Below are 139247 nucleotides of genomic sequence, written 5' to 3'. Positions count from 1 at the left end.
TGGATGATAGTCTCTTTCGTTGCAAGCAGACCTTTGACCCGTACCTTTGCTCTTCCTTCTCCGCGGAGGTGCTGCCGAGCTCATCACTGCTGTTATAAAAGGCTAAAAGCTAGTGGATGTTATGGCAACACAGAGCGATATAGTTACACCTACAAGGACGGGGACATCCTGTGTGGTGAGTTCTCTCTCCTTGGTCCGGTTGGGATGTCCTCTGCTTCTACTCTCCAATCAGCACACTGGTCTGGTTCTTCGCCTTTCTCGCTCAGTGTCCTCCTTCCAAATGGCCAAATGTTATGGCCTTATCATTGATCCAGAAGAGACGGGTTCGAAGGGGAGGGCAGCACCAGGGTCCCTGGAAGGACTCTGGCTCTCTCCCCTTGTGTCATGGACCCAAGAAGTGAATTAACAGCCCGTAGGTATTGGAGTTGCAACATCTTGATTCCTTGAAAGCCTTGGTTCAGCTTCTGACCCAATGACTTTGGCCCCTCGTCCAGCTGATGTAGGTAAATTGGGGTCCACGCAGTTGACTGTAAGGGGGTGTTAGGAGCTCACTTTTTAAGATCTCATCCAATCAAATGTAACCTACCACCAGTGTGAGTGAGGACGCCTGTAGCAGTACTTCATACCTTCTTTGCATTCACACAGCCCGAGTATAAGTGACTCCACAGGGCCAGTGGGGAGTCAGGCCCTGAGAATTAGTCACCTTCCTCCTCGTCGCAGCGATTGTCCCGGGAAAAACATGCATCTCTCTCTCTTTCTGTCTTGGCAGCTTTGGGGAGCTGGTGCGAAGAACAGGTCTGTGACTGTGATAAGAGCACTGCTTTCTGCCTGGAAAGGAACCTGAAGACGTTCAACAGCCTCTACGTTCGCTACCGAGACAGCAAGTGCACAGGATTCACACCCAACTGCTAGGGGCCACCCTGTCCCCCGCCCATCATTTTACTGACCACCCAGCTGACAAGAGTTTGCACATGCTGTTTCCCCAGGACCAATGAGGCAGGAGTGGGACTGTAGAATGGACTGTGACCTCTGAGTGCTTTGCTATAGAGAACAAGAGAAATTCCAGGGAACTGCTTTTAAATAGTCCAGCAGCTCTACCTTAAAGCGGGTCACTAGAGCAGACCAGACCGGAAGAGAACCACATCAGATGGCCAATATAGGAAAGAGAGTTGAGACACCGGACAGGTTCAATTCCTGGCTCTGGCACTGACTTTCTGTTTGACCTTGGCCAAGTGCAGATTTTTAAAGGCACTTAGGCACCTAACTCCCATTGGAAGCCATGGGAGTTAGGTGCCTAAGTACCTTTATGAAGCTGGGCTGTAATCCCTCTATGCCTCAGTTTGCCCATCTGTAAAATGGGGATAATAGTCCTTTATTTGCCTGTCTATGTAGCGTGTAAGGGACTGTCTCTTCCTATATGTTTGTACAGCACCTAGCATGATAGGGCTTTGAGCTCAGTTTGTCCCAGAAGTGCTACTTGGATATATATAATACTACAGTACTAAAAATGGTGACTAGGGACCATTTGGTTGAACTGGGATTCTCCTAGGATTGCTGCCATAAGCTCCCCATTGTTTAATATTCTGGTTACGGGTTCATTTCCTTCACTTTAGTTCCCATGCGATTTCCTTTCCTTTGCTTCTAAATAAAGGTGAGCAGAACACCTTATTCTGCAGCACGGGACAGTCTGTTGAACTGATTTTTCCCCCCTTTTTATATATATATATATTAGAGCAGAGTTTGTGCAGCACAATGGGGCACTGCTCTGATTGGGTGTTGCTGTGAAGGCTAGTGCAATACTAATCACAAAGCAGCCCTCTGGGCCATGACCTGGCCCACTCTTACCTTCAGTTACAAGCATTGTCGGGAACCACTGGAGCCAAGAGACCTCTGGAATGGAAAGCAAAGAGCTGATTGATCTCTATTCCTGGCATCAGCTCTCTTCTGTGGAAGCACCTCAGGCAAGGATGGGTGAGGCCACACACAGAGCGGGGTTCAGTTTTTAACCTGGGCAGGTACAAAGAGAAGATACTGCTTAATATTTTCCCCAAACCAGCAAAGAAATGTTCTGGGAACAAAAGCTCCTGTGTCCTTTCTGCCTTCCCATCAGCAGTATCTCTAGCAACAGCAAAGCGACCCATACCCATGCAAAGGTGGAACTGCATGGAGAGAACAGGGGGCTGGAAAATGCAAAAGGTTCCTGTGTTTGTGTTCATAAGGACACACGCTCGAGGCATTAATGCCCATTTTGGTTACCTCAGTGCATGCTTTGGCATGCTGCCTAGTGCTTTGGCACAGGAATATTTTGCACGCAAAACTCAGGCACTGAAGTCTGAAAAGCTGATCCAGGGGAACTCATTTTTAGTCACAGTCACACACACTGATCCTAGGAGGACAATGCACTTGTTTTGCAAAACTTTCTGTGAAAACAGGCCCATTGTTGAGACTGTAAATGTGGGGGAAACATTGACTGCGGGGTAGTTTTGCATTTCACAGTGCAGCTCTCACCCCCCATTTGGCCCACAGCAAAAACATATAAGAACATAAGGATGGCCGTACTGGGTCAGACCAAAGGTCGCTCTAGCCCAGTATCCTGTCTGCTGACAGTGGCCAATGCCAGATGCCCCAGAGGGAGTGAAACTAACAGGCAATGATCAAGTGCTCTCTCTCCTGCCATCCATCTCCATCCTCTGACAAACAGACAGAAGCTAGGGACACCATTCCTTACCCATCGTGGCTAATAGCCATTAATGGACTTAACCTCCATGAATTTATCCAGTTCTCTTTTAAATGCTGTTATAGTCCTAGCCTTCACAACTTCCTCAGGCAAGGAGTTCCACAAGTTGACTGTGCGCTGCGTGAAGAAGAACTTCCTTTTATTTGTTTTAAATCTGCTGCCTATTAATTTCATTTGGTGGCCCCTAGTTCTTGTATTATGGGAATAAGTAAATAACTTTTCCTTATCTACTTTCTCCACATCGCTCATAATTTTATATACCTCTGTCATATCCCCCCTTAGTCTCCTCTTTTCCAAGCTGAGAAGTCCTAGCCTCTTTAATCTCTCCTCATATGGGACCCTCTCCAAACCCCTAATCATTTTAGTTGCCCTTTTCTGAACCTTTTCTGGTGCCAGTATATCTTTTTTGAGGTGAGGAGACCACATCTGTACACAGTATTCGAGATGTTGGCATACATCGATTTATATAAGGCCAATAATATATTCTCTATCCCCTTTTTAATGATTCCTAACATCCTGTTTGCTTTTTTAACCGCCTCTGCACACTGCGTGGACATCTTCAGAGAACTGTCCATGATGACTTCAAGATCTTTTTCCTGATTTGTTGTAGCTAAATTAGCCCCCATCATGTTGTATGTATTCTTGGGGTTATTTTTTTCAATGTGCATTACTTTACATTTATCCACATTATATTTCATTTGCCATTTTGTTGCCCAATCACTTAGTTTTGTGAGATCTTTTTGAAGTTCTTCGCAGTCTGCTTTGGTCTTAACTATCTTGAGCAGTTTAATATCATCTGCAAACTTGACTACCTCACTGTTTACCCCTTTCTCCAGATCATTTATGAATAAGTTGAATAGTATTGGTCCTAGGACTGACCTTTGGGGAACACCACTAGTTACCCCTCTCCATTCTGAGAAGTTACCATTAATTCCTACCCTTTGTTCCCTGTCTTTTAACCAGTTCTCAATCCATGAAAGGACCTTCCCTTTTATCCCATGACAACTTAATTTACGTAAGAGCCTTTGGTGAGGGACCTTGTCAAAGGCTTTCTGGAAATCTAAGTACACTATGTCCACTGGATCCCCCTTGTCCACACGTTTGTTGACCCCTTCAAAGAACTCTAATAGATTAGTAAGACACAATTTCCCTTTACAGAAACCATGTTGATTTTTGCCCAACAATTTATGTTCTTCTATGTGTCTGACAACTTTATTCTTTACTATTGTTTTAACTAATTTGCCTGGCACTGACATTAGACTTACTGGGCTGTAATTGCCGGGATCACCTCTAGAGCCTTTTTAAAATATTAGCATTACATTAGCTACCTTCCAGTGGTTGGGTACAGAAGCCGATTTAAAGGACAGGTTACAAACTCTAGTTAATAGTTCCGCAACTTCACATTTGAGTTCTTTCAGAACTCTTGGGTGAATGCCATCTGGTCCCGGTGACTTGTTAATGTTGAGTTTATCAATTAATTCCAAAACCTCCTCTAGTGACACTTCAATCTGTGATAGTTCCTCAGATTTGTCACCTAAAAGAAACCAACTCAGGTTTGGGAATCTCCCTAACATCCTCAGTCATGAAGACTGAAGCAAAGAATTTGTTTAGTTTCTCCGCAATGACTTTATCGTCTTTAAGCACTCCTTTCGTATCTCGATCATCAAGGGGCCCCACTGGTTGTTTAGCAAGCTTCCTGCTTCTGATGCACTTAAAAAACATTTTGTTATTACCTTTGGAGTTTTTGGCTAGTCGTTCTTCAAACTTCTCTTTGGCTTTTCTTATTAAATTTTTACACTTAATTTGGCAGTGTTTATGTGCCTTTCTATTTACCTCACTAGGATTTGACTTCCACTTTTTAAAAGATGTCTTTTTATCTCTCATTGCTTCTTTCACATGGTTGTAAAGCCACAGTGGCTCTTTTTTAGTTCTTTTACTGTGTTTCTTAATTTGGGATATACATTTAAGTTGGGCCTCTATTATGGTGTCTTTAAAAAGTACCCATGCAGCTTGCAGGAATTTCACTTTAGTCACTGTACCTTTTAATTTCTGTTTAACTAACTCCCTCATTTTTGCATTGTTCCCCTTTTTGAAATTAAATGCCACAGTGTTGGGCTGTTGAGATGTTCTTCCCACCACAGGGATGTTAAATGCTGTTATATTATGGTCACTATTTCCAAGTGGTCCTCTTATAGTTACCCCTTGGACCAGCTCCTGCGCTCCACTCAGGACTAAATCTAGAGTTGCCTCTCCCCTTGTGAGTTCCCATACCAGCTGCTCCAAGAAGCAGCCATTTAAAGTATTGAGAAATTTTGTCTCTGCATTTCATCCTGAGGTGACATGTTCCCAGTCAATATGGGGATAATTGAAATCCCCCACTATTATTGGGTTCTTAATTTTGATAGCCTCTCTAATTTCCCTTAGCATTTCCTCGGCACTATCACTGTCCTGGTCAGGTGGTCGATAATAGATCCCTAATGTTATATTTTATTAGAGCATGAAAGTACTATCCATAGAGATTCTATGGAACATGTGGATTTGCTTAAGATTTTTACTTCATTTGATTCTACATTTTCTTTCACATATAGTGCCACTCCGCCCTCTGCATGACCTGTCTGTCTTTCCGATATATTTTGTACCCTGGAATGATTGTGTCCCATTGATTGTCCTCAGTCACCAGGTTTCTGTGATGCCTATTATATCAATATCCTCCTTTATCACAAGGCACTCTAGTTCACCCAGCTTATTATTTAGACTTCTAGTATTTGTGTACAAGCACTTTAAAAACTTGTCACTGTTTGTCTGCCCTTTTCTGATGTGTCAGATTCCTTTTTATGTGAATGTTTCTCGTCTGATCTGGCCCTTACATTGTCCTCTTCCATCCTCTGCTCCTGACTATAACCTAGAGAATCTCTATCAATAGACTCTCCTCTAAGAGAAGTCTGTGTCTGATCCACATGCTCCTCTGCAGCAGTCGGCTTTCTGCCATCTCCTAGTTTAAAAACTGCTCCACAACCTTTTTAATGTTTAGTGCCAGCAGTCTGGTTCCACTTTGGTTTAGGTGGAGCCCATCCCACCTGTATAGGCTCCCCTTATCCCAAAAGTTTCCCCAGTTCCTAATGAATCTAAACCTTTCCTCTCTACGCCATTGTCTCATCCATGCATTGAGACTCTGAAGCTCTGCCTGCCTACCTGGCCCTGTGCGTGGAACTGGGAGCATTTCTGAGAATGCTGCCATAGAGGTCCTGGATTTCAGTCTCTTCCTAGCAGCCTAAATTTGGCCTCCAGAACATCTCTCCTACCCTTCCCTATGTCATTGGTACCTACATGTACCACGACCACCGGCTCCTTCCCAGCACTTCACATAAGTCTGTCTAGATGCCTCGAGAGATCCACAACCTTCGCACCAGGCAGGCAAGTCACCATATGGTTCTCCCGGTCATCGCAAACCCAGCTATCTACGTTTCTAATGATTGAATCTCCCATTACTAACACCTGCCTTTTCCTAGTAACATGAAGGCCCAGTTCCTCAAAGGACCTCTAGGAGTTAGGTGCCTAACTACCTTTGCGGATCTGGGCGTTAACCCCTATGGCAACGGTGTCCGGGAACCTCAGAGACACCGCCGCATAACAAATACATTTTGACAAGAATTGTAAATATTTGCACCTCCTGTAGTTTAATGAGGAGTGAAGATATAGAACGGCTATATAACCAATGGCAGTTAGTCCTGGGCTCTCTGTAAGGTTTTGTGCTTTCTGTAGCTGGACGGTTATTTTCTTCTCTACCCTCTTTCAACTGAAATGAAGTGTTTGCCAGGCATCCCTTTACTTCTCCTGGTCTGTAAGTAAATACCCGGTCTGTGACATGTTTTTAACTCTCCTGATTTTCCTGTAAACTCTGACATTGCCTAGAAGTTGCTGTCATAAAAAGCCGTAATGGTTTGCTTGAGACAAAGTAGTCTTGTGCAATGATGTGCAAACTGGGGTGGACGGGTGCAAGAGGTTTGCAGGGGTAACAAAGATACTGGGATCCTGTGGGTATTGCAGGACCTGCTGCCATAATTGCAGGAGTGAGATCAAAATAGAGTGGGTATTGCATGGCGGGATCGGAGTGGGATTGAAAAAATAGTCCTCCCGCACCGCAGACAACAACAACATCTTGACCAGCAGCTGCCGCTCTCCAGCTGCCTAGCTCTGAAGGCAGTGCCGCTGCCAGCAGCAGCACAAAGGTAAGGGTTTACTTCATATTACAAGTAATGGGCAGGCGGGTGCAACAAATGCCATGAATGGTAAGGGGGGGGTGTGACCGGAAAAGTTTGCCCATCACTGGTCCAGGGGCTGGTGCCCTGGGCTGGAACCTTAGAGAACTGGGTTCTAGTGCTGACTCTGCCACTGACGGCGGTCCTGTGCCTCTGGTTCCCCCTACATCTGTCTTGTCTCTTCAGCTTGGGACTTATCCAGGCAAGATGCTGTGTACGTACAGAGTGCAGCACAACGGGGGCGCCAGCTTTAGGTGCAGTTAACTTTATCTGCATCAGGTCAGGAAATGGTTCTCATCTCTGGTGCTGCCTCCATTCTGTGGAGGACTCTGCAGCTCTGGTGTGGAAAGGGCTCACAGTAAATAGGAGGGATATGGGAGCTGTGGGTGAGATTCATGATTAGAGCCCTGCGTTCTGAGGGGATGGAGCTCCCCCCACACATTACATAATTCAACCCCTGCCTACAGAATGATCAGAGAGCCAGGAGCGGGATGCAGTAGGACTGACATGGGAGGCAGGGGGTGTTTTTCCCTGATGTCCCTTTAGACACAGTTTAATTATACCCAGCTCTTTGGTTGCAGTCCTGCCCTTGGCATGCAGTAACCTGATTCAGTTTGCGGACATGATTAAGCAGATGACTGGGAAATACCCCTTTCTGAATTACAATGCGTACGGATGCTACTGTGGACTGGGAGGATCCAAACAGCCACTAGATGCGACCGACTGGTAAGTCAGAGCACAGCCGCTCAGGGCACTGGGAAGCACTACCACCGTTCAGTGCCCAAGCTGCCCTCCTCCCCTCCACAACTGGAGTCGTCAGCATGGCCCTTGATTTGTTAGCAATGGAACAAGTGGTCAGAGCACAGGACTGCGCATGAGGAGAGCTGGGTTCAATCTGCCCACGGGTAAAATGAGGTTACTGCATGTCCACTATTACAGAGGCATAGATTTTGAGGTCGGAAGGGACCATTATGATCATCTAGTCTGACCTCCTGCACAATGCAGGCCACAGAATCTCACCCACCCACTCCTGTATCAAACCCCTAACCTATGTCTGAGTTATTAAAGTCCTCAAATTGTGGTTTAAAAGCCACAAGGTGCAGAGAATCCTCCAGCAAGTGACGAGCTTTAAGACGCTTGGTAGATACCCACAAAAGATCATTGTGATGATTATTTAGTTCAGTAGCAATCAGTGTGATGATTCCCCCCCGCAAGGAGTAACTATTCTGTCAGCATGCATTGTATGACTAATGGCATTTACTTTCAAAACCCAGTGGCATGCCAGGAATTCAAAGAAGGGGGCATTTCAAGGGAATCAAGGAACTGCAAGGAGAGATTGGCTCCAAAACCTGCTTCTGGCTCACTTGTTCTTCTACCTTCAGGAATGCTGTCATTGATATAAGACTCCTCCATGTGTCTCAGCTATGCAGGCGAACATCAAGTTTGACAGATGCATAGGTCTGTGGAGTCCAAAAATAATTTCATAAGGAGAGTAATGGACAGTTGAATGCCAGCAGGTGTTACATGCAAAGACAACAGAAGGTGTCTTCATATCCCAGTCTTGTTGGTCTTTGTTGACTCTGTGTCCAAGCAAGGTGATGTGACTCCTCACAGACAGATATTTGTTTAGTACAAATTTAAACCCTGGTTCCTTAGGTAGATCTAGAATCCATACCATGCCTACCAGACGTCCCACGCACATTTTGTGGGAACACATCAAGTCATCTAAGTACGTGAGGATGTCTTCAGTTCTCAAAGCTTGGGCAAGGACAGTCACCAGCCTCTGAAATGTCCCTGCACGTTCATGAGTCTGAAAGGCAGTGTGCAGAATTGAAACAACCCATAGCATGTCACCAAGGCAGTTTGTACTCAAACCTCAGCTGCCACTTTAATCGGATGGTATCCAGATACCAAATCAAAACTACTCATGTATTTTACTCCTGGGATTTTATTCATTTGAGTGTATCTGATCTGAGGGGCAGTTGCTAGCTAGTTTGAACTGTCTGTGAATTAAGGCTCCTGTAGTCAACACACATCCTCAAATCTCCATTGGGCTTTTTCACAACTACAGTTGAGGATGCTCAAGGAGGCCCCCCTTCAGCTCTTTCAGCACTACCTGATCTGCTGTCTGCACTGATCACGCCAGCATACCTACAAAAGCATAGGCCTCTGACTAGAGATCAAATCTCTCCTGGGAACACTGGGTAATGACTCAGCTACCAGACATTAGTTACAGCAGAGAAACAGGAAATCGATCAGAGCAAATGCTGCATGGTCGGGAGGCAGACAGTGAGCCGCATTGAATCATCCCCTTTGTTGGAGCTCCGCGGAAGGTGACTGGCAGGGGCATGTGTTTAACTCCACTTTCCTGGGGGGCCCTCAATGAAAACAGGGAGGATGTTCTCCTAGATTGTGAGCCCTTCGGGGCAAGCCTTGGTCTCGCTGTGTGTGCACAGCATTTACCCCCTGATGCTCTGATCTCATTTAGGGACCCTGTGTGCTACCGTAATTCAAAGGGCAACTAGTCATGTTTTTCCTGCCACCTCCCAGTGCCATACTAATGCTGACTCTGTTCACACAAGGTGCTGTCGTGCTCACGACTGCTGCTACGGGAAGATGTCAGCACATGGCTGTAAGCCCAAAAGGGAATCCTATTCTTACTCCATCCAGTCGAGAAACATAGCCTGCGGTAAGTGAGAATGTAGAGCCCAGGCATGAACTGAATGGCTTCGCTCTCCGTAGAGACATGGCTGGTGCAAGGATGTTTCGCGCCCTAGGCAAAACTTCCACCTTGCACCCTCCTCCGTCCCTGAGTCCCTGCCCGGAGGTGCCCCCCCCCGGCAGCTCCCCCACTCCGCCCTGAAGCCCCTCCCCTGCAGCAGCTCCACCCTGAAGCACTCCCCCTGTGGCAGCTCCCCACCCCCCGTCCTCTGCCCTGAGGCACCCCCTCCGCCTCCTCCCCGAGCACGCTGTGGCTGCTTCACTTCTCCCACCTCCCAGGCTTGCAGCTCCAATCAGCTTAGGCGCCGCAAGCCTGAGAGGCAGGAGAAGTGAAGCAGCCACTGCGTGTGCGGGGAGGAGGTGGGACAGGGGTAAGATGGGGCGGGGAGTTCCGCTGCGTGCCGCCCCCTCACTTACTTGCTGCAGGCGGCCCTCCCTGCGCCCTCCTGCCCCAGCTCCCTCCGCCTAAATGCTAGCGGCGATCGGGGCGGCCGAAGATCCGGCCACCGCGGTCACTGTCAAAGAAAATGGCGCCCCCCAAATCCTAGCACCGTAGGTCACCGCCTAGGTCACCTAAATGGTTGCACCAGCCCTGCACAGAGACAGACAGTCTCTGGGCCTTGCTCCTCCTGAGCACTCCGGAGACTAGCAGGCTGGAAAATGCTGTTCAACTGGCTAACAAGTGGAATGTGCTTGAAATAGGGAGCAGGCTGTACAAATCCTGGTTATGAGTATTCTTCAAGTGATTGGTTAAGCAAGACAAGCTTCCCTATGGGTGAAACTCACCTCACCCAGAGGGGTCAGGACAAGGGCCTCCATTCTGTTTCTGCCTCACTTATGCCCTGTTTTAAAAACTTGAGCAGCGCAAAGGCCTTTTGGTGGCCCCATGCTCTGGGGTGAATTTCACTCTGAGCTGAGTACAGGCCCAGGGCCCTGCTGAGCCAGAGGGAATACTTTTTCTGGAGCAACTTGGAGACGCTGGCAAACAGGAAGGCTGTACGCTCCCAGTTGTCACATGCAGCATGATTTCTGGCTATTGTCTATTGCCAGGAGGCACTCACCCAGGGAAATCCAGCTGTACATTGGAATCCGGGACAGGGAGCAGAATCTAAACGCCAACCTTCTGCTCCAATAGTGCGGTGGGGCCCGTGCAGAGCTCCAATATGAAGGCTAGGCGCTGTTAAGCTATTTCAAGGTCTTGCATGAGACTTCGCTGGTGTATAGGAGATGTGCCGGCCTTCTGCACCAGGGTGAATTTCACCCTTCGTGCAAGAAAGGAATTGAGCACATTCCTCAGCACGGCATGTGCCTGGCTGTTTTGCCGCCAGCACAAGGCGAGGTGCTCCAGGCCGGCTCGCATCATTCTAACCTTCTCAACAGCAGCATTTTCAAAATGAACAGAGAGACGTTCACCGCAGGCCCCCTGCACCTAGTTATGGAGTCGTGATCTTCCTGTTTGGTAGGAAGTTCTATGCCCCATCTAGGTTGTTATCACAGACACCTCCATAAAGCAGCAGTAGAATTGGTAGGCAAGGGGCCAAACCCAAACCCACTGCAGGCCGTAGAAAGGTTTCCATGGATTACAGCAGGCTTTGGATTGGGCCCAAGTGACTTTCCCACATGTACGATGGCTTAGCTGCAGTACTCAGGCATGCGATGAGAGGATCTGCATATGCTCCAGCAGTCGATTCAAGGTAATTGCCCCAGGCTCTATAGTACTGTTCTCATGAGTCCCTGCTGGTTTATTTTGCAGGAGGGAAAACCTTCTGCCAGAAGCAGATCTGTGAATGTGACAAGGCTGCGGCGCTGTGTTTCCGAAGGACCATCGATACCTTCAACGAAAAATATCGCTATTACCCAAACATTTTCTGCAAGGGAACCACTCCCCAGTGCTAGGCCCACAGCTGCCCCGGTCTCCGTACTGTGCAGTTGTAGCCCCATCTCTTTCCCGTGCTAGGTGGTGTTCCTTTTTCGGCAAGCTGTTCCAAGTTCTAGCAGCATTCCTCAGCAGGGTTCTGAGCCTTTCCCTTGACTTCAGTGGACTTTGGACCAGGCCCTGTAAGTACAAGCAATACCTGCCCCTCCTAGTAAAAATAAAAGATGGCTTCTAAAATGCAACCAGTGTTTTCAGCTTCTAAGAATCAGGGTGAAATTCCGGCAGCTCTGCTTACTGGCTCGGGCCATTTTGTCAGATTTAACTGCATATCTGAAATAAACCTTTAGCATACCGATAGTCCTCTTGTGTCCTGTTATACCGAGCTGAGCTCTCTCTCACTCCCTTCTCCAATGGAGCCGTTAACCAGGCAGCACTGCCAGGCAGCTGCAGCGAGGCTTGGTTTTAGTGCCAAGTCCTAAGGCCTTGGCTACACTTGAGACTTACAGCGCAATAAAGCCGCCCACAGCGCTGTAACTCATTCCCCGTCCACACTGGCAAGGCACATACAGCGCTGTATCTCCCTGGCTATAGCGCTGCAGGTACGCCACCTCTCCGAGAGGAATAACAGCTGCTGCGGAGTGGCTGAGACGCTGGTGCTCCAGTGTAAACGGGGTGTAACCTTATTACGCAGTGACTGATCTCCGGAAACTCCCCATAATCCTTTTAGGTGACGGTTCCTCTCCTTGTTTTCAAGTGTCAGAGGGGTAGCCGTGTTAGTCTGGATCTGTAAAAGCAGCAAAGAATCCTGTGGCACCTTATAGACTAACAGACGTCTGTTAGTCTATAAGGTGCCACAGGATTCTTTGCTGCTTCTCCTTGTTTTGTTGCGATGCCTCTCTTTGTTGTGAACTCCGGGCTCTGGGAGCTGCTTATCAAAAAACCAAACCCAGTTCTTGTTTGTGTGAATGAGCAGAGGCAGGCAGGGGGACTCCCTTTGGAACGCCCACAGCTCATGTTTGCTTGAAGAGAGAGGTGGGGCAGAGGGGAAGAGTCTGTTTTGGGGAGCGGCTGCTTATCTGGTCTGTGAGAAAAAACCCAAACAGCTGCTGTTTGCTTTCAGGGAGGGAGGGAGGGGTGGGGAAGGGTGTCGGAACTTGCAAGGCAGGTAGCTGACACAGTGTCAGCTCCAAAAATCCACTCTCTCTCCCTCATGCACCCTGTCACACTCCGCCTCACCCCACTTGAACGCTGGGATAGCTGCCCATCATGCACCACTTCCAGTGTCGCTGCAGATGCTGCAAATGTGGCACGACAGTGCGCTGGTAGCTGTCAGTGTGGCCAGACTACAGCACTTTCCCTACTCAGCTGTACGAAGACAGGTTTAACTCCCAGCACTGTACAGCTGCAGGTGTAGCCATACCCTTATCTAAGACCAGCTGGAGAAAGATTATCCAGAGCCAAAGCAGGTGGCTACCTGGACTTGCAACTGTAAAATGGGAAAAGCTGCAGAACTGGAATACTTGGCTCAGGACCTCGAGGCAGAGTCCAAGGGCATCTAAATCAGGCTTCCCTGGGCTTTGGATCAGGCCCAAAATGAATGTACAAGCTGGGCCTAAAGCTGGGCTGGGGAGATTAACTATGTGCTGGAGCGTGACTGGCTGCATAAACCCCACACAAGGGTTAACCAATGCCTGAGCCCAATTAGGCCACTGGGCAGCACCTGGAGGGGTGTTAGGCAAAACTGGTGATCAAACCCAGCTGGGGAGGAGTGGGGTCGTCATAAAAGAAGGAGCACAGGGAGAAAACAGGCCAGGCAGGAGACCAGCTGGTAGTTTCCTCTCATGGGCTGAAGGCTGAGAGAAGCCTGGAACCAGAACTAGAGATGGAGGAAGTCGGGGATTCCCTGAAATAAGACCAAGGAAGGACTTTGCAGGCATTAGGCTGAGCCGCAGCAAGACGCATTGAGGAAGGAGGGTGTGGGACTGGGAAAGGAAACCTGGGAAGCTGAGGGTGTCAGGGAAGACCACTAGAGACAGGGCAACAGGAGATGGTGAGTCCCACTGCGGTAGGCCTGAAAGAGGGTTCAGTACAGAGCTGACAGACCAAGGGACTACCAAGCTGGCAAGAGAGGAGCGTTTCTCCCCACGGCGAGCCCGAAACAGGGTTTGGTAAAGTTCTGGGAGTTAGTTGAGTGGGACTAGAAGTACTTGAGCTTTCTTTGAGTGATCTACATAGACGATTCCAGGTGAGGACCCTGTGGGTCTTAGTTAACCCCTGGAGAGGGGTTGAAGAAACTGGAACTTGGGTGGAGTACTCTGAAAGGGGTGTGGCACTAAAACGGGACCTGGCTAGAGAGCTGAGTTGCAAAAAGAGGCAGGTCACCACTGAACCAGGAACAACTGGCAGCAGCGGATGCCGGAGAGAGGGGCTGCTCCTCCACACCCAGCCACGAGGAAGCATCCCAGAGGTGAGTCAACCCTTCGACGTGGCCATTTCATGTTCTAAAATATTTTGTGCAAAGACTTAAATGACATTCCGATAGCTCAGTTACAACAACCTGCTTTGCCCTGTCTCCATGAAGGAAAGAAGTGCTCTTTAAAAATCGAGTTAGCTTAATGGAGTTACCTTAACATGACAGGATATCTCCTCTCACACTCATGTGGACACAGTTTAACACCTTTACATCTGTGCCAACTGGCTGCGTGGCTGCCCCACAGGGCTAACTCCACTGAACACACTCAATTTTAAAAGCACCCTTCTTCAGGGTCCAGACAGACCCATCCAGCATCACCAGCGTTATTCCTAAGCACTCCGATGTAGGGAGACAGGCCCCCACAATCATGAGATTTGCATCACAATCAAGAGATTTTAAAAATAACAACACTGGGGCCTTTTTATTGCCCTTCTGGCTTTTCAGCTTTTAGGGTTCAGGTTTCCAGGCTTTTCTCTACAACCAGGAGAACTAGAAAGTTACTTTCTCTGCAACTTCCCTGGGGGACTCCTTTTAATAATCAGAGGATTGGCTGACTAACATCAGCTCCTCGCAGTTCTTCATGTCTCCTGTATGGAAAGACATACAATAATTGCATTATTTATTTTGACATGCTGCCTAACCTCTTAGGCCCCAAGTTAACACTGGGATGTAAAGTGGGGAAATAGATTGTGAAAATGCTGTTTGCTGGTGAGTTAATGAGCTATCAGAACACCTGTATTACAAACATTTTATTAGCCAGGGGTATGTTACAGTTCATGCTGCAGCTAACAAAGTTTATAAGGGGGAGAAACATGAATGGATGAATCGGACACTTGAGAAATCATCTCTGTGGTTTCTTAAGCATGGGGTGCTTTGGGGGAAAATCACTGAATTCATGATGGGGAATGGTCACATTCATTTGGGTAACTCTATCTAGGGTTTATTCTGGACTCCTTTCTTTTGGGGGCTGACCAGGGCAGGTGTCATGCAGATTGATTCAGTTTTGCTTTCTGTCCCGAGTAAAGTGCACAAAAGCCACACGCAATTTAAAAGGGTGAGAATTAATGTCACTTTCAGCTAGGGTGACCAGATGTCCCGATAAAATCAGGCCCGTCCCAATATTTGGGTGGTTATCCTGCGTCCCGACCAATCTTTGGTCAGGATGCAATATGTCCTGGTATTTTGTTCCGCCAGCAGCATTCGAGTTTGTTTTTGTTTTTTTGCTCTGCCACTCTGCATGTTAGGGGTACGTTCAAATCCCTAAACCAGACTTTCATTGACTGTATTTTTTGTTGTTGATTTAAAGCCCAGTCCTGTAAACACTTGCACATCAGTAACTTTGCGCACAAGTAGTCTCATTGATATTTCATAGCCTACTGGTGAACACAACGTGGTACCTGCTGAAACAACAAGGTCTTGGTAACATGGGCCCAGACTTTCAAAGAGATTTAAGCGCCTTCCTTCAATTCATTTCAGTGGAAGTTGGCAGCCTGAGACCTTTGGGGATCTGGGCCTCGGTACCTGAATGCAGCAGCATTATTGTGTTAGAAACTTAGTGGGGAATGAGATTCAATCACGAGGCGCTGCTATTGAATCTTTGAGAGACAAGGAGAGAGCACGGCTTTGGGAAGGTGAATACCAAGCTGTGTAAGGAGTTCACTGAGGAGTAGTGAGGTTCTAGTGTACACAGGAAATCTGCCATCAGAAGCATCAACTCTCTCGGACACCAAGTGAGTGTTTAGATACTATCAAATATTTAGAATCGGGGAGTGACCTCCACTCAAGTGACTAACTTCAACTCTTTCTTGGCTTGAGTAAAGAACACTTCCTTGCCTAACAATACCACCAAGGGATGCATCCTTACAAGGAAAAAGGGCTTGTTTTCTTGGAGTCTCATGAGATAAATATTGTACCAGAGGCACTGGAAGACTGAAGGGAATTGAGTTATGAAGGGGTTGGAGGGACTGTCTTATGAAGAGAGGTGAAAAGACTCAGGGGACTGGATTCTCCATTGCCCTGCATGTCTTCCGGTCGTTTCCACCAGCGTGATGTGGGTATTAAAAGCCGCTAATTCCATTTGGTTGCATTTTATACCTACTTCCCACTCATGTAGATGATGACACATGGTTCTGGGCATGCGTAAATGTTAGTGAAATTGGAGCAAACACAAAATCTGAATTCCCAGTGATTGTGAATCAGACTGGACATCAGGATAGCTTCCAAGACCAGAGACAGTGCGGTCCAGTAGGTAGGGTGCTGAAGTGAGGTTTAAAGAGATCTGAGGTCTGTACTTGGATCTGTTGCCAAATCATTCCAGCTCTGCTGCTCACAGGTCTTTAACCTGTGATGAGCTGGGGCCTCCATTTCCCCTCCGACCTATTCTCTGCATTGGCTGTTCAGACTGCGAGCTCTTCAGAGCAGGGATGATCTCTCACTAGGTTTGTGCTAGGTGCTGTACAACAGGACCCTGATCTCAGTGGGACGTGCAGCCACTACTGTAATACAAATAGTAACAGAACTAACAGATATGGGGTCTTGTCCCCAGGCCTCCAAACATTGGCATGTTATCCCTTCTGAATATGGTCACCATTTTTTGCCTCATGAGTTCCCCTAACGCAATCTCTGCACAGAGTGTGTCATGCTGAACTGCAGGGACCCCTCTGCAGGTGAGTGGGAGAGCAGGAGCCAGATCGGGAACATCCAGCTGAGTAGAAGCAGCAAGGGCGGCTGGCGTAGAACCCTCTCCAGGAGAGGAGCGACGCTTCAAAGGGATTTGGACATGGCAGCTTGTCTGTAGTTGTGTGGGATTCCTTTGATCTGACAAGTGCAGTAGCGAGGAGCTGTTTGTATTACAGAACTGTTCAGAGATCCAGAACACTGTAAAATCTGAACAAGAGAGAAGAGCTGTGGTAGCGTGGTTACTCCACGAGGCAGATCAGACCGCTGAAAGGAAGCTGCTCAATAGACCTGGTAGGAAGCTACTGCCTTGAGATCAAGGGGAAAGGGCCTTGTAGGAAGAAGTGCCTTGTACTAACTCCCATCTCCTAGTCTTATTAAATAATTGCAGCTGAGTTTGAGAAGTTGCCCTTGGTGGTTCTATCAGCTGTGCATGGGGGACAGGGGTAGTTAATAATGTTGCTGATAGTTCTATTCTAGTTTTGTGCCTGATCTTATGGCTCCTCTTGTGTTGCCTAGCAGGATAACATCCCTCCGGACCCTTCCCAGGCAGCTCCCCCCTCCAAACATCTAGTCCGAGCTGTTGTTTCAACAGGGTTGAATTCTGCATGATCGCTGTGTTCTTTACCACTGGTTGGAGGCTGGGACAAGCCTACCTCATCGTAGGCCTGCCTGACTCGGTGATGTGGGCAGCTTGACCCCATTCTGGCACTGATCGGGGGTAGCACTGGGAGGGGACACACTGCCTTTGCAAGCACCTCTCCTCTACACCAGCACTGCACCCTTCGAAGAGAACACAGGCTAGGAACACATGCACAGGAGTGGCTCACAGGAAGGCAAACAAGGGCTACAGAGCTGCCTTGGGGGTGGTCACAGTTAATGGTGGAGAAGCTTTGTGCACTAGAGGCTAATAATATTGTTGAGCCTGGCCACAATCCAGAACAGACCAGACTGGGCCAATATCAGTGTCAAGGAATTAAATCCATGTGAAACTGTAAATGCACCAGCTAAGCTAGGACAATCCATCTCTTCCCTTTCGTTAGTATAAAGAGACCCTCTCCAGGAATGATGCACCTACTAATGCTTCTCCTACCCACCTTCCCCTCCAATTGAACATATTGACTTGCCCTTAAACAACTTGTTCGCTTTCCCTTCTAACGAACACTCCAGACTCTTCTAGAGCCACTGAAGGGCCTTTGCTTTCTGCTGTAACTTATCGTGAGTACTTAAAGTTCATCTTAATGGGAACTGCAAACAATTGGCACAGAGAGAGATTAGATGGCTCAAAGGCTAGAGAAGATTCATCCTGAACTGCCTGCTAGTGTTGCATATGTGATGGAAGGCTCCAGTTCTTTTATTTTAGGCACCAGCACAGCAAAACGAAAGAGGATCAATGAAAACAAGTCAAACAAGCTGGATTTATGGCCCAGATCCAGCCAAGTGCTTACAAGGGATGGGATCACACACACGCTGCAGCTATGCGGGTAGTGGAGTCCCCTTAGCTCCACTAAGGAAAAGTTTGTAGCTGCTTATAGTGACAAATGAGTTGAAAAGACAGATTAGAAAGAGGTAGTTTATCATTTTCCTTGTGTGTTTGTGTTTTGTATCCAGGCAGCTTCACGTGTGGGTCACTGTGCCAAAACCTACAGATAAGAGAAAAAAAAACTTTTAAAAGACTCATGGATTTAAAAAACCCACCAGAGTAGCACAGAAATCAGGCCAGGGAAACTCTGTTAGACTCCCTTTAAAACCACCCAGGTTTCAAGGTGACAATGCTTTTACCAGCTGGGATACATCTACAAGGCATAAATCACTTCCCCAGACATATCATCTTAGCAATTGGGGATAACTCAGGGTTCATCTTTCTCGCTACTGCTCAGAGGAGCTGGGTCTTGCTTGGTGCACTTCCTTGCTTCTTATGCATCTTTAAAATTATTACTGAATGAAGTAACATAACCCATGGATTGGCTTGTAAACCATGATCATTAGTGATGGTCTTTGAGCAGGTCTAGTACAGATGTAGGAAGATCTTGGATGTTTGACATAGATAATTTCGTGGATCTGCAGTGTAAGAGTATCTTTTTTTATGGTTAGTACCCAGCAATGCTTAGATTTTTCAAACCCCATAGAACTTAGCCCTGGTCTACACTTGGGGCAGGGGGAAGAAATCGATCTAAGTTATGCAACTTCAGCTACGTTATTCACGTAGCTGGTTGACATACTTGAACCTACTCACCACAGTGATTCAGTTGCTGCTGCTCCCCCATCAACTCCTTCGACAGGAAAGCACTCAGGGATTGATTTATCGTGTCTAGACTAGATGCAATAAATGGACTCCCATTGGCTCGATTGCTGCCCGCAGATCCGGTGGGTAGTGTAGACATACCCTTCGAGGGTAGTTTAAGACACAAAGGTGGTAATCCTAGAACTACGTCACTGTGGGAAAGTGTACACAATCCATACCCTGCTTTAGCTTTTCTGCTGCACGTTTGTTAATTTGGCCCTCCTTATAGCACAACACCATTGTGGGAAAGGGTGGCAAAATGGAGTTAGCCAGCTCCTGAATAGAGTTGGTGCTGCACAGTTCATGACCAGCCCAATGGGAGGCAAGCACTTAGTGTCTCTGTTCCTCCTCTGTAAAATGTAGATAATACCGTTGCTCTACCACCGGGTGTTGAGGATAAATACATTGAACACTGAGACACTCCCATACTACAATAATGGGGACCAGATCAGAACCAGAGAGAATCTGATTGCTTGAGTGTGTTGGCTAGTACATTCTTACTCAACAAAATGAAGTGAGCCAGCCTTTAGTAAATCTGAAAATTTTGCCTTTAATCTGTACTTGAGCAATATACAAAAATCCATTCTCATAGTTCATGGCACATCTTTGCAATTTCTATTGCACTATGTAGTCAATTAAAAGAGACAGACATTTGGTTTGCCAGGGGCAGGAGCCCCACAGAATGCTCTGAAGTAGGAAGGAAAAGAAGATCCCTGCTCAGTTTCAACAGAATCCAAAGGAAATTAGGAACAGCTGGAACATTACTATAGATGCAAATACTACAGGTCATGTGACTTTTCTAATATTCAGGCACTGCAGATGAGGTAAAACCACTGGTAAGTCAACAGATGGACTGACTGCCCTCCAAGGAGGGTTAAGGTATCACCAGAAAGAAACTAGAATTAGTGCACAGCTAAAGACAGGGGACACCTCCCTGCCACTTGCACTCAAACCCAAGCCTGCTTTTGTTACCATGTGCAACCTCCAGCCAAGTGTTTATTACTTTCAGTGTAATTTAACTGCTATGGGGGGTATTTTCTCTTTACATTTACTGGAGGAAGGCAGTGAATCGGCAGCACTAAAGAACGATTGACCCCATGCTCAACCTGCACAGTTTGGCAATAACTGCTTGTCTACGCTTACAGTGCTGTGGCGCATAATGAAGATGCTGCCGATGGGGAAGCTCTCCTGTCAGCATAGGTACTCCACCTCCCCGAGAGGCAGTTGCTATGTTGATGGGAGAAGCTCATAGCACGGGCTACAGTGGGGACTAGGTCAGTGTAACTAATAGCTATACAGACATAGGCTTGGTTTACATTACCAAAGTCAGTGGAGCTATGCAAGTTTCCACCTGCTGAGCTAACCCTCTATCCAAATAGGTATATCACAAGCAGCCATAGTATAAGCTTCAGACAATGTTTGCTAAACGTCTCTTGAAGGACTCCAGAGATAATTAATATTCACTCAGTCCTGGCCTCCAAGTGCCCATGTTAATAGTATCTTTCTAGCAGGACTGAAACTTATTCATTTCACCTGGGCCACTAAACTACCATTTATCTGCATCCAGAGAGATCTAGAGTTGGAAGTCTCCATAAACCACTGCCTATCCTGAGCTATTTAAGTCCCCATCTAGCATTAAGCCCAATGACTTTTGTACAAAGTAGCCACCTTGATAAAACCAGAGGATTCTCAAGCAGCAGGCTTCTTGGATGGAGATGGTCTCTGCGATGTAGGCGGGCACTGACGTTAATGTATGATGGCAAGCGGAAAATCGCAGAGCTCATCACCCCAGTGCAAAGACACCCAGTGCCATGTGGCACAGCTGGCTCCATACCAAAGAGCTTGACAATAAAAGCTATAAGGGAATGAACCCAACTCATTCGCTGCTCATTTTCCTGCTGATCTTCTCCCTGTGAAGGCTATTCACAGTCTGCCACCTAGAGGACAACTGCCAAATCTCATTTAGCCAATAGGCACGAAAGCAAGGTCCTGGAGGAACAAAGAACAGGGAACTCATCTGCCAGAGATGTTCTAGATCTTAAAGGCAGGAGCATTTCCATCAGCCAGACCAGAGAGTCTATACCACAGAGGGCAGGAAAGTTTGGGACCCTCAGCTACTTCAGGTTGGATTTCTTGGCACAGCTTGCTGGAGTGAAGTTGAGTGCTTTCACAAAACAATCAGCCCAGTGCAAGAAGAGCTTTGTTTAATTCATTTACACTTGCAAATGAAAGCATTTTCTATTGCATATTCAGTTTCAGGAACCATAGTTAAATATTTGAATGTATGATCACTCTTCCCACTGCCACTAAAAATCTGGCAGCTCTGCATGAAAAAGCCAGCCCAATGAATCTCTTCAAGAACAAGGTTGGACTTTACAGGGTCAGTGATGGAAGCAGCTCCTGTGCTTACGGTAGAAGCAACCTTCATCTAGTAGCCATATTTTCTTTCAGAACAACTCTCTCCCTACCCCTCATCCAGAGCTGGATGGACAAACAACCCTCTAATCAGCTCTGACTCAAGAAAAAGCTACATGATTCACAAAGAATATCAAGACTCCAAATCCTAGTTATACAGCTGACAGACCAGCATTGTCACTTCAGCTCAGATGTTTGCCTAGCCACTCACAGGGAGGAGAGACTGCTTCTGTATCAAAACATACTGGAGCTAAGCAAGGAGGCAACCCTGTAGTGACCTGTAGATACAACCTTGCTAAGGCATTTTCCCCACTGCTGTAAATACCTTTTATTTACTGCTGGTTAAGTGACGTGCCCTTTGTCAGTTTCACTGCTTTAGCCTTTCTCCCCACTCCCTCTCCCCCCCAGCCCCCCAGGCCCCCATGTCACTAGCAATCAGAGCAACAAAGCACAAAGTTGCTAGGTGTTCATAACCACTTCTGGAGTCTGTGCAGCCCATAGCTGGGTGCAATAATGACTTCCAAAACCTGGACTGACCTGCCAGTAACATACCTCCTGACCAGTTAAATGCAGCGTGACATCCCTCTAAGCAAAAAGGCTGCTCTTCATTATCTTCACTACCACCAAGCAGCTTTTTAAACTCCAAAGGTCAGTTCACAGTTCTACTTTTCTCCTACAACCATTAATATTGCTAGCATACCAAACAGAGCACCATTTCTTCTAGTGCTTCACATTTTACTGATATACAGTAAGAGGAAACCAAGAACCATTAACTAAGACTTTGGCAATTAAGCGAAAAGGACATTTGTATGTTTCATGTCTACACATGTTCTAGCACCAAAGTAGGATGATTAAGACATCTAGGATCACTTTTCCAAGCTCATCTCACTCAAACATTCTGCTTAGACTTTATTCTGAGTAAGAGTTTCCCCTCCCCCCAATCCTTCACACTTTTTAAAGCTTGACGCAGGTCCAAACACTTGAGTGATGTCCAATGCTTCACACCATCAAATTAAGAACTATGGAATTTGGCCCTAGTTTAGGCCAGGTTCCTAATCTTTGTGGAAAGCAGCAAAGGGTTCAGACTCTACTTACTCAGGAGCAAGGTGGAGGATGGTCCAAACACCAGCACATCTTTGTTGCTATACAATAGAAATCTTTCACCTGCTTATGGTAAAAGATTATCTTATTAAACCTCACCAGATTGGGTGAATCCACCCGGCAACCTCAGGAATACATTGGCGTTTCCCTATTATTATTGGAGCAGCATTGTCAGAAGGGAAACTCAGTTGCCAGCAGATCAGAGCATTACAGACTTAACAGTTCACCTGCTCTGTGCAAAAAAAACAAGCATAGACTCAACCATCCCCATCCCTGCATATACCTATCTCCTCTAACAATTAGCAGCATTTAGCATATGTCTTAGTGCAACAAAAGCAAGAGCAGCTTTATCTGGACTATAACTTGCTATCAAGTTACAAGTGAGGAGGGAAAGGAATCTAACATGTCTGGTACAGCATTTGGCTGATCAGCTTTGAAAGGGATTTGGGAATTTTGTCCTAATCTATTTTAATAGAGAAAGAAGAGTTCCTGAGTTGGGAGCATTTACAATGTTCCTGCACAGTAATTTAAAATAAGCTCTTCCATGCTTGAGCTTAGCGAAATGTAGTCAGAGTTAACTTAAGTAATATTGTGACGTCTACAAGCAAAATTCACACAAGGTGCGTGAGGTAATGGATCAAGGTTGAATAGACTCTGTCTCAGGAATAGTAAAAACAAGTGTTGACGTTTTCACTTTGCTTAACCTTGATTGCCCATCCCTCACAAGCTTGGCTGATGTTCTTTAGTGTTACTGAAGAGTTGTTCTTCCCACAGCTGGAGAACCAAAGACAACTTAGCATATGCTAAGAGAACCCCATAGAACCATTGTTTAAAAATAGAGGGGTGCTGAGGAATCTGCTTTGAAGATGGCTGTGTCTGAAAGCTCAGTGCCCTTCCTGATCAGTCTTATTTGCCATTCGCCTATTCCGTGAAAGAACACACAATACACCAGTCATATGTTCAGAGCTGCAAGGGTCTTCACTAGGGTGACCTGTGTATCCGAGTCTGTCTCGCTCCTGTTGTTATCAGCATTATTACTCCTATTGGCCAGGACTTTCTGCCGGTGCCTTTCTTCTTGCCGCTTCTTCTTCTCTAGCCGCTGCTGCTCCTTCCTTTGTTTATTGGATACCTTAAAAGGAAGAGTCCAACAGTAAATACACCTTCAAACACCCTTAGGTAGGGCCCTACCAAATTCACGGTCATAGGATTTTTAAAGTCATAAATTTCATGATTTCAGCTATTTAAATCTGAAATCTCACGATGTTGTAACTGCAGGGGTCCTGACCCAAAAAGGAGTGGGGGGGGCGGAGGTGTCACAAGGTTATTGTAGGGAGGGTTGTGGTACTATTACCCTTACTTCTGCGCTGCTGGTGGTGGTGGTGCTGCCTTCAGAGCTGGGCAGCCAGACAGCGGCGGCTGCTGGGAGCCCAGCTCTGAAAGCAGAGCTGCCACCAGCAGCGCAGAAGTAAGGATTGCGTGGTATGGTATTGCGGCTGCTGATTGAGGGCCCAGCTCTGCAGGCAGCAGTAAGGTGGCAATACCATAGCAGGCCATTCTTTCTTCTGCGCTGCTGCTGGCGGTGGCTCTGCCTTCAGAGCTGGGCTCCCAGCCAACAGCCACCGCTCTCTGGCCGCCCAGCTCTGAAGGTGGTGAAGAAGTAAGGGTGGCAATACTACAACCCCCTTAAAATAACCTTGTGACCCCACCTGCAACTCTCTTTGGATCAGGACTCCCAATTTGAGAAACTCTGGTCTCCCCTGTGAAATTTGTATAGCGTAAGGTAAAAGCACACAAAAGACCAGACTTCATGGACGGAGACCAGATTTCATGGTCCATGACACTTTTTTCATGGCCGTGAATTTGGTAGGGCTCTACCCATAGGCCCTGCTCAACAGGCAAAGGAATATGCTGTGTTCTATAGCAAAGGGAGGCAAACAGGATGATATTAAAGCACAAGGCTACAAAGCAGAGGCCTGAATGTACCCACACAGCCCCTCTCCCAGGATTTGAACATCTTCTTGGTTGAGAAATCAGAGGCCACATGATAGTGTAACAATCTTGTTCCCCATTGTCAGAAGCGCATGGTCTGACACAGATCAGATCCTAGCAGTACAGCTAGCAAATTCAGAGAGTGCAGTTCTTGCAGCAATACAGCAAGTTTGTATACATGGGCAAAATGTATATTAATTCCAGGATTAAACCTTAATCAAGGAGTTCACCAGAATGTCAGAGTTCCACTGAACCTACAGCTGACCTGCTCCCAGCCCTCCTGATGGATACCTTTGGGAAATGTTTTTTGTTGGTTTGATTCTCTTCATCTGGACTAGCCTGTGTCTTGTTGTTTTCTGTTCCATCCTGATGCAATCCCTGATTTCCAAAGATTCTGGTGCCACTTCCATTCTCCTCCCACAAGGCTGAGCTCTGTGACTTCTGACTTTTGGCCTGGGTCTCATATTCCTCTTCAGAATCTATTAAAGGAAGAGATTTCACTCAGACACTGAAACAATCCATCTCTTGGTTACAGAACGTCACTGGGTTCCTAATGGGCTTTCTACAATGTTTTAATTTGGGGGGGGGGGGGGATGGTGGCATATGCTGCTTAAACTACTTAGCTAGTTATGGGGCTGCTCATGGTAACTAGTTTATGGAGCCCACAGATTTTTTTTGACCCCTCAAATTTCACAGCCATTGCAAAGTTCAGAAGAGGACCATATGTACAAGAATGTACTTGATCCTTGTTGCCTTTCAGTAGCAGGCTTTTATTAACTTTGTGAGGAAGATCTCCTCAGGACCTAAATGTCCCAGGTGAAGGGACACCAGAGGCCTGAATGCAATAGCAGGTTTAGAATCAATTAGTAAGCACTGAAAATCCATTTATTTGAGGGACTGAATGGCATCAGTAATCTGAAGTGGAGCCTGTAAATGTTATACCATCAGCACAAACCCAGCGCAGGTCGGTTGGGGCTAGTTGCTCGCTGTCCTGGATGAAATCAGTTGGTGGGCTCACTCGAGTTCCTGGCATAGTCACTGAAACCAGCTTCATAGCTGGAACCACACTGGAAGCCTCAGCTGAGACACCAAGTACTGATCGGAGTAGAAGTTTAACCTTATCCCCTCACAGGTGGTCCTGTTATGCTAGGGCTGAGGCACCCTGGTGGGACATCTGAGGAGAAGGTTGCTTTGCTACTGCCAGTGCTATTCCTGTCATGTGGTTAAGGAGAGCACCTCTGTCTTCAGTGCCCTCCTGCCAGCATTTTTCAGAAACACAAGAGTTTTGGTTTTGTTTTTTAAATCCTCCATTTACTTACAGATTCTTTTCACTTCATTCACTTGGAGAACAGCAAATATTGCAGAATCAATATCATAGTTCTTCACTTCCAGAATCTGAATGATTAAATCAACATCCTAGCCACAAACAGAGATGTTAATACGTGGGATAGATTTGAACCCCTCAGATTTGTTAAACAATTATCTATACATTCTAGCTAAAAGCAAATCTTGTTTGGGAAATTCTTATAAGCTTCCACATTTCTGCTTTTCAGTAGGGCACAGTGACAAATCTGATTTAAACTCAGCAGCCGAATCCAAAAAACTCAGTTGACTGCACAGTCATGCACACAAGTGCTGATGTGCTAAGGTATAGCCCACATAATCTAAGTACTTCAGAGTACTAGAGAGTCCCTGCTCTATGTCTGTATGTCCCCGAGCACTATGGAGCCCAATTCTTGGTCGGCCCCTAGGAACTACTATAATACAGATGACAATCTACAGGGACAGTGCAGCTGCTGATTACAGCTGTTTAACAATGATGGCCAAAGTGACTAGGGATTTTGGATGCCCACCTTATGATACCTTAAAGGGCCTGAATTTCAGAGAATGGATGCTCAGCGCTTTCTGAAAATCTGGCACCTTTGAGGGGCCTCAAGCTAGACATGCCAAAAAAAAAAAAAAAAAAATCTAGTCATTCCTGAAATACAGGTACATTAGCTACAGATGAAGTGTATTATGAAGCATATTCCTTGAAAGCCCTGACCAATGACTTGCAGCTCTGGTGCTGAAACTGCTCAGCAGCATCAGCCCATGAACCATTTGCAGGTCAACTTTCATGTAATAAGAGGTGCCCTTCATTGTGTGCATCACTCCAAAATGAAGACTAGACTAAATACTGACCGAACACCCAGTTGCATTACAGACTTTTTGTACAGCATCTTCCACTTCATTCTCTAACTCCTCTTCAGATTCGTCCTTCTGTGGTTTGATCTTCTCCCTCTTATTGGATTTATTTTTACACAGCATCTGCAGTGACAAGGAAACCATGAAAACTATCAGCCCAGGTCAAATCAGAGTCCCATAGCATATGAAGAGACTTGTCATTTCAAGACATGACAAAGGAAACCTAGTGCTGACCATTGAACTTGGCTAGAGAATTAAATACCTTTGCCTGGGATGTCCTTTATTTAAAAAAAAAAGACCTCAAATTGGATAATTTTCCATTGTCATTTCCACCGTTGCCTGAGTCTTGCATTATATGGTGAAAACTTCTGATGCTATAGGATTATGTATAGCAAGCAGACTTCATAAAAGTAAATGTCAAGTACTGAACCTCATTTAGATGGTGCATGTTGTACAACTGCATGCACCGTGATTCCAGGACAGCTCATTCTAACCCTCCATAGTTAATGAGGGACAGTGATGGCTCTAGAGTGAGGCTGTTTCATCTTCAAGTCCCTCCTTGGTTTTTTTACATGTTTACAAGGTTCAAGGACATTTGGGCCCTCAGCACTGATCAGAGCCAGGACTAGAATTCAGAAGTTCCTGGATCCCAGTCCTGTAAATGTAGAAACTTTCTCCAACAGCCTGCTAAGTGGACATCACCAACTATAATGACCGAGGGATATTTTTTGTATCCCCAATGCTCAACACAACACAGTCAATGAGAGGGTGCCGCATTCATGCGCGCACACACCATCCATGACAATCATTTTTGACATATTCAGTCAAATCGAGCTGGCAGAAACTGGAGACCCAGACTCTGGTTTGACGCCCACACCAGACCAGAGGAGCTCGTTCTGTCATCACTGACCTCTGTTTGAAGATGTGCGGGAGCTTCAGAGTTGTCATTTATTCTCCGCACGCTATCGTAGTGCTCTCCATACCGATAGGCAATGTGCAGTTCCCTGGCATTGCTTTTATCCGTGCCTCGAATCTGAGGAAGATGGAGAGATTCCCAAAAAGGCCTTGGAATTGAATCAACTTTGCATTCTGAAGAGCATCTGATTTTATTTATTTGTTTTCAAGCAGTGCTTAAGACTAATACAAAACATTGACCTAGGAAACTATCTAGATAGCTAAGACCTTTAACTAAGGAACATTTAGCCAGTAGTCCAGAGGTACCTAAAATAATATCCATAATAAGCAAGCTATAGTGATAGGAAGCCACATCAGCTGGTTGATTCTTATGCCTTTAGAAATGCAGCGCTGGTCAATTTACTCTCTTTAATACTAGAGCAGGCCTGGAAAACATTAAAGAAAATGAAAGTTTTCATTTGTGCCAGTCAAAGTTTAGCAATATCTGTAGAAAACACATCTAGCCTGGGAATTAGCTGCATCTAGGGATGTAACAGCTGCTAGAATAACTCCAGCTCTAAGTATAGGTAGGCACCCAGATAGTTTAAGTTACTTAAACTTTTATGTAAAAGATGTTTAAGATCCCAGCTCTGAAATGGAATGCAGAGAATTAGATGTATTTTCATAACCGAATATTTGTAAGTCAGCTCCTCCTTTACTTACCTGCCAAACCAGATGACCAGTACCCAAAGCAGCACAAAGAATGCTCACCCCTCCATGTTTCTGAAAGCAACTAAGAGCATTTTCCTGCTCTTCTTTAGACTACATCTGTAGGAGAAGTATATGTCTGTCCTGTTAAGGATTTGAGATCTCAAACAAGTGTCCTCCATTTCTCTCTTTTAACAACTGTTCACCTTCAAGTCACCAATTCAACAACTTTTCATTTACCTCCCCATTCTCATTCCATTATTTTTAAGTTGGTCAACATGCTGGAAGGCAACAAGATATTTTAAGCTTCACTAGCTTTACATCTACTTTGTAAGTCTCTTTTGAAGAAGGGTCAATGGCTACAGATCCTGCAGTTCCAAGAGGGCATCCTGATAGGAAAACATGGACAAACAAAAGGGAAGCTTCCTGCTGACGCACTGGGGCTGTAAATACAGTTTTGCTACAGCAAATGTGACAATATGCAAAAAGTAATCAAAACTCACTTTTATTCAGGAAAGAGTTAGGGTGCTAATTTGTACTGGAAATAGACCTTGTTAATGAGAGTACCTTAAACCAAAGGAAAATGGCAAAGACATCATTAGGCACAAAGCAAACCCTGTAACTCCATGTGTAAAAGGCATCTCAAAAAGCATTTTTTCCAAATAAACCAAGGGGGCTGATCCAAATCCCAATGGTGTCAATGGAAAGATGTCCAGTGACTTCACTAGGCTTTGGAGCAGGCCAAAAACGATTGACAAATAGAGTGGGAGGCGCTGAACAGTTGCTCAACCAGGATTTTTTCAGGTTGGCTGCTTTGTGCTTAAGGTGGCTCTCTTACAAGTCAACCCCCATCTGGTTCTATTGCTGAGACCAAGGACTCAAGTGAAGCATGGAAAATAAACTCCCCTAAAAGACAGTCTGTCTGAGGCACAATGGCAGTTGTAGGGAGAGAGCTACACAGCTGCCCAAAAATACTTGTTCTGTGGTAGGGGAATTCTATCACTGGGGCTGTCAACTAGCACCTTTCCTCAGCACTACATTCACCCACACAAGACAAGAAATCTCATCACAAGCCCTATAATAAGGGCACTGAAAGTGGTCCATGGCCGAGGGAACACTCAGGCAGTAATTGTCGAGGTGATGCATGACGTACCGATAAGAGTGAGCACATCAACTTGCACATCCATTTCAAAACAATAACTTGAGTAACATATCCAAGAACTCCTACATAGTGGTTGCCTCTACATGCGCTGAGAAACCAAGTACAGTAGAACCTCAGAGTTACAAACACCTTGGGAACGGAGGTGGTTCATAACTCTGAAATGTTCATAACTCCGAACAAAACATAGTTCAGTTGTAAACTTTTTTGAAAGAACATTGACTTAACACAGCTTTGAAACTTTATTATGGAGAAGAACAATACTTTCCTATTGTTTTTAGTAGTTTACACTTAACACAGCATTGTACTGTATTTGTTTGTTTATTTGGTCTCTGCTGCCGCCTGATTGTGTACTTCTGGTTCCAAATGAGGGGCGTGGTTGACTGGTCAGTTCATAACTCTGAGGTTCTACCATAGCTGAGCATTATGCTTGCTGGATTCGTAACTAGCTAATTTAGCATAGTAGAAGAATGCTTTTTCTTAAGTAGCTAACTCACACGTTCTAAACTTATGTAGGGTCATCTAAACTCTAAATACACTTTTCTGGTTCTGAAATCCATTCAACGGTTACTTTACAGTATGCTGAAGTGCACTTAAAATGCCAGCTAGACCTTCCAATTGGTAACTGCTCTGGCTCCACAGCAGACCTAATCTATGCATTTTGTTGTACTATTTGTAAAGGAAGGCTACTCCTTTACATCCACCTCACTAAAGCACAGACACACAGATGAATGATCCAGGACTGAAGGAGCTCATTCACATGCTGCTCCTCTGAATACAGAGGGGGAAGGTTCAGTATGGATTCATTCTTCTGTCATCTCAGACTTTGCCAACCTCCCAAGGGAAATGGTTAACAGATATGCTTGCTGTTGTATTACAGAGGATTGAGGCAAGCTAACAACAAGCTCTCTCAAACATCTCAGTCCCTGCATAGTCCATGTTCCTATACTGGTGACATTTACCTGAATGTCACTCAAAATACCACTGGCAACCATGGCAAGTGCAAACAGGCAGTACATGGTACATCCTAACAATTCATTGATTTCAGTAAAACAGCAATGTAAAGCAGCAGTAGCTTTCAAGCAGTTTAGCAGTAATTAAATAGGACACATCTTAGGAAATACATAGAGAATTCAAACAGGGGATCAACCCAACTGATTTCTGCACATCCCAGAAGTTCTACATCCATGTAGCTAAACCAGTACTGCTTTGGCCAATGCTAATTTGGCCTGCAGAGTTACTGCAAGAAGTTTACAGTTCTATCCACTCTGTCACCCACAAAAGCACTAACTCAGTCTGCACGTCCCCAAAACACCAACTGATGGACACTTTCCACACAACAGGCATCCAAGGGCCCCGCCACAACACCGACTTTTACATTCAGTTGACAGCCTTACCACACTTATTTTTAACTCCTAACACATCAGCACCAAGAACCTTCCCCAACCTTAACTCAATCTAATATCAAAACAGTCATTCTACACATATGCCTGATCCTCAGGTGATGCAAGTCTCACCTCAATGGAGAGGTCAGTTTACACAAGACAATCTGGCCTGATATGCTTAAGTTTCAGATGTTCAATAGCTGTTTATTGGCCTAAATTATAGTGTCTTATCCCCCTCCTCCTTGCTTACATTTTGGGAGAAATTTTGCAAGGGGGAGGGGGAGCAAAGAGGCACTCAGCATCATACCAAAACCTAGCCAAGAGTAATTAAAACAAACACACACAAAATCAGCAAATTTAACACCATCTTTGTCAGTCAGCAGGAAGCCAGCTCAAGGTAGGAAAGTTAAGTGTTGATTCTTACCTGCCACAGAGGGGCATTGAGCTGATGAATAACCACATTCATTTGATTGTTCCTTGCAAATGCCACAATAGCATCATTGCCAGCAAATGTACCAGGCTTCGCCAAACTGGCAACTTAAAAAAAAATTCAGAATGGTTACAGAAGAGGTTAGAGATTTGGATTTGACACCTACAGAAACACTGGTGGCTAAAGAGAACCACACCTCAGCAACAAGCCTGACAGACACATGTGATTATTCATGTTAGAATTTGTACATAAAGATTAGGAGGGTCTTTAATCACCATAGAAAATGCTCCCCTCACATATGTGAGGTTGTCAGCTCAGCAGTAACTCAGAAAGCAGCATGCCATGTACTGAATCACTAAAGCCACTTCCTGTATCACCTGTGTGTTACTTAGGGGTTTCTCCAGGCTCTGTTTTTGCTCTTATCTAGGAGTTAGCATTTATATAATGTTATGGGGCAAGGCTTCCATTTAATCTGAAGTCCTACTAAAACTAAGCACCTCAGGGTGAGATTTTTCAAAGGAACCCAAAATGTTGGAAGGACACTCATTTACTGAAATTCAATGGGAGTCAGGCACCTAACTTACTCACAGTCAGTCTACATTGCAATTCTCAACTCAGGTAGATGTACATGTGCTAGCTCTGATCAAGCAAGCACATTAAAAACAGCAGTGTGGCCACAAGAGCATAGGCAGCGGCTTGGGCTAGCTGCCTGAGTTCAACCCAGTCCAAGATCCTAGGTACATATGTGGGCAGCTAGCCTAAGCCACCACCCACGCCACTGCAGCCACATGTACATCTGCCCAACCTGGGAATTACACCTCAGTGCAACAGTGTATATTTACCCTTAGGCTTATTTACTTTCTCCAAACTGCTCCTATATTTGGACACATACCAAGAGCAGTTAGCAGCTCGTGTTCCTGGCCTCCCGCCTTCCCCTAAAGCTTTGTTGGTGGAAAACTCTTGAGTATCTACAAATTGCATCTGAAGAATGAATAGCTACTGTAAGGTAGTTTTGGGCTGGCGAAATGGAAGGGCGAGAGGTCTGGCTAGGGCATTAATTACACAATAACTCCTGCCAGCATCCCACAGTTTCCATACCATGTCTCTCAAAGGGAACATCATCCTCAACAAAAGGTTCAAAATCCTCCCTCTGCTTTATCATGTAATCCACTGTTTCCTGGCGGTATTTGAGATGGTTTCTGGAGTGCCCCTCAAGCTGGTCACCAAGGGCCCGGAACAAACAGTTGCTGTAGAAAGACAACACTTCAAATAAGTCTCTCTGACATGTATTTAATATTGGTGATTAATGCTGAAGTCTGTGATTTACAGATAGGAACAGTGCAGTCAGGGCAGCAGGAAAATAAGCTTCCTTGCACGTCAGGCCTGTAATGAGATGCTCACTTACTACTCAGCATCTCTGCTGCAACTGAAAGTGTTTACCTACTAGTAGCAATAGTGTACGGCTTTTAGTGTAATAGACACCCACCCACTAAGAACAAGATAGAAAACCATTGACTAGTCTCTCACTGGCCAATAACTGTCCTTGAAATCTAGGGGATTTGGGCACCTAATTCCTTTAAATTGCTTCAAAAATCCCAGCCAAGACAAAGGATGGGATGCTACAAAGAGCAAGTTATTGAATAGTGACACTTTCCACACAGTCAACTATTCTGTTAATCCTTCGGGGAAGGGGTGACTACCGCATTAAGAGATAACGATAGGTATATTTTAAAGAATTGGAATGTTCTCTAATATGATAATCTCTTTAAGGTGTTGGGTCACTCAACCTGCCCCCCTCAATCAAGTACATATTGTTATATATGCTAAAGACACAATGTATGTATAAATTATAAAAACTGAACTATTTATCAGGCTAAAACGCATTCAACTGCTATTCAAAATACAGGTAGCAGGACTGATAGAAACATACCAGAGATTACAAAAGCCAATGAGACACCTAACAGGCACAGGCCAATATAAAATATGAGGGTCAGTCCACTACTGAGAACCTAATCTCCACCTCTGGAACAGAAAAGGAGGCTGAGATTCCCACCACTGTGATGTCCTGGGACCCTGGTTCAGGGGCCTCCATCTTCCAGAGCTGCCTCTAGCCCAGGGGTCAGCAACCTTTCAGCAGTGGTGTGCCGAGTCTTCATTTATTCACTCTAATTTAAGGTTTTGCGTGCCAGTAATACATTTTAACTTTTTTAGAAGGTCTCTTTCTATAAGTCTATAATATATAACTAAACTATTGTTGTATGTAAAGTAAATAAGGTTTTTAAAATGCTTAAGAAACTTAATTTAAAATTAAATTAAAATGCAGAGCTCCTGGAAAGGTGGCCAGGACCTGGGCAGCGTGAGTGCCACTGAAAATCTGCTCATGGGCTGCCTTTGGCACAAGTGCCATAGGTTGCCTATCTCTGCTCTAGCCAATAACAGCCTGATAAATGTGAAGGCTGCCCTCCCTAGACAAAGGACTCCTATGGATAATAGAAAGAAGGGACATTCCCCCAACCTCTACCCCAGTGCTTCTGATTTTTGGGGTGTCTCCACACCTGTACCCCTGCCTCAGCTTGGATTTTTGCAGGTCTCCCTCCTTTGATTCAACTCCATTACTGTAGAGTGAAACTGGCAAGATTTTTGCCAGTTTCACAGCTACAACAGTGTCTTGTCCTATTATAATCAAGGGGATAGAATGTGACCAGTTAGTTCTACAAGCAGCCTACACGCACCCTCCCTCAATCCTCTATACATGCTGTATTAACCCTTCCTACAAGGGGGCTGCAGAATCGACGCAAGTCCAAGTACTTTTCAGCGTTGTTTGTGGAGAGCCCGTGAACCACGAGCTCCACGCTGAGGCACGAGTGCCTGGGGAAGAAGTGCGTGCCAAGGGGCTGGGAGCCTGGATCAGGGAAGCCAGAGGAGCTGGACGGGTGGGCCAGGCTGCCCAGGGACAGGGGAGTGGTTTGGGGGCTGGGCGCTGGGTCAAGGGGCAGGCTGCGTGGTGCACAGGAGTGTGCCCAGCGCGGGGGGCGGGGCTGGGTGCCCGGCAGGGCAGGGGGCGTGGCACGCGAGAGAGGGAGGGGGGCGCAGTGCTGGAGGGGGCCCGGCAGGGGGCGTGGCCTCGCCTCCGCGCGCTCACCCGTCGCCCGGCACCTCGCGCAGCTTGAGGCCCAGCGCCTGCAGCTGGTTGCCGAAGCTAACGAACTCCTGGGCCGCGGCACCGCCGCCGTCCTCCTCCGCGGGGGCCCGGTTCCTGCGCTCCTTGGCCAGCGCCCGGCGGGCCGCCCGCTCGTCCCGCTTCCGCTCCAGCTCCGCCTTCTTGCCCCCGCCACCGGCCCGCGCCTTGGCCGCCTGCCTGCGGGACATGACCCGGCTACTGCCCCAAGCCCCCAACGCTACCTGCCCCGCTACGCCGGCCGCTGTGCGTACTGCGCCTGCGCCGGAACTCCGCCGCCCTGGCCGGCTTCTTTCCGCCGCTGTCACGTGACTGCCTGTCTACCGGTAGGACCATAGAGAGTGCCCAAGAGGGGCCAGAGCGGCTCTTACCCAACTTTGGTCAGTGGGGTCCGCCATCTTGAAGGCTGACCTGAAGGCTGAGTTTGGGTGAAGGGGAGAGGTTGAGCCCAGTGCAGGGGGGGGGAACTAGGGAAAGGGAGGATTAGCCTCAGAGATCAAGGGGCGCCTCCTTGGGGGTAGGAGGTGGAGAAACTGGGCCTGGGGGAGTGTGGGGAGAGGAGGGCTGAACTTGGGAAAGGAGGAAAGGAAATGTGAGCCTGGTTGGGGGAGAAGGGGAGTGGAAGGATGAAATTGTTCAGAGAGGAAGGAGTGAGGGGATGCTGAGCCTGGTTGGGGCAGGGGTGGGAAAGAGAATGAGAGGCAAAATCATTCAATATAATTATTCCTTACTTCTTTAACTTCTTGAAGGAAATAATTTCAAATCCACTCTCTTCTTTCACTCAGTCACTACTGGGCCTCTTTTCACAGGAGTCCATCTGCCTGGCTAGACTGTAGATAAAGACTCTTGATGCAAGCCTCTGTCCACTGCACCTCCCTTTGCTGCTCTAGATATCCATAGTTGCCACCTGCTTTGATACCTTTCCTCAGGTGGGTGTTGGAGTTCTTCCCCTCCTGATCTCCTTTTGCAGTTATGATCATATAGAATGAACCACTTTGCAGACCAGGCTATCAGCCTCTATTTCATCCCTAAAATATTGCCACAAAGCATAGCTTGATAGAATAACAGATTCATGAAATCCATATGAGAGAGAGATTTGAATGCAAACTGTCCATGAGATGGCAGCAGAATAACACAGTTTGTGGTGTGATCCCATGATATAGGGATGTTAAGAGTTAGATCCAGGGTGTGAGATGAGAGTTGTGAATTAGCTGAGTTGGGATGGAGGTAAATACAAAGTCTCACATTAAGAATTTTATATCTGCCAATAAAATGCTGTTTATTGTCGTCATGTTCAGCAAGCGGCTTATTTCAGTGAGCTGTGAATCAGGCCCTTAATGCAGCATCAGCATTAGTTAATAACAATGGAACCCTGCATTTTAGGACCAGTTTTTTCAAGTAGCTATTTTACACCTGAACTCCCAAAACATGTCCACAAGTTGGGTAAATATGAAATTGTACCTTGAAAATCCCTTCTTATATGTTTTACAAATATTAACTAAACTTCACAGTACCCCCTAGGGCATGAGTATTTATTAAGCACACAGAGTTAGCATCATTTTGGTGGCATTTGTTTTGATATACATTACCCAGTCAACATTAAAAAAAATCTAGCTAGAACTCTCGTGCAATTTAGTATACACTCTGGATATTGCAACTAGAGTATGAGGCCATGGACTTGGAAACCTAACAGTCCAATTCAGTCCAATTTTCCTGTGTCCATGAGCCAGTTGGTATTAATGATTTTTTTTTTTTAGTTAGGTTATTTTTTTTTAATTTGCACAGCTGAGCCTGGGGATGCACAGCTGTGGCAGGGAAGCATCCTTCTTCCCTTTCCTAGCGAACATGCAGATATTCACTCTTGTATTTAGATATATAATATGGGCCAAAGGTGTTAACCTATTCACTGACCCACATAAAACAGTGTTAAACAAAATCCAGAGTTTGAGCTACAGAGACCTCAGCCTGCTTAATACAGTGGCGCAAACACTCTAAAATTCAGACCAAACACTAGGAATTTGTTGATTGAAACACACAAAAGGAAAAGAATCAAAACAAGGTAAAGAGCACTGATACTGACATTGATTGTGCGAAACAAACTTAAAACCTATCAAAGTCCTTTATAGTGGATATTTGTTGAAGTCTTATTCTGTCAGAGTCATTCTTGGTGCGGGAGAAAGGACTAATTCAGTTGTTCAATTCTCAATTGAAAATAATAGTCACTTTTTTGTGCCTTCAACAAAAAAGACAGACACAGAAGGGAGAGAAGCGATAGAATAGTGAAGATGGGAAAATATTGCTTTTGTGATGTTCTCAGGATACAAGGCAGTTGGTCAGTCATGGAGGGATGCTTTGGGCTGGCAGTCGGCACAACAGCTCTTAATTTAGACTTCGGCTCACCTCCCTGGTCAGGGACATCATCTTATTGGTCTGCTCAAGCCCCTCTCAATCACAGAGCCTTCTCAGGCTGGGTAGAGCTGGATGGGCCATCTTGTCTCACTATGCTGGTGTGATGCATTACAGCTGATTTCAGGATGAGGTGAAAACTTGAGAGAAAGAGAGAGAGAGGAAGTAGGAAAATGGGGGGCAGAAAGGAACACTTGAAGGAAGCAAGACAGAGAAGGATCTCACATGTATCACATGGGGGTCGTCACTGATGGGTGGGGATACTTGATCTTCATCACTCTAAGGTCTGGTGTCACGGCAACAACCCTTCCACCACAGCCATGCTGATGGTTAAAGTTCTTGTTGTGTTCTCCCCAAGAGTCTCTTAAAGGGCCCAGACAGGCAATGGGTGGAATAATCCATCCTGACTTTATTCTGTCCAGTAACTGGGCCTATTTTCCAATACTTCAGTTTGGTTCCTTGATTTCCAATCCTCTGCTCCTCTTGTTTACCAGTCGTCATCTTAACACAGTCCTCGAGTGGTATAATTTGGCCTCTTCTGTTTAAATCAATTCAGTATTTCTGTCTCCACCTTTTCTTAAACAGTTTTCTATAACAAATAATTGTGACAGTTCATGAACCTCTACTCATTTTTCAGCAGTTGAGTTTACAGTTAGGATAAATGTCTAGGCCCAGTTATCACAATATCAACAAACAGCCTCCTGTCCAACTAGTGAAGCCTACCCCTAAGAGTTTTTTGTTTTGTTATCAATTTCCATCCCACGCGCACACTTTGGAGGTCCCTGCTCTGAGCCAATGTCCTCCCAGCAAACAAACCTGCATTCTTGTGATCCCACCAACCTTTAGCTTCCATAGATCTGCTCCCCAGTCTACACTCCATATTAGCTGCTGACATCGTAGACCTCTCGTGACAAGCACTCTATTATTCTGTCCTTTTGTGAAGCCTTGCTGCTCCCCAATGTGCTATGTGGGTTACTGTTGTCTGCCTGGCCCCTCGGATGTCTTATTCCTCACAGGACCACAGAAACCTGTGATTAGCTCTGCAAGTGTTCCCCCTTCAGAGTGGCTCAAGAGGAGAGGTTCAGCAGCAAAAGTCCTTTGAGTAAAAGATGGGAGGCTGGGTTTTATTAACTCATGGTCGTTGTCCATTGTGATCCTTGCCTGAGAGATCATTCTTATAAGCCTTACCCATTCTCTAAAACTTCCTCCCAAAATTAGGAAGTGGGCCAGAAATACCAGAACAATGATTTTGTCTCTTGCCAGAATCCTAGAGGTCACAGAGAGTGGATTTCTCTGTTTCCCTAGAAAACTATAACTCCAGGAAGCGTTCTCAGCTAGAAAACTAGCTGTCTTTTCTGGAAGAGGGTTTGATAAAGAAAGCTTCCTGTAGTTTGACATCTAACTCTCCAGGGATCATCTTGAACTGCACCACAAAATTCAAACTACAGAGTACAGTATGTGAAAGCAGAGGCTTTTTATGGCATGTCTAGAGCTTTTATAATCCCTGTTAGGAACTGTGAGCGACAAAGGCATGATTTTTGATAGACAATTTACCTTATCTTGCTGTAACATTCTCAGTGGAGTTCCCCAGGCAGTATTGATGGCTGCTGTGCAGCCTTTAACGCTGTAGAAAAGGTCAAGGAGATGATAAAAACACAAGGACAAAGGAGGAGGCCAAGCCACAGCTCAGTCCCCAAGATTCTCCCGCTTAGGGGGCCAGAGAGAAACTTGCTACTTTTTTTTTCTATTTAGTTCCTGATGAATATTCATTTACATCACGCTCTCCAGATCCTCTTTTCTCTTTCTTGCTTACTTTCCTTTCTTTGTCTAATTCCCTCTCCTTCTCTTTGCACTCGTCTCCTTTGTTTCTGTCCCTTTAACCACACTTCCACCCCCCCCCCACAGATAATGCTCTACTTTGCCAGTCTCCATGGGCCTGATCTGAAATTCACTGAAGTCAAGAGGACTCCCATTGACTTCACTGGGCTTTGGATCCGGCCCCCAAAGGCTTCCTTCACTCTCCTCTCCCAGCTCTCTTCTAGAAGTGGGCAAAATTTTTCAGACAAAACTTTTCTTTTTTTTTCTTTTTTGGCAGATTTGGGACAACTAAAACATTTCACCAATTTGTGTTGAAATGAAAAAAAAATCAGAAATATCAAAAGAACCATGTCAACATTATCAAAATGAAACATTTTGGGGGGCTAGAGTCCCAAGGGAATTTGGCATCAATCACAAAAACACAGGAGATGGAGATGCTCCTGGTAACCTCTAACCTGGAGAGTAGGGTACTCACCAGGGACATGGGAGACGTGTAGAAGGACCCCCACCACCTTGTTTTCCTCCTTCTCTGGTTGTTGTGAATGTGGTCTCTTATTTCCTTTGCTTTTATTAAAAATACCCAAATCAAATGTTTTCTGATTTGATTCACTGAAAATCCTCCCCCCTCAAAAAAAATGGGTTGGGTTTGAACTGAATAATTTTGAACCAAACAATCAGTTATTCACACAGCTCTGTCCCCTTCTCTCTCTTCTTTCCATTCCTTTCTCTACCCCTTTTTGCTCATTCTACTTCAGGGATAAATGGCCATCAGGTTTGAGGGGGTTGATTTCTTTATGCTTTTCCTGGTTGGAAAAAAATATGGCCTCCGTTCTCATCTAATCAACAGAACTTCTGATCCTGTACTCTGGGTACTGACCCTGCACAGCAAGCTTTACTTTACAGGAAAGTATGATGGCATTCTGCAGAAATAGCCCCAATACAGTTTACATGATATCCGTGATATTGCAAGGTCTGGGGCTATTACTGTACAATAGTATGATGTAAGTGGTGAGTTCAGCTCCTGGTATGGTGCTTGAAAGTATGATCTTTTGGCCCACAGGAAAGACAAGATAATGGGCTGGTAGGGGTGCAGCATTTTGGGGTGATCCCAAAGTGTGTGGGTGGGTGGTGACGTGAAGTATGAAAGGCAGAGGGGACCCTCATCTGTTATGTTTACCATAGTGAATTAGAACGATCAGGGCTTCTTTCACTCTGTTGAGGGCAAACAGCACTCCCACTGCACTCCAACCATAAAATATCCTTCCCACCCTTGTCAGTGACAACTGGTTCAAAGACCATCTGGCCATCCAACTACCAGTGCAATTATGTGCTGTCCCTACATCAATAACTCTTGTTCAATTTATTTATCACCCCTGGACTCTGCACTGTATTTATTGCCCTGTTTTTTTATTAGAACTATGATGACCTTAGCAGGATTTCCCTGATATTTTCAGGACCGCTGCATTCCAGATGAATTGACAGCTGATTAATTTCTAGTTCCCTTTGTCTGGGAAGTTGATTGAAGTGACATTGTCTGATGGCCCCCTGCGAAATGCTCAGAATGGTAGAAAAGGACATTGAGGCAGAAAAAGTGAGTTGAGTCCCTTGGAATGAGCATTACAAATATGCTGCCTAAGCTCAGGCATGTATTCCTGCCCCCAAGCAGGACTGACGGGGCAAGCTAAGGTTGCCACTTGTAACTGGGTGTAAAACTGGGCCTAGCTCCCCCGTGTCAGCGAAAGTGAACCAAATCCAGCCAGTTAAAGGGGGCTGGGCTACACCCGTGCCTATAAAGGACTGCCAGGGGGCAGGAAATACTAGAAGTGGGAAGCTGCCAGGAACGAGGGAACCAGAAGCCCCTGCGAGGGGTGACCTTGAAGCCTGAGAGCAAAGGAGTGAGTTAAAAGCCTGGTTGCTGTTACTTTATTTGCCTTTGTAAAGAGAATAAACCATTTTAAAGAAGACAGGGCGTGGTAGCAAGTGTTTGGAAACTAGGAGAAAGCCCTGCAACACTGTGTGTCTGTGGATTTTCAGGTCTCGTCTAGCAAGTTGAATGAGTCTGATGGAGTGTGGCTTTATTTCTATGCTGAGCTCCATCATCAATACCCTCTTTTTCTTTGTCAGTGTAACAAATTCCTTGGCTTTTAAGGGTAACCTAAAGGTCCAGCCATAACAACAAACAAGACCTGGGACTGTCTGGGATCCAGTACATGGGGTGTCTCATGATAGCCTCAGTAACTCATGCCCTAGTTTCACCACTTCCATCTCTCCACCAGTAGGATCAAAGGGACGTGTCCCATGCTTTTGGGGGCTTTGTGAGATTATTATTATTTGGGATCCCACAAACCATCTCCAGTAGCCTAGGAGAAAGAAGAAAAGAATTGTGTGCACTCTCTTCTCATTTACTCTGCTGAAAATCAGGAGTAACTCCACTGAAGTCAGTGGAATTACACGAGTGTAAAATTGGTGTATGGGGAAAAGAGAATCCGTTCTAATGTCTGTCCGTCTGTAAATATCTCTATTTCCTCTTTTTTCCTGCATTGCTACATTGTAAGTTGCATTAAAAGTCTGAAGGTGACTTTATATTCGCTGAAGCTTGCTGCTTTATTCATATTTACTGTGGGTGACAGGCAACACATCAAGAGTCTCTGCATCTGAACTGACTTTACAAACTGACTTTTGATCAGCATTGCTAGGGTGGCAGATGGATGGTGCTTACATGCACCTGGTAGCCATTTTACACTAAGGCTGCTGCTTAAGACAGAAAATAAACTGTGGGGTATGTTGAGGAATCAGCACAACTGTTTACCCTCTTCACTCAAAAAAAGCATTTTTTTCAAAACATATCTGTTTCTAAGATCTGGGGAAGATGTTAGGTCGGAGGAAAGGTATGATCATTCTCCTATCCCAAAGTTAAAACAGTTGAAATGTATCATGAACAGTAGAAGCAGCTCAGGGGACTATCAATATGGCCGTACCAAATTCATGGTCCATTTTGGTCAATTTCACAGTCACAAGATTTTTAAAATAGTAAATTTCAGGATTTCAGCTATTTAAATCTGAAACTTCACAGTGTTGTAATTGTAGGGGTCCTGACCCAAAAATGGGTTGGGGGGGGTGTGCCCTTGGCCTGCAGCCATCACTCTCTGGGGCACCCAGCTCTGAAGGCAGCAGCACAGACATAAGAGTGGCATGGTATGGTGTTGCCACCCTTGCTTCTGCTGGCGGGGCACTGCCTTTGGAGCTGGCCTCTCCAGCCACCCAGCTCTGAAGGCAGCACAGAAGTAAGGGTGGCAATACTGTGACGCCCTACAATAACCTTGTGATTTCCCCCCCCCATGACCCCCTTTTGGGTTAGAACCCTCAGTTTGAGAAATGCTGGTTTCTCCCGTGAAATCTGTATAGTATAGGGTAAAAGTACACAAAAGACCAGATTTAACGGGGAAGAGCAGATTTCACGGTCCCTGATGTGTTTTTCACAGTTGTAATTTGGTAGGGCCCTAGTATTAATATTCTCTCATTGGACACCAGGCTTGTGAAGTTGTGAGCTTGGTTATGGTATTTGATGCCCCACAGCAATCCTGTCCATTGACTTCCCCTGCTTGCTATAAGGAAATCTCACGAGAAGAAACATGCCACAGAAATGCCTTTTTGTATGCAGATGAAGAGAGATGAAGACTAAGGATACCAAGTGATTACAAATGGTTAAAGAAACAGTAATAGTATTAAATATTTACTGTACCATAGTCCTATTCTCAGATAAGTGAGTGCAACTTTCAGGGAAGTCATTTGCAGTTGCACCCATGTAGCAAAGGGCATAACTTGGCCAAAAGTTCTTTCCAAATGTTGGGGCAGATCCTTCAAGCCCTCTGCAAAACAACTCCCATACACTGCACTGAGAGTTTCATGCATGGCAGCTTCTAGGATCAGGCCCATTAAATAGGTGGTTTTTAATCCCATTTAACAGATCTGAGAAGAGAGCTCAGGAGTGCTCTGGCTCCAGCTTCCTGGGCCTTACCCTACCATGCTGCCTCACTTAAGGCTATGTTGTGCTTTTAGGCATAGCCAGGGGCAAGGGTTAGCATGTAAATTGCATCACATGGGAGGCATTGCTCCCCTGAGAAGCAGTGCCTTTCTTGCTTACCCCTTGCTCCAGGCAGTTGTAATCTGATGCTGGCCTACATCAGCTGCAAATTATAATGTCCCCATGTTACCTCAAGTGTTCTGGTTGGTGTGTTGTAGAAGCCAAGACTCCACTCTTCACAGCCCAGTTTCTGCTGCCTAAGCAGGGGGTGAAAGGTGGGCTGCAAAGACAGGAACACGTGAGCATCTTCCTGTGCACCAGGACTCAATATGCATGTAGCCTTTGCAGGGGGTTGTGGGAGGTATAACCCAGTTTGAAGGACTTGCAGTTTGAAGGATTCCCAGGCTTCTTCTTCTAGAATGAACTAATTGGTATCCATGGGTATTAACGAATCACTAACAGACCACCTAGCTACCCATTATCATTGATTAGTTCGGGTAAAGATTACAGGAGAGGTGGCTTTTACCACCAATAAAGAAATGTGTACAGTATACAGGAACTGCAAAGCTTTAGAAATCAGAGGGAGTAGATAGTAAACCCATAGCATAGGGGCTAATTAATGACAATGAAAGAGCGCATGGCTTACTGTGTTTGTTTGGAGGGTGAGTAACTCTTCAGTCTCAGCCTCCAGGCCTCCTCTCCATCCACTTTTTTGGGGCTGGGTTTGTTTCAGACCTGAACTTGTCTGGGCTGCTGTTTCTAATCAGTCACCATTTCTGACTTGCATTTTCATTCCTCACCGCAAGCTCATCTGGAAGAGGTGTGGATTTAAAGCTGTTGTAGGTCCCACTGGGAGGATCACCTTAGTATATTCACAGACCCCGGTAGTGGCATGTGTTGGTTTTTCTGTAGCACTTGTCTGTCTGGGTTTCAGTATCCATTTCCCATCACACACAAGGGGGCTGGGTATTTGTTTAATGTGGCCCAGAAGATTGTTGTTCTGGTCTTTCCAACAATTGACTGAGACTGTTCAAATTCTAGGACCTGATTCTGGGGAACTGACAGTCTAAATGTGGGAGAGACACAGTGGGCATGGTAATATCTTTTATTGGACCAACTTATGTTGGTAAGAGAGACAAGCTTTCGAGTTTACACAGAGCTCTTCATCAAGTCTGGGAAACTATTAGTTAGTATTGTGTAAGCTTGAAAGCTCGCCTCTCTCCCCCACAGAAGTTAGTCCAATAACAGATATAACCTCACCCACCTTGTCTCTCTAATATCCTGGGACTGATACAGCTACAACAACACTACATTATTTTAATGTGTAACTTTAGAAGCACATGTAGAATCAGGCCCATCATTTTCACTTTTCCCTATACCTGCTCTTCTCCTGTGGAACTGCTCTGACTTAAATAGAGATTCTTCTGATTCTCGCTAGTGTAAGAGCAGTCTATCCACAAGACTGCACTACCTAATATCACTAATAATGCCATCAATCTGATAACACAATTTCTCCAACTCTGTCTCAGTCCAACATGGTGGCATTTGAGAACTAATTGAAATTGCTTTCAAAAAACCAAGTGCTGCTTTTAGGATTATAGTGGTTCTATTGCCATAGTCTGACCACCTTAGCAAGACTAGTGTGTCATTTCAATTTTATTAATGCCACAAGGTCTGCTTCTTGGAGAGGAATTACCCTGTGATGTTATCAGGCATTATAAAATATCTTAGCCGTTAAGTTACTGATTAACACAGATTCCCGCCTTATAAAAACATCATTGTTGTCATAGAGTACGAGGTGCTTGAAGCCAACTGTCACTATTCAAACACACAATAACAGGAATAAAACACTGTATAAAGAGAGCCACAGAATCAGCAAACACTTTAACTGAACAAAGCAAAACTGCACCAAGATCTCGCTCCATGGAGGGATCGGCTGACAAGCTACACATAGAAAATGAACCAAGTTCTCCTGGACCATCAGCTGCAGACATGGACAGACTGGGATGCACTAAAGAAGAAGCTGCAGACAATGATTGTCCAGGCTTCTCTTCACCAATAGCCACTGAACTGAACAATCCAGATGCTTCTAAACCACCAACTTCAGAAATGAGCTGTCCAAACTCAATTAAGCATCCAGTGACAGTAATGGACTCTCCAGACTCCTGTAAAGTATTAGTTTCAGAGATGGACCACCGATGTTCATCCAAAGCATCAATTGCAGATATGGACTGCCTAATCTGCTTCAACAGGTATAACATTTACAGGAGACCTAAGCTCCTGGCTTGCCAACATGCCTTCTGTGAAGTCTGCCTCAAGCTCATTCTTCAGAACGAGGACAATACCTGGATGATCATCTGCCCTCTATGCAGAAAATCCACTGTTGTGTTTGGAGGGCTTATCCGCACCCTTCTTGATAAAGAAGATATCGTAGGCCATTTGGAAAGCCCTTGTCCAAATGCTGAGATACCCCTCTCTCCTGAAGGGCTACATGGCACTGGTGGTACTCACTCCAGCCATGCCACTGTCTGTGAAAACCAGGACATTCCCAGTATCAATCAAACAGCTATCCAAAGACTTGTGTTGCTCTTGCTGCTCGTGGTGATCCTGATCATCCTCGTACTCCCATTTGTGTACACTGGACTGATTAAATGGATCCTCTGCCTTGTGCTTATGCTGGGGTTGATCATGTCTTTGGTGCTTTGCTGCAACCCTAACTTCAACTGCAGCTCTTTGGGGATTTCAGTTCCCTTCTTCCACAAGAAAGAGAGCCACATTGTATCCATTGCCTGAAAAGACTGATGTGTATTTTAGAGACAGCGGACTGGCATTATTTGCAAGTTGCCAAATGGGAAACAATGGCTGGTCATTACAATATAGATCTTTAGGAATCACTGTTCTTAGAATAAATTTAAAGCACATCCTTAAAGTATCCCGGTAAGAAGTAGTCACAACACACAATATTGTTTAATTTTATTATCTGACCTAGTGAAATATTTGTATTTAATATTTTTGATATGTGACATACAATTAGTAAGGATTTTCCTTGTTTAGGTTTGGTTTTGTTCTGGCGTATTGCATTTTGACTCATACTGCAGAATGTTTATTATATGAAATGCTTATCAGCTAGCTTCCAGGGAAGACCAGTATAACATCTGCCAGTGTGTTTGTAGATACCCTTCTTAGCTTGTGTATATTTGTTCTTGGTAGAGAGTCCTGGGATAAAGTTAAAAACCACCATAATGACAATGCTCTTGGTGGGCACATTGAGTCTGTTTTTTAAGTAGGGTTTCCGGTATGTAGAATTTCTCGATAGCCTTGATGGAGACACTCCTGTGTTCTTTACCAAGCAAATGGTTCCACTTACTTGAACAAAGACCACTAGCCTGAATCTGAATTTCTCACTATTCAGCCTTATGCCTGCCCACCTCTGCACTTGCCCTCTTCACATAAAGTCTAGAGTATGACATTGTACTCTGAGATGTGTGGTTCCTTGTGCAGGGATCAAAGAGAAGGAACTTGTTAATCATTAAAACACACCTTGTGGTATTTCTGTATGCAATGTGTCCATTAAAGTTTAATAACATTAATTGCTCTTTGACTTCTGTGTCTCATTATATTTCACACATAAATTAGCTGTCAGAACACTTCAGAGCTCTCTTCCTGAAAGGAACTGGAGCTGGTAAAGCACCTAAGAAATGTAGTGAAATAAGAATCAGCAATTAAAGCTGAGAGATTATGAGCTACCTCCATTGGTGCGGGGCAAACAGTAATTGAGTTGATATGAAGAAAAGACAGTATAACCCAACTAAAATAATTGGTCTGAATTAAACTGAGGGAACTAAAGTTTTCACTAACCAGTTATATTTTCGGGAAGACTTCCACTGATGTCAGTGGGCTTTGGATCAGGCCCCTGGTAACTATTAATATTTGTTAAGGTCAAAACACTAAGAAGGGAAACTGAAGTACTCTAGCTGTGAATGCTTCTGATGGACAGAAAGATTAGATAGACTGACTAAAATGGATGATGCCTTTTTAAAGGCATCAGCATTGGCAGTACTATTTTTCTCTGGGATAAGACACAAATCTTTCTTCTGGCTTAAACTCTTTGAAGACCATAAAATCTCTGGGTCTTCCTATATATTTGTGCACTACTGTAATATTAATAATCCCAAAAAGAATGGTAGTCTCCACTGACACTAAGAAACACAGCTGTAGATTTGGGGCCCACGTGTTAACTATTTTTGTAGATGCTGAATATCCATTTAGTGGGAATAGAAATAGAAACCTTTCTTGTGCGTTGAAGGTTAGAAAGCGGGTTGAATAGTAAGAGACTGACAGCCCTGGAGAATGTTGTTGTTTATGGATCCACAGAACATGATCACAGGCAAAGGCAGTACAGGTTTCCCTCCCACTGCCTCGTGTCACTATTCTTCAAGCCTGACTTGAAGGGCCTAGAGATCTATCGGATAAGGGGTAGTTCTGCTTAGATGTCTCTTCAGTCCTTGAGAAGACTGCTGACAATGGGTCTGATTACAAGCCCATTGAAGGGAATGGGAATCTTTTAACTAATTTCAATGGGAGGTGGATTGGGCCCTAGGAACTTGACTCATTTCACAAATGCTGCTAAATCGCACCTGGAGAAACACATGCCAATGTGAAAATAAATATTTGCAACAGTGAACAACTAGTTTTTTAGAGCAAAGGACAAATACTCTTTCTATTCATACTGTACAAAATAATAAGACTCTCTTGCACTCATTATTTATCATAACAATTTTTTCCCTTTTTAGGAGAATTTCAGCTCTTCCTAGTTAGAATGCCTGAGAATTTTTTGCTCTTCCTAGCTTTCAGTCTCTCTTGTTTCTGAATTAGCATAATGATTAGGCAACAGGCTTCAGCCTGACAGGGAGAGAGGTTATTAATGAGAAAAGTGTGAGGTGGTAATAATAAGGTGTAAATTACATGCAGAATAAATATCTTGCAACTGTGACTTCAGAACTCGAATCCCATCAAGAGATTCTAAGGGCATGATAAGACCTGACAGTTAAGTTTAAGTAGTTTCTTTAGGCAGCCGAATTTTGAGCCTGAAAATTCAAATTTGCCTGGTTGATCTTTCATATAATAATCCGCTCTTCTCCCATCTTCTAGTTCTTCTTCCCTCCTGCTGCTTATCCCAGTAGAAGACGAGCCAAATGTGCTGTAACCATCTTGGAGCTGATCTACAGCTCATATAAATAAATGTGCCTCCATTAATTTCAGTGCTGATTCGCGTCATCAGATCTGGTCCCTTGTTCTGATTAGCTGATTTTGACAACTACCTGTAGTGTCATACTTGTGACTTATCAGAAGGTTTCTTCCCTGGGTTAAAATGTTTCCCACCGCAGTCCTTTTTATGTCATCATAATTACACTGCTGCTTTCATGTTCCACCTCAGTAACTAACTACCCACTTTGCAACCCACCAATCAACAGGGACAACCTTGTGTCAGACTCCAATTCCTAAAGTAATAATTGCACACAGCTATTTGCCTTTATAGCCATCAATGGACCAGTTCATACCAAAAAGCAATCTCCGGCTTTTGCAGACTGCACCAGAGTTAAGCTATTTGGAGAGGAATTACTGCAGCCTAAGTCCACTTGACATCAGCCTGTTCTCTTGCCAACTACTGTAGAAGTGTAAGGCATTGCTAAGTACGGACACCTCGTTTTACGTTATTTACTGAACTTCAAATCATCCTATAATTAAATTGGTTTTCTTTATTTTAGTACAATAAAACCATATTATAATGTCCCTAAAGTTTATAACATCAGATAATACTCAGTTGCAACAATCATTCCATTCTGTTTTCTTCACTTACAACATCCCCAGCTATAAACTGGGGATGTAAATATTGTTAAAAAAGTTAACCGTTTAAATGATTAAAATTCTATCATTTAAATGGTTGACGATTAAAGGGAGAGGGACTGGGGTTGCTCTGGCCGGCGAGGCAGGGGCTGCAGTTGGTCAGCGGGGCAGGGGTCAGCTGGCTGGCTGCCAGGACACGGCCAGGATCCAATGCTATGTGGCCAGGGCCAGGGTCTGGTATTGCGTGGTGCGGCTGGGGGCCAGCACTGCTCAGCTGGAGTCCGGGGTTCGGTCTGGCTGGGCCTGGGGTCTGGCCAGGGTGTGGGTCTGGGGTTGGGGTGCGATTGGGGCTGGGGGCCAAGGGCCAGCGTGGGGTTAATGGTTAATGTTGGTTAACCCCTGGCCAGCCCGAGTGGCCCTTCACTCAGTTGAAGGCTACCCTGGATTACACTGTGGTTGGCCTGTATTTGGCCTCTGGGAGTCACTTTAGCCACCTGTACATAAAGGTATTGTGCCTTATGTACTTTAATATATGGTTTTGCCTAGAGATGGGCTCAAACAAAAATCTCAGAGCAGAACACTCCTAACTTTGGTGAAATACAGATCCAGTTTTTTGCACTTTGCATCAAGTTATATAATGGATTGGACCAAAATCCTCATTCTGAATGCTTCAAGTTTGTGGCTCTGGATCCCAACTTTGCATTTGGGCCTATTTTTTAAAAAGCTTCAAATATTCATTCAGTTTCAAAAGCAAATTTTGATTCAGCCAAATTCATGAACTAGATGGCTCCTGAGGTCCCTTACAGCCCTACATTTCTATGATCCTCTTGTTGTCACTTCTTACTGCCATTTGAGCACCTAAGTTTTACGAGCACAAAAACTCATAACATATAAATTTTAAGACAGAATGTTCTATAGTCACCAGAAGTGACATGTTTGAGTTTATAATTCACAAATCATGCTGTGTTGGTGAGTTATCTGATTCATCTAGTCAAGGAACAGAAAGCATGTGATTTACCACATGAATTGTGTAATGACTCAACACAGACCAGTTGCAAGTCTGGGATATTCGTAACTAACTGTGAATCTTCTGAAGACCAAGAATTATTCACTGAGGAAATATGTAAATCAGGGGTTTATTGCACATTTGCAATTACCCATTTGCAATTGTAAAGATCTGTCAGTAGATCATTTGAGAGCTGGGGGGGGGGAGGGGGGAAGACAAGTAGGATCAAGATGGGACAGTTAATTCTTAAACCTGTTGGCTTTACCTCTGGCTGAAGGATGAGGGTGTTCACAATCTGTCTCCTAATACATCTTTGATACAGCCCCTGGGCTTCTGATCAGTTGTCACGGTGATTCCTAATTAATAAAAAAGTTCTGACACTGTTGTTTTAAGTGATCCTCTTAAAGAAAACACCCAGATTCTAGGACCGTTCTCTAGCCCACAGGCAGTTATACCCTTGGGATGCATGACACATACCTTTAGCATGTGGCCAAGTAGGACAATACTGACCAATCAGGACCACTTGGTTGGGTGGGCTCATTGAACAACATGAGTTTTAATAAAGCCAGATGCAAGATCTTACATCTAGGAACAAAGATGATGGGGAACGGTACCCTGGAATGCAGTGACTCTGAAAAAGACTTGGGGATCATGGTAAATAACCAATTGAACATGAGCTCCCACTATGATGCTATAGCAAAGAGGACTTATGCAATCCTTGGATGCATAAGAAGAGGAATGCGAAGTAGGAGTAGGGAGGAGGGATTATCTCTGAACACTGCATTAGTAAAACTACTGCTGGAATACTGAATCCAGTTCTGGTGTCCACACACCAAAAAGAACGTTGAAAAATTATAAAGGGTTCAGACAAGAGCTACAAGAACGTTTTGTGGTCTGGAAAACATGCCCTGTAATGAAAGACTTCAGAAGCTGTAACTATTTAATTTATCCAAATGAAGATTAAGGAATGACTTGATCATGATCAAGTACAGCTGATCAGAAATTTTCCAGCAAAACTACCAATTCGCTGAGGCACACTGATTCATCGAACCTATTACAGAGTCAACAAAACTTTCCTTGAAATAGGGTACACGGTCTGGCAGAGAGAGCCAGGCCGCGCTTGGCGCCTCAGCTGAAGAGCAGTGGTGGAACTGACAAGAATGTCAATTTCACATGCTTCCTTTTAGGAACAGGACATTTCCTGCTTTCTGAAATGAAAATCTAGGGCAGGGGGGTTCCAGTTCGCTGAGAAATTTCAATAAATTTACTTTCATTTTAACTAAGAACAAACAGATTGCAAAAGACCAAAATGTCCTGCGAATCAAATCCCCTGAGTTGGCCAATTCTATCTACAAGTGTCTACAGGGGGAGAAGATTTCTGAAGGTAGCTGACTCTTTAATCTAGCAGAAAAAGGCAGCATGAGATATAATGGTTGGAAGCTGAAACTAGAAAAATTCAGACTCACAATCAGGTGCACATTTTTAAATGGAGGCAATTACTTATTAGAACAACTTACCTAGGGATGTAGTAGATTCTCCATCACTTGGAATCTTTAAATCAAGACTGAATATTTTTTTAAAAGATGCTGTAGCACAGGGGTGGCCAACCGGAGCCAGAATTTACCAATGTACATTGCCAAAGAGCCACAGTAATACGTCAGCAGCCCCCATCAGTCCCCCCCGCTCCCAGCACCTCCCACCCACCAGCTGCCCCGCTGATCAGTGCCTCCCTTCCCGGCCCCCACATCAGAAATTACTTCTGGCCTGTGTTATGCAGGATCACTGTGATCTCTTCTGGTCTTCAGATCTATTCATCTATTAAATTAGAATGTGTATGCCCCTTGTAGCCTCAAAATCTCTCACACAGGAAACTGTTACTAAATTTACTGTTCACAATATTTTGCTGCCCTAGGAATGGAGCTATTCTATTTACATGCCAGAGCAGATTTCATTTTACTGCTTCTGCCTCTCTCCCTGCCGCTGCCCCCACTCTAGCAAAACAACCCTTGCATTTCCCATAGGCCTGGTGCAATGGCTCTGGTAGGGTAGCCAAAAAGCAAAGTTGCAGGCCAGTACCCTTCTCTGGGGGACTCATGGTCAGTGGTTCTGCTCCCTAGCTCCTGAAAGTGATTTGGGATCCTTCTAATGTGTTTGCAGGATCAACTTTTGAAACTCAAGTCTACAGAGGACCCATAGGGCAGGTGACACCCGAAGCTGTGTGAAATGTCCTCAGCAAAAGCCAGGTCTGGTCTGCTTTCAGACAGCGGCTCAGCTGGGCTGAGAAGATCCTGGCCCATCTAGTGCTGGGGGGGGGAGGGGGGCACAGAGGTTTCTGGCTCCACGTGCACCTGAAACTGAGGATCAGGCTAGGCCCGTTCTAGGCTACGGAAAATTGTGTTGTGATCTCATGCTACTACGATGGTGTTTAATGGGCCCGGCCCTGCCTGGAGCAAAGCTCCCTCCCCTCCCGACAAGGGCCCAGCCACACGGCCGAGCTGGAGCTCAGAGTCCAGCCGGGTCGCCCCTCTCCAGTTACGCACTTTGCGTAGCCCTGCCGCTCCCCCGCGCCGGCTACGTCAGGCAGCCGCCGCATTCACCGCTTGGCAATAGCTCCCCTACGCGATCTGCGTAACCCGGGCCCTCTCGGCGTCCCTGAGCCTCGGGGTGGGATTGAGCACCGAGCCGGCCTGAGGAGACGGGAGAGCGGGGAGGCGGCGGCAGCTTAGCACGGTGCCCCCCCTTCCTCCCTGACGGTTTGCGGGCGGAGACGCACGGTAGGACAAGGGACGGGGTGTTTCTGCCTGGCTTGGACCTGGACATTGCGTTTGGGGGGGCGGGTTCCCCCAGCCCGGGGTCCTGGGGGAGCCCCCCTCACTGGGGTCTCCCCTCCCCGGGGGAGCGGAGCGGAGCAGAGCGGGGCGTTGCCCTCGCGCCTAGATCCACAGGTGGCTCCCCCGTCCCCCCCATTGGGGCTCAGGTTCAGACAGGGCTTCGCTGCCCCCCCCCCCAGGCCCCAGATTCACCCCCTAGGGGGAGTGGGGATGCTGGAGCCGGGCCCCCGAGTCTGAGCCCTTTGGGGAGCCGGGCACTCTGCTGCCCCTTGCTAGGTACCCTGCAGGGGAGCAGAGCTGCAGGAGCCTGGACGGGGAAATCCGCGTGAGTGTCAATGGAGGAAATGGGACCCTCACTCCACATCGCCCCCAGCCTTGCCCCCGTGCAGTGGGTGATAACAGGCCACATGCACACAGGAGCCTTCCTGCACCCTGGGTGGATCGGGTTTCTGGATCTAGTCCTGTGTTTAAGCAGCCTTCTCCAGCTGAGTGTTTAGGATTCTAGCAGTAATAACTGTATTTGCACTGATGCATTCCCCCGCGGCTGATGTCTGTACCCACTCAGAGATACATCATCTCTTTACTGTGTCCCACAGTACCGCTCCACATTTAACCATCTTCATGGTTTAATAAGGAGTGCTTTCTCCCCTAGAATCTTACTGAATCAGGGCCGCTGCCTGTCACTCTGGCTGGCTCCCTGCTACCTTCCCTTGAAGACACCTTGGAGCAGGACTGTGCAGAGCCTTGGTCTCTGCTCTACTCTCCCTGCACTCTGCCCATGCCTCATTCCTAACCTCTCCCATTCTGTTAGTTCTTCCCTCCCTGGGCTCCTGTAGCAGGTATCTACTCCTTTTTCCTTCCCTCCCCAAAATAAGTTTCCTTCATGTCAATTTCCTCCCCAGGGAAGTGCTGTGTGTTTTGTTTTTAAATATTTTCTAACATCTGATCCAAAACAATATTTACGCTTGTTTTACTCAAATAAAAAGCTCTCACAGAACTACACAGGAAACACTATAATCAACAAAAACAATGAGGAGTCTGGTGACACCTTAAAGACTAACAGATTCACTTGGGCATAAGCTTTCATGGATAGAAAACCCATTACTACTACTTGCATCTAAAGAAGTGAGTTTTCTACCCATGAAAGCTTATGCCCAAATAAATCTGATAGTCTTTAAGGTGCCACCGGGCTCCTTGTTGTTTTTGTAGATACAGACTAACACGGCTACCCCTCTGATACTATAATAAACACTATCACATATTTATAGATTAAATTATATACAGTTTAAGATCATATATGGGTCCCTTATCATCTTAAATGTCTCTGGTTGATCTCTGAAAGTGAAATTCACCCCTGTGCAGGGGACCAGCACAAAGCTGAAAATAGACAAATTCAGACTTGGAATAAGACATCTTTAACAGAGAGGGTAATTAATCATTGGAACAATTTACCGTGGGATGTAGTAGATTTTCCATCATTGAAATTTTAAAATAAAAATTAGCCATCTTTCTAAAAACTTGATCTAGCTTGAACAGGCAGTTGTAGGCTTGACACAGCGTTCAATGGGTGAAATACTCTGGCCAGAGCTATAAATGAGGTCAGACTAGATTATCATAATGGTCCATTCTGGCCTTAAAATCTACGAAAGGTCTATGCACCGTGTAAATCCCACTTGATCCCTATTCTGAGGGTTTAAATTAGATATAAGTGTTCATTGGCCTTTTGCTGGCCCTTTGTGCACCCTGAATGGAAAAAAAGGCCTGATCTAAAGACCAATGAGATGAGTGAGTTTTGCTTGAGGTCCCAATAAAATAATGCCATTACTGTCAACTCCAAATGTTCAGATTTTCTGAATCAGGCTGCAAAAATCATGAGTTTGTCTTTAAAATTATGAGCTTTTAAATAAAATATACTTTGGATTATTTTTATTTGCTTCTTGGTTTTTTGAACCTTTAGAGCTTCTTAGGTATGGACAGAGTGAAGGGGGAGTACAATGAGATGCAAACAGAGACAGCAGAAGCTGAGTTTTACAGAGCCTTCAAGGTGACTTGCTGGGGAAGGCAGTGGAGGGGTGTAATCACTATCAGTTCTTTAGGATGCTTTGTGTTTTTTAGCTTTTCTCCGCAACCACAAATGCTAGCAAAAACTTTTATTTATTTTTTTTAAGAAAGCTGAGATTTTCCAGGCATTGTCCTGCTTCCCTGTGGTTTGCATTAAGTATACAGCTCTGCAGCGGAATTCTACATTATATTTGTGTGTTTTATGTCAATGTATAATCCATTCTGAAAAGTAAATATGTTTGTTGTGCTCTTGTGCATAGGTGGACCTAGGTTCTGCAAGCACTTAAATGTGTGTGTGACTTTACTCATATGAGTAGTCCAGTGGAAGTTAATGAGAACTCATGTGCGTAAAGCTGCTTATGTTATAAATGTTTTCAAGATTATGGCCTTAATCAGCTTTTAGAGAGGAAGGATGATCTAGTGGTTAGAGCACTGACTTGAGAGATCCAAGAGATCGTTGTTGCATCCGACGAAGTGGGTATTCACCCACGAAAGTTCATGCTCCAAAACGTCTGTTAGTCTATAAGATGCCACAGGATTCTTTGCTGCTTTTTGAGAAATCCAGGTTCAATTCCCTGTTCTGCCACAGACTTCTTGTGTGACCTTGGGCAAATCACTTAGCCTGGCTGTGCCTCAGTTTACAAATGAGGATCATGACACTTCCCTACCACATAGAGGTGTTGTAAGGATAGCAAATACATTAAAAAGGTTGTGAGGAACTTTGAGATCTACTGATGAAAGATAAGAGTTAGGTGGTGGTATAGCAAATTACAGTCTTCCTCTGGATAAGATTTTTTAATGTTGCATTGCATTTTTCTGTCAGCATCTGAAATAACTCTTCTGACTGCTATTCTAAAAGTGGTATAAATTAGAATTTCCAAAATAACCATTTGAAGTTCCTTTAATTCATTTGCCCAAACTGCATTTACAGGAATAATAAGGCATTTGTATGAATAGTAAGAGCATCCACTGTTACATTAGATAAGATTTTAAAATATAAGGGATACAACCCGAATGCTTGAAGGGATAAGCCAATCACTAACTGCCTGAGGTTACAAAGACATTTCCCTTAATGGCAGTTTATTCTATAATTGCCCATTTCTGAGTTTTTTTTTCACTTTCCTCTGAAGCATCTGAAACTGCTGGAAAGAGGATAGTAGACTAACTGGTCTGTTGGTCTCATACGATGTGTCAGTCTTTGCATTTCTACACATCCGGTAATAGCCAAGTGATAGAAATTGACAGAGAGTGCTTTTGTTTTATCGTTGAAAAAAGCATAACTATTCTCTTATACATTAACCTTATTGTGCCTTTCCTCCTAAAGACGAAATCAGGGAAACCTAAATAAAATCTCCCTCGTTCTATTGACGCCAGCAGAGCTCTTGTATGGCCATGTTTCAGGACAGCACCCCAATTTAAGAAAGTGCTCAATCCCATTGAAGTTTAAACTATCTTAAAGTTACAAATGTACTTAAATAGTTTAAACAGAAAGAGACTTACACGCATGCTAAAGTGCTTTCCTGGACTGGGGCCCATGTGATTAAAGATTACTTACATGAATAAGGTTTTGCAGAGTCAAGCCCAATGCTGGGCAATCTGGAGATGTTATTCAATGGTCATGAAGAAGAATATATTATCTGGTTGTAATTTTGTTAAATATGCTCCCCCGCTTTGCATTGAATCCATCATGTGGTCACCTTGTGCTCTGTGTGTCTGTATTATTGTGTAGTGTATGTCTGTTATATCCTAGTCTTGCAATCCGATCCCTGTGGGCAGATCTTTGCTGCCACATAAACCACAGTGATTTCAGTGAGCCTCCACATGGTCAGAAAGTCTGCCTAGGCCAACCCAGTTGCAGGCCTTTAGCCTTATACTGTAAACTGGTTGAGGGTTTCCTCCTTGATCTGTACAACTCTGAGTGTGCTGTCAGCTCTTCACAAATATTACGGTGAGAGGTAATACAGAGCCCCTCAGTGCTATTCAGGTATTGTTGTGTGATGCAAGACAGTCCATCCTTCCAGCATCTCAGGTCCCTGCTTCCTACCTTCTAATCATCCCTGCTCCTTTTTTCTTGGAGAATGAGACTCAGAAACTAAAAGCTAAATTGTGTCTTCCTTTGAACCAATGCAACCCCACTGGGTCAATGAGATGGCTCAGGTGCATTTGAGGGTTCCTAGGATTTAACCCATTCTGCTGGTTGGCAGTTCCAAGCATCTATATTTTAGCATAGGAGCGAATGTGAAGCTAGTATGCCTATGTTTGCTTTTCCATCGGTAGGGAACACTCAAGTGTTTTACAGCCGTGGAGCTTTCATATAGGATTATTATTTTACTTTTAATTGGATTGCTAAAGTCATTATATAAAATACAGCACCTTTCAAGACAACAAAGGGCACTTTATGTGAAAAGCTGCTGGTAAAAATTTTTCAAGTGACAGCTCAGATTATGGAAATGATTTGGACTGCTGGATTACCTTGCTTGAGACAGGGGCACCTACTTCAGTGAAACAAGCCGAATATAATCCCAGATTTGCAGGGCTCTACCTTCCAATTTTAATAGCAGCAAGATATGATTGTTTATCAGGTAGGCCAATATGTTGAATTTGACTAAAGCAGATGTTGTTATTCCTGACACTGCACTTCAGAAAATCCAGCTGTTTCTAGATACCTATACATACTTAGATACCTAACTGTGGGGACCCATGTTCGAAAATTATTGCCCATAATATTACCTCAAAGCTCTGATTTGTGGATGTCAAAACACAGAGAATAGGGCTTCTTAGAACCTTAATAACTTTTCAGCAAATTCAACATAATTGGTGTGAAACTCCCAAATCCTTTTTTTAATGATACGTTTGTTGAGTTTTATGGAATAAAATTACATACAAAGAAGCTAGTGTAGTGTCATTTGTACAGTTGGTTGTATTGGTTACACTAGCAGGAAATAAATATTAGATCATGCAGGTGACTGTACTCCACACTAAAGTCAAAAATGAGGTAGATCATAAATAGATTGAAAACAATGTGCAGAAACTGCCTGGATAAACAGGTGCTCCCCATGTGAAGAAGGCGAGAGTGACTTATAGTAATTGAGGGAGTACTCTGAACTTTGTTCAGAATGGGAGCATTCGTGTCCATGGAATGTATATTCAGTCAAAAAATTAGCAGACACGTTATCTCTGGAATTAAATGTAAAGGTGAAAACACCTACTGTGCAATCCCAGCTTCTGCAGATGGCATTTCTCCCAGGATACTGTCTCTAGACCCTGCTCAGCTACTCCATTTTTGGTGTTAGTCTATGGATGATAGTACCCTATAAATGTGACTCCCCTGGAATCTGTCATTCTTAGGCTTTCCTGTAATACCCAGCATCATAATATCCTAAGAGCTGCTCAGGAAAGTTAGATCTGTATTAAATTCTCCAGAAGTGCTAGTTTGGGCCCTTTGATGGCCAAGGAAATCTTCACTCTCGCTGGGAGCAAGTGGATTTTTCCAGTCATGTGTTTGTTATAATAATATGCTCACATCTGCAAGTCTGTAGGGCTGATAACAGAAATGCCAAGCTATGGTTTGCAAAAACTGCTGGCCCTTGAAATATGAGATATTTCATGGGAGCAATTTATTCAATAAGTTGGAGTCAGGATGACACTTTAGGGGGATCAGACTCTGGCTAATGCTCTAAAATAGATTTGTTTGCTCAAAAATAGAGCCTTGTGATTAGCTACATGATATGAAGTGTGCGGGTTTTGCTAAGCCTTACACTAAATGGTGTCAGTGCGATGGAGATCTGCAAGTCACATGTCCACATTCGAAAACCATGGCCGAACACGTGGCCTGTCATAGAGACAACAAGCTGCCTGAACTGATAGATCAGCAGCATACAGATGTGAGGCAGTGAAACAAATAGGGACTCTTTTATCGTTTGAGATTTCATAGAAAACTGTTAGTGAGTGGGTAAGGTTTAGCTCCCTTCTTCAGAATTACAGCTTAACCTAGTAAGTGCTGACTCGGTGCCGACCCAAATATCAGATTCCCAAGATGGAACTTCACTCAAGGCCAGCAGTGGAGCTGGGGAGACCACTCAATCCCTTGGGAATCGTGTGTCAGCTCCTGCCCTTCTTAGTCCGTACAGAGAATTAGTACAGTTTTATTATTTTGTTCGTTCATGGACTTTGGGTTGTGTTATTTCCATGGAAATATACTGAGATACCTCAGACCTGCATGGTCAAGTCATAGAACCAGGAAATGCATATGGGAGGGGCCTCAGTTTCCAGAAAGACAGGGGCATGAGTCATGGTGATCACCAGCTCTTGAAGAGAGCGATGGATTTCCTTGGCATTTAAACAGTAGCAGTTCCATAGGGGTAGGACCTGAATTTGCATATTTCTGAAATAATGGCAAGGCAATTCTGAATTGGGAGGAGCCCCCTCCTCTTTTGCAGACAAACCCAGGCTGCCTTGGGATACTGACTGATGAATGATTCTTTTTGAACAGAGAGTTTAAGGTCAGAAGGGACAATCAGATCATGTAGTCAGACCAGTCTATCACAGGCCTCTAATCCACCCAGCCACCCACACGCTAAACCCAACATCTGGAATTAGACCAAAGTACTACAGCCCTCAAGAGACTACACTCTTGTGTGCCACAGGCAGAGAATAAATAGATAAATCGAGGTGCACCATTACATGAGGCCCCTGCAGTGGCAGAGAATTGATTAGGTAAGATGTACCAATATGGTCCTAGCAAATGACCCCCAAGGTCACTGTCCTGGGGGGGAAATTCCATCCCAACCCCGCCCATGGAGATTGGTCCCATTCTGCACTCATTTATGATAAATTGTCACATGAATGCTGTCTGTGCATGTCTGTCCCTTCTAAAATTCCTAGTCTGATTAATGCTAGTCACAGCAGTTTGCCTTGACGCTTGCCCAAGCCAACTTAGATCCTCTCCCAAAGCCTGGTAAAATTAGAGTCTCTCCACTAGCTCCAATGAGCTTTGAATCAGGCCCTTCATGCCTTGCCCAGTGCACACAATGTGATGCACACCTAGAGGTAACATTTTTCTCACCTTGACTGGCACACCTAGCCACAGGTAGCACCCAGTTAGGAATTTAAGCGCAGGCAAAAATACAACTTTCTTGCCAAATCAGGGCCCTAATGCCTTGTTTGGCAGTTTAAAAGCATATCTGAACCCACCTTTTTACCATTGTTAAATGCCCTAAATGTTTGAAAATCTACACCACTCTATGATTTCCTTTGTTCTGGTTATTGCCAAAATTATTAGCCTCCTTTCTCTAGCAGCATAAATGTGCCTAAAGCATTACGGTAGCAAAGTTGCAAATATCAAAACAGAACAAAAGTTCCTGCTATCACAAATCTTACAAACTCTGATCCTGAAGTCACCACTGATGAAATTGGTAGCAGAACCCCCATCAACTTAACTGGGTGCGGGACTGGACCTTAAAAGCAAAAATAGGTATGTTATGATTAACATACATAGCACACGACGGGGGAGGCGGTGTATAATCAACACACATAGGCATTGTGGAACAGGTGGGTGGGAGAACTGGAGGTAATAGATTTGGGGGGGGGTTGAAAGAGGAGCAAGGAGAACATAGGAGGAAATTTATCCCTGTGCAGAGGGCCAGCGCAAGACTGTGCAGTACTTCGGCCTTGTTTTGAGGAAACGTACTGGGAGGTTGAGCCAAGCAGACTGGAGCTGAGTTGGCAGTGAACAAAGGATGCAAAGCGAGCAGTGAAGAGCGAGCCTTGAGCAGAGTATAGGAAGCAGGATGGGATGTAGAAAATCCAATAATTGCAACAGAAAAGTCAGTTAGAAAACAGTTTTCCCTTTTTAATCAGAGGCTGCTTCTGAGCTGAACTTTCTTATCTGAATGAAGTACTTCCAGCATAATGAACAAAGGGGTAATTTGGTTTTGGGGGGGGGTGGGGGTGTATAAATTCCCAGACTGCAATAAATTAGTCATTGTGATAAGTGGCAGGGCTTTTGTACTACATGTTATTTTAGTGGTTTGCATGTGTGAGGCATATGCTTCATTAGTATTCAATGAGCCCAGATCCTTTGCAGCTTGAAGTGGATTCCTAATCTGTTGTGTAAAGTGTAAATAATTAACTGTATTATGGAAACACTTGATAATTGTTGAAGGTGAAGACAAGGTGAAGCCTGAAGCCAGGTTGAGTGTGTTTTGTACAATATCACACCATTGGGTAAACACACAAGGCTGCCTTTGGCAGACTCAATCAAAGACAGAGCCAGGAAATGCAATCACTGGAAAGGAAAATCTATCAGTCACTTTCCTCAGTACTTTAAAATACCATTGTTTTTTTCATTATTTTGAAGGTGAGAATGACTGAGGAACAGAAGTGGAGCAGGTGGGCTTGGAGACGACTCCGGATGGCTGAACAGACGGATGCAAAGGAGCCATGCGAGCTTGTGGGTAAACAGCTGGGCGAACCAGGAAGGTTTGCATACGCAGCCCTCTGTGGGATATCTCTGGCTTGCTTGTTTCCTGAAAAGGAGCAAAGGTAGGATGGTGCACAAAGCAGATTTTGTGCAGTAGCTGAGACAGAGTCTGATAACAAGCCAATCATGTGCATGGGATAGATTAGATTATATAGAAAAAGAGCGCCAAGCTGGCACTAGTGGCTGCATGCGGCTGTCCTTCCAAAGGCCAAGGAAGAGGACTCTTAAGCGTGCCATAGGGGTTAAATCAGAGGTTTTAGACCAGCTCCTTTGAGGTTCTGAAGTTTATGGGAATTGAGGTTCCACACAGGATCAGATCCTTTGTTTTTGAAGGTATATCCCTGATTCAGGAAAGGCCCAAGCCTATGATCTCTGTGAAATCTTACAGAAAAAAGCTTTTTTGTGAGCTTTCCCCAGTGAAATCTTGCAGGAGTTTGTCATGTCCAAGATAACAGTGGCCTGTATTTTTTCTGCTCAAAGAGGTTGCGTTTACTCGGATCCTGCAAAATGCCTATAGATTGTCTCAAAATGAAGAAAATGTGCATCAGTTGGGCATCCATGAAAGAGATTTTGGGTAGAATTGTTGGAAGTGCCCAAGTGACTCGGGCATTTAAATCTCAAGACTTGTCTGCACTAGGAAATGTACTGTCATAACTATGCTACTATGGTTATACTGCTATAATTATAGGTGTAAATCCTAGTGTGGACACTCTTTTATTATAAGCATGTGTGCATGGGGCAGTATATATGTATAACTACAGCACTATAGTTATTTTCCCACGGAGACAAGCCGTAAGGCATTTCATGAGACTTAAATCTCTTTTGAAAATGGCACAAGTCATGTTGGCACTTTTGAAAATTTTACCCTTTCTCCTTACAGTGTCAAATACACTGTACAACCGCAAATAGAACATGGAAACAAATCTTCCCTTAATCTCCTGGACCAGGGGTGGCCAACCTGGGGCTCCGGAGCCACGTGTGGCTCTTCAGAAGTTAATATGTGGCTCCTTGTACAGGCACCAACTCCGGGGCTGGAGCTACAGGCACCAACTTTCCAATGTGCTGGGAGGTGCTCACTGCTCAACCCCTGGCTCTGCCACAGGCCCTGCCCCCACTCCACCTCTTCCCACCCCCTCCCCTGAGCCTGCCGGGCCCTTGCTTCTCTCCCACCCCCAAGCCTCCTGCACACCGCGAAACAACTGATCAGGAGGGAAAGGGAGGTGCGGTGGGGCTGCCGGTGGGCAGGAGGAGTGGTGGGGGGGTGTAATGAGGGGCTGCTGAGGTATTACTGTGGCTATTTGGCAATGTACATTGGTAAATTCTGGCTCCTCAGGCTCAGGTTGGCCACCCCTGTCCTGGACTATCAGGCTGCCTCAGTTGTGTCTTCAGATTCTGGGTCAGGACAGCAGGCATTGCATTCTGCTGGTACAGAGACAGGGGCTAATTATTCTTCCTTGTGAGCATGCCGCTTAATCCCATTCCCCTTCATGGCAGTTCCACACACACCTACCCGAGGGGAGCTCATATCCCAGAACGTCAATACAGAGCTTACAAGTTAAAAGCATTTCTCTACGTTTGATGCCTGGACAATGTTCATTTCTGGCAGGGAAGAAAATGCGGGTCTTGACTTATATTTTCAGCTGTTTTCAACCCATTTTCTCTGTAATTCCCACAGTCAGAGCCTCTGAAATGTAACAGTATTATTCATATGAATTTGTGCTTCCATAGCACATTGGAACAATAAGGAGAGAGATACAGCCTAAGACTGATATTAGGGGTTTTCATGGTTGTTTTCTTGACCATATTTACTTTCCTTTACATCTAAAATTTCCTTACACTTCACTGCAAAGTGAGTCTCTTAACACTGCTGATGCAAGCCCCAGGCCTACAAAGGTTAATGGTACTGGCCACTCCAGACTGCTTCCTTGCCTACTCAAAAAGCTGATCGTGTTCAGATATCTCTGCTGACTTTTCATCGGTTGTTTGATTTTTTGTGTGAACAACTAGAAATCTTTAGAAGTTGAAAGTAAGGCCCAGTGAAAAGCCGAGAAAAAACAGTAAAGATCTTTAAAGTGCTTTACATTAGTGGTTCTCAAAGATGGTCTGCCACTTGTTCAGGGAAAGGCCCTGGTGGGCCGGGCCGGTTTGTTTACCGGCCCGTCCACAGGTTCAGCTGATCGCAGCTCCCACTGGCCGCGGTTCACTACTCCAGGCCAATGGGGGCTGTGAGAAGGGCAGCCAGCACATCCCTCGGCCAACACCACTTCCTGTAGCTCTTATTGGCCTGAAGCAGCGTACCGCAGCCAGTGGAAGCCACAATCGGCCGAACCTGTGGACGCGACAGGTAAACAAACCAGCCTGGCCTGCCAGGGGCTTTCCCTGAACAAGCGTCAGACCGGCTTTGAGAACCACTGCTTTACATGCATTACATTATGTCTTGCACCACCTTTGTGAAGAATCCAAGTGTTTCAATCTCCTAAAACAGAGAGGGGTACAGACAGGTTAAGTAACTTGTCCTGGGTGACGTAAAAGAGCCAGGATTGCAGTGCAGCAGTGCTAACTTGTAGTCCTGCACTCTAACATACAGCCCACACTGTCACCTTTAAACAGCGATGTAAAACTTTCGCTTGACAGCCCAGGGCATTATTTATACCCCTACAAAACAATTTCTTTGCTTTCACCGTCTTTCTTTAATAAACTGAAGTGGAGAAGCTGAAGGCTAAGGCTGGGCCTTGAATGCCTTTTAATCAGCATTTCAACTCCTACCTGAAGTCTAAAATGAAGGTGACTTAGGAAAGAGGAAATGATGAATGTTTAACTCGTATTGCTTGTGTTGTCATGCAGCACCTTTAAGATGGAGTTTATTGAAGGCTTGGTGAAATGGCTTGAGTTGTCAGACGCTGTCTTGCCTGCCATGACTGCATTCACCAGCGGTTTGGGTGGTGAAGGCGCAGAAACCTTTGCTCAGATTTTACTGAAGGATCCTGTCTTGGCAAATAATCCAGTCATCATTACACAAGTAAGTTCATCCCTTCCCATCTTCCATTGGGCTTGTGGATAAAGGCCTTGTCAGAGCTGCCTGTCTGTTTTTGAAATTCTCTTTCTAGTGTATTGGGCATAGTAAATCCTCATTCTGTATGTATTTAAAACATCGGGTTACCTTCTGTTTAAAAAAAAAAGCAGGAGAGGAATAGAGTGACTGACTTTCCACCCCTCCATTCATTCATCCATCCATCCATCTAGTGTGTGAGTGCTAGACATCTGACCTGGCTAGATTCCACTGAATAAGTGATGCCTAGAGTCTCTGAAACCTTCTCTGCTTCAAAATGTGCTGTACACCCAGTGCATAGAGCCCTTTATTCTAACCCTTTCACTGCTACTATGCTACTGCTGCTCTGTTCTTCTACTCCCCATCTACATTTGGCTGAAATCAGCGGAACACTTAAGGCAGGTCTACACTTGAGTGAAAACGCAACTTCGCCACCAGGAGAGCTGCTCCCATTGACATAGTTAATCCGCCTCTGCCTCATAGTTCTACCAATGTAAGTTTGTAGTGTGGACCTAGCCTTAGACATGATAGGCCTGAATCTCATTTACACTTCGACCCCTTTACTCAGCTCAGGCAGTGCAAAAGGTCTTCAAGTAAACATACAAAGCTACTTTCAGGTGATGTCTACACTACCACGTATGTCAGCATAACTTCTGTCACTCAGGGGTGTACAACAAAGACTCTTCTTGAATGTCCAGGGACTTTGTGTCTTTGGTTCGAAGAGAACAGTAGAATATAAGAGTCTCAGCTATTGATTTGGTGTTTCTGAGACAAGCGTTCGAGGAGTTGTATTTCCTCACTGGTAGAATAGTGGAACTTCTTCAAATAGCTCACATGAGGAATTATATGAGGAAAAGGTCTCTCTAGATTGATGCACCTGAGGCTTTTTCTGATGTAACTGTCAAAACTTCGGTGAGTAGGAACCGCCATATACTCAAACTGAGATCAGTGTTTCCTTGTGACTTGAAGGTAAACAACCTAAGAGACAAACCTTTGACTGCTTTTATCCTCCCATTCTGTGCTTTCCTGCTGTCTCTGTATTCTGCACGTACTCACTTCACTTTTATGATTTGTTTATTTGAGTTCTGATAACCATAGACTTCTGGAATTCGGTGACAAGTTCCTGTTAGTGCTACGGAATGTGCTTTTTTTAGAGTTGTTGTTTGATAATTGTTCTGCAGTGATGCTGAAGGGATGATTCATGAAGGCAGGTGGCTGAGTGGGTTTATGGGGATGTACAGAAGTACTTCTTTTTACCTTCTGTTGCACATTGGGCACAGTCTGCCCTGGGCTGAGATTTTCTTTTCTTTGTTGTGAAGTGGCAGGGAGGACTGAACATAAGTCATATCTTGATGCTTGTAAAGACACATGTTCTTGTGGATATTACAGATTAAAGGCCAACTTCTGCTGTCTGTTCTGAATGCTGTATTTTTCTCCTCGTCTAATTTTCTTACACTTCTGCTTTTAAATTCCCAACCTTCTGATGTCTCTCCCCATTCCTTGATTCTAAGAAGAGAGAGGCTGATTCTTATCAATGTCGTTAGCACTCTTCCCTATCTTCACGGTGTATCTTAACTAGAATCTGTTGATTGAGTGAAATCTTGAGGATTATGGGTATTATTTATGTTCATTTCCAGTGACTAATGCAGTTCAGTGTTGGTAAGATGAATCTTTTAAGGACAGTTAGCTCTGGCAAGTAAGCCAGCAGTGATACTGACTGGAGATTGCTTTGCACACATAAAGCATCTCGGTAAAAATAAACCTTCAATGAAAACTAGTAAACTCTGTCTTGGAATGTATTTAAATAATCTTGTTGTTGTAAGGAACGTTGCTAGTAAACTTTTCAAAGAGGAAGTTATTGTAGGTGTCCTCACGAAAGGGCAAAATTGAGCTTGTGTCCTTTTTTGTTTCTTTTTGGTATGTAAAGAAGAGCTGAAAGCTTGTTACTCCTGCTTGATTTTTGGCTAAGGAATATCTAAAATGTCTGTTTTACCTTGTTTTTCTTCAAGAGGCCTCCCATGGGTGATCCGGAAATGTGGAATAGAAGTGTTGGGGAAAGGGTGTTGAATCTTTAACAAAACAACTTCTCATCCAGCTGTTTATTGGGTTTGGGGGTTAAATAAGTATTAACAAAAATATACAAAATCCAAAGAGTCTGAATAAAAATCACTTCCCTTTCTCTGTCGGTTTTCACAAGTTTGGTATCTGTGGTGTCACAAAACTACTGGGTCTCTAGTTCAGTGGCTCTCAAGCAGGGTACATAGAGATCTTCCAAGGGGGTATATCCACTCATCTAGATACTTGCCTAGTTTTACAACAGGCTACATAAAAAGCACTAGCGAAGTCAGTACAAACTAAGATTTCATACAGCCAATGACTTGTTTATACTGCTCTGTATGCCGTACACTGAAATGTAAGTATAATATTTATATCCAGTCCATGTATTTAATAATTATATGGTAAAAATAAGAACATAAGCATTTTTTCGGTAGTAGTGTTCTGAGACGCTTTTGTATTTTTATGTCTGATATTGTAAGCAAGTAGTTTTTAAGTGAGATGAAACTTCCGAGGGTACACAAGACAGATCAGACTCCTGCAAGGGATATAGTACTCTGGAAAGGTTGAGAACCACTGCTCTAGTTGTCCACAGAGTTTTACAGGAGAAGCAGGACGTGAATTTCAAATGTAAAAAACAAGCTTTTGTAAGACTGTTTAAAAGAGCCTCTTATGCCAGCTTCATACATCATAAAGAAGCAAACAAGGGCACAGAGCCAATTTCTTTTTTCTTTTGTACATCATCTTAACAGAACTACTGATGAGACAGGAAACGAAAGAACAGACTATTATTTTTGATCTAAATTAATCAATCCTTGTTTTGTTCCAGTTGACAGCACACGCGAGTGTAGTTCAAAGTCTGAGACAATTAGAAACAGGTGGGCACACCTCTAGCATCTAATATTAGCATTAGCCCCAGTTTGTCACTCAGTCGGAATATCTGCACCCACCTTTCAGCTTTTGAGACCTGCTTCAATCCTCCAAACTCCCAGGCCAGTGGTTTCAAAAATGCGTGCCTGGAGTTAAGCTCCATATTTAGCCACCTAATTAAGTGGCCTTAGTTTAAAAAATGCTGAGCCTCCCATAACTCCCACTGAAGCCTCTTCTGCCAATTGAACGTGCCTCCCATCTAGGTCAAACCTATCAAGAATTGTTATCCTGCTACAAACACCCCAAGGGTTTGCTGCCCGACTCCTACTCTTTTCTGGGTCAGCGGGTAATATTCACTTAGAAATGATGGCTGGGAACAATGTTGATCATTCACTTAAATTACGTGTAAAGATTTTAAAGTAAATTGACGCCTGTTTGCTTGTTCTTCCGGAAAGACTTTTCCCCGGTCTGTTTGTTCCTGCACGGGTGACAGAACAGGGAAACACTGTGGAGTGGCTCCACTCCTGCATAAACTCATGCATGTCTGGGATAGGCAAGAGCATGACCCAGAGGGGTTAGAGTGGCCGCCTTGGGGTCCAGGATTAGGCTGGGGAGCAGGGAGTGGGACTTTGTGGGTCTGGAACATCTCAAAAACAGGTATGAACACTGGGGAGCCTCCTTCCCAGCCTGGAACCATCTGCCCTTCCCCTCCACCAAGTCTCAGTACCTCGTGTCACTCTCTTCTTGCCCCCCTATTTGCAAGAAGCTCCTTCCTCCATCTGTATTCATGTAATTGATTTGCACATCTGAATTATACAGCAGAACCTTCTCCATCTGGGAATAATATTACAGAGCCCAGGGAGTTACACTGGTTTTGGGAATATCTATATTTCCCCCCTCTTGCATTAGCAATTGGCTAAGAGCAGCTCACTCACCATTTCAGATTTCCCATACTTGGGGGTGAAAAGAGGGTTGGAAGAGTTTCTAGGACTCAAATTATGCATAGGTGCGGGGGGACTCATAATCATAAACTCCCTGGCAGCATCCTGGTTCTTCAGCTGTGCTCTTCATTTCCAAAGAGATTCCAAATTTTCCCTATAAACATGCACACGTCTGGCTTTTCTTCACAATTCCTTCCTGGTAGGCAAGAGAGAGGCATGTCGACTGAATCAGTGCTGTATGCTGTGTCTGCACACAACCTTAAACACTGTGAGTGATGAAACAAAAGGAGAACATAGTCATAACAACAGCAGTTTGTCCTTCGTTAGCACCCTCCGTCTAAGCTCATAATTAATCCTCACAGCCTATATGTGAAAGGCCTGTATTACTCTGTTTTCTAGATGGGGAAACTGAGGCCCAGAGAAATTAAATTCAAACATCTTTAAAAGTGACCATCAGTTCTGGTGCTCAGCCTGAGGTTATGTCTACACTGCAATTAAACGCCCACAAATGGACCGTGTCAACTGACTCAGGATCACAGGGCTCAAGCTAAGGGGCTATTTGATTGTGGTGTGGATGTTTGGGCGCAGACTGGAGCCCGAGCTCTGGAGCCCAAGCCCAAAAGTCTACATCACAATTAGACAGCCATGCATTTTTAACTGCAGTGTAAACCTACCAAGAGACACCTGGTTTTTCAGGTGAGCACGCATAGCTACCATTGACTTTAGCTAAAGTTATGGAAGCTCAGAGCTTCTGAAGATCAGGTCTAAGGTACTTCAGTTTGGGCATCCAAAACTTGGAGACCGCTGTTGAAAATCTGGACCTAAGTGAGTTGACCAAAGTCACACAGCATGTTTGTGGCAGAGACAGAACCCACATCTCCAGATTCACAAGCCCTGTATAATTGCTTGGTGCAATCCGATGGTGATATGTTAATCTGTGATAAATTTACATACTGCTCCTTTGTACATAAGTGAATTGTTCTGCCACTTTGCAGGTGACTATTTCTGCCCAATTGCATATAGCAGGATATGGATACTTTTGCATTTAAAGCATCCAGTTTTGATACACATTGTTTTACTGAAATGATCCACTATGGTTTCTCATATTCATATATTTACATGCTAAAATCACTTAATTATAGTGTATGTCTAATTCATTATTTTATTTTAGATTTTTGGGTAAAATGCCATCAAATTTAACTTACTTGTTTCATGTTTTGTTTTAGGATCTTGTGTCCTTCTCTCTTAAGGATGGTAAGTGTTCTTTGTTTTTAATGAGTTTTATAATATAGACTTATTGACATCACATACAGTAAAACAAAATCTTATTGCAAAGGTGAATATACTATCCCAACTATTATAATGTTATTTCCGTTCTTTTAATGTCAGCAGCACACTGTTTCCCTACTTTAACTTCAAGAAAACCATTTTTTGTGCTGTAATATAAATGTTTAATAGTAACCTGCAGTTAACGAATCTGTCCTGCTTTGTGATCTCCTGATCCTACAAACCTCTTTACATCATGGTTTAACATGTAAATGTGTCCAGTGTCAGAAAAGTTCTGAAGCTAAATAATTAAAATGATTTTTTTTTTTCTGAAGAGGCTTATGGAATTTAGGTGCCCAGCTCCCACTGAAAGTCAATCAGGCCATTTTGAAAATCTCTGCCTAAACTGTTTATTCTGTAAATTCCTTCAAGTACTGGCAACCTGTCCAGGGAATAAATTCTTCATCTCCTGTGAAGCCTATTTTGAACAAATGATAATATTTTTGTTTTCTTTAATAAGCGAATGTTTTGTTTTAATCCAGGAGGTGGATTAAATTGCTAGAATGAAATTTCTAATGCTATAAAGAATGCCTAACTGTAGCATGTCAGATCAATGACTGCACTTTGCAGCTGTGTGTTTTCAATTCACCTTTGCACGGGACTGAAGTTAATTTATTGTTGTTAAGCCTCATCCACCTCAGGACAAAGTGGCTTTTTTTCCTTGGCTTTCTCAGTTTATTTTTAATGGAAAACTGGAAAGTTAGGCAGCTATTATAAGAAAGGTTACTACATCCCTCTGAAATAATGCAAAGTAATATTTTCATGTCATCAAAGGGGGAGGGATAGCTCAGTGGTTTGAGCATTGGCCTGCTAAATCCAGGGTTGCGAGTTCAATCCTTGAAGGGGCCATTTGGGGATTGGTCCTGCTTTGAGCAGCAGGTTGGACTAGATGATCTCCTGAGGTCCCTTCCAACCCTAATTATGATTTATCATCTTGCAAGTGTATTTATCCCTGTGCTGGAAAAGCAGAAACCAAGCTGTGAATTTGCAAAGAGGCAGGATGCTGTCATGATTCTGGCAGTATCCTGAGACCTTGTTCTGCTATAGACTTCCTGTATGACCTCAGCAAGATATTTAGGCCCAGATCCTCAAAAATGTTTTAAGTATTTCATCCCAGTGAATCTCAGGTCAGGCAACTGAGCCTGGGTAACTACAGATGCTGTCACTGCTTGTAACTCAGGCACTACCAAATTCACTGCCATGAAAAATGCGTCGGGGACTGTGAAATCTGGTCTTTTATGTGCTTTTACCCTGTACTATATTGATTTTATGGAGGAGACCAGAGTTTCTCAAATTGGGGGTCCTGACCCAAAAGGGAGTTGCAGAGGGTCGCAAAGTTATTTGGGGGGGGATTGTGGTATTGTCACCTTTACTTCTGCACTGCCTTCAGAGCTGGGGGCCTGGAGATCAGCGGCTGTTGGCCAGGCTCCTGGCTCTGAAGGCAGCACCCTGCCAGCAGCAGTGCAGAAGTAAGGGTAACAGTACCTCAAACCCCGCCCCCCCTTGCGACCTCCCACAACTCCTTTTTGGGTCAGGACCCCTGCAATGACAACACTGTGAAATTTCAGATTTAAATAGCTGAAATCATGAAATTTACTATTTTTTTAATCTTATGACCGTGAAATTGACCTCAATGGACCGTGAATTTGGTAGGGCCCTACTTATAACATTATCCAGCTCTTTACTCTTTCTGTGCCTTGAGTTTCCATCTATGAAATGGGGCTACTAGTTCTTCCTTGCCTTACAGGGATATTGTGAGAATAAATACATTAAAGACAGTGACATGCTCAGATCCTATAGTGATTGGGGTTAGATAAATAACCTTTCTGTTTAGATTAGGTAAAAACTGTCCATGAAGTGCAATCTCCATATCAGATCTCTCACAGACTTGCCAGATGTTTCAAGCTGGTATCTTCACATGCTTACTCTTAAAATGCAATGCCATCTTTCATGCCAGAGTGCACCCAGAATAAGTTACGAAAACAAGAGAACGGTGCTGTGTAGATGTGCACAGGACAAGGAGTAGATCTGGCACAAAGAGTTTAAAATCTAATCTGCTTAAAATATGTTTTTCTTCGGCGCTCCTGCTTCCCAGCCCCAGAGTAAATCTAAGGTGCCACAAGTACTCCTCGTTCTTTTTACCGTTGAATGCTGTCAGATTGCGTTGTCCATTCCTTCAGCTCATGCAGTGAAGCATAAGTGCAAACAGCTGTCAGCAATATACATATACCAAAGCTCGCCTGTAGCTGGATCTGTTTTTATTATTAAACTCCAGTCTCCCTGTTATGACAAATGAGAAGCACTGACTTTAAAGCTTATATCTGGAGGTGCATTTAAACAAGGTAATAAATCTTGCGTTGTCACTTAGATGTTGGGAGCTGCCTCGTTTTCCCAACACGTCTATTTCACATTGGTTTTGGCACTGGTCTTGCTGCAGCCTCTTCTTGCTGGGAATGAAGTTATGACCCTCTCCACAACTGCCAGTGCTTCCTACCAACAGTGAAAGGGTGAAGCGAGGTCCTGCCCCAACTCCTGCAGTGAAAGGGGTGGAGATTCTTTGCCACATAGGCACTCGCCTATTATAGTGAGTCTCTGCTGACAGGGAGGAGTTTTGTGGGCAAGGCATACTTCACTATAAAGTGACTTAGGTGAGCGCGTAGGTCCTGATCCTCAGCTCTTATAAATCAGCCCAGATCCATTGACTTAAATGAAGCTAATGAATTCACAGTCCTGTGCTTTACCATGTTCTAATTGGTGAGCCCTCATTTCTCCCAAATCCGTGGATATGCTGGCATGAACTGAAAAGATAGACAATGCTATCTCAGTACTGTATAAATAGTCACCACCCAGAGCAGAGTGCAGCGTTTGCCGTTTGATCTGATCTGATTAAAATTGATCGATTCCCTGTGTTTCCATCTATTGAAGGCTATTACGATGCCCGAGCGAGGGTGCTGATCTGCCATGTCACTTGGCTGCTGAGAATCCCTTTAGAGGAGCTGGAAGTCTTGGAAGAGTCTCTACTTGAGAGCCTGAAGGAGCAGAAGGAGGAAGAGTCAGAGTAAGAGCATTTGTAATAGAGCTTTGCGTTGGCTATGGGTTTAAAACGGGCTCTGCTCCCAGCATGTAAGCTCACCGTGAATCTCCTGCAGCTCTGACACTCCCTCCTGTGATCCTAAGCCAGTCAATTATGGATTGATTTCTTTCAGAGGTGCTCATAGGTCCGGTTGACGTGAGTTGGAGCTGTGAATGCTCAGCGCTCTGAAAATATGGGCACCGGGGACCAACCCTGCAAGATGCTGAAGGCCACCCAACACCTCCCAAGATTGGGTCCTTACCTCTCTGCCATCCTTACTTAAAGTGTGTAGCACCCTGGTTTACAGACAGTTCTGATTATTTCAATTGGAATACTCACTAGTAAGGTCCTAATCAGTATAAGTAAAGGTGGAAGAGTGAGGCCCCAAAGTAAGTGCTATGTATTATTATCCTTGTTCAGTCCCACTCTAATTCCCATCTCTACAGTAATGCCTCTGCCTCTATGATGTCACTACAGACTTTTAGCTTCAGTTCCTCAGCTGGTGCTGGAGCTACCCCAGTTTACACCAGCTAAGGATCTGGGACTGGGTTTAGAAAGGTGTTTAGGTGCCTAAAGATGCAAATTGGTGCCTGGTGGGATTTGACTTCAGGGGGAGTTGGGCACTAATCAGTTTAGGCACTTCTATAAATCTTGCTAGGCACGTATCTGCATTTTTAGGTGCCCAAATGTCTTTGTCAATCTGGCCCTTTGGTCTTAATATTTAAGATAATTCATTTCACCCTCATAATAAGAAACTTCATTATGAAACTGTCAAAGCAGTAGCGCCCATGGGTTGTGCTGGCTTGGGGATAGAGTGGACAATACTTCATTTGTCATGCAGAGGGAGCAGGTGGAGGCTTAGCAATGTGGTGAATGGTAAATGTGTTTTAATTCACTTATAGGAGAGCTGCGTAAACACAAGAAGTTTATTAGCTTAATCTAATCAAGTGCTAATAAACACATTAATCAGTCTCTGTGACCCAGTGTTGCTTAGATGTTGCCTTGGGTTTTCTGAACAGCTTGTCTCACAAATTTCTCGTTAATGACTTTATTGTAAAAACGAGTAGTCCAAATAATCTCAAAGGTGAATGGCTGAGCAGGACGGGGTTTTACTGGAATACAGGAGCAAGGGTCAGTATTGATGGATTTTTTTGTGCTGCAGCTGGTAGAAATGGACTCCGTCTCAGGCACAAGTGTGTGAGAACGCACGTAGTGAGGGTGACATTTTTTGATTAGTTTGCTAAGTTCTTTACCCTTCGAGATGGTATTACAACAATGGGTCATTATATTTTGTTCAGACTAGGGCTCAGTTCCTGGGATATGATCCTTAGAGAACTGCAACCTAACCCAATGGGCGTTGCAAATGTGCATGACTTCTTAGGCCAGTGTTGACTGCAGAATTGTATTATAAACGTTAGAAGCTTTGCTTTGAAAACTTTCCTTTAGGTGCTAACCACGAGATCATAGGGAAGAGGAGCCTTAAGCATTATTCGTGGGGGAGTGGTTGGCTTAAGAGATTGGAAATTAGGATATGGAGTCTCTCGAGTTCACCTCTTAGTCACTGGTTCAAATCCAGCGATGGTCAGTCAGAATCAGATGTTGTTACCATTTGAAGCTTTTTGTCTGGCAGTCTGTGTGAAAAATTCAGTGTCCCTATAACAAAAACTATTGCCACAATTGGTCTCCTTGTTGGCAGCCTCAACGGAGGGGCTCCAGAGACTAAATACATGAATGTAGAAACTGAGCACAGCGTTCATTCCTAGCAGTGGTCCCTCCAGGTCTAAGCTGAGGAATATTGGCCATGGGCAGGGTGAGGAAATGACATTCGCTGTGTCCTACCTGGACTTCTGATAAATAGAAAATATGTTTGCTAACACTCAGGAAGAAGAGTATGTCGCTTTGCTATGCATTGAAATGAAAAGCTGTCCGGTGCATCTCTTCACTTGGATATATTCCGAGGAATCCTTTTTGGTCAACCTCAGCTCAGATACCGCCGATCTTTCAAGGATTCCTACTGGTTTGAGTCAGCAGGAGGGCATGTGTTGGTTGCAATGGGCCTCATAGTATGGAACTTACTTCTGACTGGCATCAGTCCTTGGCCCATTCCTCATGCTTTTCAACAGCTAAAGTCGTCTTCTCCCCAAAGTGTGCTTTGGTATCTCCACTGTCAGCCCCATATTTATAACCTTCCCTTCTGCCCTGTCTCTTTTCCCCATGTCGGGTTTCCTCCTCTCTGTCCTGTTAAAGTCACTTTGGCCTTTGACCCACTATCTACCTGGTTGTTTTCATGGTATTTTAAGCACTGTGCCTTGGTCTTATTGTGATGACGATGGTTATTTCTGTTGTGCTCTTACGCTGCTGTTCACTGATCCTCTCATAGAGTCAGATTGTCCCCAAAGATCCAAGCATGGGTGTCTCTTCCCACCCCACTCCCTGTACATGAGTTCAGCTACCACTTCGTCAGTGCCCACAGAGAACTCTTTGCAGCATTGGAACTTAGCAGGGAGTAGGTGACCCTGTGTTGATGGTGGGTAGGGCTATATAGGGGTGGAAAATACAAAATCATCCTCCACTCTAGCCTCACAGAGTTATTTAGGAAAAGGAGTCCAGCATGAGGTTGCACTGCTTCTGCCTTTTAAAGGGGTTCCCTAGGACAGCCCCTGCCAGCCAAAACTTCGGCAGCCTCTGCATATGCATTTTTACCCTATACTTGTAACAAAAAAGGTTTGCTCTTGTATCTTCTGATGCAGAAACTTTCGCCTGTGGCCCAGTACATGCACAGTTGGATTTTCAATATGAGCATCTGTGACATACCCAGGGCACAGTTTAGAATAATGAGTAGCTGGGTCACCCCTACCCTCTTACCCGGGGTGTCCTTTACATGGCTTTGCTGCTGTAGTCTCCGGTGTGGACTGTTCACAAACAGCCTCCAGGAAGTCACTCCCAGCTATGTCTGTGTGTGTGTGTGCTGCAGCCAGCCACACTTTGGCTCCTACCAGCCTTGTTGCTACTGCAGGTGACCCCAGCACACTCCTAATCTCAGATTTCCCCCCAGATATGTATGTCCTGTGCTGCCCAGCCTTCTCCTGGACAATACATGTATGTTAAGTCCATTGTTTCTTGAAGGTGATAATATGACAGCTTATTAATTCAAATACACCTCTACCTCGATATAACGTTGTCCTTGGGAGCCAAAAAATCTTACCGCCTTTTAGGTGAAACCATGTTATATTGAACTTGCTTGGATCTACTGGAGTGCGCAGCCCCGCCCTGCCCAGGGGTGGCTCCAGGCCCCAGGACGCCAAGCGCGTGCTGCGGGGGGCGCTCTGCCGGTCACCGGGAGGGCGGCAGACGGCTCCAGTGGACCTCCCGCGGGCGTGCCTGCGGAGGGTCCGCTGGTCCCACGGCTCCGGTGGACCAGCAGACCACTGGACCAGCGGACCCTCCGCAAGCACGCCCGCGGGAGGTCCACCGGAGCCACCTGCCACCCTCTCGGCGACCAGCAGAGCGCCCCCCGCGGCATGCCGCGGTGCTTGGGGCAGCAAAATGTCTAGAGCCGCCCCTGCCCCCGCCCCCTTCCTCCCGGAGCACTGCTTTACCGCGTTATATTCAAAACCGGCTGAAACAGTTTATGGTTCAGGAGAAGTAGTTGCAAATCTGAAGTCATTGAGGGTATAGAAAGACCAAGTATAGGCAGGTAATTACGCATGTGGAAACAAAAAAGCCTCATAACCCATAACCCCATAACCCAGCTATGAATCATAAAGTACAAGCCACTGGAAAGGCAGGGTGAAATACCAGAAATGTAGGAGCTTTCAAAGGCAGTTGATGCCTGCTATAACCAGACTGCAATGAAAGTTAAAGTTCTGCTGATGATAGTTTTATGATACTGTAGTTATAGACAGGATTTAGCTGCCAACTATCCCTGAACCCAGATACCTCAAGCCCTCATTACCGAGCGTGAGAGCCAGCCAGCTGTGTTTCTGTTCTCTTGATATCCTTCAATTTCTGGTAAGGAAAACAGGGAGATTTGCCTCTCTGCTTTGTAGAAGATCTGCTGGCACTACCAACATTTCTACTCTTTTCCATCCTCAGATGATAAAGCGTGGCATGGATAAAAGCCTTGCAAGCAGGAGATCATACAAACACCTGTGATGATGGACCATTTAAGGTCTGCAACCAGGGCATTAAAAAAAGCAGCTATAACTCTTGAGCAGCTTCCCAGTCTGTCCCCAGTAAAATCTTAGCATGTTCATACATCCACATGGGAGCAAATACATCTAGCACCACTGAGACTGAAGGCGTTCCATTAGGCAGTGAAGGTTCCAGTCCTGTAGGAGAAGGTACAGTACCGCAGGAGAATACAATCAAATGTTGAAATCCACTAAAAGAAGCAGGGCAGCATGGTCTTGTGTTCAGGGCTGTGATCTGGCGGGAGGGAGATCCACGCTCCTCTCCTGACTCTGCCACTGACCTACTCTGTGACCTTACACAAGTCACTTGCCCGTCTATAAAATGGGGTAAAATCTATTGGTCTCTATAAAGTGCTTAGAGATCCTCAGGTGACCAGCACTGTCAAAGTGCAAAGTATTAGTCTTCCCATTGCCATGATCATGCTAACCTCTTAAGACACTTCCGTAACTTGTAAGTTCTTTGGGGCAAGGACCGTCTTTTTAGTCTGTGTTTTTTACAGTGCCTAGCACAGTGGTTCCTGGCCCATCCCTGTGGCTCATAGGCATTACTGCAACATTAATCATAGTGGGTTTGTTTACGCTGCAATTAAAACCCCGCAGCTGGCCTATGCCAGCTGACTCGGACTCATTGGGCTCAGGCTAAGGGGCTGTTAAATTGCTGTGTAGACGTTTAGGCTCGGGCTGAAGCCCAAGCTCTGGAACCCTGCACGTGGGAAGGGTTAATTAGATAATTGAATGCGCATGTCATAGAAAAAGTATCAAAATATATATGGAGTCATGGCACATGCACTTTTTTACGCAGACATTGTTAAAGATGTAGCCCTTGGTGGCAGCACAGATGTTCTCAGCTTCTAGAGGTTTTCTGCAAAATTAGGTCAAAATGAGGTAAAAATAAATAATGTTTTTAAAAGGATATATATTTATTGGGGAAACCTTCACCCCATTGACGTGAAAGAGCGTTTTTGCCATTGACTTCAATGATGCCAGGATTTTACCTACTGTTTCATTCTCTGCCTGTAGTGTTTAGCAAAACTGCACAGTACAAGAGTTTGGGACTTGCTCTAAAGTTGTCTTTATCAAACATACAGAGTGTTTAGCAGGATTCTAAAAAGGTCGGACAATTGTATGGATAATGAAAGTACTCACAGTTATGTTAGCTGGGATTTCTAAAATAATCCAAGTTTGGAAGGGATATAAACTCTCATGCTTCAGGTCTTAAGCCAAACAATGAGAGGGTTAGGAAGAAACTTCCTCATCTTCAAGCCATTCCGTAATTGTCCTCTGTACATATAACTTCATCTGAAGAAGATGGTATCGCCGCTATCAGAACTAGGTCAGTGGACCAGTTTGGCAGTTACTGTGCTCCCGTTTACCATTTAGTATTTCCTCAAAGACTGACAAACGAGGACTGTGGTGTGAACCGATTGACACTGACTAACAAAACTGATATTGATTCCTTATATTTCATGACTGGTTTGTGATCCCCTTACTATATTGCAGTTTAAATGTATACAATAAAGGGCAGTAATGACTGTATTTTTATAATAACGTATGTCACAATTCAAGGCAACTGCACCTGTATTTTCCACTTGTGATCCACCAAGGGCACCTAGGGGCACCTACTCTACTCTTCTGACTCCTCAGCTATCACCTCTCTTGGGCGGAGACCTGAATCTCCCTCCCTCCTGACTGGGATTTTTCCTGGCTGCACAGTTCTTTGCCTACACTGTATTATTCCAAAAAGCCAGAGTGCCTAACCTGGCCAGCGTCTGTGCTTTGCATACTGTACCAAGGTTATGAACAGCATAATTGCCAGCAGTTATGAGTTACCACCCAGCTCTTTCTAAGCAAGCACATTTATTGTTAAGGTGAAAAAATTACAGAGAAAACATCTTTAAAACGATGCTAATAAGCTTACCAGAAATCATCTCCCATTGCCAACTCCAGCTGAACTCTGGCAGGAGTCAGTCCTTCAACCCTACCAAGGGTTTTTTCTCTGGTAACAAGTTCATAATAGCTCAGCTGAAAACTGTGCAGACCAGCCTGTTTCTTGGGCCATAGATGGCCAATCTTTGGGACCAGGTAATCAGCAGACAGTGGTTCCATCCTCAGAGCATAGCTTCAAAAAGCTGGTTTTCATGTGACCAAGGGAAGGAATTTGCATTCACCTCCTCATTTGAGTCTGCCACATTGTTCAGTATAGTCCTTTGATCTTCCAGGCCCACAATAATACATAATCTTTGCATTTAATACAATGGACTCCAAAGATACTGAACTTAATTCAAGGAGGTTTTTATGGATATTTTAGGAAATTGCCATCTCTGTCACAGCATTCTTATCAAGTGATCTGTAATTCAAAAGTTACTGAATTACACATTATTGTTGGGAAATATAGTTTGACACTTGGGCTTGTCTACATGGTGCTTTAGTTGGCACCAGAGGGGAATAAATTTTAGTCCACACTAGCATGTCACACACTAATTGGCCCATGTGAACTCTGCTGACACACATTAAAAGTTCCCTAGTGCACATTAATCTAGACCAGTCCAGGTCAATTACTACCCTGATGGCCACTAGGAAGCTTTTAGGTCCACATCGGCCAGTTATTGTGCAACACACTAGTGTGGACTGAAATTTATAGCCCTCTGATCTAAAGCGCTGTGTAGATAAGCCCTTCCCCTTCTTTAGTTAAGTTTGACTTTTATTACGATACTTACCCCTGTTCTGTTCAAAGCAACATCTCAACTTGCTGATGTGATTTTCTTCCGTATTCTCCCATGTTAGCTTATTTTGTTTCCTTGTTCCTCCAAGGCATGGTCATGCTTTTTTCTTCAGTAAAGTTTGACAAAGTTGAGTCTTTATACTTTCAGAGACTTGATTTATTTTATTTGAAAGTTACACCAGGTATCATCTAAAAGAAATAAGCCGAATCTTCAGTTGCTATAAATTGATGTGGCTCCATTGAATTCCATGACAGTTTACATCAGGTGAGGATCTCACCCAGTATTTTCCCCCCAAATATACACCAGGTTGAATGATCATAGCAAAAGATTCCTGTATGTTTTTGAAGGAATTTTTGGAATCTAGAACCAATTTCTAATCTCCATTGCTGCCAATGTAATTCCAGCATAATTCCATTGTCTTCAGTGGTATTACTGTTGATTTTGAACTGGTGTAAATGAGACCAGAATCTGGCCCTGGTGTGTTTGAAGTAAGTGTAGTGGATCTCAGACTGTGGTCTGTGGCCCACTGGTAGTTTGCAGAGCATTTCCAGGTGGCCTGCTGAGCTTCTTTCACCTCAATAATGAAGAATTTGTCACTCTTCAAGCAGTGATGTTTCCTGCTTCTTGCAGACCAGACTAGAAATCTTCGGGGGATTCGAACAACTTCAGTGATCATTAATCTTGTAAAATAAAGCACCCCTCTGCACCTTTTATGGCTGCTTCATGTTAGTTGGAGCTTTTCAAGAGGAGTAGGAGAGGGAATTTGGTGTAACGTCAACTGTGATCCAGTTTACAGATAGCACAGTTTGACCAGAAGTAAACCACGCAAAAAAAATATGACACAACCAGATCACCATATGACCTGGATAAATTAGATCAGTGTAACGAGAGGAGGTAACAGGAGGAGATTTGGTCCCAATAAATGTAAAGCCCTGTGCCTACAACTGGAAATGAACAGCTCAGGTGCAGAAGGAAGGCATGTAACCAAGAAAGCACATCCACCACATAAAGCAAGATTCTTTTAAATCATGCCATCTTTTTACTTTTTCATGTGGCCAAGCACTCCAGTTACTGCAAAGTTTAAGATTAGGCAAGAGTGATGTCCACAGGTAGGTTCCTGTGTTCAGAAGTGGTCCACAATATGGACATGTTTGTGAATTATTCGAATAAGTAATCGGAGCAGCACATACTCGGGCCTATGTGGAAACCCAGTGTCAAGTCAAACAGAAGATGTATGCCTAGATCAGAGTTCAGTTGCTATCTTTTTATTCTGACTGGCTAGAGAAAGTATATGTATGCCCACCATATAGCTGTACTACAAATTGGTGTAAGTGAGCTTTCAAAATGTTTACGTTTTTTAAGAGCGTAAGTCTCATTAAGTTTCAGTGGAACTTGTGCGTTTAAGTAACGTAGGTACTTTTGAAAAATCCCATCCTTCATTTTTGAAAATCCCATCCTTAGCCTTTTGATTTCCTGCAGTGTTTGTCCCAGTTGAATATATACATTTCTTGGCCTAGCTATGAATACTTAAGATATAGTATCAGAGGGGTAGCCGTGTTAGTCTGGATCTGTAAAAAGCGAGAAAGAGTCCTGTGGCACCTTATAGACTAACAGAAGTATTTGGAGCATGAGCTTTCGTGGGTGAATACTCACTTTGTCAGACGCATGTGGTGGAAATTTCCAGAGGCAAGTATAAATGTGCAGGCAAGACTGATGCTAGACTGATTCTTGCCTGCACATTTATACCAGACGTAACTTTTAAAACTTCATTCACTAAGCCATGACATTCGCCGGAATCCTAATTTGTTTCTGCTTGGCATCTAACGGGCGTGGTCCAAAAGTAATAGTCCGAGTCAGTGCCATTGACATTAAGGGGAGATTTACTATTGGCTGCAGTGGGATCAGCATTGGGTCCATACGGTACACTTAAGGAAAAACCTACCCCATGTCAGTGAGGCACACAGTTGGGGTTTACAGACTTGGGCTTGCAGGGCTCGGAAGATAGCACTAAAAATAGTGGTGTAGACATTCGGGCTCAGGGTGGAGCTTGGCCTCTGAAACCCGACCCCCTTCCTGGGCTTCAGAGCCTGAGCCTGACCATCTATACCACTGTTTTTAGCACCTTGGCACAAGCCCGAGTCTGTAGATCTGGGATCTGAGACTCCCTGACAAGGGGTTTGTTTGGTTTTTTACCATGTAGACATACCCTTAGGAGTGCAATGAGTGCTTCTGAATAGTGAAGGATTCACAGCCCTTGAGACCGTTTATGCACAGAATGTGCATCACCCAAACATGGAAATGTCCTTCAAGTCCTGAACTGGAGGGGTCCTCTCTAGGGATGAGAACAGTTCAGTCCTTGGTGTCTCTGCAGAGACAGCCAACAGGGGTGCTAGGTAGTACAATCTTTGGTGCAGGCACTTGTCTCCTGAGAACTGGATCTGCACCACCCTACTCATTTCATAGAGGCTGCTCAACAGCTGGCAAATGATAATCAACCCAAAGTGGGCTGGATGCAAACCTGTGACCTAGAAGTGAAAGGCTCTCTAGCCCGTAATAGCAATCCCTAAGCCATCCAACCTCATGTTTCATCTGTAGGGCCCCACATTGTTCAGTGAGATATTTTTGAATGGCATGATCTGCACAGTACTATAAAAAAGGTGTTCCATATTCTGCAAACGTCAAGAGAGCTTGTTGATCACTGTTATGTGCATATTAGCAATATATGGATGTTAAAATGCTTGCGTTTTTCATTCTACAAGCTGCATTCCTGTGTTAGGATGGATTTTCCAGGTAAGTCACTGTGTTGGGTTTTGTCGTCAGTTACCTTGTTTCAGTTTAAATCTGTGGCTTTATTTTTGTGGTCATAAAACTTAAGTGTGTTGCCATAATGCACACCTGCATGACAGTGTTTACTGTTCCCAGTAGCGGAATTCTATGCTGTGAATCAGGAGAGCATAAACAGATCTGGGTGTTGTGGTGTTACCCATCAGGCTTTCTTGTCAGCACTCATGATTTTTATTCCCATCCAGAACTGCAGAAGCATCAAGAAGAAAGAAAGAAAGGAAGCGGAAATTGAGGAGATACTTGATGATTGGCTTGGCAACAGTAGGGGGCGGAACAGTGATAGGTGAGGCTGCTTTGCAGTTTCTGGGGCCTGACTGGGTTACACAGATGGTGGCAAGAGCAGAGTGGGAGTTCTGAAATGATTCATTGAGCAACAGCAGCTGTACTTCCATCTTCGCCCTAGTTCTAATTTTAACACGTTCATTGCTTGTAATGTTGCCACGTTCCAGGTAATAGTTCAAATCAAATACAAGGAAAACTCCAAAAGCTAGGAAGATTCTTATGGGCTTTGCAAAAACAAATCCTATGGGGTTAGGGGCAGTCAAACATAATTTTTCAGCTCAGACCAGCAGGGGCGGCTCTAGCTTTTTTGCTGCCCCAAGCATGGCAGGCAGGCTGCCTTCGGCGTCGCACCTGCAGGAGGTCCCAGGTCGTGCAGATTTGACAACTTGCCTGCAGGAGGTCCGCCGGTCCCATGGATCCGGCGTATCCGCTACCGAATTGCCACTGAACCCACAGGACCGGCGGACCTCCCACAGGCATGCCGCCAAAGGCTGCCTGACTGCTGCCCTCGCAGGGACCGGCAGGGCGCCCCCCGCGGCTTGCCGCCCCAGGCACGCACTTGAAGCACTGGTGCCTAGAGCCGCCGCTGCAGGCCAGTAGTAAGGTAATGTGACTCCAATGACTTCTGAGGAGTTACTGTTGATCTGCAAGATGGAGAAGATGGGAGTAAATGTACTTTTCAGCCATCAGAAGGTGATTTTCCAGGTCAAACTTGAGCTCAATCGCTCAGCTGGTCTATTAGGCAGAATTGTTTGGTGATTCAGATGTATACAACATATGGCCAGTTCCTCAGCTGATGTAAATTGATGTAGCTCCCTTGGGTTTAAAGGAGCTACACAGATTCATACCTGCTGAGGATCTGGCTCTTTAAACTTATTTCTCCCCATGTACCCTGGGGTTAGAGAGAGTCAGACACATAATCTTCTCTAGACTCTCCAAAATCAGGATAATGTGGGATTGGCCCTGGATATTCTAATAAGAGATGGCTGGAATTTACATTAACTTACACTGATGTTTCTCCTTTGACTTCCATGAAGTTAATCCTCATTTATACTGGTAATAATGAGAAGACAGTCCAGGCTGGAAACTCGGCGAGTGGGGAGGGTCTCTGAAAATCAGGTTTGGGTTTGTTGATGGAGCAGTGTGGGGAAGATTTCTGACTGGATTTCTGAGGGAAAGGTGATCCCTTCTAGCTTCTGGTTCAGGTTCTTCCATGGGATGTGGTGGGTTAGCTCACTCCATGGTGCTTGTTAACTGTTCTCGCAATAGGAGGTTATCCCCTCTGCTGACACAGCACAAAGACATGAAAATCTGTTTGTCTTCCGCCACGATCATGCACTTAAATTCTCACTTGCTGCACCTCTAGGTTTGACGGGGGGTCTTGCTGCCCCTCTCGTTGCTGCTGGAGCTGCAACTATCATTGGAAGTGCTGGGGCAGCAGCTTTAGGGTCAGCCGCAGGAATCGCTGTCATGGCATCGCTCTTTGGAGCAGCGGGAGCTGGCCTTACTGGTAAGATAACAGATTTAGATTCTGAACCACCAAGCCACGGAGTAGTGTATGCAAAGTCAGGTACTAATGGCTGAGCTTGAGAGTGTGAGGTCTGCAAAGGGAATTGTGAACTAAACAGTCTACTTGTGCAGCAGCAGAACTCAGCCTCTGGTTCTCCAGCAGCCACTGATCTTCATAGCCCTGCGCTGGGCCTCTTCTCCAGCCTGAGTTAGATATATAGACTATCTGTCAGGGATGGTCTAGACTCTATTTGGTCCTGCCATGAGGGAAGGGTACTGGACTTGATGACCTCTCGAGGTCCCTTCCAGCCCTAGAATCTATGAATCTATTAATTGTGCCGCATCCTAGTAACAATGCAGCATTTTCCCCTGAGTTAATGCCAACTGGGTTAGACACTGTAGACAAGACACCCTCACGCTGACAAGTTACCTTTGAGATTGTAGCTACTACAGTAAATGGAACCTTTTCAGTTTTAGCTTTAAGAATTATGGTTTAATAGAGGACAGTTATTAATTATAGCAGATAATGCCTCCTGCTGCCATCCCATCCAATCACCCAAGCAAAGCGCTAAGAATTTGTTATTAAATTCTGCTGTTGGCAGCCCTTACCATTACTCTGTGATTTCAATACATACAGGCTACAAGATGAAGAAACGAGTGGGAGCCATCGAAGAGTTCGAATTCCTCCCTTTAACTGAAGGGAAACAACTTCATATCACCATAGCCATCACTGGCTGGTTGTGTACTGGGAAATACGGTAAGAGCAAGACAAGAAATCCTAGACAGATTTTTGGAAAGCCGTATTTGTATTGTCAAAGATAGGAAGTAGTGTTTATATATGAATCATGAAATATAGCAGGACCAGGCTGATGTGTTGGAACTTTTAATCCCCATCTGCTTAGGCTAGTCTGAATAAGTTCAAAATGTAAAACGGAGCATTGGATGGCGCTGGAGGTTTGGAATAGAAATTGTGGATTCTCATCTCTGTTCATCATGTCAAGTCCATCCAATGTTGATAGTAACTGAAAGTCGTGATGGCTGTTGGGTAGCCTGATGTAAGTTATGTGTTCGGCACAATGTGCAGTGACTCTGGAGACCTCAGTCCAGTTTCTCTGGAGAGGTGTTCACATCACAAAAACTAACATACCAGCTGACATTCTTTGGAACCTGAAGCCTTCTATTAATGGTAGTGCACACCAGCGATGAACTATCAAATAGAGCTTCCCCTGCTCCCCTCCCCTCAACTGCAGTAGAACAGAGTTTAGTTACCAGTTAAAAGGGTTTCTCCATCAAGTGTTGAATATTCTGATAGGGGAACAGTGTTTAACATAGGGGAGGGGGGGTTACCTCAGCTCTGTTCCTAGGACCATCAGCCTTTACACTTATAAATCAGAGTGCATGTCATTTATCTGGGCTACCATGCCTTTCCAGCTGTTCTCATGTGCCCTTACTGGCAGAGATGACATTTAAGCAGTCTGAGGGTTCCCCCACCCCCTTTTAAAACGCAGACTGTTGCCTCATGCAGAAAAGAGAGAGGGTAAAGCGCAGCAAACTGCTAGTAGAGATGGTTATAGAAAAAAGGGAAGTGTTTCTATTAATATATCCTGCGTGTGTGTTTGCTAGAGATGATCTGACTTGCGGGGATGATGCCTAGTACCTGGCACAAAGTGCTTTTGCCAATTATTGGAGCTTTTTTTGTGCCTCGTATTTATCCACAGGCAATTAATAGAATGCAGTTTCTTTTTCTCTCCCAGGCTCTGCCAGCTAAAGAGGTTTATTGGCAAGAAGGCTCAGTCAAGTAAACAATATTACGTACATTGCTGAAGGGGTGAGCTAATAGCCTGCAACCTCTGAAAAGTTGTAATATTATATTGTAATTTCAAATACAGTCACAGTTGTAACTTATCATATAAAATATGTCAACCACCTGCTGTTAATATGTTCAGAGATCCTATTGAATGGCTGCCAGTACATTCTATTGAGGCATATAATAATAAATATTCTATATCATTAATACTATAAAGACCTTTTCTGTCAGCCATTCTTGTTACATCCATTCTCCCATCAGAAGCTGGCGTTTTAAAGCCTCTGCTTTCCCGTCATGTTGTTCTCTTATTGATATTACACAAAGGTTTCCAAATTTTCTGAAACTGGAGCATTATCAGGGGGCTGTTACGAAGTCACTGTGTGCCTTTCAGTAGTTATTTAATCATTCTCGGTCTCACTTTGCCCTTAAAATGAGAGTTACAGAGGATTGGAATTGAGGAGGGAGTTTTAGCAAAACTAAAACAACCCTTCAGTTGCCTCCTTTAATGATTTTATCTGTCTGTCTTAAGTGTTTATATGATCCCCATCATCATAGTATCTGGGACCCTCTTCACGCTACAGACGCGACAGCTGCATGGCTACAGAGCCAAAATGTAGACTCAGACTACAGCAATGAAGGGGGGTTTTCTGTTTCTCCGCCTCCCCGAGCGATCCACCAACCTAGCCATGTCTACACTGCGGGGAGGGTCAGCATAGCTACAGCACTCCGGGGTATGGATTCTTCGTACCCTGGGGCATTTTATAGCTATGTCAATGTAAGTTTTAAGTGTAGACCAGGCCTGAGAGCCTCACAGTCCTTTAATATATTTATCCTCACAACCCTCCGTGAGATAGGGAAGTGCTATTGTCCCCACTGGGCATCTGAGGCACAGAAAGACTAAGGGCCAGATTTTTTAAGATGTTTAGATGCCTAAACATGCAGAGAGGTGCCTAGTGTGATTTTCAAAAGCACCTACTTACCTAACTACATCTTTGGAAATCCAAATACTTTCAAATACCGACCCTAAGAGATGCATCCAAGATCACTCAGGAAGTCTGTGACAGAGCAGAGTAGTGAACCATGGTCTCCTGAATCTTCCTTACCATTGAACCATCCTTCCTCAGTCCAGCTTTCTGTCCCCCTCCTCATGTACAAGAGGCCAGACTCCATTGTTTCCGATTGTGTGACAGTAAAGCAGCATGCCAGTCATGCTCAGTAAAATACATATGCTATAGGAGTGTAGCAGAGCCAGAAGGCACGTATTGTACCAGCTTTCAGTCACAGGAATTTGTTTGGTTTATGGTATAAAAAGTACCTCATCGTACACTTTATATAGCGATTGGATTTAAACTACTCAGTCTCCCTCCATCTAACAGCTTTTGGGTGGTCTGTATGAAATGAACTGGTGGTCTCTTTCCAAGTCACTGTTTTCCACATGACAGAACAATTTCAGTTTACACTATTTGCCCTTTGAGGGCTGTTTCGGCAGAGAAGCTAGGAATGAATGGGCCATTAAGACTGAATTACAGTAGAATCTCAGAGTTACGAACACCTCAGAAATGGAGGTGGTTTGTAATTCTGAAATGTTCGTAACTCTGAACAAAACATTGTGGTTGTTCTTTCAAAAGTTTACAACTGAACATTGACTTAATACAGCTGTGAAACTTTACTATGCAGAAGAAGAATGTTGCTTTTAACCATCTTAATTTAAATGAAACCAGCACAGAAACAGTTTCCTTCCCTTGTCAATTTTTTTTAAACTTTCCCTTCATTTTTTAACAGTTTACATTTAACACTCTGCTGCTACCTGATTGCATACTTCCAGGTCCAAATGAGGTGTGTGGTTGACTCGTCAGTTCATAACTCTGAGGTTCTACTGTACCTCCATCACATCTAAGTATGGTCCCTTCTAGTCAAGATTGAGGCATGTTGGTAGGATATTGTGGTGGAAGCTTGCATGGCTTCTGCTAATGCTGTACTTATTCTGTGGCTGCCTCCGTGTGCTGTGTATTGTTCAGTAAGGGAACAGGAAGTAGGTATCCTTAGAATTTTAGGAGGCTAAATTATGCTGTTCCTCTTTACAATTTAGCTGGCATGTATTAGAATTGGTGGTGTCCCCTCCTGACCACTTAGCCCACACTTTTCCACTCAGCTGGCAGCAAAAAATATTGTGCTAACAGAAATTGCTACTGCTCTTGATTTATGTCTAAGAAAAGCTAAGCCAAAGAAAAAGGAATAGTAAACACATGGTCTGGGTCTCTAAATGGTCTTCATTCTCGCTTTCAGACAGATCCATTAATTCAGTCTAAGCCTGCAAAACCCAAGTATCAGGAGGATAATATACCATAGCATAGCACTTAGGACATTGACAGTGAAGTGGCAGATTTAAGTCCTTTTGTGAAAAGGAAAAGAGCCCCAGAATTGCAGCAAAAATGATTAGGAGCATAGGAAGGGATCTGACAAGATCCTTAGTACCTCTTGCAAGATAGTGAGCACCCTCTGTTCTCATCAAAATCTCATGGAAACTGTCTCCATTCATCACCTTCTCATCAGAAATGACTAACAAATGCATTAGAAAACACTATGGGCAAAATTCTGCTATGTTCCTTCAGCTACTTTGGGCTGCATGTCCTGTGAGGTCAATCCAAATTTGGCCTAAATGAGGACACAGTATGAACTATAGGATTTAGTCTGATCTTTGGTGAGGGGAGGAAGGTCCTTAACTCCCATCACAGTTAACACTAATTGATCCCTTTTGGGAAGATTTCATAGCAGTCAAGGCATGAATGGGCCAGGGAGACTGAACCTGGAGGTGGGTCCCTCCATACTGGGTTGAGACTCATTGGCAGAGCAGCTTGGGGTAGCTAGATCTGTTCTTTTGACAAACAAAAGCTTTCAGTCTCCAGTGCTGTCAATCCATCTTTTACCAACAGAAATTCAGTTGAAATGAAAGACTTATGAAAACGTGTCTATCATGAATGGCATTTCAAAATATAATCCGTGAATAATTGAGCAGATTAAAGTATTCTGCAGGTTGACATTATCACTCGCTCCTTTACTGGCTTCTTGTTTGACTCCTGTGACCAGTCAATAGTTGTTTTTCCTCCTGTGAAACTGAATTCTTTGTGTTACCATCATTTCTTAGGCAGTTTCACAGCTCCATGGAGCAGCATGTTGCAGTCCAGTGAGCAGTATTGTCTGGCCTGGGAATCCAAGTACCTGATGGAGTTGGGCAACGCTCTGGATTCACTGCTAAATGGCTTTGTGAACATGATGGCTCAGGAAGCCCTGAAGTTCACTGTATTATCAGGTAAGAATCTGAGTTATACCGAGGCTGCTTGGGTTCTGAATTTGCTGGTTTCAGCATTTGCGTTTGTTCGGAGGCCTTCCCCCAAATAGGTGAATTTTTCCTATTGATTTGTTGATTATCTGAGAAGCAGTGTCACTTGCAAACCTTACATGGATTGACCCTAGTCCTGCAAAGATTTATGCGCCTACTTCATTTTACGCTTTGTAGTTGTCCCATTGACTTCAAAGGAAGTACTCCCCGTGGGCAAAGTGAAGCCCACCCATAAGCAGGATTGAAGGCATAGTATTCCAGAGCAACCCGTCTTTCTTTCAAACAATCTCCCCAGGGTCAGCGTGAGAGCCTGCTCTTCAGCAGCTCCTGTCATGTGCAACAGCCTTCCTGGATCATTCCACCTCATCAGTTTGTCATGACATTTCAAATCTCAGCTGAAAACATCTTTCCTCCCTTACCTCTGTGCCTAGGTGTTTCTTTCCCTCTGCTGTTTATTATTGTAACTCTTATCTATGCAATTTAACTCTGTAAGGAGTTTTGGATACAACTGCACAAAAGACTATCCATATTGCATTGCATTGCATTACATGCTTCATCCACAGCTTCCACATGTGCAAACTGCATCCATATGGGATGCCTGCCTGCTTCCGTTACATCTGTCCCAACATTACAAAGCATTAAGTGAACATGTTCTGCTTGTGCACACTGTATATTATACCTGAATACACTGTATTCCCTGTGTTCTGCATGTGCACGCACCATCCATGCACTATACCTGGACACATCATATCCAACATTCCTATGCAGATGACAATGCATTCTAACCTCACCCACTGTATTCCCCGTGTTGTACCTAGCCAATTTACATCTGAATGCCTTAGGTTTCTCCTGTTTTGCTTGAGCACATTACATCCAGGCATTACACCTGAATGCAGTGCATCTTCCTGTGTACATGAGATTTAACAGAGTCTGTCTTCTTTTTAATTTTGCAGAACGCGCCTTAAATCAACCTTGGGAAAGAAAAGTTGACAGTGACAAAGATGCAGTGTTTTGACTCTAGCAAACCATCTGACTTTTGAAATTGTCCCAGAGCTGCCCAGATTTGTAACTTTGATTTCCTGTTTGCTTTGTACCTCTCAGGCATAGTGACAGCCCTGACATGGCCGGCTTCACTTCTTACTGTTGCCAGTGTCATTGACAACCCTTGGGGAGTGTGCCTGAATCGATCAGCTGAAGTGGGCAAACATCTGGCACAGATATTGCTCTGTCGACAGCAGGTAATTGGCTGAGGGGGCAAAAAATGGCTCCAGTTATTACAGCTGGAAGGGACTGATATCTTGGGGAAGCTACAAGGGTCTGATGTTTTACAGCATGCTAGTCAAACAACAGGTGGTATTTGTCCACAGGGTAGAAAATAAATAAATAAGCTGAAGAATGCAAAATTGAGGCACGAGGGAGACCAGCATATATCTCTCTCTTCCATGCATGGAGTGGAGGAGAATATGGGTTGATGAGAGGCTGCCTGCAAATGTTGGTTTAATTTAACCCAAACCTTTGCTAAGCGCAGAAGAAATCAGGCAGCAATCAGTCTAATAGAGAGCTCTGATAGCAAAAGAGATGGTAGCAATCCTTTGAAATGCTTATACACATTCCTTGTGTAAGACCGACAGACCCGGTCGTCGGGATCAAACCAAGGACCTCTGGAGGATACTGCAGGAGCCTCTGCCACAGGAGCTAAAAGCCAACTGGCTGTTAGCCAGAGCTGTAGAGCAGACTCATTAATTGCTTTTTCTCTCTCTAAGTGGTCTCGGTGCCACTAGATGGGACAGAACACCACACCCAGGAAGTGTGTGGGTTCACTTGCAAACAGGACTTATAGGCAGAGTCCAGTACTGAAGGGCAACAAACAAAATCACTGCAGGGAAAAAGCGACAAAGGCTGATAGCCTATAAGGGACTCTTTGTCACTTCTTACAGCCCTAGACTAACATGGCTACCCCTCTGATAATTGCAGGGAAAGTTTAACATGAGACATACTATGGCATCGATTTTTTGTCGCACACCCATTTAATCCAGGAAGCTTGGTGACACACGAGGGTAATAACAAATCTAGCTTTTCACTGCTAGAGAGCTGGATTCAGGTCTAATCCAAGTCAGAAGTGCGAATTGGTGTCATTTGTCCACTTGGCCGATCTCGACAGTGGGGGAGGGAAAGCAGAGGATGAGGAGGGGGAGAAAGCAAGAGAAAAGAGAGACAGCTGAAATACCCATCAAGAGGTAAGAGGCATCAGCAGAGTGGGGCGAGGAAAGATTGCATAGCACCTACCTGCAGCAAGGGCCAAATTCTGCTGTGAGCTATGTTGATATAAATCTGAAGTCATTCCAGTGAAGACACTGGGTCTTACTTCGTTACTAATCCCAAACTGACACAAGCCCGGAAATTCACCAGGCTTCATTCTAAAATCATTATTTGTAAAACCAACCGTGGAGGGGAGGGGGGAAGTAAAGAACTGGCTTATTCTAGAGGCAGCCACCTTTTGCCAAGAGGAATTAAATTGGGCACAGGTCCTGTTAGCCTGAATTCTCCTCAACTAGCCCCCATTTCTATTGGGCACCCAAGCAAAAAGTTCTCGCACAATGATCCCTGCTTCCTCATGGCGCTGAGGCAGTGGCATAGAACTGGCTGGGGTTGCAGGCTATTAGTCAGAGTCAGATGGATGTTGTCTTCTCCAGGAAAGTGCTTTGTAGGAGCCAAGGCACAATTATGTTGAGTGATTGTCAGCTCCTGCTGGACGCCCCTGGAGTAAAAGTCAAGGGAAAAGAGGGAAATAAAATGGGAGGTGGAGAGGGAAAGAAACAGAAATGCAGACACAAAATGGAGGGGAGGGGGTTAGTGTATGAAGCAACAGGTTGTGGAGGAATAAGATTCAGAACATAAATCCAAAGGAGATGGGAAGCGGAAGAGCCTAAGGCCAGAACAAACAAGAAGAGAAGAAAAAGGAGCCAAATAGACACATGGGATGGATTGGCACTGAAAGAAACAGCTCAGTAAAACCAGCCTTCCTGCCAAGTCGTCGTCTTCATCCACAGCTGACAAACTTGAAATTAAACTTCTGCCCAGGTCCTGCCATTATTTGCTATGAGTACAGGCTGATCTCTGTGTTCATCTTACAGCTATGCTAGTTCAGTATCTATTGTAGATGAGCTATTCAGGACTGAGAGGTAAAGGGAGACATAGCCAAACACCAGAATGTCATAAAACTGCCTGAAACAGGAATGTAAGCCAGCAGAGTTGATTTCTAATAGAAACACAGTGCCCGGAAGACAATAATAAAGGCCTGGTTTGAAGTAAAGATTTGCCCAAGGGCATGTGACATTGTCTTTTAGCTTTAGTTATGGTTAAAGCACAAAATCCTGCTGCGCTGGAGAACCTAAAACTAGTTAACAGGATGTTTCTGAACCCTATTATACCTGATGTGCGTTTAGCCCAAGGAGAAGGCACAGAAATTCTGACTGTTAAAGTCTCTCCCTGCTTGATTTCATAGAAAATCCTATTAAATGTATTTAAGGTAAAATCTTGCTCATTGAAGTAGGATGCCTACATCATATTTTCATGATGACCCCACAAGTAGCAGCCATACACCCTTCCAGCTAATGCTGCTTGAAATAATATTTGACCAAAAAAAATTCTGCCCCAAAATAGGGCTTCATCAATTATTTTGCAGGAAGATGTTGCTTTTCCAATGGGAAATTTCAGAGCAAACCAAAATGAAAAATTTTCATTGAGTTTCCATTTGAAATTTTTATTTCATTTGGTGACTTTTGGAAACAGTTTGGGTTTTTAAAATTTAAATTAGGGCTGTCAAACAATAAAAAAAATAATTGCAATTAATCACGAGATTAAAAAAAATAGTTGAGATTAATCGCAGTTTTAATCATGCTGTTAAACAGTAATAGAATGCCAATTTAAATGTATAATAAATATTTTGGGATGTTTTTCTACATTTTCAAATGTATTGTGTTCAGTGCTCACTCTATAGTATTATTTTTATTACAAATGTTTGCACTGTAAAAAAGATAAAAGAAAGTGGTTTTCAATTTACCTCGTACAAGTACTGTAATGCAATCTCTTTATTGTGAAAAATGTAGATTTTTTTAAATAACTGCACTCGATAACAAAACAATGTAAAACTTTAGAGACTACAAGTCCACTCAGTCCTACTTCTTGTTCAGCCATCACTCAGACAATCAAATTTGTTTACATTTACAGGAAATAATGCTTCTTATTTACAATGTCACCTGAAAGTGAAAACAGGCTCCCCGCTGTTATCTCTCTTGGTAGAAACTCAGGTGTGTCTCTCTCCTGACCAGGATTTTTCCATGCTGCACAGTTGCCTGCCTATACACGGTTGCCAGCAAGACAGAGTGCCTAAACAAGCCTGCTTCTGCCCTTTGCTTTCTCTCCAGAAATAAATAGCGTAACGGCTCACAGTTATAAGTTACCACACAGTGATTCATAAGCAATCACATTTATTCTTAAGGTGAAAGCATTGCAGAGAAAACATATGAAAACAACACAAGAACATACATGCATGCTAAAAAACGTATCACAGATCATCCCATCTCCCACCTTGGCTCTGGTACGTGTCAGTCCTTCAAAACCCAGAGATGTTTTTTTTCCGTGACTACAGGTTCAGAACAGTCTCAGGTTGAGAACCAGAACCACTAGTTCAGTCTTTCCTGTATGCATCTCGGGCCTTTGATCTTGTCCTCATGTAGTGCATGAACAGCAGACAGTGGCTCATTCCCCAAGGCATAGCTTCAGAAGGCTGGAGTTCTGTGTAACCGGAGGTAGGGAATTTGCACCAAGCTCTCCCAAGATAGATATTCCCCAGGAAAACCCCTTTAACATTTTCTGTTCCAAAAGACCATTCTTATCTGGCACATTATTCATAATAGTCCTTTGAACCCCCAGGACTCACATCTGTCACATCTCCCACCTCGAGAGGTTACATAGAATCCTGGCCCACAATACATCATTCATTTCATACAATGGACCCCACAGACACTTACATTTAATTAAATAAGATCTCTCAATAATATTGCAGAAAATTGCCATATCTATCACACAGACCATCACAGATCCCCAAGGTTGGGAACCTCCTTAACAAAGTCCAACACATGTTCAGTAGAAGGAGCTCAATCCTCTAAACGGTTCCCCGTCAAACCAGCATTAGCTCTGGTTTATCTGGATTAAGTTTAAACCAGCTTGCTCACATCTATATCTCCTCTTGGCTAGAGCTGGTAAATCATCTGTTAATAGAGGCTAGCTATTCATACACCCGCTGTTTGCCTTTTCATAGAAAATTGACTGGCTGGCAGCGTTACAAGCCATGGGAGCCTATTTTTCCTGCCAGGTCTATTAACCTCCCAGGCGTCGGAAAGGCATGGCACCACCTTTTCGTCTTCATCTCTGCCAAAGATGGCATTACATTTCATTTCTTGGTGGTTGGGAGCCCCGAGAGAGAGAATACTTTTGTAAGGTGGAAACAAGTTTCTCTCCATGCTAAGAAGATGTCAGCAGTATTTTACAGCCCTGAAATTAATGGTTTGGGGTTGGACTTGATTTCCTGCCTTGAAAATGTGTTCCAACACCTCACTCATTTCCATATGGTTATATGGGGCTTTGCATTCTTTGAAATTAAAGTAGTAGTGGCAAGGTGCAATGCATAGCAAATGGACCATTCAATTTAAAGGAGCTTCCTTAGACGATGTGTGAGAAGCTTGGTGTTAATAAAGCAGGAAGAGTGCATTTGGACCCTTATCCAGCAAAGCACTTAAACACAGTTACATTTAACTTAAAATTACCTTTAAGAACATCAGTAATATCATCGAAGTCAACGGGACAGCTCACATACTTAAAATACAGCACATGCTTATATGATGTGCTGGATCAGAGCCTAGGCACCGCCACTGGCCAGCCCTTTCTTTCCAGGGCTAGGAGACTGTTTGACAGCCATATCATCCTGATTTGTGCCTCTGCCTGTTTGTTCCCTAGGGCAAACGACCTGTCACTTTGATTGGCTTCAGTCTGGGCGCAAGGGTCATTTACTTCTGCCTGAAGGAGATGGCTCAAGAAAAAGGTAGAGTCCAAACATTTAACTCTCTTATTTATTTTTCCATCACCTTTTTTTTTTTTTTTTAATTTAGTGCTGGTAGGAAGTTATCATGCCAACAGCTCTAGAGATCAAAGTCCTCTCGAATAGCCACAGAAGGACAGCACAGCCACATGGCATTGCCTTTGTGCTTCACAGCCTGACCTCGATGGATAACCTCTAGGGTAAAGTGAGCAGTTTAGTCTCCAGGGCTCATTCAGTCCTTGGGCTCTTTACTGAGACAGTCAACAAAGATGCTAGTTAGTGGTGGTTGTGGAGCTGTGTACACAGCTCCTTAAGAAAGGCTAAGAGACTCTGATTGCGTTAAGCTGGAGGAGATACAGATTAGTCTGATACAGGTTATCCATTGGGTCACCCTAATGCATAAATAGAACACTCTAACTGAGCTTCCCCAGTGCACACAGCTAACAGGACACCCTAGCTGGGCCACCCCAATGCAGGCCTCATTATGGCAACAGGCACAAAGCTCATAGACTCATAGACTCATAGGTCAGAAGGGACCAATATGATCATCTAGTCTGACCTCCTGCACAAGGCAGGCCACAGAACCCTACCCATCCACTATTTATAACAACCCCTAACCCAGGACTGAGTTACTGAAATCTTCAAAATTGGTTTGAAGAGCTCAAGCTGCAGAGAATCCACCAGCAAGCGACCCATGCCCCACAAGCTGCAGGGGAAGGCGAAAAACCTCCAGGGCCCCTGCCAATCCGCCCTGGAGGAAAATTCCTTCCCGACCCCAAATATGGCGATCAGCTAAACCCTGAGCATGTGGGCAAGACTCACCAGCCAGCACCCAAGAAGGAATTCTCTGCAGTAACTCAGTTCCCATCCCATCCAACATCTCCCCGCAGACCATTGAGCAGACTTATCTGGTGATAATCCAAGATCAATTGCCCAAATTAAACTATCCTATCATAACATCCCCTCCATATACTTATCAAGCTTAGTCTTAAAGCCAGATAAGTCTTTTGCCCCCACTACTTCCCTCGGAAGGCTGTTCCAGAACTTCACTCCCCTAATGGTTAGAAACCTTCGTCTAATTTCAAGTCTAAACTTCCTAATATCCAGTTTGTACCCATTCGTCCTCGTGCCTACATTAGTACTAAACTTAAATAATTCCTCTCCCTCCCTAACGTTAACCCCCCTGATATATTTATATAGAGCAAGCATATCCCCCCGCAGCCTTCTTTTGGCCAGGCTAAACAAGCCAAGCTCTTTGAGTCTCCTTTCATAAGGCAGGTTTTCCATTCCTCGGATCATCCTAGTAGCCCGTCTCTGGACCTGTTCCAGTTTGAATTCATCCTTCTTGAACATGGGACACCAGAACTGCACACAATATTCCAGATGGGGTCTCACCAGCGCCTTATATAACGGTACTAACACCTCCTTATCCTTGCTGGAAATACCTCGCCTGATGCATCCTAAAATCGCATTTGCTTTTTTAACAGCCGTATCGCATTGGCGGCTCATAGTCATCCTGCTATCAACCAATACCCCAAGGTCCTTCTCCTCCTCTGTCACTTCCAACTGATGCGTCCCCAACATATATCTAAAATTCTTATTATTAATCCCTAAGTGCATGACCTTGCACTTTTCACTATTGTATTTCATCCTATTACTATTACTCCAGTTTACAAGGTGGTCCAGATCTTCCTGAATAGTATCCCTGTCCTTCTCCGTGTTAGCAATACCCCCCAGCTTTGTGTCATCCGCAAACTTTATTAGCACATTCCTGCTCTTTGTGCCAAGGTCAGTAATAAAAAGGTTAAATAAGATCGGTCCCAAAATCGATCCTTGAGGGACTCCACTAGTGACCTCCTTCCAGCCTGACAGTTCACCCTTCAATACGACCCGCTGGAGTCTCCCCTTTAACCAGTTCCTTATCCACCTTACAACTTTCATATTCATCCCCATCTTTTCCAATTTAACTAACAGTTCCCCATGTGGAACCGTGTCAAACGCCTTACTGAAATCGAGGTAAATTATATCTACCGCATTTCCTTTATCTAAGTAATCCGTCACCTTCTCAAAGAAGGAGATCAGATTGGTTTGGCACGATCTACCTTTAGTAAATCCATGTTGCAATTCGTCCCAATTACTATTGACCTCTATGTCCTTAACTACTTTCTCCCTTAAAATTTTTTCCAAGACCTTACATACTACAGATGTCAAGCTAACAGGCCTATAATTACCCGGATCACTTTTATTCCCTTTCTTAAAAATAGGAACTACGTTAGCAATCCTCCAGTCATACGGCACAACCACCGAGTTTATCGATTGCTTAAAAATTCTCACTAACGGGCTCGCAATTTCATGCGCCAGTTCCTTTAATATCCTCGGACGGAGATTGTCCGGGCCCTCCGATTTTGTCCCATTAAGCTGTTCGAGTTTGGCCTCTACCTCAGTTGCGGTAATATCCACCTCCATATCCACATTCCTGTTTATCATCCCTCCATCATCGCTAAACTCCTCACTAGTCTTATTAAAAACTGAGGCAAAGTACTTATTTAGATATTGGGCCATGCCTAGGTTATCCTTAACCTCCATTCCATCCTCAGTGTATAGCGGCCCCACTTCTTCTTTCTTTGTTTTCTTCTTATTTATGTGGCTGTAGAACCTTTTACTATTGGTTTTGATTCCCTTTGCAAGGTCCAGTTCAATGCGGCTTTTAGCTTTCCTCACTTTATCCCTACATGTTCTGACCTCACCAAGGTAGCTTCCTTGCTAATCCCGCCTTTCTTCCACTCCCTGTAAGCTTTCTGCTTTTTCCTAATCACCTCTCTGAGTTGCTTTCTCATCCAGCTTGGCCTACAACTCCTGCCCATGGTTTTTTTCCCCTTTCTTGGGATGCAGGCTTCCGACAATTTCCGCAGCTGTGACTTAAAGTAATTCCAGGCCTCCTCTGCATTTAAATCCACAAGTTCCTCCACCCAATCCACTTCCCTAACTAATTTCCTTAACTCTTTAAAATTAGCCCTCGAGAAGTCGAAAACTCTAATCCCAGATCTACATTTGTTTATCCTTCCATCTAGTTTGAACTGAATCAGCTCATGATCACTCGAACCAAGGTTGTCCCCTACCACCATTTCTTCTACGAGGTCCTCACTGCTCACCAAAACCAAATCTAAAATGGCATCCCCTCTCGTAGGTACTTCAACTGCTTGATGAAGAAATCCATCCGCTATCACATCCAGAAAAATCTGACCCCTATTATTCTTGCAAGCACTCGTCCTCCAGTCTATATCCGGGAAGTTGAAGTCTCCCATAATCACACATTTCCCCTCTGTATTTACTTCATTAAAGATATTAAAGAGGTCTCTATCCATATCCAAATCAGATCCCGGTGGTCTATAGCACACCCCAAGCACTATCTCAGGGGAAGCTCTAGTTGCTTTTTTACCCAGTGTGAATTTTGCCCAGACAGACTCTGTCTTTCCATTCCATCGCTTCTTATTTCATTACAGTTAATCTCATCATTGATGTACAAGGCTTCTCCACCACCTTTGCCTTTCTTCCTGTCTTTTCTAAACAGCACATAGCCTTCAATACCTGCACTCCAGTCATGAGTACTATTCCACCAGGTTTCTGTTATCCCTATAATATCCGGTTTCACTTCCTTCACCAGTAGCTCCAGTTCCTCCATCTTGTTACCTAGGCTCCTCGCATTAGTGTACAGACATTTTAATTTTTGGCGTTTGGCGTCAGTGACATTCTTTCCCCCGTCGTGCACAGACCTTCTACCACCAGCATCACCCGTTACTCTGGTTTCTACTCCACTATTCATCCTTAGATCAATTCTTTGGTCCGCAAGGGTATCCCCTCTCACTTTGTTTACTTCCCTCTCCAGGTTATATTCCGGCGTGGAGATCTCCTGAACATCTCCCAACCATCTCCCACAACTTCCTAGTTTAAAGCTCTCTTGATGAGGTCGGCGAGCCTCCATCCTAGAATTCTATTTCCCTCCTTACTTAGATGAAGTCCATCCTGAGCGAACAGTTGTCTATCCGTAAACGCTTCCCAATGACCGTACATCACATTGCATGGCCTTCAGATGGGTACATGTTAGCACTAAAAGGTAGCATATTGTTCCCTTCCTTGGCCTCACAATACAAACTACTCCCGTCAGTAGCAGAAATAACCTGGTCTGTGGACCAATAGAAGGATGTAGACAGGCTGAAATGTATGGACCGCACCTCCAGGCCTTACACCCTGCCCTGGGATACCCCTCCCCAGCTCTGGCTGCAGAGAGCCTGTGAAGCAGCATCTCTGTGGGTTTGAAGGGAAGCAAGAGTAGAAACTATCCATGCTAACCCCATTGATCCCCTCCTGGCAACAGCACTTGGATTATGTGCATTCCAAGCCAGTATGTGGCTGAGAGTATTTACTTCCTGAGGTGCACTCTAAACAGAAACCTACAAAACAGTTTTGAAATATGTTCAGAATTTAATTCTGCTGTCTCCAGTGTAAACCTGGAGTAACTCCACTGACTTCAGTAGTTACTTCATATTTACACCTGTGTAATCGAGAGCAGAATTTGGCCCTCCATCTGCAAACAGTACTCTTGACATTCTGTGACATTTGTCTGGTGAATCAGTCTGTGAGCGGCCCACGCTTCGCTGTGAACTTGGCAGAAGATGCTTCGCCTCTATTGGACGCTCTCTCTAGCTACTGTATCCGATCCCATGAGTCGTCCCTCCCATTTAACTCATTGAAATGTCACTGTCGTCAGCTATTTTCATGGTAATTTTTCCCTAAAATCGAGCATAAAACCATCTGTCAATTTGTTACCAATTGTGGTTTTGTTTATTAATAGATTCTATTCTTAATTTAGAAAAAGAATCAAGTCATTCTGATCAGTTGATGTAAATTGCATGTTGGAGTTGAGTCAGTAGTGTGTGCTTATCCCTCCACCTACTTAGCCAATTTTATTAATTAACATTTGCCCTCACAGAATGTAGCTAATAAGTAAGGAGCTTTACATTGGCAAACATTCATTTAGTAGGTGTTGGCAGGTGGGAACAGATTAAACCAGCATGAGAGGAAGAGGTCAGCTTCCTTTCTGTTTACAACTGCGGGCCAGGACTTCTCTTCTGATTTAAAGTGCACAGCCCCTGAAATACAGGAGGCCAAATTCTAGTCTTTGTAGCATCAGACTGTATCCTAGTGACTTGATTAGAATCACTCTGAGTTTACCCTGGTAGAACTGAGTTCCGAATCTGGCCCGTTTTACTCTTTTCTCCTCAGTGCCCTGAAAATGTTGGGGCCGTAATATTTTGAGGCTTTCATTAGCTGTAAGTAGCCCTACAGTCTCTCTGCACGGTACTATAGCTAAGTAACAAGTGAAAGGGAATCATTAGGGGCTGTCTGGTTATTTGCCATTCTAAAGAAATCTAAGCATCATAAATACAACTGCCCAGGGTGATATTTGAAGCCAGAAGCTTCATGGGAGTAAAAGAAGGATTATGCACATACATCTGGTACTGGCTGCTATCAGTGGCAGGATACTGGACTAAAAGACCACGTGTCTGATCTTGTATGGCGGTTCCTATTTTCCTAGATGATTGATAGGTATATCCACAGTTAAACTAGGGAGGGTAAAAATTGATAATGAATCTCAGCTCTAATACTTCAAAACATAAGCAAAGCTGGTTTGGGTTTAGGAAGAAACTTCATCCATTGGGTAGGTTATTGCATAATTATGCGTTTCTGGGCTTTTGTGCCTTTCTCTGAAAGCTCTGATGCTAGCTACTATCAGAGATTGGGTAATCTAACTGTGTTCACTGCTGGTCTGGTCTGGTCTGGCAAGTCTGTGTTGCTCTGGGATGGAAAATGGTACCTGTGCCTTCTCTAGGGACTCAAGTTAAAATGAATGATATTTTTCAGTGGCTGTATCAAACATTTTATTTAGGCTTAATAGTTATGTTACTTTGCTAGGCAGGTTTTCCAGTTTGCATTAAATGAGTTGTTTTTACAAATAGTAATAATACTCATAAATAATTCCTTGCGTGTATATCATCCTGAGGAGCCCAATGAGCTTCACAAAACTATAAATTAGAGAAACACTGCAATGCAGCAACCAGCAGTTCAAACAGTGCCCAGCAGTGGGCGAGGAGGGGAAATATTGCTCAAAGATACCTGGACAAACCTCTGTCAAGGCAAAACCATTAGGGGCATGGGATCCTTAAGGCACCAGAGAGCAGACCGGACCTTGGCTTCTACGATGTCCTCAGAAAGCAGATCACCTGTCAGACTTCCAGTGCTGAGACCGTTTGGCTCATCTAGGTCTCCGTTCAGGACAGCAGTTATTAATGTGCTTGACTTAAATCCCACTGGAGAGCTTAAATCTCACCTAGGTCAATGGGTATGTCTACGCAGCCCACAGGAGTGAGCCTCCCAGCCCAGGTCAAGAGGCTCGGGCTAGCTGGGCTCATGCTTGTGCTCTAAAAATAGCTGTATAGCCAGTGCTTTGACGTTGTGATTCAGGCTGGAGCTCAGGCTCTGAAGCCTAGGGAGGGGGTGAGATCAGAGCCTGAGCTAATGCTCACTGTTTTGAGGTTTTAAGTAGCACTTAAGTGATGCGTATGTCTTGTACTTGCCCCTCTACGGAGGGTGGATTTCACCTGAATGGCACAGTAATGCCCTATGTGTGTGTAACAGTTCCAGACCTGAGAACATGGCAATATCTCTCCCTGCTCCCAGAGACTAGTCCTAGCCCCAGGCTCAGTGTGTGCCTCAGTGGGCCTTTTCCAAGATTTGCCTGTCAGTTGGCAGTTACTTCTTCACAGCAAGCAAATACAGCTGCTTTCATCGCAAAACCTCTTTTAGTAGCTAGCAGGCAATGGGAATTGCCAGTCCCTGCCCCATTACTCTCCTATCGAATCCCAGTATAGAACTGTGTCTTATCTACTAAGAAGTTGGCCAAGTGGAATAAAAGCCTTTTTTTCTTTTTACACATCCTGCCAGAATTAATGATGATTCTGAGTCAGATGCAGAAGGAGGCTGTGAAATGTATTAATCCCAAGAGGGATTGACTGAGGGTGGAATCTTTTCTCATATTATCTAGAATCACTAATTTTTCTTTTCCCTGTGCACATGGGCTTTATTATTCCTTATCAGTATGAACAATTTGTAGCCCACAGGATAGGTATAAATAACTAGCGTGGGAGTAACCATGCAGATCAGTGATCTATATTCTTAAGCGTCCCTCTTCCTCCATAATCATTCAAAAGAAATGAATACACAGCCAAGATTGAGCATCTTCATTTCAAACAGGAACAGAATAGAGCAAGGGAGGGAAAGAAACCAGACCTTCCAATGGTTAGGTCCAGTCTTCAAGAGCCTGATATATGAGCAGCTTTTTCTTGCTCTTTCAATTGACCTTACGCTAGAGACTGGAATTATTGCCCTGTCCACATGGCTCTGTTTTTTCATTACCCGTTTACTGTGGAAGCAGTAGTCTCGTTGCCCGTCGAGTCAAGCTAACAAAATCGAATCACCGTTTGTTTGTTTTTAATGTGTGTGAAATTTGCTTCATAATTAAGAAATGAAACCAACAGCGCTCATTTCAGATTGTCATTGGGGGTTGGAATTTACATCATAGTAAAATGGTGTAAAATAATGCTCTCTGCAGGGGGCACCAGGTTATTATTGCTGTTAGAGAAAGGAATTCAATTGCATTGATTAAAAATCTATCCAGGCAGTGTCTCCTTGGCCCTGACTTGGTGCGGTATGTAATTGCTTTCACATTTATTTCCTCATAATCCCAATCCCCTATTCTACAAACCAGGTATACGCTCCTAAAAATGACCAAAACCCACGTATGCTGAGCTGCGCTCTCCAAAGGTCAAGATTCTGGTTTTGGCAGAATAAACTCTTCAGGCAGGGACTGTCTTTTTGTTCTGTGTTTGTACAGCACCTAGCACTGTAGGGTCCTGGGCAAGGACGGGGGCTCCTAAGTGCCACCATAATACAAATAAATAATGATACATATGGGACTCTAGTTAATAGAATTCCCAGTCATATCAAGATACAATTACTATATCGGAAGGCACTTTACTGTCTCTTTTTCACAACTCTACATAAACGGAAAGTCAGTTGTTAAAACTGCACCTTCTTTTTTGATACATACTGTGTAATTAAACATTTATATCTGTTGTTTCTATAGACCTCTTATGCATGCACACACGTTCGGATTTTAGTTTGCTTAAGAATTGATATCAACTTTCTCTAACCCACGATGCTCTGGATGGTGAACTTAAAGACCAGAATCTTTGTGTCCCAACCCCAGACTGAGACTGCCTTGTGGAGCTCTGTCCTGGCAATAGTGAATGTATCATAGCACCTTTTTAAACGTTTTTATTGAAAAGCACAGAAGTGCTGCCCAATCTTTCTCAATCCATCGCTTTCTTCTACTGGGATTTCTTAGCTGCAGTTTGTCCACTAAGAATAAAAGAGAAGCATTAATTTTGATCAGACTCAACACACCTTTTGGGCAGATTGTACCCAGAGAGTATGAAGAGCTAAACTGCTTCAGAGTTGTGACTGGGAATTGCCACTAGGAATTCTGTTGTCGGCTCTGTTGTCATGCATTCAGTGGACGGATGCATTAACAACTTCCAGGGCTGGTCAGGTGGAAGATCTTTTTAGTTTATCTTTACAAATGAATCAACAGAAATAAAGTATTTCTCCAATGTAAGTGAATTACACTAAATATATTCTCATCCCTCGGAGGGCAAGTCTCACTTTGTCTGGTTCATATGTACATAGATGCATTTTCTGGGCTGCCTTCCAAATCCAAGTAACACACTTTGTCTTGTGGGGGGCTGTTCCCATCTTCATAGACTGTGAGGGGATCATCGAGGATGTGGTCCTGCTGGGAGCTCCAGTGGAAGGAGATGCCAAGTACTGGGAGGCTTTCACAAAAGTGGTGTCGGGCAGGATCATAAATGGCTATTGCAGGTCTGTATATGCACAACCTCGATGTCTTCTTATGGCTGGGTCACTGTTAGTGGATCTTTTATTTATTGCTTTTGAACATTTTGACAGCTCCAAAGATTGAAGTATTAAGGAGCTCTCAGTAGAGAACCATCTTCTTTAGAAGTCATTGTGTCCATTACTTGGATTTGAAAGTCTTCAGGAGGCAAAATAAGGCTGTTCTGTCTTGGGCTTTGATTAACTATTTATGTTGAACTTTAGACTGGAAGCCTGCGCATATGAAGGATTTGGTATTTAGGGACTGTATTTCATTTGCACTTGCGGCTGCTTTACAAAACTCTGGCAACGTAAAGAGGCCTCAGACGAGGTGTAGATGTAATTTACATGCACTCTAAAGCCTCTTAAAATTGTCAGAGTGGTGCCAAGGTGTAATGAAAATCGAGCTCTTAAATTCACAGAGGGTATGTTTACACTACAGCAGCACTGCTACAGGACTGCAGTTATGCTGCTGTAGCACTGCAGTGTAGACGCGTCCGATGTCAACAGAAGGGGTTTTTCCATCTATTGTACATAATCCACCTCTCAAGAGGCAGTAGCTAAGTCAACAGAAGAATTTTTCCATCAACCTAGCTGCATCTACAGTGGCAAGACCAACAGCCTTGAGCAATATAGCTTAGGTCGATCTAATGTTTAGGTGTTGACCAGACCTGAGAGCTAATTTGTGGAATTACTTGTTTTTAACATATGTTAAAGCACCTAATTGTCAAAACCTTAACAATGATGCAAATTTATCTACAAATAAGTATACAGAGAGAGAGAGGTGCGTGTTAATATGCAATTTAAGGTATGTAAAATAATAGAATATAATGATCAGAAGAGAGAAATTAAAATCACAAGCACTTGAGATTAAAACAAGAAATCTTCATTACCCCCATTCGTATGGCTGAGCTGAGAGATGCTGCTTTTGCTAATTTTGTATCGTTGAGGTTTTATAGATGCAGGATGTGTATGCAAATTACTGCATTTCTTCATATAACATAGCAAAAAAAAAAGCAACTGCTGTCTCCTGTACAGTAGTTTCTGGGGGATGTTTCTGTTTTCTTCCAGGAAGCCATTCATGATTAGCAATTTACATGTATAACTGAATTTGCTGTAGTGACTATAGATCATCCCAGAACTGTAAAACAACCTTTCCTTATTTCAGTACAGAAAGCATAGTATATTCATTTCCTGTGATATAAGAGAGATAATTTTGTTATCGTTTCAGAGCTTGACTGTGCTACTGAAATAAAATGGGTTACATGTGTATAATTCAAGTTAGTCTCTTTACTTTGGCAGGCCATATTTCGACTGTTCAACAAACAGTGGTTAATAAGTTACAGCTCAGTTGGACACAAACAGGAGTGAGCAGGGGATGAGATTTCAGATAAATATCCTAGTACATTTAATCTCTAAAATCCCACGGTATGCTGTGGCTGAGAAGCACCAGGTCCACGTGAAGGGTGATGTGAGGTGCTAATTGGAGAGCTCTGGGTGCATTTCAGTGAGAGTATCTGAAACATGAATCAGGGAAATACATTATTTCCTAATAAGACATTCACATGGGTGTGGAGATGTGGTGGTTCCCTACCTTGGTGTTTGCATAAATATTGCGCCAGATGGTGGTGGATCAGAAGTAACTTCACGGAAGTTTGTGAATTTACATTGGTGTAAAACGGGTGTGAGATCAGAATCAGGCCCGTTTACTTGAGTTTCAGTTCACACCTCTCAATGTTGACATTTGAATGAACCAAACATCTCGAAGTGAGAGCCAGTAAAAACTACTACACTGGATTTCGTATAATCTAAACTACCAATGTCCTATGATCGCCCTGTAATACCATAAGTCAAGCCAAGTTTGCATGGCTACACCTTTCAAATAACCTGGTCTGAGTAATGAGTTAGCAACAAATACAAAAACGAGTGAATGTCATGTGGCCATGGGAGTGTTGCATGCATTTGGCATAGCTCCATATGGGCTTTATTCACATATGATAGTCCAGGACAGCGGTGAGAGTGAACAGGCATAGCTGGAAGTGGCAGCTCTTAAAGTAAAATTCACCTGTGCAGAAGGCCAGCACAAGATTCTATACACCAGAGCAGTCCTACTTAAGCCGTCATCATAGAGCTCAATTGGATGTAAGTGATGTACAGGCTTTGTGCCAGCTCTCTGCACTGGGGAGAATTTCACCTTTCCAAGTGCCAAAGGGTACAGGGCATAGTCTTTTTATTAATCTTTAGACCAGCCATGCCATCTCTGCCCCACCAATCAAGATTGGAAGCACAATCTTGCTACTTCTCCTATTAAAAATCTTATATTTTTACAGCACCTTTACCAGAAAGATCCGAAATTACTTTATAATTTGCATATATGTCAGCAGCCCCGGTGCCTATGCTCAACATGTTTACAGATGCTACCGGCTGGCAAACTTCGACGTGTTAACGTATTACAAGGAGATTGTCCAATAGCTGGGTGCAGCCCTGTCTCCCTGCGAATCTGAAATAATTTTAAAGGACTTGATCTGGAAGCCCCTACTCCCGGGAGTAGTCCTGGTGAACTCAGTGAGGCTACTCATGTGAGTCATTATTACTCCTAAAATTTTTACATCTGTACCCCAATTATTTTATCCAGCATGATATTCCAGGCTTGATTCCAGGACAGATGAAGCTGCAGTAGATATTGGTACAGACTTTGCCCAGGTCTACACTAGCGGGGGGGGGGGGGGGCAACCTAAGATACGTAACTGAAGTTGGTGTATCTTAGGTCGACTTACCTGGCCGTGAGGATGGCAGCGAGTCGACCACTGCCGCTCCCCTAGGGAGACCAGATGTCCCGATTTTATAGGGACAGTCCCGATTTGTTTTGTGTTGTTTTTTTCTTATACAGGCTTCTATTACCCCCCGCACCTCCCTCCCGATTTTTCACATTTGCTGTCTGGTCACCCGGCACTCCCCCGTCGACTCCACTTCCGCCTCTCACAAGCTGGAGTTCCAGAGTCAACGGGGAGCACGATCAGGGATCGATTTTATCGCATCTACACTAGACACAATAAATCGACCCCCGATAGATAGATAACTATCCACCAATCCGGCGGGTAGTGAAGACCTGCCCTTAGCTGGGTTGCCTGGTCCTGTCATCTCTGTCTTTTCCTGTGTTCCCCGAATGTCTTTGTGCATTTTATCAGTCTTTCAGCAAGGCTTATGTTGCAAAGCTCTGTTCCATTTTCCTCCTAGGGGAGACTGGCTGCTGAGTTTTGTCTACCGGACCTCTTCTGCTCAGCTCAACGTTGCAGGCCTTCAGCCAGTCAGCCTGGATGACAGGAGGATGGTTAATATGGATCTTTCATCTGTAGTGAGTAGCCCTCTTCATTTCCTTAGTATTTCACTCTGTCCATACCGGTCATAGCCTTGTGTTCATCTTCCATCCACCTAGCCGCGTCTACACCAGGGACACTTAGGGCACGACATTTTTCACAACCCTGGGGGATGTAGCTAGGTCAGTCTAATTTTTAAGTATAGATCAGGCCTAAGAAAAGTGACTGACTTTGTGTAGTCTCTGTTCTTCCCTCTATATGTGCACAAACCTCACAACTCCATGACTTTACCATAAACTCTATATCAGATAAGCCTTACGTTTGAACCAACACCTAATGGAAGCTATGTAACGTAGGGAGTTTTTTGTTTCCATTGTTGCTTTTTTAAAAAATTCTGTAACATTCTGCATTGGAGAAAATGGTGTTTCTGTCCCATCAGATCCTACAGGAGTGGCATCTCTTTCAGAAAGATAGTGTGGCCTGGTGCTCTGTCTGCACTTGCCCTAAACTCAAACACTGAGGCTTGGTGGTGCTGGAACTAGAGATGCTGGGAGTGCTGCCGCAACCCCTGGCTTGACGTACTACTAACTAACACCAAATACCTGGTTGCCATCATCAGCACCCCCACTATAAAAGTTGTTCCAGCATCCCCGATGAGACCTGATCTATGCTTAAAAACTGAGTGCCATAGTTAGGTTGACATGGCTAGGTCAATGGAAGAATTCTTCCCTCAACCTAGCTACCACCTTTCGGAGAGCCCGATTAACTATATCAATGGGAAAGCCCCTTCCGTCAGTGTAGGAAGTGGCTATGATATGGTGCGTCAGCAGCACAGCTGCAGCACTGTAGCTGTGCTGCTGTCACGACTGTAGTGTAGGTGTGGCCTGTGCCTACTCCCCAACAGAATACCCCACTTGTGAAATTTAACAACCGCTTCATACTCTCGTACAGCCCCTTCACACTTGCACACAGGATACCACCAAAATATCTGTTTTACCATACCCACCACTAAATCCATAAACTGCTTTCATATCCCACCTCACAACTACAGTCCCCATGGCATGAAGAGTCCAGTACTCTGTTGCTTACACAACCTATACAGTTCTGTAATGAAATGATGCAGCTTCTGCATACATAAGCACCTCTTTGCTTTGATGACATAGACAGGGGATTCAGATCCTGATCTCCTCATATCACACTCACAGCTCTATGATGTTCCTCAAACTGATCCCCAGATCTCTTCATCTCACAATCACAGCCCCTCCAAGCTGCTCCAGCTTATTCCTTCACTATTCAATACAGCTACGCTAACACAGTGAATGCAGTTGGCGTGCCTGCAGATCATTCCCAGGAGCTATTACCAACTGCAGGTTATCTTAACTTTATATTTCCTGGTTCACAGAAGTTTGAGTTTTGCTGAACCTGACGGTGTGGAAGGACGCAAACTATCACCGGGCGTTCTTAACTTTACTTTAACTAAGTTTTTGCCGTTTAGTTTCCAGTATGCTTGCAAACTACTAGTACTCTTGGGGACCATGCACAGCAGCCTAGTCCAAGAAGGGAACATCTGCAAAGAAGCAGGGCCCCCGTACTTTGTGTCTCATAATTCGAGCACCACTATGAGTAGGGACCAGGAAGAACCTGCAGTCTCATCTAGCTGGAGCTTTTGATGGTCTTGAGGAAGTCATTTGACCTTGTGCCTCAGTTCATCCAGCACGCTTGTCGGGTTCACAGTTGCAATGCTACAGCAGGGGTTAGTACGGCTGGATTTGAGTTTGGAGTTAACAGAGCTCAGCGATGTTTGTGGCTGGTTTGATGATCCTGAATTTCTAGGGCAAGGTCACAGCTGTGGCTTAGTAGTTGGATTCTGAGTTTCCAGGGAACAGAGTAGGTTTGTGAGTTCTGTCCTGTAGATCAGGCATAAATTAGATTCCCCAAAGCCATTCAGTGTTGTTAATGCTAAACTGCTGTTAGGGGTGTAATGTCTTCAACACTATTCAGCTCTGTTTCCCTAAGCAAGCTAATGACATAGATGCCTTCCTTTCCCTCCGGGTGACCTCCTCTGCAGATTTATAGATGATAAAGTTAAAAGAGATCACGGCGATCATCTAGTCTGACCTGTATAACACAGGCCATAGGACTTCCCTAAATTAATTCCTGTTGAACAAGAGCAGATCTTTTAGAAAAACATCCAGTCTTGACTTTAAAATGTATGCCTTATTTCCAGTCTGAATTTGTCTAGCTTCAGTTTCCAGCCATTGGATTTTGTTAAAGTTTTTTCTGCTAGATTTACGGGCCCATTATCAAATGTTTATTCCCCACAGTAGGTACATATAGACTGATCAAGTCACCCCTTAACCTTCCCTTTGTTAAGCTAAATAGATTTAGGCTCCTTGAGTCTATCACTGTAAGGCATGTTTTCAACCCTTTAATCATTCTCATGGTCTTCTCTGACCCTTCTCCAATTTATCAACATGCTTCAGATAATCAGGAAGAACACAGCTTCTGCACACACATTCACAGCAATCTTCGGATCACAATCTACTATGATGTAGCTGTTTTTCTCCTTTGCATTTTGGGAATGGAAAATGCCTGGCAAAGCTGTGAAAACAAATCTTATAACAGACCCTGTGTAATCCAGACTGTCTCCTCTGTCACTTCTCAAACTGACCTCTTCTGAGCACATCTGCAAGCTGGCACAGATTACTCTCCTAGTACTCTGGAACCAGAAAGTGTCTTAAGCACATGATCAGTTTCACATTTTATGGTGTGCAAACACATCAAGCCTGCAACTGTTCAGCTGTTACCAGCTCATTTAATTCATACTGACCGAACATTGCTGATCCCGCTGCAGGAAAAATGCAGGACTGATAAAGTGTGGATAAAGTAGAGATGGTACAGAGCAAAGTGTGGACAGCCTAGAAGGGACTGGGTTAACAGAAGCTCTTAGAAACATATAAACCCCTAAGCTGATATAAAGCCCTGGCGTAGATCCCGCTAGGTCAGCAAAAGAATTTTTCCATCAACTTAGCGACCCCCTCTCAGAGAGGCGGATTTACAATGATGGAAGCACCTCTTCTGTCACTGTAGTAAGTGTCCACACTACAGCGCCGAATGCTGCAGCTGTGCCATTGAACTGTTTCTAGAGCAGCCATACCAGTAGCACAGCTAGGGGAGGAGCAGGGGGAGCGGCTGCTCCCACTGAGCAGAAAAGTGGCACCTTTTTAATTTTTACTCACCCAGCGGCGCTCAGGGTCTTCGGTGCTTTTACTCACCCGGCAGCACGCCGGGTCTTTGGCGGCACTTCAGCAGCAGGTCCTTCAGCTGCTCTGGGTCTTCGGCGGCACTTCGGCGGCGGGTCAGTCGGGGTTTTTCTTTTTTGTTTTTCTTTTTTTCTTTTTTGTTTTTTCTTGGCGGCGGATGGCGCCTTTTTTTGTGTTCGCTCCCACTGCTGCTAAAACCTGGCTTCGCCACTGAGCCATACCCTTAATGTCCTGTCTCTTGCTTTTCCCTGAAGAGCCTTTGTCTGTTCATTTTATACTTACTAAACTTCCAAAGCATATGGAGTGCAGCAGAGACCACGGGGACTGACTCCCAGCAGCCTGCTTGCTTTTGCTGAAGAAGCAGTGTGCACATTTAGGCTAAATGGATGGCCCAAATGCCGGGTCACCAATCTTCCTCCATTACGCATCTGTGTATGCACTGCATGTATCAGATAGAGAATCCCAACACTGCTGTCATCTCTGAGAGGCCTGCTGCTTCCATGATAGAGCAGCCTTGCCTAACCTTAGTGGAAAGGATGGAAAAGAGGAGCCATCCTGAAAAAAATAGAGCTCTAAGAGACAGGAAAACCGTGTGTTACATGAGGCGTGTGAAGAAAAGCTTCAGAAACTTTAACAAATGGCACGAAAGCAAAGGTGGTTTGCACTGCAAATGCAATGGAATAAAGTAGCATAAAGGTATATAGAGATGTTCTCAACAGAATGCCAACAGTGTAGTGCTAGCAAGGCACTTTACTACTTAATCAAGGGCAATAAATCCAGCTCTTTCTTATAAGATACAAAAACCAAAACACCTTTTCTGCAGGTGTGGATGTTTGAACAAGTATTAAAGAGCCTTATTAGTACTAGAATCTATGATTAGTAGTAGAATTTATGATTCTGCTAGTGAACTAGTATCTTGGACTAGCTGGACTCCACAAAGATTTCCTGACTCGGATCTATGAAAAAAATTCAGTGCCACTGTGGGTTAGATGGTTGCTTTGTTTGAAACATGGGTGACTGGTATCTCCATATCTCATTCTCATAAAGGCCCAGAGGTGTGGGAATAGCAGCAGGTCATGTAACGCTAGCCCAGTACAATGCAAGTGATCTAATGCTGGACATTCAGTCTAACCTAGCAGAAAAGACTGAGCCACAATTTCAATTTCTTTTATACAGACAACCCGGCTTAAAACCAAGGTGTTAGATGTTTCTTAAAACAATGTGGGTGCCTGTTTTGGTGGAACAGGTTGCTTATTGCAACTTGCCGTGGCACTGTCTCCCCACAGTTGCCCTCGTAGTCAATTTTAGCTCTAGGTACTTGAAAATAAATAGATCGGTTTGAGAGAAACCAGGAAATAATAAAACTCCTACATTAATGCAGCGCAGCAAATCAGAGTTTTTGCCTGTGTTTGTAGGGACTTGGCCCACTGAGGTGATTGCAGAGCCCACTCTGATGGGTCCGGAGAGCATAAGTACAGTTGATCCTCATCATCACTATATATTAAGCATCAAAGCAGCTGGTTATGCTTTTCTATTAATGTCTCGCTGCTTTAGAGAAGAATAATGATGGGCTCCCTTGTTGCATGCTTTCTAGCATGTCAAGCAGGCTCTGCACTTCACATTTCTCGCCGACCCTTTTGCAAAGCACCTCAGGATCCTGTAGAGAAACTACCTGAAAATATAAATGACAGAATTCTGAAGGAGACTGGGAGTGCTATGCAGTGGCAAGCTCTTCATCTGGTGAGGGCCGGAGTCTCCTATGTTGCGCCAGCAGCAACTTCTGCAGGCTCCAGCATAGGGGCAGCATGGGATGGGTTCAGCACAGATTTCTAGTTATGGTGACACAAAGCCATGGGACAGGGAAGGAGGGGAGGTTATCAAGGAAGGTGCTTCGTGTGAAATTCATTCTAACACCCTTCACATTCAAGCCATCTCCCAGTTTATCCACGGTGAGGGCCATTTCTCCCTGCGGGTCCTTTCAGACTTCGGAACTGAGCACAATGGTTAGAGTTCCCCTTTCAATCTGGGGGAGGAGTGGTATGCTGGAGTCCAAGGGGCCTGATTCTTGCTGCTGCGGCAATGTAAAAGAGTCTCAAAGTGCATGGGATATAAGGGATATATAAAGGGCCTTCGCGTAAATGAGACTCAGGGCTGTGTCTGTTTTGATTAGTATGGTCTGCTTTACAGTTTCCATTTGTCATGCCAGGGCCCTCTCCTTTCATTCTCCTCCAAACTTTTGAGGCCTCATTTCTCTAAATCTGTCAGTGAGGAAACTAACAAAATGTCCTCCCACTCAGCAAATGCAATTATAAAAGCTTCATGAGCTCTTACAATGAGACTGATTGATTCAGCGGATTTATTTGACAGTAACTGAAACTGAGGAAGTAATTGAGTTGTAACATACTAGGCTGATTGCTGTTTGTTCAAGTGAGATGCTGGAGATTACGTTTCACATTAGCATCTGAATATCGAAGAAATGTTAAGAGTTGGAATGTAGGCAAAATGCTTTTCATGTGGGCTTGGAAGTTACAGGCATTTGCTTAGGTTTCTTTTGGCAATTTTAATGTAACCAGAATCTGAGATGACCTTAAAGGCATGAAAGTAGATCTATGATTAGGACTTGCCTGGACCTTGAAATTCCCTTCTTTCCCATGCATTCAAATGGCAGCTGAATTCTCCTAGTTCTACTCTTTATCATTCAGATGTCACCTTCCCAGATGATGTCGATGATGATTATTGTTAATTTCTCTAAATGGCCAGTTAAGATCAGGACCCCATTGTGCTAAACACTGTACATACACAGGAAAAGAGATGGCTGCTACTCTGAAGAGTTTTAAAGAGTTAATAGACAAGACTAAGGGTATGAGTGGAAACTGAGGCACAGAGCAGCACTGGGACTTGCCTGTGGTTATATAGCAGGTCAGTAGCAGGTCAGTAGTATGCTGCTGTTCGTTAAATATCATGATGGATACAATTTTGTCATAGTAAAATTAGGCAGAATTCACAGAACATTTATGGTAAAAATGTACAAAATCAGAGTATGGTTTCGGCAATGAAAAATGTATAACAATTTAACAATAAAGTATTGTGTATTGTGGAGGCGTTGACACTGACCCACAGGCTGGGTGACCCACTGAGATGAGTCAGGGAATAGAGGTGGCACTCCATCTCCGAGTCCCGCCACCCAGGGCTGAAAGTTGTACTCACAGATATCTTTTAAAATCATGGAATCCATGACTCCGTGACAGAATCGTAGCCTTAATTATCATTGTAATAACAAAATAGAAAGAAGTATTGTCTGAGCACCACACTGGGAGCCAGGTACTCCCAAGTTCTAATCCCAGTACTGGAACTAATTCCCACTGCAGCCTTGAGCAAGTCACTTCTCCTTTGTGTGCCTCAGTTTCTCCATCTGTAAAATGGGTATAATATTACTGCTATCAAAGGAAGGTCATAAAGATTCATCAATGTTTAATGTGCTTTGAAGACTGACAACATGTCGGACCAGCTAATTGTTATTACTCCGTCATTTAAGACCATTTTAAAAGCACTGATTTACTCTTCTTTGCAATAACATTTAGTGATGAGATTTTGTGACCTATTTTGCACTCCGATGTTCCTGTAAAATTGGAGACACAAGAAAAGGCTGAATAAAAGAGCTCTGTTTGGAATATGCTGCACCAGACTTCACCATAGCTGTGGCTTTTCCCCTTAGTTACAAACCTTTTAGTCTTGCTTTTTTCTCAGCTGCTGAAACTGAGCAGCGAAAAGCCAGATCTGTGACAGTGATGATTAAAATGGAATTCCTCCTCTTGCCCTCTAAACCCTTTCTTAGAAGTGATGCCTTGTTACTGGTGTCTCGAGTGATTCCAGGGCAGCATGGTTTACAACCTGCACGGGCTCTTTGGATGCAGCAGACAAAAAAGACAGGATTCGAACAATCTATTGATTTGTCACTTGCGTGATTCAGGCTTTTCCTCAAAGGTGCATTAATCTGTGTTCTCATCGTGGGCCCAAAACTTGCAGCAAAGAATGAATTCTGATGCTGAAATTCAGGTTTATTAAGGACCGTGGGGACTGAGCATGGAAGTAGGTTGCCTGGGTCTCATTGCTCCCAGGTGGAATGACTTGTTTCAGATGAGCAGTATTAGGCAGGTATGACAGGAATGAATACAATCCAAAGAAGAAAAGCAAGAATGGGAACTTGATTTAGTCTGAACCTAACATTTCCCTGGATAGAAACTTGTAGCGATTCTATCACATTACAGGAAGGAAAAGCAGCTAAAACCACCACTTTTGTTGGTGATGTTGTGGGAGGGTGAGGAACCGGGGGGAAAAACGTCACCAGGTAGATTTCATTAAATCCCTGTAATGTCAGCCTCCAGTCCAGCTTCAGTTCTGTTTCAAGGGAGTGCCAGCTCTCACAGGTTCTCAAAAGAGAATAGGCCTGTGGTCACATTTCACAGAAATAGGTCTAAACAGCCCTATTCTCCCCCCCACCTCCATCACTCACTCTCAGGGCCGCACAGAGTTTTTTGGGCACCTGGTGCAAAATCTGAAACTGAGCAGCCCCCCTTCCAAAAAGGAAGGGAGGCCCTTGGTAGAGAGGTTGGAGGGCGAGCCTGCCCGCACTCACCCGGCAGTAGCGGCTCTGTCCCGTGGGCCTGTGCCTGGCTCCCCGCTCTTGGTGCTGCACATGGGGTTGCTCAGGTTTGGCCCACAGCGGGTCATCTGAGCTCAACCTGAGTGGTGATGCAGCCCTGCATGTCGGGTCACAATGTCACTCTGTTTCAAGGCCCTCTCAAACAGGGGCTCAGGGCAAGCTGCCTCTTTTGCCCTCTCCTTCCCCACGTGGCCCTTTACTCCCACACAGCTACCAGTTTTCCACCCTTAAATTCCTCGTTGTGAGCTGTGCCTGCTAAATGGTCAAAATCTGGAGGTTCTACGGGCAGACAAGCAGAGACACAGGCTCTCACATACCACCTGCAGATGTGGCCTCTTCAGACTGTTTTGTATAGAAAACCACCCTCTCTCATCACTCTTTCCTATTCGTCCCACCACTTGGAACTGACTGCTTCAGGGCAGGCCCCAGGGTTACCAGGGCAGAGACCAGCCGCTGAAGCCATCAGATAGCCAGGCCTGAAGGAGCAAAGCGAGCCAGCCTCTCAACTAACTTGTGAACAAAGGCTGTTAGCGTCACAGCTTCGATTCAAGCCTGCAGGGAATTGGCCTATCTGAGCCTTTTTTATCTGTTGAACAACTCACTCTAGCTTTAATTTTCCACTTGATTAAGCTCTTGAAAATGAAAAAGCTTCTTTACCAACAGTCGTCACACCACTTATTCTCTCATCCCTTTGTCAAGCTGCAGAACAGAGAAATACTGTACAGCCCCATTTCCTTAGCAGCCCCTTAGTACCACAGCAGCCATGCTAATAACTAGGAGCTCTGAACCTACAGGATCCTCAAGTACTTCAGCTGCCACTAGCATGCAGCCACCTCTGAGGTGAGAGGTGGAAGCTGTTTAACAAGCATTTCACAGCAGTGTAGGACAGAAAGTGAAAGCTCATGCTGCATCCATTGGAAAATGCCAGGAGAATGTAGGGAGGCATAAAATAACTACCGGACTTGGCATTTGGTAGGAGGCTGGTATTAACGCCCTTGCTCTTGTAAAAAGTGCTGTGGCATGTTAATTATCAGCATCTTGCTGCCAATACTGTAATGAACTAAGCCTGAGTTATCCTAGTTACAGGGGCTTTAGTAGCTAATTGCTGGCCTGTTTGCAGGCACTGGCATTTTCTCTGTTTTTCTAAAGCGAGACGTACTTCCAAGCGTCTTCTGAATCTGTCCAACGCCATCTGGAAAGGGGAGTGGTTTTTCCTCAGAACTTGTTAGACTAGAGAGAGATCCACAGCCACATGTCAAAGGAGAATCCAGTGGCTTAAGCATCCTCGTTCAATTCCATAGATTTGTTAAGAAATTAGAATAACTAATATACATGTCAGTGCACAGTTTGGGCTCTGTAACACACTAGCCTTAACTACAGCTGTTCAGTGAACTATGTGAGTGAATCGGTTTGTTCTGCTCCTCAAGAATAAGATTTTGTGTAGCAAAGAATTCCATCAAATTTGCTGGCATCCTCAGTGGATATGCCAAAGGTTTAATGGGAATATGGACTTAATTACCCCTTTTCCCCTTTAGAGGTGATCCACGGAGGTCATGAATGAGGCACATTGGTTAGGGGCAGGGCGTGGTTTGGAATTTAAGGGAAGCTTACGCTGCTGTTTCCCGCAGTCTGTGCATAATGAGGTTATCAGGCTCTAGGGCTGTCAGCTTAGCAGCAGCCACAAAACACTGCGGAAATGATTTTGAAAGAGAAAAGTGTGGTGGGGGGGAGTGTCGTAGTTTAAATAACCAAAACAATCCAAAGTATGCAATCTTCCAGCTGAGATTCTCAGCTAAGTAACCAGAAACGGTATCAATGTGATACAGGAGCATGTGTTCTCTTCCCCGCAGCACGACAGTTTTCATCATCTCGGTCACCCATTGGAGATGTTTTAAATGTTGGAGAACATTGCATTTGAGACAGACCCTCCTAGTAGATCCCGAAGGCTCAGACTCCATCCCTGACTGGGCTTACAGTGTATAGGAATAACAAATCATCACACAGTTATTAATGTTACAAATAATTGTCCAGATCATGAAGTCTGTGATCATGATGGCCCCTTCTGGCCGGAAAGTCTATGAGTCCGTTCAGGCAAAACTCCCAGCAAAATCAGTGAGAGCCTTCCCTGAATAAGGATAGCAGGATCAGGCTCCATAAGCGTCACAGCAGGGTGCTTTTAAGGACAGAGCACGTTGTACATTGCCTGGATATTTTTGTCTTGTGTTTACGTTAATGGTATTTCAACAAAGTATTCCCGTTTGGGTTTCATTTTCTTTCTATCTTCTTACGCCAACGTATGAAAAGAAAATTCAGATTTTAATGCCAATAAAAAATGTTAATAAAGTAGAAAATTGACTTCCCTGACATGCTGTGTTTACAAGGTATATCACCCATTACATAGTTTCCAGACGTGTTTGAGATTTTACAGTTGTACCGTAACGTGTTATTGACGCACATAACGTAGATAAAGTACGTGGAAAAGTTAGCACTTCCTGTTAACCTCTGAATTCCTGCTACCTCAAATGATAATCTCATCAGAGTTTACAAGCCAAGCAGAATCAAGCCTGGTAAGGATAAAATGGCCATCGACAAATTCAGGCTGGAAATTAGAAGATATTTCGAGCCATTGGAGGGGTGAGATTTTGGAACAGCCTCCTCGTGGGAGTTGTGGGGGTAAAGAACATAATTAGTTTCAAGAGAGAGCTGGACAAATTTGTGAGTGGGATTGTATGACAGGGTTGCTTATGAGGTAAAGGGCAGGATTCAGGCATCTTGGGGTTCAGTTCCGCTTTATGTCTTATGTTCCTGAAAGCTCAGGCTTCAGGGTTTCAGCCAGCCACCATCTAGGATCAGGAAGGGATTCACTACCCCACTACCACCACCCACCAGGTATTCTGATTTGTTTCTTTTACATCTTCCTCTGAAGAGTCAGGGGTGGCCGTGGCTAGTGATGGGACATTGGGTGGAGTGGCCAGGGGCTCTGAGGTGGCACCAAGCATTCTCTCTCTCAGGTGCTTGGCTGGCTGATCTTGCTCTCGTGGTCAGAGTCTAAGTGATTGCCACATGTGGAATAGAGAAGGAATTTTCCCCCAGGTCAGATTGGCAGTGACACTCAGGCAGGTTTCATCTTCACCCACAGCGTGTGGATACAGGTTACTTGACAGGATTATCTGGCTACATCTCACTTAATTCTGTCCCTGCCATTGTGAGGACCTCTGGCCTAGTGCGTGTTAATCCTTCTTGTTCTCTCCTATGGCACATAATAGACTAGTCTCCAGTGGGCTCTAATACTTTGGTCTAATTTCAGTTCTTGGGTTTAGTATGCGAGTGCTGGGCAGAGTTGGTGGCCTGTGATATCCAGGAGGTCCGAGTAGATGATCTAGTGATCACTTCCAGCCTTAAACTCTGTGATTCCATGGAGTTGTAATCACAAGTGGTATGTGCAGATTTAGCTATGCTGCCTTTCACCCAGAGGCGGCTGCATATCAGTGGTGGGCAAAATGTACGCACAGTACAAAATTTGTAACACGTGAAGGGATTCATTTGGATGACAGGCACTAGAGAAAGGCAAGCTCATTATCTGATCATTACAGCAGCATGGTTACCAGCCGTGGCAAAAAGCAGCAGTTCATACAAAGGACGAAATAGCAAAATTTCAGAAGTGAAATGAAGCTGTTTTTAATGCATGGTGATTTTTTTTAAACCCTGCAAGCTATTCATTCTTTGACTTTTACAGATCTTGACTGTTTGAGCTCCTTCATAGAAAAGCTATGTGGAATCCGGGCTGACCAACGCTTTCCAAGTTTTAGCCTGGTGCAGGTTTAAAGCAGCTGAATTAGAAACCCCTGGAAATGGAAAGGGTCATAGAAGCAGCAAGTGCACTATAAATCTGGTGTCATGAACATTCTGCTGAAATAACACAGCTTCTTCCTGGAAGTGCTCCTTGCTGTAAAGAGGGGAGTGGAAACGGGGCAGTTTGGATACTGAATGTCTGATAGTTCTGAAGGTGGGGTGCGGTTGTGCATGACCCTGCTGGGGTCTAAAACTCTTAACTTTTTCTAAAAGCTACTGGCAGACTGGCAACCACCATCTGCTTTCCTCTTATCACTATCTGCAATCATCTTTTCCTTGACACATAGAGAGTCAAGGGAAATGCAATCCAGAGCCCTTGCAAAGGTGTTCAGTACAAGCAGATGTGACAGTAGAACTGATGAATCTCCTCTTGAGCGGAATTTCAGATGCTGGTGGAGAGGCAATGGCTATGAAGCTGGTTATTATGGTTCAGCTGCAGATGGAGGGATTGAAGGAGGCTGCTTCAAATAGGCCCTTCTGAAGTTACCAATTTCCTCGTCTTTCCTGGCATCTTTGAATTTGAGTCATGATTTGATATATGGAAAGTTAGCAGGATCTCAGAGTCAGCAGATCATTAGCTGGTGCCTGTGCTAGAGACAGAAATTTCTAGGAGATTGTGGGGGAAGGATGGGTTGGCATCACAATCTGAGAAAGCTCACGTACTCTCTCCACCATGGGGCTAGATCCTCAGCTGTTGTAAATTAGCATGGCTTCAGTGGAAGTCAATGGGACAATTCTGATTTATACCGCTGAAGATCTGACTTGGAGAGCCCTAAGCCAATGATATTCAGATGCCAAAACAGGTACATTCCTGAATCAGGAACAGAATGAGAGAAGGAGCATGTGTGTTCCTTGATCAAGAATGGGATGAGGGGTGTAATCCTCCATGATGACCAAGAAGGAGGCTTTCTCTGAGGTAGCTCATTTCAGGTGGTAGAGTTGCTGAAGAGTATTGTTGCCACTGATCTGTTGTTGAATGTGTTGGAGTTATTCCTGGGGGAATTCTGCGCCACTCTGCATCCGCAGAATTTATCTCCCCCACAGCTTTCTTTGCTTCCCTGCAGAAAAATGACTTTCTGATGGGGAAGCAAAGGGAAGCCACAAGAGAGATCATGCGACCCTCCCCAGCAGTATGTTTCAGGTGCCCATGGCAGCCAGCAGAGAGGTAAATCATTGTGGGGCAAGACTGCAGAAGACCCGGCTGGTGGCTCCTACCCTGCATCAGGCTCAACTGCTAGTCCCGATTGGGCTGGGGAGGACAGGACTTCCTCTTCCCCTGCACAGCATCCAGGACCATGTCAGACCCATCCCCAGATTTCTCCCCCAGCTGTAAGAAGCTCCGCAAACTCTCTTTCTCTCTCTCACACACGCACACACACTCATGCGCGCGCACACACACACACACACACACACACACACTTACTTCGTGCACCCATTGCTCCTCAGCTGCTGGGGGAGGGATCACTGTACAGGGAGCTGCTCCCCCATCTGCCCAACCCCCGTGATCCAGACCTCCTCATACCCAGACCTTCCCACCAAGCCTGATTCCCCCCCCCCCCGATGAGCCCCATTCTCCCTGCACCTGGACCACCCCAAAGAGCCACCTGCACCTGGATCCCCATCCCACTCCAGCATCTGGGCCCCCCTTCAGAGTCCCATTACTGTTGCACCTAGAACCCTCCAACAAGCCCCTGTGCATCCAGATCCCCCCTGCACCTGGATCCCCCACTGAGCCACACCCAGATTGCCCCACATAGAACCCTCTCAACTCACATCTGAATCGCCCCACACTGAGCCCTTCCACATTTGGATCCTGCCTTGCTGAGCCTGCCTGCCCACACCTGGTGCACCTGGCATGGAGGGAGGGATCCTAGGGTGTTTCTGGGGCAGGCCCAGTCCTTGCGCTGTGTCAGGGTGGGTGCAGCCTCACTGCTGAGTCCATGTCCCGGGGGAGGGAGGGAAGCTGTGCAGTGATCTCCCACCTCCGTGAAGCCAGTGACCTGTGCTCCCCAATGCCATGCTGGAGCCTCCACATTTATTTGTCAAATATAATTTGCAGATTTGTGCAGAATTTTAAAATATTGTGTGCATAATTTTTAATTTTTTGGTGCAGAACTTTTGATTTGATGTCTCGGGATGCACTCAGGAGTACGCAGTGATGCTCAAGGGTTACAGAAGGCTCCCAGAAAGTGTGCTGTAGAGAGATTCTGCCTTACAATCACATGGGACAGCCTTTCAAAAGAACTCTGGGACAAATTTTCAGGTGCTCAGCACACGCAGTCAGGGCTAGGTTTTCAGAAGAGCTCAGCTCCCATCCTGCCACCTAAATAAGAGCAAGATTTACCAAAGATTGTGTGCTCAGCTCTGTGGCAAAGATGGCCTAAGAGTCTCTATCGCTATCTCAGAGGGAACTGGTGGGTACTGAGCAGTTTGAAAATCTGGCTCAGTAGAGTTTTAATTCTTTTAAAATCTCTCTCTTACTGTCTCTTTTGAACAGAGGGGATCCATTCAGAAGCTTTGTCACAGACCCAAATCAACCCAACAGATTTAGCAAAGACCTGACGCTTGTGGTCACTTGTGGCTCACACTAGTCTTTGATGCCAGTAAGCTCTGCTCTCCTAAATTATTTCCCAAAAAACTGGCCAGATACTCCAGTCCGACCCTCCCATCTCACACTCAGGGTTCTTCCATCAGCAACCCCATAGGGCATGCTCCAGCATCATGTATAGTTCTTCGCTGAGTTTTTTAAACACTTTTTGCACCATCTAATTTAAAGATCACAGATTTGGATTGGCATTCAGAGACAAGTATTTGGTTATAGCAATCCTAGAAACAAATGGCACCTAATATGACCTGGGTGTAGCTGTGATACCAACTTAAGGGCTAAAGAAAAAAGCATGATTCAGCTCCTGGTACCAGCTAAGAGTCTCAGCCCAAAAAGCCAGCAACAGCTCTGTCATAAACAGATGATTAAGGGTTAATGTCTCTTTTACCTGTAAAGGGTTAAGAAGCTCAGTAAACCTGGCTGACACCTGACCAGAGGACCAATGGGGGGACAAGATACTTTCAAATCTTGGTGGAGGGAAGTCTTTGTTGTGCTGTTTGTTTTGTTCATTGTTCGCTCTTGGGGGTAAGAGGGACCAGACGTACACCCCAGGTATCCCCAATCTTTCTGAATCAGTCTTTCATGTTTCAAAATTGTAAGTATAGCCAGGCAAGGCGGATTAGTCTTATGTTTGTTTTCTTAACTTGTAAATGTGTCTTTTGCTGGAAGGATTTTTACCTCTGTTTCCTGGAACTTTGAATCTCAGGCTGGGGAGGAGGGGAGTCCCTCTAGGCTATATGAATCTGAGTACCCTGTAAGCATTTTCCATCCTGATTTTACAGAGATAATTTTTACCTTTTCTTTCTTTAATTAAAAGCTTTCTTTTTAAGAACCTGATTGATTTTTCCTTGTTTTGGAATCCAAGAGATTGAGTCTAAACTCACCAGGAATTGGTGGGGGGAAAAGGAAGGGAATGGTTAATTCCTCTTTGTTTTAAGATCCAAGGAGTTTGGATCTGTGTAGCTTCCCAAGGCAACCCAGGGAGGGGAAAGTCTGGGGGGAAAAGAAGGGGGATGGTTTATTTCTCCTTGTTTTAAGACCCAAGGGGTTTGGGTCTTGGGTTCCCCAGGGAAGGTTTTGGGGGAACAGGAAGTGTGCCAAACACTATATTTTTGGCTGGTGGCAGAGTACCAAATTTAAGCTAGTAATTAAGCTTAAAAGTGACCATGCAGGTCCCCACTTTTTGGACGCTAAAGTTCAAAGTGGGGAAAAACCCTTGACAAGCTCTGCATATACTTGAAAAATCTGTACAAGCAGCTCTTCGCTTCAGCCTGATTGCCTGGTACATGGAGTGCACTAACTGACAGCAGGAAGGGCATCAGGGAAAACATCTTCCCTCTCAACAGACTTCCTGGAGCCCTCTGATTAATTTTTATGCATGGAGTTCCTTCCTTTTTTCTTTGTCCCTCCCCATAGCTTTCAGAATGTATGAGTTAGACTTGAAAGGTATAGATTTTTAACAGTAAAGGTGGATAAAAGTCGGTTTCACTACACAAACAAAAAAATCTCATCAGTAGTAATCCAAATGTGCAGGTAGGCAAAGTAAGAAAAATGCTGCCTGAGAACATCTGAGAGTTTGATTTAAGAATGTATTTTAAGGGTGATAAAGCTTTAACTTTTTGAATATCAGCATTTGCTGTTATTCAGTAATTATTGTCTGACACACCTCCCTCCGCTCCCCCCAACTGAGATAATATCTTTTAATGGACCAACTTTAATGGACAAGCTTTCAAGCTATACAAAGCTCTTCTTAGACCTGAAGAACTCTATCTCGCTTGAAAGCTGGTCTCTCTCACCAATAGAAGTTGATCCAATAAAATTATTACCTCACTCACCTGGTGTCCCTAATATCCTGGAAATGACACAGCTACAACAGCCCACTGACTGGCAGCCCTCCATAATTTTCCACAGCTGTGAAAATTTAAATCGGTAAAAATTTAAAAATATGCTTAAAAATAAACATTGATGTTATCTGTCAAAATTGTATTAAAAAAATCCAGTTCTGCCATTCCTATGTATGAGCTGTGGCCCAGTCACCTCTGGTGGTTTATCAGTGTATCTTCTCTTCTCTATCTTCCTTCATCCCACCCTTAATCCCTCTAATTTTTTCTTTGTCATATTCTGTCTCTTTTCTCCTGTCCATTATATTGCCAATTTAGATACAATATACGTAAGATTAGAAGCAGGGGCGGCTCTAGACATTTCGCCGCCCCAAGCAGGGTGGCATGCTGCGGGAGGCACTCTGCCGGTCGCCAGTCCCGCGGCTCTGGTGGACCTCCCACAGGCATGCCTGCGGAGGGTCCACTGGTCCCGCAGCTTCACTGAAGCCACACAGGACCAGCCGACCCTCCGCAGGGACTCCTGTGGCAGCTCCACCGGAGCCGCGGGACCAGTGGACCCTCCGCAGGCATGCCTGCGGGAGGTTCACCGGAGCCGCCTGCCGCGCAACCGGCAGAGCGCCCCCTGCGGCATGCCACCCCAAGCACGCGCTTGGCATGCTGGGGTCTGGAGCCACCCCAATTAGAAGCAGAGCTCAACATTTTTCAGCAGAACAATTTGCCATCCAAAAATGCAGTTTTGTTGAAATCAGAATGTTGATTTTGACACTTTGGATGGGAAAAGTTGAAACGTTTCATTTCAACATCATTTTGATTCATTTAGTTTCAACTTTTACAGTCTATTAAAATATGAGTGTTGATATATTTATATTTAATACTATGTATACAATGTTATATTTGATATTTTCATTTAATGTAAAAGTTGAAGTGACGTGTAGCAAGACAATGCTGTCAGTTACATTTTTTTTAATATTAATTTATGAGAAATGTCTGGCTTCTTGTTTCAATTCAGAAGTCAAATGTCGTTTCCCCCACCTCTGCCCTCCCCTCCACCCCCCAAAATGTCAGAATTTCCCAAGGAATGGAAGTTCCAGATTCTAACCAGGTAAGAAGGTCCCTTTTGGGATGTCTCAGATGCTCTGGTTAGAAACTGATAATTAACACATTCAGATCTATGTCTGGCATTTGGCAGTCCCATGCTGTCAAAGTGATGTGACATTTCCGAACAGCCAGTGGCAAGTCATCTGAGTGAATCATTGTAGCATTTGATTAGCACTCAACTTGCTTTTAAGATTTGACTCCTCCTGGAATGAGAGAATTTGGTCTGGTGTTGAAAAAAATGAATCAAAGCAAACTAAGGTGTTTCATGCTGTTAATTTTTAGGTCTGAAAATGAGCACAATTGAATCATGCATTCAGAGAACCTATTGCTGAGCCATCCTCAGATGTGATGTAAGCAGGTATGATGCTCTTGATTTCAGGGGAGTTGCACCCATTTACAGCAGCCACTGTAAGTAGATAAGTGTATGCATACGTTTAGATAGGCTCCTGTTGTATTAGCCCTTTGCCATGATGCCTGCTGTGAGAAAACTCTACATGACAGAAAAATGCTTCGCTATCTCTCATTTCAGAGCCAAGACTGTTCTCTCCAGTTAGGGTCTGGGAAGATCCCAGAATGAAGGGCAGCATGTAAATCACTCTTTTTCTCGAGCACAAACATTCAGCCACAAATGTTACCCAAGTCCTTCCCTCACCATTCCCACTGCAGCCGTCAAGCAGTTTAAAGCGAGTTCTCCCTGTGGTTTTCGCCGTTCCATGTCCGGTGAGTGGCTGGAATTAAAGCTGGATCAGCCTCTCACTTACACTAATTTAAATGTTAAGTCAGTTGAGTTACAACCATAGACAACTGGTGTGAGTGCAAGAAACTGAGGCCCACAACTTGCATGAAAGAATTAGCAGGAAGTTGGGACAAATAATTTCGCTATGTGAATATTGTTTTGCGGCAACAGCAGCCACATTTTTAAATGTCCAGTCTGTCTTCTGTGGGGGCACTGTGTGCCACAGAATGAACTCCAGGTGCAAATCTGAATAATCACATCCACCATTAATTTCTCAAGCATAAAAGTCCAGACACTAATTGGAGAGAACAGTCTTGGCTATGAAATGAGAGCTAGGGAAACATTTTTCTGTCATGTAGAGTTTTCTCACAGCAGGTGTCATGGCAAAGGGCTAATACAACAAGAGGACTATCTAAACGTATGCATACACTTGCCAAAAAGCATGGGCTGGCCTCAACCCTCCTGCAAATCAACCCCTAATTACCAGCCACAGAGGACACTGAGATGAGATGTACAAACCTCTGAGGCATGGGGGCAGGGTTGCTCGTTGCCCTTGCTATCTGTTTCTATGGAGAAGTGCTTCAGATTTCATCCATGTGAAATTGACCTGAGCTGCATCTGCGGACAATATCCATCAGTTAGCATCTCTTACGTAAGAATGACTTTCTCAGTAAGGCTTGGGTCAGAACGATGACTGCTCATAATGATTATGGGCCCCTCCATCTCCACCTACTCCAGAAATGTCACGGTAATTAAAGGGCCACTTTTATCTACAATTCAACCTGCTTTAAAATGAGAAAAAAATGTGGATTGAGTGGTTTATTTAATTCATAAGAAATGCATCCTTGGGAGAGCATAATTCAGAAAAGAAAATAACTTCTGCCCAGCGGTTCTATCTTTGTAGCTCCGTTGACTTCAGATGAGTCACACTACAGATTAATTTGACCCACTGATTTTCACTCTATCAGCTTTTGTGTCAGAGAGAGAAACAATAGCAAGAGATAATGTTAATAACGTCAACTTTAACCCTATAATTTCCCTGTACATGAGCTTTTGAAAAAATTCTCTTCTCCTGTATGTCTGAACTGTTAAAACTAGTCATTTTTAAGTGAGAGGGCTCTGAAAAAATTTAGATACTAGATCTACATTTTTTTAAATGGCCATCTAAAATTCACTCCAGCTGCTGAACTACTGAAGAGATTCACTTTCAACATTTCCAGAAATCACTTTGTGTCCTAACAGTAAGTGATGTAATCTAGGTTGCGATCAACATTTGCTTTCATGCCTAACAAAAGGATTTTAACTCTGCTTTAACTGAACTCAGCTTTAACTAAGGAGTCACTGCCAGAAACTCCATAATATGTTCTATACAACTCTGCCAGTGCACCTCGATCCTGACCTGTTGGAACTCCTCTTTTCCATGATGGGACCCTGCGCATCTCTGTACCTCTCACTCCTAGGCTACATTGCCCTTGCTGTTTCACTTCTAGGTCTGTCAATGTGAGGGTCAGAGTACAGGGTACTGAGCCTTTTCTGGGGCAGGCTGTATGTCCTCTGTTCCCATCTTGTGGGAAATACTCAACACCCTGCAGGATCAGGGTTACAGACAAATGTCGCTTTGTGACCAGAGTAATCTTCCCACTGTGCAGAGATTAATGCTCTGCGTTTTGGTACTGGAAAGGCTGTCATTGCTGAAGTGTCCTACACTCAGCCCTCGCTGCCTTCTGCTGGAAGAGCAGAGCTGCACCGGTACTGAGGTGACGACAACCCTTTGGGGATTTTAGGAGGAGAATATGATGGGGGGCTTTGCATTTCCTTCCCTCAGCAGCAAACCTCTGGCAGCTCAACTGATACTTACTTCAGACTCCAGAGTTGTTAATTTGACTCTTGTCATGAATAATAGATTCAGTGACACAGTCTGAAAAGGAAAATAATTGAAAATAAATCCATGAATTCACAATAAATGAAGGTGCTTACTGCTCCCCCAGCTAGGCGCTCTGCCCCAGCGGTGCGTGCATTTCATTAGCATTGTCTACGCAAGTAGAGCATATGACGGTCCTTTTGGAAGAACGGTGCTTTAGAAAGGTAAGATATGATTCTTTTCTGTGCTCCAGAAGCAGCCATTCCCTTTATTACCCCTAACCATCTCACACAGAAATACATTTTAAAAATACTGTAGATGGTTTGTTTAAGAAAAAAGCAAACCCTGTTATTGTGGTTCCTGCAAGATAGCACCGTACTGACCCTACGAAAGCAAGGCAGCCTTGGACTGTCATTTTAGTTTGTGGGGGTTTTACCGCATGATAAAGCTGCTCCCTGGATATTACAAGTGTCAAGAAAATCAAAGAAATGAAATTCTCAGCCATCCAGATGTCTTGGGCTCTTGTAAACAGCAGAGTGTGCCCATGAGTTCATTGCCAGGGCCATATGCTTATTGCTCCTTTGTAATCCTCGCTGAATACTCCGGATGCCTCATCAGCTGGAGCTGGGGGAACGTTGCCTGGCTCAGCTGCTCTCCCCTTTCTCTCTCCATGCAATTAGCAGTGAGGCCAAGGAATCTTTTTAGTCTGAGTGTTTTCAGAGTACACTGATCAGCAGAGCAAACGGCTGCACCTCATGCACTCTCTTCAATAGCCTGTTGGGGCTTGATCTGCACCTGGGGATGTCCGGGGTGCATCTCCCATCGAAGTCTGCTAGTCTGGATCAGTCAGTCTAAGCCTTACCGGGGGCATGGAAAGCTTTGGGCTCCGTTTTAAGAAGCTCTGAGTGAGCAGAGACCCACTTTACCACATTCTCTTTAACCTGGTGTTACTTGGAGCAGGAAAAACCCAACTCCCCCCCACCCCCTCCTCCACCTAACCATCAGCTGGGAGAAGCCTCAGATGGCCCCCATCCTCTCCTTCTGTTCTTCCTCTCCCCATTTCTTATCTAGTAGTTGGCCTTCTTGGTGGGGCCTCCTCCTCCTCTTTAGCCAGAAGGTGACCAGGCAGTTTGCTCCTTCTTCTCTGGCCTGAGTGTCTTCAGAGTATGGCCTGACAATTTCAATTTAGTGGCCTGTTCCTCTGGTCTAAAGACACAAGACCTGGTAACTTTTCCGTTGGGTCCTTCTGCTGACTCTTGACAGTTGAAAAGTCACTTCATATCCCTCCTTATTGCCATTTCTGTGAGAAGCACTAATCCGTCTACCTTTCTGTCTCTCACCATGGTATCTAAGGGCTAGATCCACAGCCTGCTGAAGTCATTGGAAAGATTGCCATTGAATTCAGTTGGTGTTCCATCATGGTCTAAGCATGTTGAATCAGTTTCTCTCTCAAATTGGTTGGGTGATGGTTCTTCCCAAGGGATGACCCAGGATCAAGACCAGGTCCAGCCCAACGTAGGAATGCAGGTTGCTCGATTGACTGAGAATTCCATTTCTTCAGATGATTCTTTCTGCTTGTAATACTCACTGGAGGCCATCCAAGCTCCCGTGCATTTGAGATTTGCCCATCAATATTTTTATCAAGCCATGGAGGGAGCCGGCCTCTGGGTAATAGATATGATAGATGAATATGTCTGCTGGGAGTGGGTTAAAGAAGCTACAGTGGCACAATTTCACACTTAGAGCTGGCCCGAAAAAATGGGATTTTCCTGGCATAAATGCACACAGCAAAAATCTGGAGGAAATTTTTCCATTGGGAAGTTTTGTATATATGGGAAAGTTTTTTTGTTTTTTCCCCACATTCCTAATGTTTCCCAACTTTTTCCATTTGGGAGACAGTAAGAAAGTCGGGGGAAAGCATTTGACACTTAAAATGAACAGTGTTTCCTATATAACTGCAAACACTTAAAAAGCAACAGTGTTACTTTCTATCCCAACCTAGCACACTCTCTGGAAGTAACACACTCAGGGAGAAATTAACACTTTGAAAGTGAAAGTAACACTTTCAACATTTAATACTGCTAAATGGAAATTTTGAGGGGAGGGGAATCGTTCTTTACAAAACCCCACTTTCTGACGAGAACAGTTTTGTCAAAATTTTCGACCAGCTCTAGCCATGCTGTTCGTGGCATTAACAGTGAGAAAATGAATAAAAATCTTGGATCTCATTCTGATTTTATACCAGTGTGACTCAGAAGTAACTCTGCTGAAGTCACTGGAATGGCACCAATGTAAAGTAGGTGTAATGGGGTCAGAATAAACCTCTAAAATCCAGAGCTGCACTTTCTAGGTTACATCTGTCTGGTCCTCAGACCACATATTTCATCAGGCCCTGCTAACCTGAAGACATCTAACTTGTCTAAATCATTTTTAATTTTTTTACTCTCTATTTTAGCTTCAGATCTTATCTCATTTTCACTGGCGTTCGCTGCGTTAGACATCCAATCACTACTAACCTTTTAGACCTAATTGGTGAATAAAGTAATGAGGGGATGGGCTATTCCACCCTTCACTCCCTTTGGGGTTTCAAAAAGAAAAGGCTTTCAGGGGAAAATGAGCAGAAGATGCTGTCTGACGACAACAACTGCTCGTTGGGAGATGGGAGAACAGGGAGAAGCAAGCTTCACCATCATGGCTCCCACTCCCACCATGTCCTCGGGATCTACTTTGACACCACGGGACCTTTTGTCATCCTAATCCCAAGAGCTGTTCTGACTAGACTGGCCCCAAGAAAAGGAGCCCAGATGACCTCAGCATCTCCACCAGTTATAGCTAAACCCCAAATGCTGGTATGCATTAGCCAAGTCTTGGAGCGGCTAAGAAGACCAAGTGTCATGCTTGTGTTTCTCCAGCAGTGAGGTTGCAAATGAGAGTCAACACCAGAGGCAGAAGTGGCACGTTCAATCTTTTCTGTTCTTTTCTTTCCCTTCTTGTGTGTTTGGTTTTGTCTTTTAGGAAACAAGGTGGGACTTCAACATCTCCAGCCCATCACAACTAACGTTTCTCATTTCCCCAAAAGGACAGTTATTACCATCTAAAAGATGGTCAGATGAAGGGGGGGGGCCTTTAAAAACTCTTTCCAGCTGAAGGGAAAGGAAACAAAAAATGTTGTTAAAATGAAAGCCATACTTGATACTTTACATTTTAAAGGATTTCACTGTTTTTCCTTCTTTTTCTCTATCATTACAGAAAGGTTAACAGGATGTTGAATGGCATATTGCCATGGTACTAAGCATGCTGAGATTTCTAGGTACCCAGCCCCAATCTTTGTTTAACAGTGTTTAATGTTGACGGTGATTGGGTTATGTTAACACTTTTGAGTCTCTGGGCCCATCTCTTCCATCTGAATTAATACAACAGTTCTGTTCTTGGCTCTGACACTGGTCTGCTGAGTGAGTCTCTTCCCATCTCTGGTTCCTCTCTCATCGTCTGTCTGTCTTGTCTGTTTGGACTGCAAATTCTTCCAGATACTGACTTTCTCTTGCTCTGTGTTACAATGTACAGTGACTAGCCCACCAGCGTCTCAGGTGGGGGTCTCTAGCTGCTATAGCTAATCTATGAGACACAGCCTGACTAAGGGTATTGGAATCTGGTTCATACCCATAGTGAGTCAATGACAAAGCCAAAATTAGAGCTGAGCCGCCTGCTTCATAGGTCACTCCCTGTCCACCATGCCATACACCCTCTCAAGTGTCGCCTCCAGGTTGTACGCAGTTGAAAGTCACGTTTTGCAGTCATATAGCCAAAAATGCTTAAAATTATAATAATCCCTTCCCTGTTCTCAAAGGGAAGGATCCTCTCTTATACATATACTGCTGCTTTATCTGTTCCTTCTCAGAGCTTCTCAAACAGCCCAGTCAGTTGAGCAGAGCCGTAGGACCAGCAACAGCTTATGACTAACAGAAGGCTGTGTGATAACTGCAAATCGATTCCATTGTCATCACTTTTCAGACACAGCTGTGTATCCCCGTCTCCTCTCCCCCTGGAATTGCTGTCATTAATCCAGTCAACAGCATCCAGGGCAGAATGCCCATCACTTGTCTCCAGGCAGAGACCTTTAGTGGTTTGGTTTCAGGCATGGGACAACATTTTGTTTTATTTTAAAAGCTCCTGCAAATTGAACTGCATTTTTATGACACCATAACCCCAGGCACTTATTACACTGAGCAGAAATCATTCCGCCTGAATTTATTAGGCACAGCTGAGAATGTACAAGGACATTTCTGGCACTCTTGGATGGATCTGAATTTTAAAACATTTCCAAAATGTCTGTGATGGGGACTCCTTTAAATTATACTGTAGTTCAGAGGAGAAGTCGGTAGCTACACTCACAGCTTTCTGCACCCTTGTTCTGTGCTACTCAGGCAGAATTAGTGGTACAGTCCAGGAGCGTTGTGCCACTCTGGTGATGCAAGCAACTGTAAAACCCACTTCAGCAGGGTAAGGCCACCAGTGGGTACCAGTGAATCTGGCCCATGGTTTTTATTTTCCACCCACAAGCTATAAAGTAATAACTTTGGCTAGAAAAGCACTTGTTTAATTGCATTTCTTTTTATAGTTCTTACTGCAGCTGGCCACGAAGAATAATCAAACGAGTGTTTTCATTTTGCACTCTCTATTCTTCCATTAAAGCCTTATAACGCTTTTTGAAACGCTCCCTTTCGATTCTCCCTCCTTCCCTGGTTTTAAGGCTCTCTTTGTGCAGCAGCTGAGGTGCAGCCGCCAAGATTTCCGAATGATGGCTTGCATTTCAGCAGCAGGCTGTCAAGGACCTAGAACAGCTGCACTTTCCAGTCGTGATGGCAGAGGAATTTCCCTGAAACCCTGGCTCCTTCCATTTGGCTGACAGTTTTTGCTGGCAGTTCTTTGCTCAGCTCTGCAGTACGTAGTGCACTTTTGGGAAAAAGTCCTGTCTACCATTAAGCTCTGTACAGCACTTGCATTTATCTGGCTTTGCAGACTCCTGGGCAGTCATCTGCAGTGTCCCTTGAGACTACCTCTTCTCCTTCAGCCCGCTGAAGTCGTTGTCTCACTGAGCTGTCTTGCCCAACTAGAGGAAATGTAACAGCTGTCTTTAAAGGGAGCACATCTTGGGTTGGAAATGGAGCCAAACAGGAGACTTTTTAAACATTTTATTTTCCAGTTAATCCAGTACCTGTTCCTCTCCACTTAATCCTCCTCTCAACTAATGTCCTTTATTTCACTGCCTTCTAAACCCCCATACTGATGAATAAAGGATTCCTACTTTTTCTGAGAACAATGTGCACATCTGAACAGTCAAGCCATTAGGCCTTTGGTGGTTATTTTAATTAAAGTACTAATCTGTTCAAAATATAACAAGCCTGTTGGGCCATCTGGGCTGATTAAAGTTGCATAGTGAATTATTAATATGCTGATTAAATCCTTCAATTCGCTCCAAGTTCTAAGTGCATCCAAATGTTACCACTCAAAGGCTGCTTTATACAAATGGTTAGGGTTGAGTTTTGACTTCACATGAAATAATTCTGGACTGGTTTAGTAACTGGAGACTCTATTCACTTTGCCAGTAATTGGGCCAGATCTTTGATTCTGACTAGATCCCCTTTGCAGCACTTAAAAGTGTCCTAAGAATGCAGATGGGGATCTCCCTATCCTAAGGGAATTCCCCACTGGCTGTATCCCCTGCAGCCCTGCATAGACTTAGCTGGTCGGACATTATTCTAGTGGGGTAAATATCTTTGAAAAATGATAAGTATTAGACATATTTATTCAAATAACAAGGCTGTTCATGCTTCAGGGTGTTGCTGATTACCAGCTGGGATAAGGAAGGAACTTCTATCATGATGCATTATGAGCCAGCTGTTGGAGAGAGGATTGGCTGCAGACACTAAGGACCCCTAGGATTAAAAATCATACACCTTTAGTCTCTGCTAAAATCTCTACTGCCAGCTGAACTGGGGGCCATGAAAGCAGTCATGACTCAGGCTAATGGCATTTTCATCTCAGTGGAGAAACCCACTGGTAATTCTAGTCTGTTTCTCTTCTGCTGGCAGATGATTCCACTCATTTGGCTGAGTAACATAGAAAAGGATATTTAAAGATAAGTATTTTCTATTGAGGATCTTAGCTGCACTACTTCAAAAGCCTCACTCAGCAGACGCTGCACTTTGGAGTGAAAAGGCAGCTGGCTGCCATCAAACTGGCGGGTTAGGATCCTTAATGTTCACTTGTTCCTTTTTAACTGATTATACTTAAACATAATTATTATAATTAAACAGAGGGAAATCTGACTGTTTCTCTCTCTTGCTTGCACTGATTTACGGAGGAGTCCAATATGCCTCTCAGAAGGTAGTTGTCTTGTAATTACGTGTGATCACAATGTAAGAGAGAGCCCTGCCTGATATATGCTCCAAACGCAGTCTTATCTCAGTATGTTCTTAAGGCTAGAACAGTATTTCAGTAATGTCTTCTAGCAGGTTCCATTCAACAACCTTAAAACTCTTAATACATCTTAATTCTCACTGCACACCTCTGATGTAGACACAATTGTCTGCATTTTACGGGTGGAGAAACAAAGGCACAGAGAAGTGAGGACTTGCCCACAGCAAATCAGTGGCAGAGCCAGAAACAGAACCCAGACCTCCTGACTCCCAGCCTCGAACTCTAACCACTACAGAATACGTCCTCTCTTAGCCTGACAACATACAAGACTTTTTCTTGAAAGCTAGAGGTGTCCAAGCCTTTAAACACGCAGCATAAGTAATGCTCATGGAGCAAAGGTGATGAAGAGTGTGAAGTGGTGCAGGAATGGAGCAGCCAATGGGAATCTGCATGTGGCTGGGGTAGTGGTTAGTCTTGGGGAACTGAATTTTTCAGACATATTTCTCCCTGTCTTTCAAAGCCGAGGCTGAATATCCCTGCAGCTGCTGGCCCCCATGTGCAGAGCTCTACTGATCTGGCTTAGTTGGGCGTTAATGGGACTTTTCATACTCTCAGAACTATGTTGTTTTTTGCAGGTGAATGGCCACCTGGACTACATGAAGCAAATGGACACTATCCTGAAGGCTGTGGGCATTAAAACCAAGGAGTGTCGTCTGGAGGAGAAGGGGAATCCCAGCCTTTTCTCCAACCAGGGTGAGAAAAGTCAGACGACAGCCAGCAGTGAGAGTCAGGCAGAGGAAAGCACCTTGGGAGATGATAAATCCATCAGCCATGATCACTGGTCCTGGCAGCCTGTACCCAGCGAAGGACTGCAGCCTGGTGACAGGAACTCGGATCTTGCACACCCTGAGGTTTCTGAACTTCCAGGCTCTTTGGATGCCAGCAGAGACCAGAACCCAGCCAGACTGGAAAAACCTTTACTGGCCAACTCTTTGCCCTGATTCTGCTGCTCATGTCCTGGGAGGAACCTTCCTTCCCTGCGCTGGCTGTTCAGACATAAATGACCTCAAAAAGCCGGCAGTACACCAAGGTCTGGACTGAATCCCTGCCTCAGAATGAATTAGTGGCTCTTCCCTTGGTCGCTGCATCATAGCCACAGCACGCAATCTGTCCAGCACTCCAGTGCAGAAGGGCATCTACCAAACCCCTCCCCTCAAAACAGCACTGGTGCCATTGGCCAGTTCTAGGGGCAGTGACTACAGAACATTCATCCCAGGGGAATCTCAGGACTTGTGGATCTATAGGACCCTCCAGAAAATGGATGTGACAAACCGGTTGTTAGCAAAAGTAATAACGTTCGTAGCTGCTGTGCTGTTGCATTAGAGAGGTACTAGACCCATCGAATAACCCAGAGATGTCTGTCTTGACAGGAAACAAATCAGGGATCCTTTTGAGTGTGTTATGGTGGGAGGATGTTCGGCTAGGATTAAAACCTCTCTCACATGACTACAACCCTGCAAGCTGCCCAGCGGACGGGGATGGGATGCCATGGTCACGGCTCCCTCCTGTTTTCCCATCACTTCATGCTACATAATGGGACATGCCAGCAGCTAGTCTTAGAGCTGGTGTGGAAAGGCCCAACTGCTGCCATTGCAGGCACATGGTCTGCCAGGCTGCTTTGATCTAACAGGGGAGCAGCAATCTGCTTTCCAGAGGGGAATATTGATTGCTGTGACAGACGGGGCTGAAATCTCACAGCCGTTCCTGCGCCTCTCGGGTTGGTTCTGTTTCCTCCCCTCCTACCCATGAAAAATTCATGACTGAGTGGGAGTTTGAAATGACATAGGCTCTCTCCCTTGTCCCTCTAGCTTCTGCCCTAGGAGCGGCTCATGGCTGGCTGTTGTGTCAGTGATGAGCCCCCCACTCCTCCTCTCCTCTTAGTGCTTTTGTGCACAAACTGGCACAGAGACTGATATACCGATGTACTGGCCATGTCACTGATGCTGCGTAGAGATGCTTTAACAAGGTGCTGTCGCCCTACACTGGAGCCCTGCACGTGGAACAGAACCCCAAAGAGAACACTTCAGCTGCTGCTTTCAGGACCACATGGAAACTGGCATACAGCGTAGGAGCGTTACTGGATCAAAACCTTCCGAGCTACTGCCGCTGGGTTCTCCTGCGTGCAGAGGAAAGGACCCGGGGCAAATGCTTAGCTGCTGTAAATCAGCATAGTGCCCCTCAGTTCAGTGATGGATATACACCAGCTGAGGCACTGGCCTTTATTCGCTGGGGAACAACTGTCACCTTTACAAGAAAATGCTGCTGTAACTTGTGAGTCTTAGGGAACCAGGTGACTTGATGGGCATTGAGAGTATCTTGGAGACCAGGAACCCCGTTTGGTATTCTCACTAGGAAATTAAAAGGTTTAATTTGTTTTGCATTGTTGGAGTTTTTATTTGTTTGGTTTTTTAATGTGGCCAGGTATGTTTGGAGTTTTACATGTACAGTTGGGCTTGATTCACCTGTGTCTGTCCATCGCAGATCTTTTTAACCAGCCTTTCATATGGAGGCAATAGAGGGAGCAAACCCAGGTTCATTCATCATGACTCTGCTAATGGCTGGTTGAGACGTTGCACAAGACATTTTGCAAAGTCCCTGCCTCAGTTTCCCCATATGAGCATATCCCCGGTGGGGACTGGGACAGTTTGCCAAATGTTTTGCGCTCCTTGGATGAAAGGTGCTAGAGAAGAACAAAGTCTGTTTCTCGTGATTTTACCATTGAGTTGGCATCACCAGCTTGAACTGTGCAGTTTCTGCCTAGGCTCTGAAGGGCAGTAACCATACTCCACTTTCATTGCATGGCCCTCATGCAGCTCCTTTCCACATAAACAAGGGAATGTGTATTTGCAGTTTCCAAAATGTACAGGAGTGGCTGTGTCTGTGACCTGCTCAAGGAGACCATTTGTGGACTTTCACTCCACTCCCCAAAATCATAGGTGAGGGGGAACCATGCACCACGGGCTGCACCAGGCCCAGGCATCGAAAGCCATCTGGGATGGAGAGGTCTGTGTTCCCTAGAGAAAGCAGGTCACCTCCCTGCTTACAGAGGACAGCCTGCTCCTTAGAGAGCCCAGGCACTGGCTTTGGAAAGATTGTCTTGAGGTCGTGTTGGACATTCATTGTGATCTCAGCTTTGAGGTCACCAAGGAGCTCAGCATGTCCTAACTCTTAGGTTCTCGGCCTTCATGCCCTCTTTGGCCACAGGGGCAGTACTTCATCTTGGCTGCAGGTTAGAGGTCAGAGCAAGGATTCCAGCTAAGTTGCTGTCCCTGTGCAGGAGCTCCAAAAGGGCCATGCTCCAGCGTGATCCCTTGTCTGATTATTCTGGCTCTCAGCTGCAATTCCTCCTTGGGGCTTGCAAAAGATGCATGCTGCTGCAGCTCAACCATGCCTTTGCAGGCTGGGATATACTTACCCCTCCGCTGCTGGCTGGTGCAGCAGGATTCAGTCCAGTGGGCTGTCAAAGACTTACACCCCATGCTAATTACAGCATCAAGTTTTATGTTTAAAATAATACAAGTTGGTAAAATCTTGCTCCAAATGCAGGCTTAGTAGGACACTAAGCCTGTTTGCGGGGTGGAAAGTGGTGGCATAGGCTGGTGCTGCTGTTGTTGACACATACACAGACTTCCCTCTATGGACAGGCATCACGTCAATACTAATACCATAGCATATCTTTTATTCCAACGTTTTTTACAAACCTTGTGCACCAATCACTTCTCCCACCATTGAAGCACTGCAGCCATGTCACAGGGCATGAGAATAAAACTAAACCTTGTATCCAGAGTGCGGGGGCAGTTGTAGGTAGGAAAGTTGCAATTGCCCAACTCAGAGTTCAGCCAGGACACCACCTCTACCGTTACCCCCTAGCATATTTCGTGCTGCACCGTGACTCAGGCTTAACGTCACAAGGCACAATGAGCAGCAGCAGCGCCAAAATGCAGAGCAGATTTGACTTTTTCCCCCTTAAGAGTTTCCCCCTGATTTTTTCAAAACACAAATGTCCATTATAATGAATCCCTTCCCTCCAACAGCATCCAGAATGACGACAACGCCATGGCGCCGTCACTTAGCCACATTTCATCTGAGTCTCTCAAAACACTTTACAAAAGTGAGGGGATCATTCTTATCCCCCACCTTACAAGTGGCAGAGAGCAGTTACTGATCTGGTTTTCAGCAGTGCAATGCCTACTGCCTTCACTGGCAGTTATGGGTGCTCATGGCATCTCTTACTATGCCTGCGGGCCCCCCCTCCTTCCCCCAGCCCATGGGCATGCTGGCAGCTGGGCATTGCTGGAGCAGAGTGGCACTCTACCTCCACATGCTTTCTTCACCCACCCTCCCTGACATGAAGCCCATACTGGGGGGTTTCAAAGAGGAGACTCAAGAGAAGCAGCTAGGGGTTTCCCCACACAAGGAGAACAGGCTGTTTAAGCTTGTACTAAAGAGATGAGGTTGTTGCACCATCTTTTAAAAGCTATTCTAATTAAAGTGGTCAGTGGGCAGGGCATAAGCATAGTGATTCTACTTGAAAGGGGGGGGTCCCTGCCTTAGACTGAACAAATCAAGCCCTTGAGTACAAGACCATGAGTTCTTCACAGCTGAGAGGGCAGCTGGGATTTCTGATCACAGCAGCACCATGAGACTTTCCGAGCACTCGGTAACCGGTAACCCTGCTGCTCTCTGGCCAGTGGTGGGAGTTCTAGCTTCAGTAACAGAGCTTCTAAAAGCACAGTGGCCCGTGTCACCTGCTGTGGTTCACGTCCCATCAGCCTCTGCAGTGGGATTGTAAGAGCAAAAAAAAAAAAATCATTATTTCTGAAGCTAGTTACCAGTGACTCTTTTCCTTTTTGTGGCCGAAACACACCATATAATGAGTCTCTCAGCATCCTGATGTTCGGCTCAGACACACACTCCGCTGATGATTTCTCAAGGAAACAGTGGCATGAAAAGACTTGAGGGATTCCTCACACCCTCAGTGCTGAGAGAGAGAGAGAGAGAGAGAGAGATGAGGGGGCAACGTGGGACTTTTCAGCGCCTGCTTAGGAGCAGCGAACACTGGATGATAGTCATGCACCTAGCAGAGAGTGGCCCTTCAGACTAAAAGCATCACACCAGCCCTGCGAGGGGGAGATGCCGGAACACACTTACTTCCACTGCTTCTTGGGCAACAGCCCCGGTTTGTAGGACTAAGAGCTTGGTTGTAATCACTCATTAGCCACCGTCGCCCATTCAACTGCACATGTTCCAACCCATGCTACGGACTGGCTTTGGGTGAGCACGAGGCTTGGAGCTGCTTGTAATCGAGCTCAAGATCGTGAATGTGCAACAAAGGCATCAGGCGCTAGGGCAGAGAAGAGAGGCTGAGAATTAGAAGTAGTAGTAGAATTTGGCAGGCAGCAAGATGACTTGGTCATCCAGATGAACGAGCACAACTGAGTCCGTCTTGCCCTGCAGCGAGCATAGA

The 139247-nt window shown here is 44.6% G+C and overlaps 4 protein-coding genes across 9 annotated transcripts; 3 read left to right on the top strand and 1 right to left on the bottom strand.

Annotated features, from left to right (window-relative positions):
- Positions 1 to 7618: 7618 nt before the first annotated feature.
- On the top strand, positions 7619 to 11613 carry LOC115637055 (group IIE secretory phospholipase A2-like). Its single transcript, XM_030537892.1, has 3 exons — positions 7619 to 7722; positions 9579 to 9685; positions 11471 to 11613. Exons 1-3 carry the CDS (start codon positions 7619 to 7621, stop codon positions 11611 to 11613), a joined length of 354 nt encoding a protein of 117 aa, XP_030393752.1.
- Positions 11614 to 19556: 7943 nt separating this feature from the next.
- On the bottom strand, positions 19557 to 34686 carry OTUD3 (OTU deubiquitinase 3). The gene is made up of 8 exons (XM_030537439.1): positions 34434 to 34686; positions 32390 to 32538; positions 31286 to 31398; positions 27626 to 27748; positions 26713 to 26838; positions 25851 to 25947; positions 24823 to 25010; positions 19557 to 23671 (listed from the first exon to the last, which is right to left on the bottom strand). Exons 1-8 carry the CDS (start codon positions 34658 to 34660, stop codon positions 23495 to 23497), a joined length of 1200 nt encoding a protein of 399 aa, XP_030393299.1. The 5' UTR covers positions 34661 to 34686; the 3' UTR covers positions 19557 to 23494.
- Positions 34687 to 34696: 10 nt separating this feature from the next.
- Positions 34697 to 46307, top strand: RNF186 (ring finger protein 186). Of its 4 annotated transcripts, none has more exons than XM_030537442.1 (3): positions 34697 to 34795; positions 35279 to 35398; positions 44508 to 46307. In XM_030537442.1, exon 3 carries the CDS (start codon positions 44641 to 44643, stop codon positions 45508 to 45510), a length of 870 nt encoding a protein of 289 aa, XP_030393302.1. In that variant the 5' UTR covers positions 34697 to 34795; positions 35279 to 35398; positions 44508 to 44640; the 3' UTR covers positions 45511 to 46307. The 4 variants fall into 4 exon arrangements, with proteins under 4 accessions (XP_030393302.1, XP_030393300.1, XP_030393303.1 ...); XM_030537440.1 differs by having other exon boundaries at positions 35255 to 35398; XM_030537443.1 differs by lacking the exon at positions 35279 to 35398.
- Positions 46308 to 52210: 5903 nt separating this feature from the next.
- TMCO4 (transmembrane and coiled-coil domains 4) lies at positions 52211 to 136147 on the top strand. Of its 3 annotated transcripts, none has more exons than XM_030537724.1 (14): positions 52211 to 52344; positions 60821 to 61005; positions 63788 to 63962; positions 69085 to 69112; positions 72110 to 72242; positions 82203 to 82300; positions 83666 to 83809; positions 84446 to 84565; positions 88761 to 88925; positions 90057 to 90193; positions 94974 to 95058; positions 103935 to 104052; positions 107302 to 107419; positions 134356 to 136147. In XM_030537724.1, exons 2-14 carry the CDS (start codon positions 60827 to 60829, stop codon positions 134719 to 134721), a joined length of 1866 nt encoding a protein of 621 aa, XP_030393584.1. In that variant the 5' UTR covers positions 52211 to 52344; positions 60821 to 60826; the 3' UTR covers positions 134722 to 136147. The 3 variants fall into 3 exon arrangements, with proteins under 3 accessions (XP_030393584.1, XP_030393586.1, XP_030393585.1); XM_030537726.1 differs by lacking the exon at positions 134356 to 136147 and adding an exon at positions 119044 to 119230; XM_030537725.1 differs by lacking the exons at positions 94974 to 95058; positions 103935 to 104052; positions 107302 to 107419.
- Positions 136148 to 139247: the final 3100 nt, after the last annotated feature.

Source organism: Gopherus evgoodei, chromosome 18, assembly GCF_007399415.2.
Source record: "Gopherus evgoodei ecotype Sinaloan lineage chromosome 18, rGopEvg1_v1.p, whole genome shotgun sequence".
NCBI lineage: Eukaryota > Metazoa > Chordata > Testudines > Testudinidae > Gopherus > Gopherus evgoodei.
This window is presented reverse-complemented; position numbering and strand designations above follow the sequence as displayed.

Bases quoted from the DNA above. Each gene is read 5' to 3' on its own strand.
- LOC115637055 (XM_030537892.1), top strand. From the start codon at position 7,619: ATGATTAAGCAGATGACTGGGAAATACCCCTTTCTGAATTACAATGCG. The intron at 7,723-9,578 runs GTAAGTCAGAGC...TGTTCACACAAG, and splicing joins CCACTAGATGCGACCGACTG to GTGCTGTCGTGCTCACGACT. The intron at 9,686-11,470 runs GTAAGTGAGAAT...TTTATTTTGCAG, and splicing joins GTCGAGAAACATAGCCTGCG to GAGGGAAAACCTTCTGCCAG.
- OTUD3 (XM_030537439.1), bottom strand. From the start codon at position 34,660: ATGTCCCGCAGGCAGGCGGCCAAGGCGCGGGCCGGTGGCGGGGGCAAG. The intron at 32,539-34,433 runs GTGAGCGCGCGG...GTCTTTCTACAG, and splicing joins CGCGAGGTGCCGGGCGACGG to CAACTGTTTGTTCCGGGCCC. The intron at 23,672-24,822 runs GTATCCATCAGG...CTTCCTTTTAAG, and splicing joins ACAAAAAACATTTCCCAAAG to GTATCCAATAAACAAAGGAA.
- RNF186 (XM_030537443.1), top strand. From the start codon at position 44,641: ATGGAGGGATCGGCTGACAAGCTACACATAGAAAATGAACCAAGTTCT.
- TMCO4 (XM_030537724.1), top strand. From the start codon at position 60,827: ATGACTGAGGAACAGAAGTGGAGCAGGTGGGCTTGGAGACGACTCCGG. The intron at 72,243-82,202 runs GTAAGAGCATTT...ATTCCCATCCAG, and splicing joins CAGAAGGAGGAAGAGTCAGA to AACTGCAGAAGCATCAAGAA. The intron at 84,566-88,760 runs GTAAGAGCAAGA...ATCATTTCTTAG, and splicing joins GTTGTGTACTGGGAAATACG to GCAGTTTCACAGCTCCATGG.